Source organism: Trichosurus vulpecula, chromosome 8 (genome assembly GCF_011100635.1).
Source record: "Trichosurus vulpecula isolate mTriVul1 chromosome 8, mTriVul1.pri, whole genome shotgun sequence".
NCBI classification, from domain to species: domain Eukaryota; kingdom Metazoa; phylum Chordata; class Mammalia; order Diprotodontia; family Phalangeridae; genus Trichosurus; species Trichosurus vulpecula.
This window is the reverse complement of record NC_050580.1, coordinates 50999896-51121678: the sequence shown is the minus strand read 5'-3', so window position 1 is coordinate 51121678 and position 121783 is coordinate 50999896. Positions and strand designations below refer to the sequence as shown.

The window sequence follows — 121783 nt, the reverse complement described above, 5'->3', positions numbered from 1 at the left end:
TCATCTCAACCCCGCTTCCCATTTCAGGACCTGCTGCCCCTTCCTTAGAGCTTTCCTGACATCTTGGCTCCATAATCATTGAGCTTCCTTTCATCCTAAGCCCTTTGTCATTCCTTTTACTTTGCTGAAGCAAAGTGCTTTTTTGATGATGCCATTTTCTTCACCACCCTTCCGGTACTGGCTACCCTTTGTCTCGTACCCCTCAACTCACTAGCCCTGGTTTGGGGAGTTTGTTGGACTATTTCTTGCTTCCCTTTACCACTTCCAGACCTTCCCTTGAAAACCTTCACCAAGCAACGTCTTCTCCTTTCAAGTTCTTAATATCCAATTATTACCCAAACCAGTTTCTGGTGGCTGTTAACTATAGACCCTCAGGACATTTTCCTTCCTTTCTCAGTGAATTCAGTGCCTGACTGACAATCTGTCTCTGCTCCTCATCTTCAACTCTCAAATTGGGGGCTTTCAGCATGCATTTTGATTCTCCCTTTAATTCCCTAACTTTCCATTTCCTCAATCTCTCTCCCCACGACCTACTCCTCCCCTCCTCCACCTCAGCTATTCCCAGAGATAGTCATACCTTTGATGCTGCCATCCCCCACAAATGCTTTATGTTCATGAACATGGAAATTCCCATCTGATTATAATATTGTACCATTACGTCTTTCCTCATGCTTCATAGCACCCCTTCTCTCTACTGACACAGTCACATCCCCAGTGTGGTCATCATCACCCGTCCTTTCTCACTCCTCTCCATAGCTCGCTAACTGGTCTCACTGATTCAAGTGTCTCTCTCCTACCTAGCCTCCACTGGTCTGCCTTGGAGGGGAGACCACATCATTGCCTCGTTCAATGAGCTCCAGTTACTCTCCCTTACCTCCAGGATCAAATATAAAGCCCTTTGTTTGCCATGTAAAGCTCCTACCTTTGCAGATGTCATGTTTTCTCCGATCCAGCTATACTGGCCTACTTGCAGGTCCTCAAACTGTCTCCTGTCTCTCTGAGTTTGTACTTGTGGCGAGTGAAAGATGACATGGAGAAACAAAGTTTTGAGCTTTTGAGCACATCAACTTATTAAGCAATGCATTCCAATTGTATAACAAATCAGGACCAGTCACCTTCCTCAGCTTTGGCACTGGACCCTAAATACAGGGACAGACTTTTATGCATTAAAACCAATTTATCAAATAAGACTAATTAATTAAAAGAAAACAATTAATCAGAATACAAAATTTGGCAATCTGATTTCTAATTGGAGGAAAGATTTGGGACCTTCCAAGTTGGGAGGGGGAGAGTGAACAGGTATGATTCCCCGAAATCAGAAAAAGAAGTGTTCCACTCCCCCCAAGGGTCTGTGAACAATCAAAGGAACATAGAAACAATAACTGATTGATCAATACCAGTCCGGTTTTCAGATAAGACATAGGAGTTGCTTGAGATGTATAATTGTGAGAAAACTCCTTGCATCAATCTTTGGATCTCACCAGGTTTCTGGTCAGCATAACCTACGTCCTTAGTTAAGGGTGTCTTCCAGCTTCCCAGCCACACAGGGCTAGGTTCGAACAATGCAAGAAGGTTTCTCCCAGTTCTCTCAATTGAAAAAAATTTTCTCACAAGACAGAAATGGGACTAGACCCATAAATTAATAGAAAAAGAACTCCACTAGCTCCAGAATTGAGTCACAAGACAGTCAGTGTGATTCTCTCAATTCCCATCACCACTTGCTGTTTTAATCCCCTTAATTTTTCTAACAGTAGCTGCCCCCCATGCCCAAAATGCCCAGTCCTCTCAACTCTGTCTTTTAGTTTCCCCATCTTCCTTCAAGACAGCTAAAATTCCATTATCAGCAGGAGGGCTTTGCCAGTCTCTCCACTGCTAATGTCTTCCTCTCAGATCATTTTGATCTATTCTCTATGTATTTTATATTTATCTAGTTTACATGTTGTCTCCCCCATTAGAATGTTTACACTGTGAGAGGGAGGACTATTTATTTTGCCTTTCTTTGTATCTTCAGGGCTCAGCATAATGCCTGGTACATATTTAATAAATGCTTGTTGGCTAACCGTACAATAAGGTGATATTGTGGAGAGAGGTATCTAACTCACAGCAGAACTGTTGAGGGTGAGGGAGATGAGGTCCAGGAACCCTAAGACCGGAGTTCCCAGACAGGGTAGTTGAGGGAGAGTACCCCTAAAGGACCTGAGTAGTGGAGAGGACCAGGGCCATCTGGAATGAATTCGCAGACTCAAACATTCAAGTCAAGGTGGCAAAGATATACTATGCTTTTCAGCAGACAAGAGTTCTTAGGGAACCTGAAACCTTACAGGGATGCAGGTAAAGTTTATATAGGATATTTGATGGTAAAACCTGCCAAATATGTTAATTAGTTGCTTTGGAGTGGGATTAGGGAGTGGTTAAGTGGTCAGTTCTTAAAGGAACATGCACTTTTTGTATCTTCTGCCCAGGTATCTTACCCACAGTTCACTGGGAAATAGCCCAAGGGGGAGCTACATGGAGGTGTGTTTTTGCTAGGCCTGAAACCTCACTAAGTAAACTAACAGTCAAGGCTGACTGAGAAATACCCAGGGTGCTTCCATCAATGTCTTGTTAGACAAGATGAATGTAAGGCAGTATACATATGTCTGGGTCTAGCATGCATATGATAGGTCAGTGAATAGTAAATATCTCTATGACTCAGTACACAGCCAGTTCAGCACGTACACAACTGGGCAAATTAATATATTCTATATGTGCGGCTGTCCACTGTATCACGAGGAGAGATAAGCGTTTTGCTAGGGCATGCTGTCCTGTTTTACTAGAGAGAAACTGCTAGGGATAGTGTTTCGAGGCTAGGGAGAGATGCAATTTTAAAACTGGATGTGATTTTGGAACTGGGGTCCAGGCACAGGCACTCAAGCAGTGGCTAAGGAGAAATGTGATAGTAGAATTAGGGTCCAAGCACAAGCACCCAAGCACCCCATCAGAACCAGATTTAAATGTAAAGGGAAATATTTAACAAAATAAAAATACATCATAATGTTCATATGTGGTTTCCCAAGTCAATACACAGCCAGTAGGCATCTGTTTCTGTTTGAGTTTGACACTACTGTTGCAGAGAGAAGAGCACCAGATTAGGAGTCAGAAAAGCTGGGTGTGAATCCTACTTCTCCCATTTTTCCTACTCTGTGCCCACAGGTAAGTTACTTTCCATTTCCCCCGTCTTACTTAGTTTTCTCAACTATATAATGAGGTGATTGGATTAGACAACTTCTACTATCTTTTCCAGCTCTAAAACTGTGTTCCTCTGATATCTTTCTGCTCTAAATCCTATGATACTATGATTCCCCAAGCCAGGTAAGACAGTCAGTAGCCTTCTGTTGGTGGAGATTCTTGTTCAGTCATGTCCAACTTTTCATGGTCCCATCTGGAGTTTCCTTGGCCAAGATACTGGGATGGTTCGCCATTCCCTGCTCTAGCTCATTTCATAGATGAGGAACCTGAGGCAGACAGGGTTAAGTTGCCTGATTTGGCTGAAACATACACAGGATCAGGAAGTAGGCCCTATAGCTGTTGGAAGTAGATGGGTCAAATTAGTGGAAACAATATGGCAGCAGAGAACCCCTAAATTCTCTAAGTTAGTGTGTTTTTAAAAGGCAGATATATTTAAAGTGTATTCATGGCAATTCAGGTTCCCAGCATAGCCTGATATGGTGCATAATGGCAATCTCCAAGTAGTTGAAGGGTGTCAGGTGAGAGACTGGCTGATTGGATTTGGTCTGCTTGGCTCCTGGGAACACAACTAGGAGCAATGAGCCGGGAAGGGTTTGGAAGTACGCGGCCCGTCCAGCCCCACCCCCGCCCACTTCGGAGCTTCTCTCCCCGCAGCCGTTGCCCCGGTTGCCCCGGCGACGCGGCGGATGTGACGGCATCACGTCGGCGTGGGGACGCCCAGGCACTTCCGGCCGGCGGCGGGCGGCGGCGACGCTGGGGTCTGTAAGTGTGTGGAGCGGTGCGGAGGCAGCGGCCCCCTTAGCTTGCTCTCCCTCTAGCTTTCCCTGCCCCGTGGGCTCCCCCCCACGCCCAGGTCCCAGGTCCGGCTTGGCCCAGCCCGGCGCGGCGGCCGGACTTCTGGCGTGGGCGGGCCGCGCGGGAGCGACCGACCGTACTGACCCAAACCTGCCTCTCCCTCCCGCGGGCCTCGGGGGGCGGGGGGAGGGGCGCAGCACCGGAGACTTGGGCTCCGAGGAGGGGGGAGTCCTGCGAGACTTGGCGGGCGGCTGCTTCTCTCGGACTGTCCGTGTCCTCTTCTCCCAAGTGAGGGAAGGGCTCGGGCTGCGAAGTTTCTCTCTGTGGCCCCACCTTCAGCCGGAGCAGCCCGTGCCCCCGTGGGCTGAGCAGAGGTGCTTGTGGGGGGCCTGGAGGCTGGAACGGGAGCCTGAGACCCCCTAAGCGCCCCGGGGTATATAACTCTGAGCCGCGTGCTCCCTTCCCCTTTCCATAAAGGCCTCTGGCATCTAGGCACCCAGTCTGGTCACGGACCTAGGAGGGGAGAAGTTGCTCGTGAAATTCCTAACACCTGTGGAGGGGTGGGGGAGGGGCTGGGGCCCCGTGACCCCTTTCACCTTTCCTCCCTCCCCCGCCACAAACAGCTTTTCCACCCCCTTCCTTCCTGGACTTGTACTGATGAAGCATCTCCAAAGTTTTGCTCAGATCTAAGATTCTTGTTTGGCTCCTTAGTGGTTTTGGTGCGTTATTCCATATTACCCCCTCCGTAGTGAAATAGTTTACTCATAAATTATGAAAGACACGGTTCTAGCTTTCTTAGGAAACTTACTCTAGTATTAAAATTATGACCAAACTGGACACTGGTGGTGGTGATTGATACTAATCAGACCAGAATTTGGATTTGACAGGGGCCAGTTCATTTTTCATTTAGCTTTGCTTTATTCCACAGCGATATATTGCACCACTAACTGGCCAGCTGTCTCTTATAAGCACATTTATCAGGAAGGAAATCAGACAGAAAAGTGTAGATGGCTGTATAGCCTGTCGTCACTATTATGAAATTTAAAGTAGACTTAAACATGTGGGATGTTTTATGGATTTAAACATTGTTAGTTCCTTAAGAGAGATTTTCTCAGTTTGAAGTGAGAATGAGGTTTCCTTTTTGGGGGGAGAGTTCTAACTATGGCCCTTCAGTTTTTGGGAGGACTGTGGCACTTAAAGTAGGTAGGTCACTTAAACTTTCTGAAAGCTTTTTTCTGCAAAAATCAGGGGGTTGAACTACATGATTTATAAAGTCCTTTCCATTTCTAAAGCATCTGAGTCTATCAGAGGCAGATATCAGCCCATTGTAAGGAAGGATTTCCTAATTACCAGCTGTCCAAAAGTGAGATAGTTTTTGCAGTTTGTGAATCCATGAAACCTGAAGTAATGACATTCACTATTTCATCTTTCTGTTAGCTAGAGAAACACATTCCCAGTTGAGTGGAAAATATGTGACTTCCAAAGAAGACCACTATGTGCTACATGTTGTATGTACAGGAGGAAGTCTCTGGTCTCTGCGTAAGCCTTGGTAATCCAAGATGGTACAGCTAATTATGTTGCTGCTTGTTCAGTTCAGTAGACCTGAAGTGCCTAATATGCAAGACAATGAAACAATCTCTGCCCTCAACAAGCTTACATTCTACTTTCCAATTTGTACACAAACATGTGTAGTGGAAAATTGAGGGGGCAAGGGAATCCTGTGAGCAGAGGCATCATGGATGACTTCATGAGGAAGTGGCACATTGACTGAGTCTTGCAGAACGCCAGATTCTGAAGCAGTAAATGCACAGAAGACAGGAAGGGTCAAGTGAAGGGAGCAACACTGGTTTGGCTAGAATGTAGAGTTCTTGAAAGGGATTGTATAAAATAAAACTGAGAAGGCAGGTGGGAGCAAAACTGTGGAGGGCATAAATGACTGACCAGGAGTTTGTGCTTTTCCCTTTGGGCAGTGGTAGCCCCTGAAGATTTTTGAACATGAAAGTCATGTAGACATTTGTCCTAGTTGTGATGAAGAAGCAAATTTGTGACTTGTATACTCTTTCTGTGTGGACTACACAAGTACCATGGGTCTCCACCCTCAGATCCTGTCCTCCTATTACCAATTTGCAGGTTCTGTTATTGTTTATATCATTTCTGAAATGACTTAAGCTAAAAAGTAGGGTTAGGACTCTCTGAGTACTTTGTAGTCTTTGAAGTTGTGTTTTAGATTGGAAAGGCATGTGGCTACTTTAAAATAAACAACAAAGTATTGCATGTGCTTTGTTTTGCTTCGTTTGTGGATACGGTACTGAAAGATTGAGGGTATGATTTCTTCCCGTGTCTAGTTTATACTCAGATCCGTCCTGTCAGTATTGAGCTTGTGTCTCTGGAACTTATCTGTACCAGGACTAAGATCTTACTCTCTCCCTTGCAAGGTTTATGATAGATTAATGGCCTCCACTTGTTCGCAAGAGGTGACTACAGCTACCCTGTAGAGTGAAGTCCATATCCACTTGATAATAATATTTTACCAAGTAAGATGAGCCTAGTTTTTCTATTTCCCACCTCGAGGTTTGCTCATGGTGTTTTCCCTACCTTGGCATTTTAGCCTCCTCCCAAGCCTGCTCAGTCTTCAAACTGAAATTTGCTGGCTGTCTCCCTTCAGCCTCTTTTGACTCCTGGAGCTCACAGGGCTCTTTGCTCTTGACTCCTGTAGCATTTACAGTTAATGCCATTCATGTGATGCATGTTCTATAGGAAGTGCCCAGTGTAGTGTGATTTGTGTGTGTCCTGTCTCTCTAATAAGGGTGTTTAGATTGGGGGAGCACCAACAGTGGCTGAAACAATACCTGGCAATAGGAGCCAGGCAGCCAGAGTTGGAAGGAGTCACATCTGTGACTGTGCAGAGAGGGGCTTCCAAGCATTTGCTGAAACGAGGGAGGTACTTGCATGTTCTTTGTCCTCGCTGAGTTTACCTCAGGGTGCCCTTCCAGAAGGGATTGTTTTGAGTACATCGCCTCCTGTGGAGCCCTCGTGTCTTAACTGGCGTAGTGAAGGTGGGGGCAGGGGCAGCAATTGCCAGACTGACACCTGAGGAGTGGAGTCAGTGCTGGTGGCCCTTCATAAATGCTCAATTGCTGACTGACTGACTGACCACAGAGACTGGTGGAGGGAGTGCTAGCTAGTTATCAGGATCCAGGTTCAAACCCAAACCCTGAAACTTATTAAGCAACTGGAGTCATTTAGTCTCCATGGACCTCAGTTCTCATCTGTAAAATGAGGGAGTTGGACTAATTGTGGTTCATCATATCCCCCCAAGTTCTGGGGACAGGAAGCAAAAACAGCTCTTGCTCCCCAAGAGCTCACAGTCTATCCCTAGTGTTTACTATGGTGACTGGTACATGGGAGGTATTTAATAAATACTTGTTAACTTGACTGAAACAGTAGAAACAGATTTGTAGAAAATGGAGGGGCAGCTAGGTGGTGCAGTGAATAGAGCACTGGCCCTGGAGTCAGGAGGACCTGAGTTCAAATCCAGCCTCAAACACTTGACACTTACCAGCTGTGTGACCTTGGGCAAGTCACTTCACCCCAATTACTTTGCCTTCCCCCCTCCAAAAAAAGGGGGGATGCTTTAGCAGAGATCATAATGTGAACATTTGAAAGGATAATTAAAAAATTGTACTAAAATCTGCCTAGGCTGGTCAGGTTTTGAGGTGGCTTGCTTCTTTTTTTTTTAAAGAATTTGTTTATTTTTATTTCATTAAATACTTCCCAATTACATTTTAAAGTGTTTAACATTCTTTTTTAAAAATTTGAGTTCCAGATTCTCTCACTGTTGCCCCCAAGGCAAGTGATACCAATTATACATGTGCAGTCAATGTAAAACCTATTTCGATGTTAGCCATGTTGCAAAAGAACACAAAAAAGCAGGAAAAAGAAAGTGAAAAAATACTTCAGTCTACACTCAGAGTTCTTCAGTTCTGTCTTTGGCATTAAATAGAGGTAGCTTTTTCTTAAGAGAAATTAGAGAATTAGGGATGAGAAAAAGCCGATGAGTAACAGGGTAGAGTAAGATATTTGTCTTCATATTTGGAGGAAAATAGGGAGAGAGGAAAATCTTTTTCCTTTCCATGAAGTAAGAATATTTCAGTATTAGAGTTATTTACTATCACTCCACATAAAAACAATTTTCATTGTCCAAATGAAAAAACATTTAACTTAAATAGGTTATAAAAAAGATTTTCTATTAAAAAAAGAAATGAAAACCTTGCATTTTTCTTCCATTTTTGAATTTCCTGAGTGTTCTTCCTCTTCATATTTGACTCTACTAGAATTCATTAAGTACTTGCTGCTTCTCCTTTTATGTTGTGCCATGATTTTGCCTATGAAAATGTCAAAATAAACTTGTCAGGAGAGTGGGAAGTAGGCAGGAGTATGATAGATCACAAATAACAGGAACTCTTAGCTTTTATGCCTTAAAAACAAAACAGAAACTGAATAGGGAATGAGATGTTTAGCATGTATTCCTTCCACTTTCTACCAAAGTATCTCAGACCATCACTATCATTTTGGAAACTCCTTTTGTAGCGTTTTCAGGCCTGTCTAGGATCAACCATATGCTCAGGGGGCTGTACGCCCAGGAGCATTGGCCTGAGAGAGTTTAGACTCTAATGGAGGCTGGTCACTTTACCCCTCCTGTAAGCGCTCTGTTCTGTTTCCTCTCTTTCAGATGAGAGGCTTAATTAGATTATTTTTAAAGTTCCTTTCAGCACAGAGTTATGTGCTGCTGTTGCTTGCTCTTCAGTTTCTTTTCCTTCCTTCTTAGCTCTTGGCTCTTGCTTAGTCGGAAAAGCTGCTGAAGAGCACTGTTCTCTTCATCTTTGGAGTTTTCTCTTTCCTGTCAGAGGGAAAATCCCTTAGGCCCCTAAGCAAAGATTGAGCAGCCTCTAGCATTTTTGTTAACATTAGAATTTTCTTTCGGAAAGCTTTATTTATGTCTTTTATTTTCCTCTCGTAGTCATTTCCTGATATGCCTTCATTTGTAGTAAAAGTAGTTAAACAAAATCAGCTGACAAAGTGATCGCCTTTGGCAGCGTCTTCTGCTTCTAGTTTCCCACCTCTACTGAAAGGAAGAAGGTGCTTTCCTCATCTCTTCTCCAAGGCCAAGATTGGATGCCGAGATTACTGTAGATGACTGGAACAAGCCAAAAGATTACTGGCTTTTCACTCGCTTTGTGGTAGTTGTGTCACTGGAGGTTTTTAGTGTGGTTAGACTTATTTTCTTTCTTTTTTTTTTTTTTTACTTATTTTTTTTTTTTTTGGAGCGGGGAAGGAAGGGCAATAGGGATTGAGTGACTTGCCCAAGGTCACACAGCTAGTAAGTGTGTCAAGCCTCTGAGGTCGGATTTTAACTAAGGTCCTCCTGACTCCAGGGCCCGTGCTCTACTCACTACGCCACCTAGCTGCCCCAAGACTCATTTTCTCACCATTTTTTCTATATCTTCTTTATACAGACTCCTCCAAAATAATGATTTAAACAGTGAGATTGACTTCCGCCCGTTTCTGTTCCTATTGGGAAATGCCAAACCAGTCTTTAATTGAGTTCCTGACATTTTTCTTGTTATTATCCACTTAACAAACATTTGTTGAGTATCCTATGTATTGCTCTTGTGTTTAATGGCTTATGTAAATATGTATAGAGATTGCATTAGACAGTAGTTTGAATACTTCCCACAAAAGAGCAGAAACATTTCTGGACTTTGTGGAAAATTTATTATGTCCTGCCAAATGATGTGTTTGTTCTCTATGTTAAAACCTTTTGGGAGATTGTAACCTTTCTTAAGAGAAAGTTGAACTCAAGTTGATCATTCTCATGGAGTTGTAAAGGCCAAGCGTACTTTTCTTTATGAATCATCTTTCAGAGAGGCTTGGTGACATATATTAAAATATATAATTAGAATTGCTTGGCTATACATTGGTGTACATCTGAGGAGCTTGCTGTGAATTAATGAATTGTTTTCTATCCTGTTGTTGATTTGATTTAAGGGATGATTTGATTATAAGGAAGGTCCTGTTATTGTCTGGAAGGTACTTGAGCAATGATCTAGTACAGTAGTGTCAAACTAGATAGAAGTGGGGGCCTCCTAAGGAACTCTGCGGTTTCATGTGGACTTATGTTGTATTTTTATTTATTTTGATAAATATTTCCCAGTTAAAACATTGCAATCTGGTTTGAGCTTTACTTGCTAGTGTAGTAGGCTGTGTGAAGCCTGCAGGCTTTTTGACACCTCTGATGTAGTCCACCCCCTTCATTTCACCAGTGAGGAAACTGAGGCCTGAAAGGATAAAATGACTTGCCTATGGTTCTGTTTCAAGTTAGTAACAAAGCAGGTGAGAACCAAGGTGTCCTTCTGATTTTTAAGGTCAAAGTTCTTTTGATGATTTGTATGTGCTCCCTGAAAAAAAAGACAAAACCAGATGTTTTAAAGATGACTTCTTATGTTCATTTAGCTCCCTTAAAAGTATGGAGGGACTCATTTATTAAAAGTTAGTATCTGCCCAGCATCCAGGCTTCTAGAATATGCTTGACCCTTTGCTTTGTCCCTTCTTTGTTATAGTGATCCCATATCAGAAACATGGCTTCAGATTGGCTGGGCAGCATTGTATCCATCAACTGTGGGGACAGCCTGGGAGTCTATCAGGGAAGAGTATCAGCAGTGGACCAGGTCAGCCAGACCATCTCTTTGACCCGGCCTTTCCACAATGGAGTGAAGTGTTTAGTGCCAGAAGTCACCTTTAGGTGAGTATCTTTAGAAGTCCACTCTTCGGCCTCCCTTTCTTGGTCATACCTACGTATATCTACACAGCGCTGTGCTACGTTTTGGGGATACCAAGACAGAAAGATACAGTTTAAATATTAGAAAATCTCAGAGGGAAGGCCCTAGGGTAAGAGGGTTGGGCTGGTGGGAAAAGCCACCTGCAGAAGGTGAGATTTGAGCTGAGTTTTGAAAGAAGCCAGGAAAGCCAGGAGGCAGAGGTGAGAAGAGAAGCACTCCAGATATGGAGGACAGCCTGTGAAAAGGCCTGGAGTATGGAGAAAAGTGTCCAGTGTGAGGAACAGCCAAGAAGCCAGTGTGGCTGAATCATAGAAAGGGGAGTAAATTATAAGAAGTTTGGAAAGTTAGAAAGGGGCCAGATTGTGAAGGCCAGACAGAATTTTATATTTGACCGGAGGTAATAAGAAGCTTCTGGTGTTTGTTGAGGAGGAGGGATGACATAATTGGCCCAGCACTTTAGGAAAATCACTTTGGTAGGTAAGTGGAGATCAGATTGGAATGGGGAAAGACTTCAATTGAAGACACCAACCAGAAGGCCATTGTAGTAGACCAGGAATGAGGTGGTGAGGACTTCACTATGATGGTGGCTGTGTGAGTAGAGAAGGGGCCATATATGTTGGATGTTATAAAGGTTGACAGGCCAAGATTCAACTATAAATTGGATGTGTGGGATGAATATGAGTGAGGAGTTGAAGATGATACTGAGGTTATAAGCCTGGGTTACTGAGAGGATTGTGTTGCTCTATGCAGAGCGAGTAAAGTTGGGAAGAATGGGGGCGGGGCGGGGGGGGGGGGGTTTGAGGGGAAAGACAGAGTTCTGTTTTGGCTATGTTGAGTCCAACATGCCTATGGACCATCTAATTCTAGATGACCAAAAGGCAGTTGGTGATTCAAGATTGGAGGTCATAAGAGAGTGGTCAGAGAATCTAGGAATCCTTTGCAGCTCCCAGGAGCTGATGAGGTTACCAAGTGAGATGTGTGGGTATTTTCAAAATTATCCAATCTGCAAGAAAAAACCACCAAGATAGAGTTCTGAGCCAATGGCACTTCATTAAAGGGACCATGGTCCCCTCCAAGGAAATAGACCTCAGATCTTCCTCACAATCTGAGGTACCCACTTCTTCCAGGATCTTAGTTTTATAGTGCTTGATACCTGGACAATGTAAGTAAAGCAGGCTAAAAATAGAGAGTCTCATTGATGGATAAATTTGCCCTTGATCCTCCTGGAAGGTCTACACAAAATTCAGAATCCCATTGGTTGTCAAATGGGCTAGTGAGTATTTTAACAGACTTACCTTGACCTTTCAGGAGGTCCTACCAAAGCTGGTGAGCAGCACACCCACAGGTTGGTAGAAAGACAGGCCGGCAACCAGGGTAACTCACTGGTCAAGTGCTCCTGGTCATCTCCCCATGTTGGGCAATAAGAGGAATGACAAGGGATGGAGGGGGAACAAAAATAGTGGAGAGGTGGGGCGGGGCTTTCCATGTAATTGAGTCATCTCTACCACACTGGGCGTGGTCACCATAACAAGGAAAAACAAGGGTGGAGGTCCTCTAGTTAGCTTCCTATGATTAAGCAAGTGAAATTACAATTTGCAGTTCACAGCTCTGGGGCCTAATATACAGAACTTATAAACACTTCTCCTATAGAATCCTATCAAATTGATTAATACTGAATAAATAAATAATTAGAATAAAATAGGGGTCCAATTAATCATCTATCATAGATAGATGCTAAGAGGAATGATGGAGAGTGGAGATGAGGGGAGAAAGAAGAATCAAAAATGACTGTAAGGCCTTGAGCCTGGATAACTTGGAGAACACAGAAGTGAGGGGGGAAGTGTTCTGTACATGCTGGATGTGCCATCAGGCCATCCAGGTAGAAATGCCCAGCAGGCAGGTGCCAGTGCTGGACTCTGGAATTCAAGGGAGAGTCCAGGATTGGAGATCCAGGTTTGTAAGTCATGTAAACAGAGAAAATAGGGGGCAGCTAGGTGGCGCGGTGAGTAGAGCACCGGCCCTGGAGTCAGGAGGACCTGAGTTCAAGTCCGGCCTCAGACACTTCCCACATTTACTAACTGTGTCACCCTGGGCAAGTAAACTTAACCCAGATTGCCTCTCCTCCTCCCTCCAAAAAGAAATTAGAGATAATGATAGAAATGATGGGACTAGATTAGATTGCCAAAGGAGAGAGCAGAACCAGAGAAGTAGCCTGAGGGCAGGACATTGGGAGTTGCCTGTATTTTGGAGACCAGGAGGAGGAATAGCAGGCACCCACCGGGGAGACAGGGAAGACAGTGAAGCATTTAGATGTTGTCAGGGAAGAGAAGGCAGAAGGTTTTAGTGGCTGTCGTGGAGAGTGTGATGGGAGGCCATGAGATAAACTGCCCCAACTTAGTTTCAGTTAGTGCCCATTTATAGTGGACTTGGTTGTGACTTAGAGCATGATTCTCCTCTGGAGTAAAATAGATGGTAATTGTTATTTAGGGCTGTGTGTTGCTGGGGTAGGAACAATGAAAAATCAAAGGGTTGAGCAATTCTAGGGTTGTGGAGAGTGTAGTGTTGTGAGGCTTTCAGAAGTTCAGGATGATAGCTGTAGGGAACTGAACCAGGGATGAGGTCAGGAGACTGGGAGAACAGGAAGGGATTGAGCAACTGGAATGTAGAAGATAGGCTCAAGAGAGAAATCTTAGAGTCTCCAGTCTTGGCAGTTGAGTGGTTTCATATGATGGGTGGCAGGAGTGTGAAGAAGATCCCTTGCTTCCATGGGCAAAGGAAGCACCGTCTTCAGTAATATTGAAGTCACCAAAGATGATGACAGGAGAGTGGGAGGCATGCTGTCAAGCAGTGCTGGAGTCACTGAGGAGAGTGAGTGGGGCCCAGAGGTCTGAAGAGGCTGTAGACAAGGATCAGCAGAGCCGAGCCACCGTGCTTATGATGGGAAGCTCTGCAGGCAGCAACAGGAAAGAAGCAGAATCACCTAGTAGCACCTGAAGACTGGCAAAGTGCTATACCTGTAAAAGTCCATCACCTAACCACAACCTTGTGAGGGAGAGGCTATTGTCCCCATTTTACTGATGAAGGAACTGTGGCTGAAAGGGGGTAAGGCAGTTTGCCCAGACTAGTAATGTCTGATGCTGGATTTGAACTCAGTTCTTCCTGACTCCAAGTCTAGCACTCTATCCACTGTCCTGCCTAAGTAGTGACATCTTAGGGCCTTGGAGAACCAACCCAGACACACACACACACACACACACACACACACACACACACACACACGAAAGTACTATATAAATGTGAGGTATCATTTTATTAGTCTAATATTTTTCCCTTGCTTATTCCCATCTCTGCACCTGTACTTTTCTGAAAAAGTACCAAGGGGTGCACAGGTTGGAGGGCTTAGGGAGGGTGATACATAGAGAGAGACATGGAACAGTAGGTGATTTTGGTCAGGTAAAGAAATAGTTAATCAGGGAAGTAGAACTCTTGTGGGTAAAGGCCAGCCTTCTGTGTAGTAGAGGAAGGAACAGCAGGGAGAGTAAGTGATGGGATTTAAGGAGCCTGAGAGATTTTGAGATTAGAGACTAGGCAGGAGCATCTGCATGGATACCAAAGTCCTTTAGTAAAAAGCAGAACCTGGGGAGGAACTCCCTGAGGGAAGAGGGAGAGCAGGCTGGGGACTGGGATGCGATTGCCACCAGCATCTTGATTGAGTGCACAGTTTTGTTACTGTGGACTTCAAAGGAGGAGAGGCTTCTAAGTATTGGTGGAGCCTCTTATATAAAGTTTGTTGTAATTTTTCATTTTTGAACCTTCTAAATTGGTCAGGAATTCCCATTCAGTTGATTGGCATCTGTCTTCCAGTAGATCTCTACACTAGATGTTTCCATCCCATGTACCTCTTTGCCCTTTTCTGGAGCATGGCTGGCACATGAACTGTGCCATTAGCTGTGGCCCTTAGCTCCCCTGGGCTTCTTCTCTTTCCTCTGATGAGTGATATCAAGGTGGTTTGTTGTTGTTTTTTTTTTTTACGTGGATTTATTGGAACTAATCTTCAGGCAAAAGGATAGAATCATTTATTTCATAAACATTTCAAATCCATGTATTTATCTAAACAAGAAAAGGAATTGAAATAATACAGGAGAAAACATTTCAGAGCTCTGACATTCAGTCATCTTACTGAGATCCTTTTTACAAATAAGGCAGTGTCTCTATACACTGATTTTTTAAAAATAATTTGTATACATTTTTATGGTAGACACCCCCACCCCCCAAAACTCACAATATACAGTTTTTATATCAATTTTCTCCCTTGACCCTGTCCCTTTTTGAAAGTGTTTGCTTTTGATTACCTCCTCCCCCATCTGCCCTCCCTTCTATCGTCTCCCCTTTTTTATCTCCTTCCTCCTTCTTTCCTGTGAGGTAAGATACTCAATTGAGTGTGTATGTTATTCCCTCCTCAGGTCAAATCCGATGGGAGCAAGATTCACTCGTGCCCCCTCACCTGCCCTCTATTCCCTCCCAACAGAAGTGCTTTTTCTTGCCACTTTTATGCGAGATAATTTACCCCATTCTATCTCTCCCTTTCTCCCTCTCTCAATATATTCCTCTCTCATCCCTTAATTTGATTTTATTTTTTTTAGATATCATCCCTTCATATTCAACTCACCCTGTGCCCTCTGTCTATATATATATGTATATTCCCTTCAGCTACCCTAATACTGAGGTCTCATGAATCACACACATCATCTTTCCATGTAGGAATGTAAACAAAACAGTTCAACTTTAGTAAGTCCCTTGTGATTTCTCTTTCTTGTTTACCTTTTCATGCTTCTCTTGATTCTTGTCTTTGAAAGTTAAATTTTCTATTCAGCTCTGGTCTTTTCACTGAGAAAGCTTGAAAGTTCTCTATTTTGTTGAAAATCCATATTTTGCCTTGGAGCATGATACTCCGTTTTGCTGGGTAGGTGATTCTTGGTTTTAGTCCTAACTCCATTGACCTCTGGAATATCATATTCCAAGCCCTTTGATCCCTTAATGTAGAAGCTGCTAGATCTTGTGTTATCCTGATTGTGTTTCCACAATACTCAAATTGTTTCTTTCTGACTGCTTGCAGTATTTCCTCCTTGATCTGGGGGCTCTACAATTTGGCAACAATATTCCTAGGAGTTTTGTTTTTGGGATCTTTTTCAGGAGGCGATTGGTGGATTCTTTCAATTTCTGTTTTACCCTCTGGCTCTAGAATATCAGAGCAGTTCTCCTTGATAATATCTTGAAAGATGATATCGAGGCTCTCTTTTTGATCATGGCTTTCAGGTAGTCCAATAATTTTTCAGTTGTCTCTCCTGGATCTATTTTCCAAGTCAGTGGTTTTCCCGCTGGGATATTTCACATTGTGTTCCATTTTTTTCATTCCTTTGGTTCTGTTTTAGAATATCTTGATTTCTCATAAAGTCACTAGCTTCCACTTGCTCCACTCTAATTTTTAAGGTCGTATTTTCTTCAGTGGTCTTTTGGTCCTCCTTTTCCATTTGGCTAATTCTGCCTTTCAAGACATTCTTCTCCTCATTGGCTTTTTGGAGCTGTTTTGACATTTGGGTTAATCTATTCTTTAAGGTGTTATTTTCTTCAATATTTTTTTGGATCTCCTTTAGCAAGTCATTGACTTGTTTTTCATGGTTTTCTCACATCATTCTCATTTCTCTTTCCATTTTTTCCTCTACTTCTCTAACTTGCTGTTCCAAATCCTTTTTGAGCTCTTCCATGTCCTGAGTGAGACCAGTTCATGTTTGTCTTGGAGACTTTTGATGTAGGCTCCTTGACTTTGTTGACTTCTTTAGTTTTTCGTCGGGGTGTGACTGCTTGTAAAGCAGAGAGTACTTTGTCCCAAGCTTGAGGGGCTGCACTCTTGTTTTCAGAGCTATTTCTACACAGCAAGCTCTGCTACACCAGCGTTCCTCCTCCCCCAAGAACTGCCAACCCGGACTGTGACTCAGATCTGAGCAGGCTCTGCATTCCTGCTCTGATCCACCACTTAATTCCTCCCACTAGGTGGGCCTGGGGCCGGAAGCAGCTGCAAGCTGTAGTTCTGTAGCTGCACCTCCTCCGCTGCCCCCGGAGTGGTGGCTGAACTGCAAACTTCTTTCACTCTGTCCCTACAGTTTTTCACACTAACCTCTTCTGTTGTCTTTGGTGTTTGTGGGTTGGGAAGTCTGGTAAGTGCCACAGCTCACTGATTCAGGGTGCTAGGGCATGTTCTGCCTGGCTCCCAGTCTGGTTGGTTCAGGCGCAACCCATCCTGGGTTCTGCTCCACTCTGCTCCCAGCTCCCTGCAGTAGGCGTTACCCAGCGACCATCCAGGCTGTCCTGGGCTGGAGCCCTGCATCCCTCTGCTATTTCGTGGGTTCTGCAGTTCTAGAGCTTGTTCAGAGCCGTTTTTTATCAGTGTTTGGAGGGTCCTGGGGGAGAGCTTTAGGCGAGTCCCTGCTTTCCAGCTCTGCCCCCCGGTATAACTTTTTAAAAAAATACATTGTACTCTTTGCCCTTAGTAATTTTTATTAAGGTATAATCTATTAGTAAATTAATAAACTTTATTTTTATGTAGTCATCCTTAAAACAAAATGGTTGTACTAAGTTTTGGAAAGTTAGACTTGTTTCCATCTCCAGTAGCATAACCAGCCCCACCCTCCATCAGCCAGGCTCTCCTGGGGTTTCAGTGTGTGTCTTTTCTTGAGAGTTGCCTGTATTTTGGAGTGTATCCCTGGATGTTAAAAACTAGCCTTTGTGTGATAGGAAAAGTCCCTGTGTGTGGTTAGAGGTATCTAGAGCACACAGTGGGTCTACTGATGATACCATCACAGAGCTGTATCACAACCAGCTACGTTTCTCCTGCTCCCAGGGCTTGTGTGGACAGGAGTATTAGAAAATGGAACTGGAGGAAGAGTGAGTAATGTCTGTAGGCCCTAAGTTTGGAAATGATTTCTTTCTTTGGTCATGTCTGCTTTCCTGTTTGTCCAATGCTATACCTCTCCATTGATTTTCCAATGTTCTGAATGATCTGACTTCCAGTTTGCCTTCTTCCCACCTGTCCTGAGCTGCTCATTGCTCATTCTGCCCCTGTGCTGTCAGCTTGTCTCCTCTGACTCAGAACACGATCCTTTTGCTCTTTTAATAATGGAGATTTCCATGTGGAGAAGATGAATAGCCAAAGGGCCTCTGAGCTAGCTCATGAGGTCCTCGGTGATCAATTCAGGGCACACCTTGTCCTCCTGCACTGGGCCTAGCACAAGGCTGTGCACATAGCAGGTGCTCAGTAAGTATTTGTTAAATGAAATTGAGAATTTTTAATGTGGCCCATAACATTTTACTTGGGTTTATTTTTTTTTTACTCTGCTTTTAAATAGCCATAAATCAACAAATGAGCTTTCTCCTTCCAAAATGGTACAGTATTTCTGCTGAATATTATATTGCAGAGTGAGTCTTGTTTCTGAGGACCCTGACAACTTTCACTAGTTCTTTTGCTCCTGAGCCTCAGTGAGATAAATGGGTACTTCTGAACGATAATAGCATTGCTTTTCGTTGCTATTTACCAGGATTTTGGTTTTGAGATTGTGACTCATTTTGTCTATTTCAGGGCCGGTGACATTACAGAGTTGAAGATTCTGGAGATACCAGGTTCTGGGGACAGCCAGCATTGTGGAGACCCACAACAGACAGAATTAGGCCTACCTAGTGTTGGCTGTCAGGTGGGAATTAATCAGAATGGCACAGGCAAGCTGCTCAAGAAGTCCACATCCTCCAGTGCCCCCCAGAACATCCCCAAGAGAGCAGAGATGAAGACCCAGGATGTTGCCATTTCACCACAACAACCATGCTCAAAGAGCTATGTGGACAGGCACATGGAATCTTTGAATCAGTCCAGAAGCTTCCGTCGTCGACACAACTCTTGTAAGTATTCTCCTGTTGGCATTTTCTTTTTAACCTGATGACCCTAAGCTGTGAAGTCTTAGCCACCCCTTCTCCCAGAAGAAGACTTATCACAAGAGTGAAGAAGGATGCCAGCAGAAAGAACTTCACTGAACTCTGAAGGATTCTTTTGCTTCGGCTTTCCTTCCTATTTCTTCATCTTCTAACATGTTTTTAAGGGAAGAGGAGTCAGGTGTTATAGACATATCCCCACCCCTGCTTCACCCCACCTTCCTCCCTGCTGTCCTCCCTGGAGTTTACCCAATGTTAAGTCACTACCTTAGTGACCCTCTGGTTTGACTCCCTTGTTTTATAGATGAGGATGAGGATGAAGACCATTGGGCCCAAAGTAGTATGGCACAGGGCCAGCTGGAGCCCAGGGCTTCAGATGTGTTCCATTACACACCTCCTCTGCCCTTTTCATATACCCGAAATCACACTCGCCGTCTGTCCAAGAGGTCTGACCTGTTTGGAAGTTTAAGCTTTTTGTGTCTTGGACATTGAGGACTAGTTGGAAATAAATGGTCACAGAGACTTGCCATGACTTTTTGGCTGTTGATTAATGGAGCTGCAGGGTTGTGTTAGTGCCAACAGCTGTGCTGGTATAGTCCCCAGCTAGTACAGGAATGGTGGAGATTGAGTGTAGAATGTGATTTGAACAGAGGAAGAGGAGTCTTTCTGATTCCAAGCTGAGTGCTCTATCCACTGCGCCACCTAGCCGCTCTGTTATCCAGTTTGGCTAATACATTTACAAATTGCCTTTCTTCTACTGGGTGTGAAAACATTTTAAAGACATCTTTTATTTCTCATGAGCATTCTTGAATTTTCCTAATAGAACAGGTCATTTTATTTTGGTCTTTGAATATAGATGTTTTGTACTCATGGACCATGATAGAGAATTTTCTACTGATTTTAAGTAATATTTTACAACATTATAAATGAGCCATATTAAGGTATTTTCTGCTAAAATGAGGAATTTCATCAGTTGGGCTCCTACTAGTCACTATTGTAATAAATAAATGGTCCCAGAGAGTTGTTATGGTTTTTAATCTTGTAATTGATAGACCTTTAGTGATTTGTTAAGATTGAGTATAGTACAAAGAGCTTGAATGCTCCTGGAGAGACTTGAACTTAGATCCAGCATCTCTGAAGCTGGCTTTATGACCATGGGCATTCCCCTTAACCTCTTTGAGCAGCTTCTGGAGCTTAGGATGAACATTCCTGGTCCTTTCCTCCCAGGTTGTTACAAAAAATGCTTTGTAAGCCTTAAAAGGCCACTTGGTGCTGGCTATTCCTAGAACCCCCAGCAGTCAGCTGCATTGGGTCTGTTGTGCCTACGACCTCATGGAGCCCTCTGGCCCTAGACCTGGAGTGAGGGCTCAGCAGGCTCAGTTTGACTCAGAGGTGAGGTAGCTCCCTTGGCTGTTAATGTTGGCCTGTTCAAGGCAGCTCACCTTTGGTACTTACAGGGAGCCAAGAGAGGGATTGAAATCAGTGCTGCTGTTTTAGTCTTTTCATGGTTCTTGCTAATGATGGTTGTGAAAAATGTGAATCATGATTTCCTTTGTGATCTCAGAAAAGCTGTCTAGGACTTTCATTAGAAATGGTAAGTTTAGTTATGGTCGTCATATGTTGTTATTGTTTAGTTACTCAGTCATGTCTGACTCTTTGTGACCCCTCTTGGGGTTTTCTTGGCAAAAATACTGTAGTGTTTTGCCATTTCCTTCTCCAGTAGATTAAGGTAAACAGAGGTTAAGTGACTTGCCTAGGGTAACACAGCTAGTAAGTGTCTGAGGCCAGATTTGAACTCAGGTCTTCCTGATTCCAGGCCCAGTGTTCTATCCCTAAGTTACCTAGTTGCTTCTGCATGTTGTCATGTAGCAATACTCCCTCCTAAATCTGATTTGTATGAACCTGAGTGTGACCTGTATTTTGAATTGGCCTGTATTGGAAGCAATACCTTAGTTTCTCTTGGCTCCAGTCTCTATATGGGCTATGATACAGAACTTTAATAAAATTGGTGTATTTGCCTTCAGGCATTGTAACTCTTCTTTATTGTAGCCTCCAGCTGTAGGTTTGGGGAGATAACTAATTTCCTTCCCATTGACTATTGAATCTAGGTAATTGAAGAAGTTAGAAGAGATGCTTAAGTTCTAACTCTAAGAACTTTGAACTTGAAGGTTGAAAGTTCTGACTTTGTCACTTAATATCTGTATAATCAAGGGCAAATCACTTCATTTATCTGAGACTCGTAACGTATATACATACATCTACACATAAAATAACTCATATATATATATATCAAACATATATCATAACTTATTTATGTCTTCCTTGGCTTGTTGTGAGGGCCAAATTATCTCTTTAATTACAGACATTTATTTAGAGCCTGCTTTCTCCCACATAGCCTGCTATATAGAATTTGGTGGGAATTCAGTGGTAAAGAAGACAAGGCCTCTGCCCTTGGTAAAGATAAGATGTGTGTCAGTATAAAATAGTATCATAGAGTAGGGGCTAGAAGGGTCTTTGGTTGTCTGTACTTCAAAAAGTCCATGATTTCATTGGCATGGGCCTAGCTTGTGATTTTCTGAAGCCTGTGCCAACCACATTCAACTTCTGGCATGGCTTAGCTATGTAGAAAGGCTTCCAGGACAGGTCTAGCCATAGATTGCCTGTCACCTGAGGACCAGCCTTTCTAAGTTCAGAGAAGCACATGGCCCTTCAGCAAATTAGCCACAAGGAATTTTTTTAAATTTTTATTTTTTTGGCCAAAGCAACTCATAAAACAGTGTACAAAAGCACAGAGAGTGGTGATAATCTGGGTTGGTGGAGGGAGTGTGACCCCACCCCCAGCCCCTGGATTAAGGCACCAATACAAGAAGAAATTCAAACTTATACAACTCTTTTTAAGTTTTACAAAGGCTGTCCTAGCAGTAACACTGTTCAGTAGCTAGTGTAAGCATACTTGCTTGATACTCCTAATCTATCCTCATTTTACAGACAATGTAGCGAGGGTTCAGAGGGGTTCAATTGTTAACCCATATTCCTGTATCTGTTATAGCTGAGAGTTTAATGCTGGATCCCGACTCCTGAGTCCAGTTCTCTGTCTTCTCTCATACTTGACTTTTCAAACCTAAGTGCCCAAGAGTAGTTCCAAGGAGTCTGAGATGCTGTCAAAGAACCGATTAATTTCTGATGTTTCAAGCTCTAACCACAAGTATAGACAGCTAGGTGGCTCAGTGGATAGAGTACTGGGCTTGAAGTCGGAAAGACCTGAGTTCAAATCTAGTCTCAGTCACTCACTAGCTGTGTGACTCTGGGCAAGTCACTTAACCTCTGTTTGCCTCAGTCCACTGGAGCAGGAAATGGTAAACCAGTATCTTTGCTAAGAAGGTTGGACCGTTTTGAATGTGAGCTCCGGGGCTTGGCCAGGGTATTGCTCCTCCTGCTAGATTACTGTTAGGTGGAGTGGGCCCCTACCTGTTTTCCATATTGGCTAAAGGTAAGACAGGAAAGGAACATATAGTGCTCTAAGATCAGATGAGGGAGAGATCATGGAAGTCAGTTGAACTGGTGCGCTAGATCAGTGGTGTCAAACTCAAATAGAAACAGAGGCCACTCTCCTGACTATGACAATACATGAAGGCCACATATTTAACTTAGAAAACCATACAGGTTTATAGATATCTGTTTTAAAATTAACTGATGTATTTTGCTAAATATTTCCCAATTGCATTTTAATCTGGTTCAGGCCACACCCAGTGGTGTTGTGGGCTACATGTTTGACACACACCTTTGCTCTAGATCAGGGCTGTCCAAAATGCGGCCCGAGGGCTGTATGCAGCCCCTCAGAGCAATTTGCAGCCTCCCTACAAGCATAGAAATTTACATAAATGCTTTAGTAATCGAAGCTGAGCTACCACAGAGCTCTCATGAAAATGACAAATCAAAATATATTGTCTATTGTTTCAATAAAAACCTGAGGTTGGACAGCCCTGCTCTAGATGATGGCAGATGTGACTGGGACAGAGTTTGTGATAGCAAATTGTTCATCTTTTCAGGGAGCTCTATTTCCTTTCCATCAACTGTGAATGTAGGTGTTGGTGGAAAATATTTGGGGCCTGATGGATTGGTTGGTAAAGGGATATAAATTTTATAACTTCTAAGTTAGCACCTGGCCCAACCTGCTATAGTGCTTCTCTATTTAATGACCCTAAGAGTAGCAAACCCAGGTATGACACCACTGTGTTGGGAGTGACAAGTACGTTAATTACTCTAGCGCCTTAAAGGTGCTCCAGAAGGTTATTGTCCTCTTATTTCCATAGTAATACATGTTGTTTTCATGATGGACAGTTTTCCATGTATGTGTAGCTATACCTGTGTTATGTGTATATGCATATATATATGTGTGTGTGCTATATACACATGTTTATGTGTTGGTACCTATATTTATATGTAAATGTATATATGTTGATGGATAGATGTAAAACTTTCCTTGGCCTTGCCCATCAGCAGGTTAGCCTAGTGTCTTGGAGGAACTATGAAACAGGGAAGAATTGAGGTGATAATGTTTCTACAGAGAAGCATAGAAACTTAGAACCAGAATAGTCCTTGGAGATAATTTTTTCCAACCTCTTCATTTTATAGATAGGAATCTCAGCCCCAGGGAAATGAGGTGAGTTGTCCATTAGTAACTGAACCAGGCCTTGAACCAAGGTAGTCTGACTTCATTGTCAAGTGCTGTTTCCCCTAAACTGTGCTGCCTTCTCAGGGAAGGCTTCACATAAACAAGTTCTGGGCCTCTTTGCTAGAGTGTTAAAGCGATGGAACTAAGGTACTAAGAACCCAGGGATTGACCCAATCTCACCTATTGTTTCTTATCTAACTGAAAAACCCAGTGGATTTAGTTGAATAAAGATTTAAGGGGGTGACATATAGTTTTATCTAGAGTTTGAAAAAGGGAAGCCTGGCCTTCGACTGACTTACAGGCAGGATTCTAGGGTTAGATGATCAGAGGCTTGGCGTTGCCCATATTTGCTTTTATCTTCGATTCCCTTTCCTCCTAGTTTATAAGTATGGATAGAGTTAAGGAAAAAGTTTTATACCCCATGAATTGAAGGGATACTAGTCATAGGCCTATTTAAGTGTGTTGTGACTTTCTGTGTAACAATGGGAACTCAGGTGATCTCATTGCTCTGGATGCTGGGACAAATGGGCGGCTTCTTTAACCTTCCTGGTGATTTTTGTAAAGGTTCCCTCATTTTATAATCTTATCTCCCTTGGATTTGCTTGAGGTTAAACAAAGCAGGAATCTCAGCAGCCGGGATCTAGAAAGCTGGTTGATTATAGGAGATAGGAATGAGCGAACCTAGTGACTAATATCCCAGATGTTATCAGGCTTTTTCTCATGAAAACCATCAAGACTGGGTTTAAAACAGTGGCTGCTCGAACTTCAGATGCCCTTTAGCGTGCTAAGCCTAGGACAAAGTTCCCTTTTACAATCCTAGTGTGAGAGAAATCAATAAACAACAGCTAACAATAAGAGTTACACAACAATGGGTTACACAGATGGATTGGCAGAGGGGCCATTGGTGCCAGCGGTTGGCAAGGAGAGCTGGGTAGGGGATGGGCACAGGAAGGCTAGCCCTCCACAACTTTACATGTGCCTAACTCCTGTAATTGAAAGGTGCTCTGGAAAGCATTGTGTACCTTTTCCAGGGGAGTTGCTTTTCTTACCCTGTGGCACCCAGCCAAACTGGTGCAGAGCCAGGCATCATTCTGCTTAATTAGCTAAATATAGGGACATCAGCTGAGTCAGGACTGTCCAATGTTGTGTTAAGTTGTGAGGCAGTGAAGAATGAGATGAACACATTTGCCACCATCTTTTTTATTCCACTGATCCTTCTCTTAGTGATCTCTGACACCTCACCTCTTTTTACCCCTCCAAATACACCTCTTGTTTTTGGCAAAATTTCTCAGACATCCGTCTTCCTTAAGAATATAGAACCAGGGATAGGAAATTGAGGCCACATGTGGCCCTCTAGGTCCTCAGGTACAGCCCTTTGACTGAATCCAAACTTCACAGAACAAATCCTCTTAGTAAAAAGATTCATTCTGTAAAACTTGGACTCTGTCAAAAGGCTGAACCTGGGGACCTAGAAGACACATTTGGCCTCGGGGCTGCAAGTTCGCCACCCCTGGTATAGAGACTGTCTTCTGAGGGAGATTGGGATAGCTGAGGACCTATAAAGACATGGCTCCATTCTTGGGTGATCACACTGTAGGCCAGTTTTATTTGCTGAGCTCTAAACCAAAACCACTTCTGGCCTGGGTATCTTTGTGGCCCATTAAAGGGCTCTCTTTCAAACCCAGGTTTTTTGTGTTATTTTTTTTTTTAATCATTGCTGGGACAAAGGCTTGGCTCCAGGAGGAAAGCTTTCCAGCTATGGGTACTTTGCTCTTCTAGTGCTATTTTCTGTCCTGCCAGCAAATGTTTTCATAGCTGCTCTGTCCTTTAAAGCTATATGTAAGGCAGGATCCCTTATTGCCTAGGATTTGTTTTTCTGAACCAATTAGCCAGCTTCGCCCAAGGTATTGGAAGCCCGTGCCCAGTTTGGAGAAATAGCTAATAATTGCTTATGTTAAAGGAGTAATATTTGTTGAATTTGTTGATTATAGATGAGACTTTTGTTACCAGTGGGACCAGGATTTCAGGTTATCACTGGGAATTTTCTCATAGTTTTGGGGAGCACCACTTTTCTACAGATAATTTAGGTGGTTATTCATTTTTATCTCATTATGTATTTGATCTGCTTCCAGTTCTTCATGATCTTCATCCTTTTCTCTCTGTCTCATCTCCTTAGAGAGTGATTGCTTATTCTCATGATGTCATAGTTTCAGTTTTCATTTATATGGTGGCAGCATCCCAGATTACCTTCCCACTTATGTCCCTCTATTTCAGTTCAGTTCAATTTAACAGGCACTGTGCTAAGCACCTAATAATGTCTTTTCATTAATCTCCATTATTTTCTCAAGATGTCCTTGCTTCTAGTTCATGCTTAATGTGGCCAAACTCACCACTTCTCAGGCCTTTGCTCTATATCGTCTCTTGGGTTAGTGCTGATAGCTCTTAGCTCCCATGTCATTTCTTAAACACAAGTTTTGACTTGTCCCACTGAGGGATTGAAGTTTCTTTTACAATTTCTTTAGGCTCTATCTTTTCATTTTTTTCCCACATCTGTTTTTAGTCATTCAGTCTACAAAAGTTTATCTAATATCTATAATATTCAGGGTGCTGTGAGGAGCTCTAAAGGTGTGCTTGTACATGTACAGGTTCCTGTTCAGCTCACAGTCCAGTAGGGATGATAAAACAGATACATGAATGACCCCAGTATGAGCAGTGTATTAGTGCCAGATGAGCGGTATAAATGATGGGAGCCTTCTCAGCTTTCCTCTTCCCATTATCTGGAAACTTTCGTTTCCAGCGCCGTCTAGGATCACTAGTGCTTTTCACAGGGTTGTTGCAAGAATCAAATGAGATCATATTTGTAAAGCACTTATCACAGTGACTGGCACATAGTAGGCAACTAATGAATACTGGTTTCCTTCCTCTGATCAGAGGCAGTATCTGGGAGCATATAATTTCAGGAGAAACCATTTGATTTCATAAACCTTTAAGCATTGACTATGTACCGTGCTAGGAACTAGAGGGTATATGGAATTTAGATGAGACAAGGTTCCTGGAGAACCCAACTCATTTAAGGAACTGTGGGAAATTTTATTAGATAAATTTATAGGCAGTTTGTTGCCTTTTGCTATGATGGAGTTGAATCTGGAATGAAGGCCGGTGGGCGTGGGGATGGTAGGACAAATGCAGGCATATAAGAGTATGTATTGTCGTGGGTGAAATAGCACTTTGAATTCAGCGCATGATATACCTGGCTGGGATTAAGAGTCTTTCAAGTCATCATAGTTTGCAGATTCTAAAGCAAGCCAAAAAGCCTTGGCTCTGGACCAAGAAGCATCTTAATAAAAACGGAATATTTGGCCCGTGGTGCAGAGAGTGCATTTCTTTAGGTTTCTGGTAGTCGTGACATGCTCAATTCTTAGGATGCCTATGGACAGTATTTTAAAGATTGTGATGTTTTTAAAAAGAAAAACAAGAATCAGTCTAAATTAAAAATCAGTTTAAACTAAAAATAGTTTAATTATTAAATAAAAATTAAATAGCATAAATGGAAATGCTTACCAATAGTTGAGGAGGCTGAGGCCTAGAAAGGGGAATGACTTAGGCAGGGTCACATAGCTAGTTTGGGGAGAGCTGGGATTAGAACAAGGCTTTCCTGATCTCAGTCTGGTTTCTTCTTTCCACTCTTCTGTGCTGCTGGTTTGGTTCATTGTACATTGTTCAACTAGTCTTAGCCTTTTATGGTTGCAGATGACAGTGATATAACTTGTGAAATGTTTAATTTGTTTTCTGAGTTTATTGAACCATTGTTACCATTATGTAACTGTCCCTAAACTTTTTCACAATACCTGGGCTTTTAAAAACAAAGCAAACTTTTTTTGCTGATTCCTTTTGTGGCGAGGGCATTCTTTGGGGATCAGCCAGACCAGTATGGAGCTCTCATTGAATGACTGGACTGAAGTGTGGCCCAGTCTTCAAGTTTTCCTCTCTTGTCTCTTCTTCCCTTCTCCACTAGGGGCCCAGCCCAGGATGCCAGGAATGCACCCCTCTCTGCTGCTCGATGGTTATTGGCTCAGCTGTAGAAGCCTAGATTGAGTGCGTGTGGCTGAGTGGTTAGGGCCACAGTGACAGTTTCCATCCACTTCAGATGGGCTGGCTGGTGCTCTGGCCTTCAGAGCTAAAGGATTCTGTGTTTGTTGCTTTAGGCTGCTAGCCCGTGGAATTACATGTGGTCTTTGTAGTGTCCCATTCATTCCATAGTTGTTCATTAAGCACTTGCCAGGGTGAAGCCTGTGCTTCAGTTGACAGAGATAATTAGGACACACTCCTGGTTCTTAGGGAGTTAGATCTGCTGCTTTCCCTTTAGCTCTGGATCCACCCTGGCATGGATCTCTTCTCTACAGACCTGGTTCCCTGGCTCTTCAGCCTTCTCTTCCACGACCTCCTCCTCTGCTTGTCCTCTTGGCATTAGACCATGCATTCCTTATTGGGGCTTGCTGCAAATGGTCTTGGCTCTTAGTAAAGTAAAACAGTCATTGCTTTGTTTCTTCTGTTAGTATGGTCAGGCTCATAAACCTGGTCTCTGTCTTTCTCTCCTGTACCATTTTTCTTCAGGAAGCAGACATGTAAATATATGTTGTTAATTTATTCACACTTCATGATTTACAAATCCCTTTCATTTACATTAATTTGCTCTTTCTTACAGCCCTAAGGTAAGTAGGCAGTCATGATTATCTCCTTTTAAAATACCGATGCATTTTTGCCTTCAACTGCTTGAGGGAAAAGGGTGAAATGACTCATTGTGACTTTCTGGTCTTCTCATTCTCTCACAAATGCCCTACTCCCTCTATTGTTGCTGGTATGACAAGTAGGCAAGTTCAGAGCCTTGTGCATCTCAGAGGAGCACTAATAATTTCCTGGCCCTGCGTACTTGCCCCTATTCCGTGCTGCAGAAGTTGTAGGATGTTGTCTCAGCTCTCACCATGCTGGGAGAAGCATGGCCAAGTCAGGAATTTTAAGCAGGTTATGCAGTGAACAGTCTTGGGAAGCAATGGTATGTAGTGTTTTCAGATACCTCAGATTCTTCTAAAACCTGTTTATCCAGCAGCCTGGATCACATTGAGGATTTTCAGAATGAATGACTTTATCCTTTCTCATCACTATGAGGAAGTCAAACAGGGACTGATTTCAGGCAGTTAGATTTGTCAGGTAGAAAGTTTCATGTAGTAGTGAGAAGCTTTAGGAAAATCCTTACCCCCACTGTATGTCCAAACCCTGTTATCTTTGTAACAGAGTGGGCACTTTGGGAGGTGAGGTTTTGGTTCCCAGAGCTTATCCAAAATAAACTTTTAACACCATTGTGATTGTTCAGTTGTTTCAGGTGTCTGATTCTTCATGACCCCATTTGAGATTTTCTTGGCAGAAATACTAGAGTGATTTGCCATTTCCTTCTCCAGCTCATTTTACAGATGAGGAAACTGAGGCAAACAGGGTCAGGTAACATATAGCTAGTAAGTGTCTGAGATCAGAGTTGAACTCAGGAAGACTCATCTTCATGACTCCAGGCTGGTGCCACCTAGCTGCCTTATTTTAACACCATCGGTGTGTTATTTCCAGATCAGTGATGATTTAGTAAACTATCCCACCTTCTATGAGAAATGTGTTGGATAATTTAGAGTAATGTACAACTTGCTTATCACATAAGCATAAGTCAAGACTGACAAAAAAGATCCAAGTTTGTATAGCCCTTAAGCCAGAGATAGACCTCAAACTAGATGTCCCATAGTCTTCATCAGCACATCCCCAAATGAATTTTTTTCTTCCTTACCAGGCTCTTTTCTTCTCCCTGACTTTCCTCTTACTGCTGAGATCACCACCACCCTCCAAGTCACCCAGGATTACAACCGAGGTGTTATCTGCAACTCCTTACTCTCTCGTCTCTTCCCCCCCACTCCCCACTCCTCCATGTTACCATAACCAATCAATCCCTTGTCAGATTTGGTCAGTTCTGCATAGCTTCACAATGTCTCTGTGTACACCCCTTCTGTGCTCTGACAGTGACAACCCCTGGAGCAGGCCCACTTCTCTTCATCCTTGGACTGTTGTAGCTGCTGCTGTCTGCCTACCTCACTGCCTTCTTTGTTCCAGTCATTCCTCTAGCCGGCTGTCAAATCGATCTTCCTAAAGGGAAGGTCTGACCCTATGACTCCCCATATTCAGTCAGCTTCAGTGGCTCTACTGCTTGGCTTTTAAAGCTCTTCATAACCTGACCTTTCACTCCACCCGCTTCCAGGCTTCTTATATCCATTCCCCTTGCCACCCTCCGAAGTCCAGTGACACTGACCTTTATGACCCTCAGGCATCTGCACTGGCTTGTCTCTCAAGCCTAGAATTCTCTTCCCCCCCCCCCCCCCCCCCCCCCCCCCCCCCCCCGCTTTGCGACTTCCCTGGCTCACCTCGAGGTCAAGCTACAATCCCACCTTCCATAAAAAGCCTTTCCTGTTTCTCCTGATGCATTTAATGCACTTCTCTTTGTCGATTATCTTCCATTTATTCTGTTTGTATCTTGTTTTCATGTTGTTGTCTCCACAGACTGTGAGCTCCTGGAGAGCAGGGACTGTTTTAGCACAGTGCTGGGCACATAGTGGTGCTTAACCAGTGCTTGTTGACCTGATTTGCTATAGGATGAACAAGATGCGGATTTTACTATATTAGCTTGTGACACCATTGAACTTTCAAGACAGTGAACCTGTGTCCAGACTGGTGCTTTACTTGCCTGTAGTAGAGGTTAATGTCAATTTAGTTTTCCCTCTTAAGGATCTTTTTTTCCCCAGTTTTGTTGCTGTAGGGAACTGGTGAGGAAATTCCCTCTGCCAGTACAGCTTGTCTTAGACAGTTCCCTGAAGCACTGAAAGGTTAAATGGCAGAAGCAGGAGCGAACCCTGTGTCTTTCCGACTCCCTGGTCGTCCCTCTATCCATTAAACCCCTCCTGTCTCTGCTAGACCAAAAAATTATTATGTCTCATGTAGATGGAGCTATAAGTTTTAAAGAGAATCTTAGAGTGGAAAGGGATTCACCCACGGTCGTCTAGCCTGACCTCCCACCTACTACAGGCCTCACTGTGATGGTACCCTGGCAGCTCATCACCCCTGCTAGGGGACCTCTTTATTTATAAGGTTTACATTTCCATTGTTGGTGAAAGTGCCTCCTTGTGGTAAGCTAAAATCGGACTCTCCATTATTTCTAGTCACTGTTCTTATTTTGGGGAGGGAGGGGAAGAGTTTGTTATTACATAGAATAAATCTAATCTCTCATGGCAGCTCTTCAAGTAATTGTCCCTTTAGGTCTTCTCTTCTGGTCAAATGTTCGCAGTTTCTCCAACTATTCCAAATAAAACATTGGTTAGTCCCTCTTCAGCAGCCTCAGCCACTCTCCTCTGATTTTGATAAAACCCTTCTTTGGGGCAGCTAGGTGGTGCAGTGAGTAGAGCACTGGCCCTGGAGTCAGGAGGACCTGAGTTCAAATATGTCCTCAGACACTTGACCCACTTATTAGCTGTGTGACCTTGGGCAAGTCACTTAACCACAATTGCCCTGCCTTCCCCCCTCCAAAAAAAAACCCCGCAATAGTCATATTTATACTACCTTTGCTACAGAAAATGCTTTCTCAATTATATCCAGGAATTTCAGAAGCACTCGTCTTTTCTCTTCCTCCTCCCCTGCCTTTGCAGTAGTGGGATAGGGGAAGTGGGTCTTCTGAGCTGCAGGAAGTAGACACTTAGGTTCTTATATTTAGAGCTGGAATGGACCTCAGAGATCACTGAGTCCAACCGCCTCATTTTACAGAGAAGAAACTGCGGCCCAGAGAGGAGACTTGTCCAGAGTCATTGGGGCAGTAGGCTTGGAAGGCAGGACCTCTGACTCCAAATGAGGCATGTTTACCGCACTGCTCCGTCAGTCACGTGCCAAGTGTATGAATTCAGGAGTAGATGACCTGTGCTCCGTTTGTACCTGAATGGTGTTGGAATGTTGGATGTTAGTAAGTTGGGAACATTGTGCCTGATTGTATTTTACAGTTTTTGACGCATCCTAAACATTTATATAGGTAATGATCAGAATAATTTTTAAACCATTGTATTTGTGACCACCATCTATGTATATGGTGAGGCATATTATGCATTAACCTTATAGGAACCTTAGTAGTTATCTGTTCCAGTCTTCTCATTTTACAAATGAGGAAACTGAGGCTCACCTTTGGTGACTTGCCCAGGGTCATATAGGTAGTAAATAGCAGAGGTGAGATCTGAACTCAGATCCTCTAGTTCCAACTCCAGTGACCTTTGTAGTATTCTACATAGTGTCTGAGTGAATTTACAAAGTATAGATTTCATAGGTATAGTGTAAACGTTTGGAATCCTTTCATTGAAAGTACAAAGAGCAAAACACCTAAATTCTCAAGGAGCTGAAAAGGATAATTAGTCATCCAGCAGGAAGCTGCCATCTTGACAGCCAGGAGAATTCTTGAAATTCATCTTTAATTTAGGAAACTGCCTCTAAATCTGTGGAAGTTTAAGCATCTGGTATTTAATACTAGGCACATCAGAAATCTGGGTCATTCAGACTCATCAGGATTGTACAATTTGTTGTCTCTTAGTTTGTTTTCCTCTTAGTTCAGATCTCCTCCACATGTGAAGAACTTGGAAAGGAAGAGTATGTTGAACTCAGTGACCCATAAGAACCCTTCCAGCTCTTGGATCACGTGTTGAACGAGCGCTCCTCTCTGGTCCCTTTTTAATATATACCCTGAGCTTCAGTGTTGCCATAGCTAGATGGTAAAACATAATCAGGAAAAGGAAACCCAGAGCAGAATGTCTACCCCAGATGAGTCATAGGACAGTCAGGGTGAGTTCAAGACTCAGAGTTTCAAGTACCTTGGACAGGGGGTCCCCCTGCTGTTCTTATTTAGACCAGGACTAAGGGACTCAGCTTACCCCCGACTCTTCTTTGTGGTGGAAAGGCAGTCATCCTGTAAAATTGATCTTTGTTTCTATTGAAAAGAGACCATCTAAATGCAAGCACCTGTTAACCCTTCAGACACCTCAGAGTAGTCCTTGAGCCCTTCCACTGTCCTCCACCCCGTGACCTAGGTCAGGCCGTCCTCCCCTCTCCCCCAGATGACCATGAGAGCCTGATCTTCCTGCATAGTCTCTCCTTCTCTAGGCCACCTTCCACAAAGCTGCCAAATTGATATTTTGAAAGCACAGGTATAACCATGTCAGCTTCCTGCTCAAGAAGTTTCAGTGGCTGCCTCTTACCTTCAGGATAAAACACAAACTTTTCTGTATGACATTTAAACCCCTGCACAATTTGGTTCTAGCCTGTCTTTCCAGGCTTATTTACTCAATACACCCCATTATTCTGCACTCCAGCCAAACTGGCCCACTTGCTGATCCCCATTCCATCTCCCTTCTCCATGCCTTTGCCCAGGCTGATCCCTATGCCTGGAATGCATTCCCTCACGTCAGCCTCATAAAATGCCTGGATTCCTTCAACACTAAGCTCAAGTGCCTCCTACAGGAAGCCAAGCCAAGTTCTCCCCATTGCCCCCCAACTTTCCCTTATTAGGGTCCCTGGGAATGATTCATATCTACTTCACATATATTTGTACGTAATTTCCTCCATCTCCATACTTGGGGCTTATTTTGTCTTTGAATCCCCAGTGCCTGGCACAGGGTCTGGCATTTAATTAGTGCTTAATAAAAAAGCTTGTTGAATGAATGAACATATAAAGATAATGTGTAGTCTGATACTGGGGTTCAGAAAGTCAGCTTGTCAAGGGCCAGATGGGGAAGATGTGGCTGGGGAGTCCTGCTTCTCTGAGCAGGGGAGGAATGTGAGTGATTCTTCTGTGTGATACGGCAGCATGAAGCTCCTGTACTCTGCAGCTTCAATAGAAGAGGCTGAAGGAGGTCAGAGCCCAGCAGGGGGCATATGTGGGCGGATGTGCATAAGCTAGAAGCTGTCTTGGGGAAGCATTCTGAGGGTCTGGAGATCATGCCCTATGTCCATCAATTGGAGATGCAGAGGATGTTGTTGGCTCTTTCGAGGAAGAGTGGGCTGGGATAATAGCTTTTAAGCTTTTGAAGGACAGTCAGCATGTTGAGCTGCTTGACTCCAGAGGGCCGACCTAGGAGCAGTAACAATGAGAGATTACTCAATTCACATTTTGTTACTCAGTTACTGTCGCCCTGGTCTCCTCTTCTAAGAGCTTTGCACATCTGCTTTGTACAAATTCTCTTTGGATATTAAAAAAAAAGTTCTAGATCTGCTAAGTAGAGACCCTGTTGGAAAAGGACAACATGTGGCTACATATAGTTCTTGTTTTATGTAATGGACCATTCTGCAGACCTTTTATGTAAAGGGATTTTTACATAATGCAAATTTCCCCAAAGACATGGGGGAGGGAAGCAGGAAGGGAGTCCTGTGGAGGGGGTTCCCGGGTTATGGACAGAGAAGCAAGAGCAGGAAGAGGAATGCTCGGGGACTGGGGCCAGTTACAGGGGGGCTTGCCCAGAACTGAGAGGAAGAACTCAGGGGAGGCAGACACATAGATGGTGGACACAGACATAGACAAATGACTGGGGGGGTGGGGGCAGCTGCAGATGTGCAGTACCCAAGCCTGGACACAGATAGGGGGGAGCAGGGCAAAGGTCTCTCATCAAAAGAGGTCTAAAGCCAAGTTGGGGGGAGGCATCAGCCATGGCAGTCTCTCCTGTGTCCCTTCTGCTTTTACTTGGAAGGCTTTGGGTTTTGGGTTTTTTTGCAAGTGGGATTGGGGGGTGAGAGGCTATGACTCTCTGAGCCAAGGAGCAGGAGTGAAGTACTGTACAGTGAAATTAACTTAGGTGTTTTTTTTTGGAATGTGAATTTCTTTCAGAATTCCTTAAGTCAGATTTGCAAAATGTGAATTTTATATAACGTGAGAACTGTCTATGGCAGCTATTCCTGGTTAGTTGTTTCTTGGATTTCATTTGTGCAGAGCATGCCAAAGTTTAAGGGGATAGGTCAGAAGACTGGCCAGTTAGCCACATGAATTTGATGGGTTTTGTTTTTCCTCTAGGGTCATCTAGCAGTCGACATCCAAATCAAGCAACTCCAAAGAAAAGCGGCATAAAGAATGGCCAGATGAAGAATAAAGATGATGAATGTTTTGGGGATGATATTGAAGAGATCCCAGACACAGATTTTGACTTTGAAGGGAACCTGGCCCTTTTTGACAAAGCAGCTGTATTTGAAGAGATCGACACTTATGAGAGAAGGAGTGGTACCCGTTCCCGGGGCACCCCTAATGAAAGACCTGCTCGATACCGTCATGATGAAAACATATTGGAATCCGAACCTATTGTCTACCGGCGGATTATGGTGCCCCAGAATACCAGCAAAGAATTCTGTACTGGTGAGTCAGTCACTTCCTCTACTCTTCAGATCTGGTTCCCTGATTTCCTGGATTTTGTTGAGTAACGTTCCTTCCTTGGTGTATATGAAATAGTAAAATGTTTATTTGAAAGCCTTTATGTGAAAATTATAGGATGGACCAGATCCTTCAAAATAACTTATTCCTGCAAGGTGATTTATTTAGGAAGGGATTTTATGGTACATTCATTTGTTCTTCCTAAGTAATCAGGGTACTGTGACATCCTCATAGGAAAATAAAAATGACTGATGTTCATGGTTTACAAACACTTTACACACATGCAGGATCTTAGCATTTAGATCGAGAAAAAGGGCCTTAGAGGCCACTTGATCTCTTTATAGATGAGGAAATTAATGCTCCATAATTTCAATCTGATCATCATAACAGCCCTGGGCAATGTTCTGTGCTAATGTTACTGTTCTCATGCTGCCCCTCACAACAGCCCTGGGGGGGAGTGGGGTGGGGTGTATTACAACAAAACTGAGGCTCAGAACAGCTAGCTAATTGACTCACAATCCCATAAGTAAGAAGACTCTTCTCTAGGTCTTCTAACTGAATCCGTTGCTCTTTCCACTAGCTGATTTCAAGGAGCTAATTCCTCCAGTTGGCTACTTACGTGCCTGGAATTGTTTGCCTGGTAGAATTTGGCCTGTTCTTTATTGTAGCCTTTATCAGCTCCCTTCATTAAAGTCTGACTCCACTGCCATACCATAGAATGAGGCTTCTCTGGGTCCTGAAGGGCATGCCAGGGGAGGGACAGCTTGGGTTGCTCTGACTGTGGCCAGTCCTGGAAAGATGTCTGTTAAGGGCATGGGAGTGACCTGGCTCTATGGCTCTAGGCTCACCTTGCTCAGTCAAGAGGGGCTTCTCCTCAGACTGCTGGCAGACGGATGAAATTTTAAGCCATAGCAACCCTGGACAGCTGTCTCACAAATCTAGTGAAGGGTTCATCTCTTTAGTTGAAGGAGAACCTATATTGGTGAGATCAAGTATTGGAGTGACTTAAGTTTGGAATCAACACTGGAGTATTCAGGAAGGAAGGAAATGAGCATTTGTTAAGCACCTAGGCACTGTTCTGAGCACTTTACAGTATTTTCTCATCTGATCCTTGCAATGGCCTTGGGAGATAGGTGCTATTACTATCTGCATTTTACAGCTGAGGAATCTGAGGCAAATGGGTTAAGTAATTTGCCCAGGGTTACACAGCTAATAAGTGTCTGTGAGGCAGGATTTGAACTCAGGTCTTGCTGACCCCAGGCCCTGTGCTCCATCCACCATACTACCTAAGAGAGAGTTCACGGAGAAGTTTGTCCAGACCTTGTTTTCTCATTATTTCTCCTTCTGATGTAAGAACACCATTGTACATTCACAGAGCATGCGTATACTTTGATTTACAGTATATTCTGTGTCTGTTTCTTATCTACCCATGCAAGACTATAAGCTCCTGAAGGCCAGGATTTTGTTTTCATTTATTTAATGTCTTCTGGGCCAGGCTCTATGCTAGGCCCTAGAGATATAGAGAAAATTTAAACAGTCAGAGGATCTAGGTTCAAATTCTGGCTCCAGTGCTTACTAGCTGTGTGGTCTTAGGCAAGCCATTTAACTTTGGGGAGCTTCAGTTCATTCATCTATAAAACGGAAACAATAGTATTTGTACTACCTAGCTCAGAAAGTAAATAAATAAGATCAAAGTATACAGTTACCCTGCATGCAGTGCAGTATGGGGGAAGAGTACTGATAATGGGGGGAGGGAGGAATCTGGAGAGGTTTCATTTTGGAGCTGTCACTTGAGCTGAGCTTCAAAAGAATTCAGGCATTTTATGAGGCTGAGGTGAGGAAGGGAGTGGATTCCAGGCAGAGGGATCAGCCTAGGCAAAAGACTGGAGATGGGAGATGGAAGGGGGAACAGCAAGTGGGCCAGTTTGGCTGGAGTGCAGAATAATGGGGTGTATTGAGTAAATAAGTCTGGAAAGACAGGCTAGAACCAAATTGTGCAGGGGTTTAAATGTCAAACAGAAGAGTTTGTGTTTTATCCTGAAGGTAAGAGGCAGCCACTGAAGCTTCTTGAGCAGGAAGCTGACCTGGTTATACCTGTGCTTTCACAATATCAATTTGGCAGCTTTGTGGAAGGTGGCCTAGAGAGGGAGAGACTATGCAGGAAGATCAGGCTCTCATGGTCATCTGGGGGAGCGGGGAGGAAGGCCTGACCTAGGGTGGTAGGTAGCCTTGTGAGGAGGGAGAAGAAGGCAAGTCTGAAAAAGGTAATGGATCACTAAGACTTACTGAATGTGGACTGAGTAAAAGTGACAGAGGTGTGGCTTTGAGGTTGCGAATTGAGTGACTGAAAGGATGGGGGGCCCTCGACTGGAATCTGGAAACTGGGTGGGAAAGTTGGGTTGGGGTAAGGATTTGGGTTCTTTTGAATTTGAGATGCCTGTGGGATTATCAAGCTGAAAAGTGCAGCATCTAGCAGAGTCGTCACTCAGAGATGCTCGTCGCAGTGAATGAATGATTGCCTGACCTCTGCTTATTTCATCAAAAGAGGGAGCTAGGATATCAGACTCATCACTCTGTTTTGTTAGCTATTCAGTTGGTTCAGGCAAAAACATTTTGCTAACATGACTGAGGTTCTTGCCAGGGATTACAGTTTGGGATTTTTACCACATTGTTTATTTTTGTTGATGTGCATTTTACTAGTGCTAATGAGTACAATACAGGTTAACTCAATAGAAGTCTTCATGATAGATTACGTGCCAAGAGCTGATTAATTTTTGTCATCTACAAAGTTGTTCTTGGGCTAGAAGAAGGAAGAACGTAACGATTTCTTTATGGGGCTCAACATGTGGTTTGCTGTGTGTCCCCTTGCAGTCTTTGGTCCTGAGTAAAATCATGTGCTGCAGCTCCAAGTTCAGTGGGAGAAGCAGGGAAGGGAACAAGCATTTACATAGCACCGACTGTGTTCCAGGCACTGTGCGGGGTGCTTTACCAAAGATTTTTTTCATTTGATTCTCACAACAGCCTTTTGAGGTAGGCATTATAACTGTCCTCATTTTACAGTTGAGGAAACTAAGCAAACAGGTTATGTCACTTGCCCAGAATGACACAGCTAGTCAGTGTCTAAGGCTGGATTTGAACTTCGGACTTTCTGACTCCAGGCCCAGCTCTCTGTGCGCTGGACTACCAACTGTAACTGAAGCCACCAAGGTTGGTTTTCCTAAGAGCTCTAGAAGGATACCTCAGTTTTGACATCTTAGAAGTCCTCTGCCCTCTCTGACCAAGCTGTGTCACCTGGCTGTGTAGGTGCTATAGAAATGCTTCCTTGTCGGGGGGAGGCGGGGTACTTTCTTGCCCTTTTCCACTTATTAAACATGTGGCCCACTAAAATACCCACATCCTTCTCCTCACAAACTGCCATTTGCTGTTTTTCCCCAATGCTATACTTTCGAGGCTGATTTTTAAGATACAAGTGTGTTTATTTTTCTTCTCCCCTCTGTTTCAAGATAATGTGCTCTGGACAGTAACTAAAAGTTCATGATTGTGGGATGGTACAGGGTGTAATTTTTCAGAAAAATGACAGGAATGTTTTGAGCATGGGAAGAGGACAGCCTTGCCATGGAATGAAGTGCCTCGAGGTGAGAGCTGTTGTGAGGACATAGGAGAGGGGTTCTGCCGTCAAATAGCATGCATTTCCCTCCTGAAGTAGACATGTGGAGAGGTGGATAAGTTCTAGTCTTCTTCCTCCATATTTTCTTATTCTTTTCATTTGCCTAATTAAAAAAAAATCTGTTGACAAGGTTTTTAGTTCTCTCCTCTTCCTTGAAGCTCATTAGCCAGAGCTGCTATCAACAAACATATTAAAATGCAGATATGTTGGACATCGTCCAGGAAATAGATCCAGGCCTTTCTGAAGAGTGAGGGGCTTGGTGTTGGCATTGAGTAGACTGTGAGAGTGCATTATGAGAACAGCATCCGTAGGCCTGAGTTAGCTTCATATCAATACTTAGCTTGGCCCAAGATACACAAGATGATGCAAGTCACAGATTCACTTACTTGGCCACTCCAGTTTTCTGGTTGATCATCAGTAGAGCAGAGTAGAAAGGAAACACTGTTTGACAGGCAGAGCCTCTGGTAGCAGTGTTTGCTGTCAGTAAGCAATCACTTGGCTTGCCGCTTCTAGAAATGATGTCTTCTCTTAGCACCTAGCAAGTAAAGGGTATAGACTTGCCTGTAATCAAGCCCCCCTTAACTAGCCCCACCTGAAACCTATTGAATGGGTGGGAAAGATCTTTAATCACTGATTGGCATCACAATGATGATAACATATAGTGATGGCCAACCTTTATTTAGGACTTACATTACAACAACTTTCTGAACTAGGTAGTATAAATATTATTGTTTCCGTTTTATAGATGAATTAACTGAAGCTCCCCAAAGTTAAATAGCTTGCCTAAGACCACATAGCTAGTAAGCATTGGAGCCAGAAACCTAGATCCTCTGACTGTAAGTCCAGCACTTTTCTCACTACTTCCCCCTGCTTCAACAATAAAATAGGAGGCAGTGAAGGACAAATGTCATATCATATGAGTGGTACAGAGAAGGCTGTAAGGGAAAGGAATTGCTTCTAGTTAGGGTAGTCAGCTTGTGGAAGAGGTCTGATTTGACTTGGGCCTTGAAGGATTTCGGTAGTCAGAGTTATAATTTCTAGGAGTAGGGAAGAATTAGGAGAAAGTAGGGCAGGCTACATGAACAAAAACAAAGAGATGAGAATATACAAAATTGTCCTCAGTAGACACTGAATAAAATAGTTTGACTAGAGCTAAAGGTCCTTGTCAAAGAGTAACAAGATAGCTAAAAAATGATATTAAAACTATTATAGGAAAACCTTAGATCAGGCCAAGGAATTCATACTTTATTCATTAGGCAATGAGGAACCATTGGAAATTTTCTAATCTTTTTTCATCTAAGTGATATGATCACAGTAGTTTAAGAACCAGTGTGTTAATCTGGCAGAGATGAAGGATGAATTGGAAGTAGAGAGAAAATAGAAGCAGGAAAACCAGTGGCTGTTATTTATACTAGTCTAGGTTGAGATGTTAAGGGCATAGTTTTTGTAGTGATTGTCAGAGTGGAAAGAAAAGAATGGATTTGAAAGATGGATTTTAGTGACAAAAGGTTACTTATAACCAAGAGGAAGAAAAGGGCAAAGATTGCTCCCAAATTTTGATGAAGCCTGTGTGACTATAAGAAGTCTGGTGGTATCTGACAGAAATATAAAGGTTAAAAGGGAAAACTAGTTTGGGATGAGAGATGATGTGGGGTTCGAAGTGACGGTGGGAACTCCAAGGGGGAATGTTCATCAGGTACCCCCTAAAGCTACAGCAGTGGAGGGATATCTCCCAGAATAGATTGTAGGGATAGAAGAACAAAGGACTGAAACAGGAGAATCAAGAAGATAGGCAGGAGAGGGGTCAGGGAATGGGCCAAGAGGTAGTAGGAAATCAGGGCTATTGGAGAAGACAAGAGAAGAGAGCTTTTAAAAATGTGGTCGGTATTGTCACATATCACAGAGAAGTCATAGCATAGTGGAAAGGAAACTGGGCTGGCAGAAGATCTGGGTTCAAATTCTGGTTCTGCCACTTCTGCTAGGTGACTTTAGATGAGTCACTGTTAGCCTCTTTGGACCTCGATTTCTTCCTCTGTAAAATAAGGGGAAGTGAACTAAGTGTCTCAGGTTTCTTCCTAGCATTCTGTGGTTCTTGAAGGAGGACTAAGAAAAGGCTGTTAGACGTGGTGATTAAGAAGTTATTGATGTTCCTCAAGAGTACAGTTTCATGAAGATGGAAGAGGCAGACACCAGGCTCCAGGATGTCATAGGATCCTAACTCTAGAGCTGAAAGGGATCTCAGGTGGCATCTGATCCAGTTCCCTCATATAAAGAAACTGAGGCCCAGGTAGGCACCTAAGGCTACATGGGAGTGAGCAGCAGAGATGAGATTTGAACCCAGGTCCTCTGACTCTGGAGCCCAGGGTTCTTTCCACTGGTTAAGGAATCAGGAAAATAGAGGCAATTGACATAGACCAGTTGTTGGGAGGGTTTGGTAGTGGAAGAAAGGAAAGGGAAAAGGCATAGAGTCATTAGAGGGGACAACGGGCTCAAGTCAAGATTTTTTCAAAAGAGGAGAGACTGACTTACTACCAAAATGGCTAACTGATGGCTAAGCTTCACTGACTCCAGCAAAATCTAGACACTTGCACCAGATCAAACAAGAAACCAATTGAGAAACTACAGTGACATCTTCTTACCCAGAACTGTAGGGGAAGGAGGGAACACCTTGATTAACCATTCTCCAGTTGATGAGCCTCTACTTTGTTCTTTGCTACAATAAGAAGTGATGCTGTACAACTTTTGGTGAATATGAAACTTTTCTTTCCATCATTGACCTCCTTGGGGTAGGTTTATCCTTAGCAGTGGAATATTTGGGTCAAAGGGCATGGGTACTTTAAGTACTTTGTATAATCCAAATTGCTTTCCCAAGTGGTTAGCACAATTCACAAATCTTCTAGAAGTGCATTAATGTGCTTTTCTTTCTATAATACCTCCAGTATTTTTTGTCATCTTTGCCAATTTGCTGAATCTGAGGTGAAACCTCAGCATTGTTTGTGATTTGTATTTCTCTTATTAGCAATTTGGAGCATTCTTTCAAACTATTATTAATAATTTAAAGTTCTAAGCATTGTTTGTTCATATCCTTTGAATTATTCACTGTGCATTGATCTGTTGTATACTGGTGCATTTTTGATGTGAGGGAACATGAAGATGCTGGGAACAGAAGGGGGATATGGTCTTGCTGTAGAGTAGGGGACCTGCTCTTTCCTTCCTAGTGGCTGACCTTTCTACCTCTCCCTGTGATTCCTTCCCTCTCACCTACCTCCATGTCTTTATAACTTAATTGAGAATATCAGTTCCTCTAGTTGAGCTCCCCCAGTATATAGCTGAGAAAACCAAGCACTAGGAAAGTTAGGCAGCTTACCTCAAGACCAGTGGGTAACTTCATGGTAGAATGGGGTTTGACCTCAGGTTCTAGGTCTCCCATTTTAGTATTTTGCATTGCACCACACTGAACCTCTGTAGCAACAATTTCGTTATTAAGGTGTTGTAGGGGTGTAAGACCCAACGAAACCAGCAACAAGAGCTGCCAGCATAGGTTCTTTTGATCTGCTTTACTAAGGGAAGTAATTTTAAGGGGTTAACAATCTCACTTTAATCACACATACAAATATCATTCACTCAGTTCAGGAGGAAAAGCCAGCTACCTGAACTTCAGAGCAAATACAAACGAATTACAAACATACATTATAAGCAGACCAAATACAAACCAAATTGCCAGGGGGCAATTACAATGGCTTGCCCAGAGTTACTCACCACTCTTCCAGTGAGTGAGAGCCCCCAAACAAAATATCTGGGTTTCTTCAAAGCTGGGGGGCTCTTAACAACGGCTGCCGAGAGTCTCCACATCAGTACTCCTCCATGAGTGAGCCCCAGACAAAATTGTAACTTCTGAGTTTTTATACTCTGTTCAGGGCTGGAAGGATTCACACCTAATCAGCAAAAGGGTGTGAGCCTGGGGTTTTACACACCTAGTTAGCAAAAGGGTGTGTGCCTGGAGCTTTGCACCTAGTAAGATTTAGTCAAAGGCACTTAATTAATTTAGCATTTTAAAATAGTAAAAAAAAAGTACCACCTTAATTACCAGTACAACCTCTGAAAGGATTAGAGTATCCACAAATCAGTATAATACAAGATAGTGTGAGGAGAGACATTATTAACATTTAGGGGCAACAGGGTGGTCTTCAGAGAATTTTAAGAGAGAGATGAGAAGAGAGTGAATCCTGGGGATCGAGGTGGCTTGTACAAATTTACAGAAGCTCATGATGGAGGGCTTAGCTTCCTTTGCTGTTATGCTAGCTATTATTATCTTTTGTCTTCCTCTAAGAATGTGAATTCCTTGAAGGCAGGAACTGTCTTTTTTTTGAATGAGGAAGATAACGCGTATGTAAATAGCTATACAACATACAGAGTAGATGGAAGAGAACCTGTCAGGGGAAGACAAAAGCAGGGAGGCTGAAAGGGCACCAGAAAGGTCCTCCTGTGGAAGATGGTATTTGATCTGTGACTTTAAGGAAGCTAGGGACACCAAGACCTAGAGATAAAGAGGGATATCATTCTAGGCATGGGGAGCCGTCATTGCCAAGGTACCAAGAAGGAAGGTGAAGCATCTTGTGTAAAATGTGGCATGTAGGGCCAGTACGTGGAAGAAAGTACTGTGTAAAAATATTGGAAATATAGGAAGGGTCCAGGTTGTGAAGAGCCTTAAATGCCAGGCAGAGGAGTTGATATTTGATATTAGAGGTTCAGATGGAGGCCCCTGTAGTTTGTGGACTAGAGTCATACCTATACTATAAAAAAAATCATTTTGGCAACTGTAGAGAGGTTGGGTTGGAGTTGGGAGCAGCTTGAGGCAGGGACAACAATCAGAAGACTTTGCGGTACTCCAGGTGACAAGAGAGTGACCTAGAGGGGTAGCTTTGTGAGTGAAAAGGAGATAGATCTGAGAGATGGGAAAAGAAAAAACAAAAACATCTGGCAACTGATGGGCTAGATGGAGTGAGAATGAAGAGTTGAGGATCAATCAAATCATTCACAGGTATTTATTAAGCTCCTACTGTGTACCAGTCACTGTTCTAGGGATATAAGTACTAAGAATGAAATAAAAGACTGTTGAGGAGGTTATATCCAAACTGGGGAGATTAAAAATTTTGCTTGTGCGTGTGTGTATGTGGGGGGCAGGTAATAAAAATTTAAGAATAAGTATTCTTTAAAAATAGATACAAATAAATATCAGCTAGTTAAATAAGAAGTAGTTTGGGAGGGTGGGCATAGCAGCTGAAGGGATCAGGAAAGGATTCCTGTAGAAGGTGGTGGTTGAGCTACAGTGGAAAGAAGAGAGGAGTCCCGTGAGGCAGAGGTGAGGAGGGGGTGCATAGTGGACAGCCAGTGCAAGCAAAGGCATGGCGATGGAGTATGGAGAAACTGAGGACAGGAGAGCTGGATTGCGGTGTGGGAGGGAACATCTAGAGAGCCTGGAAAGACTAGTTGGGAAGGGCTTTAAAAGCTAAACTGAAGAGTGGATATTATCCTAGAGGCCATATAGAGCCATTGAAATGTGAATTGGGAAGTGAGAGAGTCAGATGTGTGCCTTAGGAAAATCACTTTGGTGGCAGTGTGGAGGATTGGTAAGGGTAGGGGCTTGAAGTGGAGAAACCCATTAGTAAGTCAGAGCATAAGGAAAACTTATCAAAGGGGTGTGGGGAATTTTTGATAAATAACTATTCTATTGAAATAGTTCCAAAGTAATGTGTTCGTGAAAAGGTTTGGGTTGGAGAAAACTTTCTGAATAAAATGTGTCCCAAATAAAATTTTCTTTATGAAATATTGTTTTATTTTATTTATTATGTGCACATGCATGGTAAGTTCTAGAATTTATTTCCTTTTGTATTGAACAAAGAGAGTGGAAAGATTTACTGAAAGCCATGGACTATGGGGGCAAAAAAGGGTTGGGAAGCCTGCTAGGAGGCAGTTTAGGCTCAATATAAGGAAGTATATCCTAATAATTGGGACTGGCCCAAAATCAAATGGCATCTGAAATATTCAACCAAATTCAAGATGATCAGTTATCTTGTTAGACATATTGTAAAGGAGATTACTTCCTGCTGATTCAGAGGTAGGTGGGAAAACCCATTGAAGATGCAGTATTTGTCACAGATACCACCAGTAGAATAAACCCCTGAGAGGTGTATGATGGAGTGGAAGGAGCCCTGGATGTATATGAAGTCAAGAGCTGGGTTAGTCATTGGGTTAGTTCTGTTCCTGTGTAGACTGGAGAAGACACACTTCTTTCTTATCTTCAGTTTTCTTAGCCAAAATGGGCAGGGGTGGGGGTGGAACCTAGGTAATCTCTAAGGTCCTGGTTCTAAATCCCTTGTTCCTCCCCCCCCCCCAGGGGGGGGGAAGGCAGGGCAATTGGGGTTAAGTGACTTGCCCAAGGTCACACAGCTAGTAAGTGTGTCAAGTGTCTGAAACTGGATTTGAACTCTGGTCCTGCTATCTCCGGTGCTCTACTCACTGGGCCACGTAGCCCCCCGCCCCCCTGCCCACCTTGTTCCTTTTAATGAAGAATTGACTGAGGAATGTTTTTGCTTGTTGGTAATTTAGACTTGGCCCTGGACACCTTTCTGAAGACATTGAAAATTTGTTTCAAGGGAGTAACCGTGTGGAATAGTAAAATAGCCATGAGGGGTGCCCTGGAAGATTAGAGCAAATTTAGTCCACCCAATGGGAGGAAAGCTAGGGAAGCTGTGGGTTTGGGAGCTGTTACAAAGTGAAAAGAAGGTTAAAGCTGTTGATCTTGTGGTACTTGAAAGTTATTGAATTTCCCTCCCAGGCTTTTCATGTGAATTGCCTCATGAGTATGTAATTACTCTTCACCCCTGGCAGGCTTCTGTTTAATTTCCTCCTTTTGTTCTCCACTGTATAATATAGGATACTTGTTTTTTAATAGTGTAGGTGGCCAAGTTGATAAAATCAGTGTGTCCCTCCCTATATTTTGACTTTTGACAGCTCTTTCCTCTTTGTGCCAAGATGGGGGAAGGTCAGTAATTTTTCCTTCCCCATCTTCTTCCTGCTCTAGTCTCCTGGAAGGACAATCCAGGGCAAATTCTCTCAAGTGGCTCTTTAGTTGTAGTTAAGGCCAGCAGGTATTTTATTTCAAGAACAGGTATTCAGGGAATTAGTAGTGCCTTTAAAACCTTTTTTTTTTTTTTTTTGGCACAGGGTCATTTTGGAAGAAATAAAACCTTGAAGAATTTTACTCTTTTGATGGCAAGGTTTTTCTCAATAAGGACCTATTTAGATGCTTCTCACTTAGTTTTTCTTAATGACAGGAATCTATCTGCTGTTACAGTGGGATTTTTCAAGATTGTGATAATTTTTTAAACCTTAGGACAATCACTTATTCTAATACCCTTTAAGATGCCATTCTAGGAATCGGGCCACTTTTTCTTTCGAATTAAGCCTCCTTCCTAGAAGGTGTGACTAAAGTATTGTTCCTGGGAGGAATAGACTAAGCTGCTGCTCTCTATCAGTTGCATTATTTAGGAGGAGATGGGAAAACTTTTATTTGAGACATGGAAGTGAGGGGGATTAGGTAAATGGAATGTATGCGACAGGAGTTGAGGTTTGGCCAGAACATCTGTGTCAATACCCATCCTACTCTCTCATGAAGTCTTATGCAAATTTGAATGCTTCCAGTACTTCAAAATTTGCCTTTATGGACTACTTCATTGGGGGATCATCTTGTACTTCTTACCAGCAGAAGAGTAGTTTTCTGGGCATAGGGTCTTGGCGGGGAAGGGGGTGGTGGTATCAGACACTAGAAAAATAAATATCTGCTAAAACAAGTCATAAAGAAAAACAACTTCAGAAGACTTGAGAAAGAACTCTGATCAATGCAGTGACCAAGTATAGAGGGCCAGGAATGGTGCACACTGCCCACCACCTTACAGAGAAGTGATAAATTCACGATGCACAATTAGACATATGTTTTTGGGCACAGCCAATGTAGTGATTTGTTTTGCTTTTTTAAAACAATGGGTGCCTGGGGATGGTCGTAAGTAGAGTAGGATAGAAAAAAGGGGGGGGTCATTGAGGAATCTTTTTAAATACAGAGAAGAGAACAGAATGAAGGTGAGAAGAAGCACAATAAGGCAGCTTTGAAAGCTACAGATTGATGTTATTGTATTCCTAAAAGAAAAGCAAGCTCTACATAAATACAGATCTACAGTTTCATGTATGGTGCTGTTTTACACCATATATGGAAATGTCTACTTTAATATGGCATTTTAGGTTTAGAATTTTTTAAAAAGTAGATTTTAGCTTAAGCCTCTTGCTTGACAGCTAAAATTCCTGACCACATGTCACTAAATTTTGTTGTATATTAGGTAAAAGGAGAGCTATTAAAGCAGGTATCCTGGCTTACATTCTAATCCCAGTAATTGCATCCTTTCTAGAGTCTTTCCTTAATTTTTAACTGAAAAAGTTTCTGTGTTGTTGATAAACTATTGATGTATTTCCCATTGAGTAATTTAGTCCTAGAATGGAAGGATGTAAAGATATCTAGAGTCTCACATGCTATGAGTGTTCCTTAATAAAGTTGAGGAGTTCTGATTTCCAAAACAGAAGGGATCTCTGCCAATGATAACCACTCCAGGAACCTGAGATCCTCTTCGATTTTATGGTTATAGGTAACTTGTTGTTCATCCTTCTTTCTCACAGAGGACCAATGACATCAGTAGAGTGATGTCTTGACTTGCTTGTGAGTTGAATTTAAGTGAGGCAGAGCTGGGCAAAGTCATCAGCCTCACTCTGTCCTCTAGAGTCATCGGAGTCCAGTGGCAAGACATAAGTCAAGACGACTGGCAATAGCACTGTGTAGGTAACTAGCCAGAATAGGAAAGGAATTTGATTTGTCACCTCAAACTCCTTTGAGTTCATCATCTGTCTTCTTTAATAGCCCTAAATGCTTCCCCTTCCAACTACTGTCTTCTCTCATTGTTTTCCATTAGTAGTAGCTATGCCTAGGATACACCTCTTGAGCATGATAGTGCTGCTCTGCACTAGTCTTATAGGTTTAAAACCTTGAGTACTTTTCAGTCATCTTATGTATATAATTGATTTATTATCATCCTATTTTGTTTTTTCTTTCATAATATGTCTTGGGTTCTTTTTTCCCCTCTCTATGCCTCCTACCCCAGTCCAGACCCTGATGATTATTACCTCTGAGTTATTTCAATATTGTATTGGCTAGTTTCTCTTCCTTGATTCTCTTCTTTCCAATCTTTGCTTTTTTACCACTTTGAGACTAATTTCCCCCAAATGCTACTTTCATGCTACTCTTCTGCCAAAGAACCTGAAATAATTACCAGTTACCTTCCTTACCAAATCCAAACTTTTCCGTCTAGCTTTCAAGCCCTCCATAATCTGTTCCATCCTATCCGTAGCACCTCATATCCTACTATTTCCCTACCCAGATCCCTCAGATCAGACAATCTCCTTATCATCTGCACACATGATGGTTCTCACCTTTGTGTGCTTGTTCATGCCATTCCCTAAAACCCTAGCTTATCCTTTAAGACTCAGCCCAAGTCCTGGCCTCTCTTAACTACTTCAGCCCACAGGCAGTGTCTCTCTTCTTTGAACTCCTTCCTGTTATGCCATTATTTCTCACCTGTGGCTCCAAGAAGTTCTAGCATGTGTAGTGGCCACACCCCAATAAAACTGTCTTGGCAGATGGGCTAAACCAGGTTGAAGGTAACCGGCAGGCCTCATACCTGTTAGTGAGTTATGAGGATGTGTACTCCAAGCACATGAAGACTTCACCTGGGCAGATGAGAAGTTTCCTCCAGTGGTCATGAAGGTGGCTGAAATAGGTGCTGTGGAGTGCTTAGAGCTTGGTCAGACATCAAAAATGCCAAGGTCATTCAATGAATCCCAGGCCATTGCCAGTCATCCTGACTTTTGTCTTGCCACTGGATTGTAATGACCATGGAAGAGAGAGTGAGGCAGATGACTTTGTGTAACTCTGCCTCGCTTAAATCCAATTAACATGCAAGTCAAGACATTACCCATAAAGTCTTTGGTCCGCTTTGAAAATGAAGGTCGAACAACAACATTATACCCACAATCATAACCACACAGTTTAGTGTATATATTAGAATGTAAGCTACATCCTTAAAGTGGAGAGAGAAAAAACTATCAGAGAAGGAGCATAGGTGAATGGAAAGATGTTTCATTCTTTATACTTGTATCCCTGCCTCCTAGCACACTTCTTAGTTATCTTTCTGATTAGATTTGCAAGCCCTTTGAGTGCATAGACCAGGTCTTACAGTTCCTTTGTTTCTCTTAAAGCACATAGCACATGTGGATCATGGGCAGCTAGGATGGAGGGCTGGGCTTGGAGTCAGGAAGACTCATCTTCTAGAGTTCAAATCTAGCCTCAGACATTTACTAGCTGTCTGACCCTAGGCAAGTCACTTTCTGTTTGCCTCAGTTTTCTCATCTGTAAAATGAGCTGGAAGAGGAAATGGCAAACCACTCCTGTATCTCTGCCAAAAAAACCCCAAATGGGGCCACAGACAGTCACATGTAACTGAAAATGACTGAACAACAAATGTGAATATTTACCAACTGGTCGTATGTGCCAAGAGTGTCTGAGCATTAAGGACCTAGTACAAGCCCAAAGGGATGATGCTGCACAAAAACAGGAATGAATTTGACCAGAATAAGATGTGCTTTTTCCTGCTCAACTAGTCTGTTTAAGTAGAGCTTTAATAGGAAGGAGTTGAGATCTCTGAGTTTGGCTGAGGTTTAGTTAGTATAAATATGTTAGTATTTGTAAGTTAGTACTTTGTATAATTAGTATAATTATGGAATGGAGAGTGCCATAGCTACACTTTCTTTTCGTACTTCATCTATTTTAATTCCATTGTTGAATGAGTGTATGAATGAATAAAACAGTATTAATTGCTTACTATATGCAAAATGCTGGGGATACAAATAGAAAAGTAAGACTATCCCTGCTCCTAATGGAGGAGACTGACACATCTGGAAGGTTTTCAGTTGCACATCAGAAGAAGGCTGGTGACCCTTACAGTGTAGCAGTAAAGCAGATGTTAATTCCACTGATAAGATCATGTCAGTTCCTAAAGTTGAACTATTTGACGATGCAGGAGGAATTTGGTCGCAAGAACTTTTCTTTCTGGCTCTTCAGGAGCTGTGGCTGTTGTCAAGCTACATCTTCATAGGATTGCTTCCCAACATGATGGCTGAGGGAGCTGGGTTAGAAGGAATGCTCTTCCCAAAGCTCTTGGGCTCAGGGTCCTGGGCTGTCCCCATTAGGATCTGAGGGGAGATGGTGGTTATACTTGCCTGGCACATGCTGCCTCCTGTCTGTCCCTCAGGGAGCTACAGTTTCAGCTAGATTGGTGGTTGGCACACTGTCATCCCACTGCAGAATAGAACACTCTAGGGCCTTGATATGATGTGTCTTCAGAACCCTCAGCATTCCAACCGTGTCCTTTTGTTGTTTTTTGGAATTAAATACCCTGGGATACAACCTAGGACTGACCCACCTTCCTTTGTACTGTGTTGTGGATAGTGGTCTAAGCTGACTCATACATATCCAGATGGTTGTGGAATCTAAACAGGCATGTCCTGGCAGGTAGCTTGCCTAATGATACTAGGTGGGATGGAGACATCAAGGTAGTAGTTTATGTTCCACAGGAGCATGAGAAGAAGCTGGAGAGTGTGAACATAAAATGGAAAGATGTGAGAAGGTGCAGGGTGGAAGGAAAGGCATGAGAAAAATTGCATGCAGAATTGTACATGGTAGGGAATGATGTTTGGGTGCATGTGGTGGCAGGAGTGGAAGGTGGTGTGCCGTGAATCAGTAAGGCACTCAGTTCATGCCGTGGAAATGATCTGCACGGGTTTATAAAAGTTGTTTATAAAATTCTCTTTGGGATGAAGTGCATTTAGGAAATGTTGTGATATCCTGGAGTTAGATCTCCAAAAATGCTGTTCAAGTCATGAAATAGTTATAATTGTATTGCCTTTGTTTCTCAGGCAGCTGTAAAATATGTGTCAGTATTAACAAAAGCCATGGGACCTCCTTTAGTTTCCAAACAATGAAATGAAGATCCACCAGAATTCCAACCCAAGCATGGTTAGTTGTGGTTAGTCTTAAGTTCTTTTTTGTTTCGGTGGCATTATTATTGGTAAGTTGTACCTACTAGACCCTTGATTCCTGATACTGTTGGAGTAGATGTCAGTCCCTTGGCCTGATTGGAATAAGCCAGTCTGACTGGTTGGGCTTTGCGTGTGGGATTGGAAGAGAAGCATTTTGGGTGCTTGTACATTCCTGTCAGAGAGCAATTAGGGTAAAGTTGGTATGGGCCTGTAGTTTGCATGCCACAGTGTTATGGGGGTGTGTTTGCCTCATCTTTCTCTAGGCTATGAAAACATGCCCTGTGTATTAGCACCCTGCTCTCCTGCCCCCTACCTCTGAGTTGGTTGGCTACTAGTAAACACAGGTGAATGAGTTGGTGACAGGCATGCACCTTGTAGCTGTAGGATCTAGCAAGGGCAGTGGGTCTTCCCTGGGTCAGAGGAAGGAGCACAGCCAAGTACACATAACAGCAGATCTCAGAATCAACCTTGAATTCTTCTTGAGTGGCTTTGGGAGTGAAAAGAGCTCTTGAGCTTTGGCCACCTGAAGGGGCAGGGATTCTTGGGGGGACAGTGCAAATTCCAGAGCTATGGAACTCTGGACTGCCCCAGTCAGGGAACTTGGACCCCCACCCACTTCACATTCCACCATCAGCTGTAGGATTTAAAACAGATAAATGAGGGAAGAAATGCATGGAGCAGAGTGAAAGCTGAACCTTGCGTGACTTCCCAAGAAAAGAGACTGGCAGTTGTGTGACTTGTCTGACAGGTTTAGAGGTTGCCTTGTGACTTGGAGCGTTCATTTGGCTTTTTCACACAGCTTCCAACAGTTTCTAATTAGTCCTGATAATGTGTTACATGTGTACAAGTGTAGGGCCTGCTATAAAAAGGTGATTTTAATCAGCTGTTAACATGCAAGGTTAGATTACACCTGCTGCCCCACTAATGGCAGCTTCAGCAGAAAGGCTAGAAGGGTAGAATATTTGGCTGTCTTGGAAATTGATGGTGAAAATTATCTTCTAGGTCTTCTCAGAGTTGTCTTTTTCTATCCCAAGGCCAGTTGAAATTGAAGATTCTCCCTATCACTGCATGTTGTGGCTGTCCAGTGAATGTTGAGGGGCTAGGAATTGGATGCTAAGATTCACTCTGACCAGGAACGCCCCTAGAAAGAGCCCCCTTTCTGAGTCAGTTCCCAGATATTTATGGACCACCTGCTGTGTTTCCCACCCTTTGTTAGAGTGCCAGTAGACAGTAGAGGAGAAAGGCAATGCAATTCACCCTTCCAACACTGCCCCCTGCCCCCCAGGTGCAGGTCTTTGCATAATTGGAGGAGCTACCCTGTAGACTGAAGGCATTCTGTGGTTCATCTAATATTTAGTAAATAACAGTGCTCTATTCAAACTGTGTGTTCTCTCACTTGCACTATCATATGACTGGGTCACATACTTTTCTAGTCATATGTCTTTGATGATGTCTTACTAAGTTTTTAGCTTACTTTATTTTGAACTTAAACCCAAAAAATCCGATCATTTTCATATACAAAGTAGAACAGAAAAGAAGATCTTTGTGAAACTTTGAATCTTCTGCATACAGCTTGCTTTAAAAAAAAAGTGTAATAAGTTCAATATGTTTATTCCCATAGCTGTCCTGCTTGTCTAATTCCTTCTGAACTTCTCTTCAGTGAATTTTTGAAAAAGATAATTCATGTCACTTAACCCTGATTGCCTCCAAAAAAAAAAAGGAGATTTCATAACCTTCTTTATTTTCTTCCCCCCTTTTTTGGGCAGCATTATGACCAGGTTGCCATTTCTCCCCAAATATCTTTACCCATTGAATAAAATAAAAAACAGTCTTTTTAATAAACAAACAGGCAGGCAAAACACATCCACACATGTGCAATGCACAGAAATGTCTGTCTCATTCTGCCCCTTGAATCCATTACTTTTCTGTCAGGAGGCAGCTTCATCATCAGCCGTCTGAAGTTGGGGGGGTCAGTAGGTGCACTTAGCGTCTTTCAAGATTTAGGGCAGCTAGATGGTGTAGTCGATAGAACGATGAACTTGGAGTCAAGGAAGACATGAGTTTGAATTCTGCCTCAGGATTTTACTAGCCACGTGGCCCTGGGCACTTAACTGCTTTCTGCCTCAGTTTCCTCATTTGTAGAATGAGGGTGATAATAGCACCTACTTTCCAGGGTTCTGAATATCAGAGGCAACTATGTAAAGGGCTTTGCTAATCTTAAAGTGTTATATAAATTCTTGGCTGTTGTTATTTCAAAGTTGTTTTTCTTTACAATGTTGTTCTTACTATATAAACTGTTCTCCTGGTTCTACTCACATAGTCTTCCTTGAAGTCCTGCCCTTTTTCCATTTCTCACATAATCTATTACATTATTATACCCTAATTTGTTCAGCTGTTCTCTAAGGGATGGCTGTCCCTTTGTTTCCATTTCTTCAGCACTACAAAAAAGGTATGGCTGTGCAAGTTTTTGTACATAGAGGATGTATTTCTCTTTTCTTTGATCTCTTTGGAGTATGATCTAGTAGTGATGATATGAGGGTATGACACAGTTTAGTAACTTTTGGGATATAGTTTCAGATTGCTTTCCAGAATGGCTGGACTAATTATAATTCCACCAACAATGTATCAGTTTGCCTGTCTTCCCACAACTCCTACAACAGCTGTCATTTTCCTTTTTTATTATCTTTGCCAGTCTGATAGGTTTGAGGTAGAATCTCAAAATTGTTTTAATTTGTGTTTCTTTAGTTATTATTTGGAGCATTTTTATACATCTATTCATTGCTTAGATTTCTTGCTTTGAGGACAGCCTGTTTTTATTTCCCCTGACCACTTATCTACAAGGGAATGGCTGTCATTTTTATAAATGTTTGTAACATATATTAAGATATGATATGTATTAATATAACAATATATTGCTCCTTGCAATATGATGTGCTTGGTTCTCTTAGATGCCTCAGAGAAGATGGTGGTCATTCTTCTATTGTTTTTTGTACCACCTATATTGTAACTCTTCCACAAGCATGGTGTTCCATGATCGCAGTTATGCTGTATCACAGGAAGAATATTGGTATTAAAAATAGGGACTTTGGTGGTATTCAGTTACTTATAATTACTCAAAGTTTTGTATATTTTTACCGATGTGATACAGCCCAGACACCACCTCCTGTTCAGTTGTGGACCCAGCAAAATATATTGATGGACTCCCTGTGGGTTGTCTGTTCAAATCATTTGCATAATTTGCACAATATGTGTTCTTCCTTCTGTTGGTTTTTCTTTTATATCAGTATGGATCTCAATGGAAAGTCCTAGTGTTTCCACACTCAATACAGTCAGTAAAATGCCTACTACAAATAAGAGTGCCTGTACCACCCCTCTATGAATAGAGAATCCTTCTTCTGTTTGAACTTGAACAGGACATCTTCATTATATTGTTGAAGATTTTTGGTGATCATTGCTGGATGGTTTGTCATGGAAAAAAAGTGTATGATAATGTGCACTGGGAGATGGCTTATTCTAGCAGAGCCTTGCATTTGTTTTATAGCAGCAGTTGCTTCTTTGTAATCTATAAACATAGATGTGGTGGATTGTGAAAGCCTTCATTTCCTTCTTGTGTTTTCATGAAGAATATCCCATATATTCATAGACTGTCCATAAGAGGATATTATCAAGATGAGAGCAGACAGCTGACTTGTCTGATTGTTGCCGATGTCTTCTCAGTCTGCTTTTGGGGGTGATAGTATCATCTATGATTTTTTTTTCTGTTCTTTTTGAATCTGTTTCTACTTGAGATAGCTTGAAAATTGAACCCTGAGTAGTCATACAATTATTATCTTACATTAATACACTTTTGGTTAGTCCACTGTTCTGTTTGATAATTTGGAAATGTGCAAGAAAATAAACTATTTGACCCCTTGACCCATGCGTCTGCTGGTCATGTATCTTCTTTAAGGAGATCAAAGACAGAAACAAAGTTCTAGCGTGCAAATAGTAGCAAAGAATTGGAAACAAAATGAATGTTGCTTGCTTGGGAAATGACTGAACTCCACTGTGGCTTAGAAATATGAGGAATTCAGAGAAGCATGGAGAAGATTTCTAGGAACCAATGCTGTGAGACAAATAGAATGAGAAGAACAGTAAGACTGAATACATAGTGATTGAAACAATTTAAACAAAAAATCCCTAAAAAGGAGGTTGAACTTAGAATAATTTAACAGCCAACAATGATCCTAGAGAAGAGGGAATGAAATGCCTCTATCTTCTCTTAAGAGAAGTCAGGGACTGTAAGGACAGAATATTGCATATATTGTTGGCCATGTTCACTGTATTGGTTGTTATCTTTGTTATGAAGGAACATTCGTTTTGGAGGTTGGGGGCTAAAGTATATCTAAACATGATGGTGATATAAAAAAATAAAATTTAATTTTGTCAGTTGTGTTTGAGCTTGGATTTCTCCTGTATCTGTTTAGGTCCAGCTACTTTTGCCAGCTTCATAAAAGCTAATGCCACTGATAAATAAGTGATGTCCAAATATGGAGGTTCCATTGACACTGTTGATGAGAATAGATCCCCATAGAAATGTGAGCCGATCTGTTCCATTTCATGTTTTGTTGTTGTCTTTCTAGTTTCATTTACAAATCAATGTCATACCAATGAGATTGATGATGCATCCATAAAGAAAAAGTCTCTTGTTTTTATCAGTCTATATTGTAGCAGCTTTTTGGCTGTTGCTTTGCTGACCACCAGCCAGCTGTGATGTTTTAAAAGTAAAATTGGCCTCTAGTGGGGCGATTCAGATGACCAAGCAATTAAAGTTACTTATAGAATCTGACATAAGTCTGCTAGTTACTTTCCTTTCTTGGTTGCTCAAGGCCCAGGAATAGTAATTGGATACTACCGTGTGAAATACCTAGAATTCAGACCACATAATTTCAATGTAAGCATTCTTGGCCTTTGCTATCTAGGAAAGTCTGGGTCTTCAATTTTTTTTTTGGATTCCTGTTTTCTGATGTTTCAAAATAAAATGGAAGTGAGGGGATGTTAAATTTCCTGCCCATCTCTCTGACTATTCTCCACTTCTATTCCGTATTCCAGCCACCTGGAAAGTGATGACTCACTTTCTCTTCAATGTGTCCCCACACTTTCAGCTCCATGGCTTTATTCAGGCTATTCATAATCTCAGATTCGTTCCCCTCCCAACTCCAGTCTCCCTGTTGACTTCTCACGCTTCCAACTCTGCACCTGAATTCAGGAAGACAAGTTCAAATCCTGCCTTATACACATCCTGACTATGGGCAGATCATTTAACCTCTCTGGGCCTCAGTTTCCTCATCTGTAAAATGGAGATAATAATAGCACCTACCTCCCAGTGTTGTTGTCAGGATCAAACAAAATGATATTTAAGTGCTTACTGTGTATCAAATTCTGGGAATAAAAAGAAAGGCAAAGACCCTTGCCCTCAAGAAACTCATTCCAATGGGGAAGACAACATGCAAATATCTGTGTACATGCAAGATAATAGTATAAATGAAAGATAATCTGCGATGGAAGGCACTAGCAGTGGAGGTGAGACAGACTGGGAAAGACCTTGAGAACGTGAGATTTGAGAGATGTTTTTTTTCAGTGACTTTTGTAAATTAATTTTTTTTCTAGTGTACATTTTTTTCTTCTCACCACATTACCACACACACACACACACACACACTCTGAAAGAAAGAAAATCTTTGTAGCAAACATGCATAATTAAGCAAAACAAATTCTTCTGTTGGTCATGGCCAGAAGTACATCTACTCATCCTTTAAAGGCCAATTCAAGTGGCATCTCCTTCAGGAAGTCTTTCCTAATTCCCATAGCTGGAAATCTTTTCCATCCTCATCTAATTTCATCATTTTATAGCCTCATAGATTTATTATGGTCTAACCCAGAGGTTCCTAAAGTGAGCAGTATGGCCCCCTGGGGGGTACTCGAACGATCCAGGGGGGCAGTGGAAGCATAAGGAAAAGAAGAAGAGAAGAAATTTTTGAAAAAATTTGTATGTTTCATCTGTTGTGTAACAGGTTAAAGTCATAGTGATTACATTATTTTCCAAATAAACACATAAAATGCAACTTATAACCGATCAGTGGTCAAGTCCACCAAAAGGTCTTGACAAGCAAGTGTTGGCAGGCGAGGGTGTTGCACGTTGTCAGGAAGTCCAGCATGCATCGGCAGGAATATGTGCATGTGACGACTTGTTTACAGTTTGATACTATACAGTTACATGACACAATATTGCATCATCAGAATTTCTATGCAGGAAAAAACCCACATATTTAGAATGTATTAAATTTAAGATGCATCATTTTTTAAAAAGATTTTATATTTTTTGAAATGATGCAGATTTCTAAAAAAAATCATTAAAGGGTTAAAGAAAGTAGATTTCCAAGGGAGTGCTGAGTAATTTTTTTTTTCTTGAAAAGGGGTCAGTAGGCCAAATAAGTTTGGGAAACTCTGGTCTAACCTATATATTTATGTATATGGGGTAGACCACCCCCCACACTTTTCTCCTGGAAGGTGGTAGGTATCATTTATTATTTCTTTTTTTCTTTCCAGAATGTAACTGTACTTCTCATTATAGGTACATAATGTTTGTTGAATAAATGACTGAAATAAATGTTTTGCTTTGGGAATAACGGGAATACCATCCTGCTATTCTCTACACATTTATTTCCATTTCTAATAGAGAAAATATATTCAGTATTTTTTAATAGCTAAGTTAAATTCCGAGTCTAAGCAAGGTTGATCTTATTAGGAAAAGACAAAACTATGGACCAGGACATGGAAGAGTGAGAAAAAGATGAACAAATGACCTAGCATTGCCATTTAAATGGCAAAGGTTGGAAAATGTTTGAGCATCTATTATACTTCTATCCCTAAGGACCTTTTGACAGTTTTAAGATATGGCTTCTGGGGAATGAGGCCTAGAAAAGGGTGAGGAAGGACCATTGTTTGGTGCTTTCAGAAAAATAACCCTGGTGAGGTGGACTTCTCTAATTTCGCAGTGGAAAAGTCTCTCTCATTCTCAGATGTGTGCCCAGGAAATTGTTAGGATAGATGTCTCAGCAGTGAATTTGAGTATGAAGTGGACCCCCACATTCATTGAAATCTTGAATTTCTCATGGAATGGTTTGTGCTTTGTGGGAAAAGTACAAGGCTTGGAATCAGAAAACCCAAGTTTGACTTCTTCCCCTTACTCTGTGACTGGGGACAAAGCTCATCACCTCCCTGTGTCTCCACTTGTCATCTGTAAAATGAGGGGGATTGTATTTATGCTGCTACAAGGGCATCATACTGTTTCGGTCCTAAATAGACTGAACTTCTTTTCTAAATCAGACTTGTCTAAAACCTGTGTTCACACTTGTTATTGAGGTTCAACAGAAGTGAACAAGATGAAAAAAAGCACAAAGGGTGAAAATCCTTTGATGAGTTGGAGTAAAGGTGAAAAAGAGAACCTTTCACGTGTATATATTTATATGGCAATACATATAATTTTTCAGACAATACCTCTGGGCATGGGCGTCTATATGTATATCTCAGCTTTCTAAGAGATCGTGTTTGGGGCCTGGTCTGTATTTGGACCACTAGGTTGTTATTCTCAATTACATTTACTTTAAAAGGAGCCAAAGCTGAAAGTCACTTCTACTTTAGCTTTTTGAGCTTTCAGAAAATATCAAAACATAACTTGTTCCAGGGCTCAGATGATGAGAAGACTGTACCTGAATATTCAAGGCCCATTGCCCTTATTCATTTCTTTCTTCCTCCTCTCCACTTCCTTTCTGAGTCACAGACTCTGGGCTGGTTGTCCCGAGTGTCTCCTATGAGCTGCACAAGAAGCTGTTATCGGTAGCTGAGAAGCATGGTCTGACACTGGAACGTCGGTTGGAGATGACTGGAGTTTGTGCCAGCCAAATGGCCCTGACCCTGCTGGGAGGACCTAACAGGTGAATCAGTTTATGTTGAACCTGGGGGCCTGGGGGCAGGGTGGGGCTTGAGGTTTGGAGATCAGCATCTTTAATGTTTCACCACCACATAGTGCCTTGCACAGAAGAGACACTCATGCTTAAGGGTATCCTGCCGAGTGACAAATAGCTACCCACTTTGCAGGCAGGGAGTTAGTTTGGTTCTTCCTTATGTCCCATGATCAGAGTTGCTTTTCCTCTATAGTATTCCCAAGGCCTTCCCTCCTCTCTACTCTCACCTTGCCTCTCCATTGGCCAGTTACCATTCCTTTGATCTGTCCTTTCTTGACTGAGATCTATGGTCCCAAGGCTGCCCTCTAGGATATCCTGAAGTTCTGTCTGTGAACTTGTCCCAAGTTAATCACCCAAGATTCCCCCCAAAAGTGTCCTCTGGGCTTGGATACCGCTACCCTCCCTGTTCTAAGCACAGGTAAGTCAGGTGGGAATAAAGTGGGTTTAGCTGTAAACTGCTTTCCCTCCCTTCTCCTGTCACAAACAACACACTGTTCCTAAGGATTCATGAATGACATTGCTGACTTTCAGGGAGAAGGAGGATTCTAACTTCTTCAGATAAAGTCCATAGGGTCAGAGACTTAACATAAAAACAGTTATATTCCCCTCACAGAGTCTAAGAGGCATTTGCTGAGCCACTTTGAAAGCCTAGGCCTCACCCAAATGCATTCTCTCACAGGGAAGCAGAATCCAAGCTCTCAGTTTACAGCTAAACCCATTTTATTCCAATCTCTCTTGAAGCCTTCCTTGAGGACCTGGGAGGTCTTCTTTACTCTGGGCCCACAACGTTTCCAGATCCTCCCACTGTTATCAATGGCCCAGTAAGACTTCATTTAATCAAAAGAAGCATCAGCATCCTGAAAAAGGAAAGAACAGAGGCTGGATGGCAGAAGGCCTCTTTTGAATATGATTGTATGGGTCATGAGAGTTAGAAGGGCACCTCAAGGGACCTGAGAGATTAAGGCCAACCCCCTCACTTTGAGGAGTAGAGAACTGAGGCTCAAAGAAAAATAGGACTCTCAACCCTCTCTGAGGACTTTCTCCCCTTTGAATGTGCATGTCTATCCCTAATAATTCCATTGCCTAAATGTACTGTAACCAGATATCAGGCCATCATGGGGAGCAGAGCCCCTGAGCCTTTGGTGATGTTCTGGAGTGAGCTCCTGCAAAAGGGAGCAGGGTCGTCAAAGAAACCCTCTAGCTAATCATGAAATTCCCTTCTTGAGTCCCACCCTGAGAGCATCCCTGGAGAGGATTTGAGGTGAAGTTGCTTCTCAGAACCCACATAGAACTCTTTATCTAGAGCAGCGCTTCTTAAACTGTGGGTCTCAACCCCACATGTAGTCATGAAAAATTTGGTAACAATAAAAGATTTCCGAATGTGCAACCAAAAATTAAAAAATCAAACTTGTAATGAATCCAAGGTGTTTCTGGCAGCACAAAGCATGGGCACTGTGTGTGCATTGCACATGCCCTCAAGCCACACAACACCAACAAACTGCTGAGCAAAGGGGTCACAGGTTAGCAATGGAACCAGTTTAAGACCCCCGATCTAGAGCATCCTTCTGAGGACAGTGTCTGATCATTATTCCTGAGAGGCCGCCACCATCTGTCTCTCTCCCCATCTGTGGACCCTGCTCCTTGCTTGTCTCCCTCCCTTAGCTTCTTTCCCTCATTATCTGTCTTCCCAGTCTTCCCTCCATTCTTGCCTGTCTTTCTCTGTAACCGATGTCTGCTGTGGTCTCTGTCTTTGTTATCTTCACCCCTGAACCTCCCGAGAACCACTGCACTTAAATCTGCTGAGGAGGAAGAAAATATAACTATTTCCCTGGTCTTTAGTATAGTTTGGGTTAGGAGACAGAACATGGTAGTAGGAAAAGCACTGGATGTGGAGCTAGAAGACCTGGCTTGAGGTACAGCTCTGACACTCCGTGGTCTCAAGCAAGCTCTTCTCATTGGCTCTCATTTCTCTTCATCTTTGAAATGAAGGGATTGGACTGGGTGGTCTCTTAAGGTTCCTTCCAGCTCTGAGGCTGGGATCCCATCACTAAATGAACATTTTGTGATCCAGACAACCCTTAACCTAGGCCCTTTGTGTAGATGCTTCTCAATCTTTATATAAGCTGTAAAAATGTCCAGGTTGTCTCTTCCTCTCCCCTTCAAGGTTATTCATTTTACAAATGCTAAATGGAATGATGTAGAGTCAGAAAAGAGAGTGATAGTGATCACCATGGGCAGAGAAGACTTCCCGGAGAAGACAGGGTTTGAGCTGGGCCTTGCTGGAATGGCAGGTTTTAGTTAAGAGCGGTCCACATGGAGCAACAACAAGGTCAGGATTGAATGTGGCATTGGCAGAGACAATGGAGAGATGACCTAGCTGGTGTCATGCCGTATGCTGAGCAGTGGAAAGGCCAGAGAAATAAAGGGGGCCAGGTAATGGAAAGCAAGGCAGAGGCTTTGGACTTGCCACCCTAAGTAATTAGGGAGCCATTGATGGTTCTTAAGTTAGCCAAGGTGATGAAATGGCAGGAATATTAGGGCTATTAGTCCGGATGGCACAGCTTCAAGTCAGGGGCAAATGGGAATGCCAGTCTTTTAGTCTAGGTGTGTTTGGCTAGCATAAATATACCCAGCTGCAGATACATGGAGGAGCAGCCTGCTAAGGAGATGTGGATGGAAGACAATTGACTAGTACTGGGTGGCTTGGTCTGAAGAACTAGTAGCTTATGTCCTGCCCCCATCCCTCCTTTGCAGATTGAATCCCAAGAATGTCCACCAGAGGCCTACAGTAGCCCTACTTTGCGGTCCCCATGTGAAGGGGGCTCAGGGGATAAGCTGTGGGCGACACCTTGCCAACCACGATGTTCACGTCATCCTCTTCCTGCCCAACTTTGTCAAGATGTTAGAGTCTATCACCAATGAACTATCCCTCTTCAGCAAGACACAGGGCCAGCAGGTGTCCAGTCTCAAAGGTAAGTGAGGGCACTGGTCCTCAGGGCAGGGCAGTACTGAGGTGGCTAAGGCTTCCATTCCCCTCCCCCTCCCTCTCACATTACTCTGCTGCAGACTGAGAGGCTGGAGACCTGGGCCCTAGTCCTGGCCCTGCCTCTTACTTGCTGTGTGACCCTGGGCAAGGGCCTTTCCCAGCCAGGATAACTTTCTGTGAGCCTTTGCTAGGAAGGGAATTTCAGGGCTAATTGGTCTCCTTATAGCTGACTTTTGCAGTCTGTTTCTGCCCTCTGCTGGCAGTGAGTAGAAACAATGGCATTATTCATAGGCTGGCCAGTTCTTAAGAGGATATTACTGATGGAAGGCACCTCCAACCCCTTCACTTTACACCAGAGGGAACTAAGGGTAGAAGCCACTCCCTTAAGTTGAACAGTGAATCAGGTACCGACTTCACTCACCAGGGTTGTTCATCAGCAGCCACAAGTACTTTATGAGCCTCCCGGGTAGGACCCTGGGGATCCAAAGAAGTACAAAATTCAGCCCATGTGGAAAGGTAGGCACACATTCTAAAAAGACCAAGCTTCCCCCGTACAGAATAGAATCTGCTAGGCCTGGGGTGAGGGATGTGTCAGAGGAAGCTGACCTTCATCCCTGAGGGCTGGAGGCTCTCTCAGTGATCCCTAAGGCCTGGAACAGTAGAACAGAGAACACATGGCCCCTCCCTCCCCCAGGAGGAGGTGGCAACAGGCAATGGAGAGAACAGAGAACTTGGAATCAGGAGACTTGGCTTAGAATATTGCTTTGATACTTACTCTGGGTGACTTGGAGCACTGGATAAATGCTTGTCTCTGTGCCTCAGTTTCCTCATCTGTAAGCTGACGGGGCTGATCTAGATCAGAGGTTCTTAACCTGGGGCCTGTGAACTTTTAAAGAATATTTTGGTAACTATTTTGGTAGAATTTGTTTCTTTTGTAATCCTATGTATTTTGTTTTATGCATTAAAGAACACTATTCTAAGAAAGGATCCGTAGGCTTCACCAGACACTGCCAACAGGTTCCACTACACAAAAATGATTAAAAAGCCCCAGTGTAAAGGATTCCTAAGGTTTCTTCCAGTTCTAGATCCTAGGACATGAGTTTAAATTCCAGCACCAGTGTTTGCTTACTCTGTGATTTTAGAGAAGCCACTGAGCCTTTCTGTTTTCTCAGTTGCAAAAAACGGAATAATGGTCCTTATACTACCTGTTTCACCAGGTGATTGTGAGGAAGATGTTTGGTAAGCACCTTATCAATCTGGCTGTTAGACAGTGGGCACTGGCGTAGAAGCAAGAGTCTTGGCAGCTGACAGAGCCAGGAGGACTCGAGTTCAACTCTGGCCTCAGACACAACTGTATGGTGATCCTGGGCAAGGCGCCTCTGTCTGTCTCAGGGTCCTCATCTGTAAAATGGGGTGAATAATAGCACCTACTTCCCAAGATTGTCATGACAAAGTGAGATATTTGTAAAGAACTTTGGAAACCTTGAAGCCCTGTGAAAATGATATGACAGTGATGATGGTGGTGGTAGCCATGTGACCTTAGACAGGCCACCCCTCAGCTTTGTGTACATTCCCCTGCCCAGAAATCTTTCTTTTCAGGCAGTGCTGGGAGGGAGATTCAATCTTAACTGCAGTGGGTGGTAGGGGCAGAATTCAGCCTCCCTTTGTGTCCAGAATGGTGGCTTGGAGGCTAAAGGGAGAATGAGCCCAGCTTAAAGCCTGGATCATGGTTCCCAGAATGGATTGGAATGTCAACTCCCTTTTGTGGAGCCTCTTAAGCAGAGCTTTTACCACAGAAGACATTCTGAGTCTGCCTTAGGGAGGGAGAAATGTGTTTTGGTTGTGAGTTCGCCTTAAGGTCTAACCCATTTAGTTGCACTTGAAATGCTTGTCCCTATCCTATTACAGTCTTTAGGATTTATTGCTAGAGAGCATCTCTTAGAACCCTTTATCTTACAGATGAGGAAGCTGCTGCACCAAGTGATTAACTGCCTTGCTCAGGGTCCCCTGGTTGCTCCAAGCATAGTCCTATTTCTGCATGCTGCTTTCACAGGATAGCTGGGCTCCCCGAAACTTTGCCTTTCCAAAGCAGAGCTGTTGTCTGTTGTCTGTTCAGGGTATGAGTGCAGCTGTCCACAAGAGAAATATGGATGTTAAGCACTTGGGACAGCCTCTTGCTTGGGAGAGTATGTGATCAGGCATAGGAATGATTGGTGTTTACAGAAACTGAGGCAAGTGCCCTACTGCAGGGCAGTCTTTAAGGCCAGAGTTAGATTTGATTGTTTTCACTTGCAGATCTCCCCACCAGCCCTGTGGACCTGGTGATCAATTGCCTGGATTGTCACGAGAATGCCTTCCTCCGAGACCAGCCCTGGTACAAAGCAGCTGTGGACTGGGCCAATCAGAACCGGGCGCCTGTCCTTAGCATAGACCCGCCAATGTGTGAGGCCGAGCTGGGCATCGACGCCAAGTGGTCCCTGGCCCTGGGCCTGCCCTTGCCCCTCGGTGAACGTGCGGGACGTGTTTACCTGTGTGACATCGGCATCCCTCAGCAGGTGTTCCAGGAGGTGGGCATCAACTACCGCTCACCTTTTGGCTGCAAATTCGTCATCCCGCTGCATTCAACGTAGAGGTGATGAGCCTGGCAGGGGCATCCCGGGATGGCCCAGAGGCTCTGGAGCCAGATGCTGACACTTAAGAGAACGCCTTAAGGATGCGAAGCTCCATGGACATTGTTGTGTTGTGTTTTGTTTGTTTTGTTTTCTTTAAGGTTTGTTTCTTCTGCAAGAAACAACATATTTAAAACTGAAGAGTAACTGCCCTTTGAAGGGGAGAGACATCTCTGTATAAGGCTGTCCCTTAGGGCTGAGGTGGGACCAGGGTGTGGGAAGCATGGAGTGCCAGGCCTGCCACCCAGGGACCCACCCAATATGGCCAAGTGGCCTGTTTCTCAGTGGAGGGTTTTTGTTTACAGACACAGGCAGCTTTTGGACTGGGTTTGAGGTTTACAGCCACCAGACCCAACGGGGGCAAGGTATCCCCAGCAACTCTTTGCTTTCCTCTTTCTCCTCTGGCTTTTCCTCTGCCCCCTATCCCCAGTCCTTTTTTTTTTTTTTTTTAATAAGCAGCCCCTGCCTCTAATCATGTCAGATATGCTGGGGTGCATTTGTCCTTATTGGGGGCTGGTTTCATTTTCCTGTTGCTTTTATGTTTATGATGGTAGCCAGAGTTGAGTTTTCTTTCCTGTCTTCCCTCAGTCCTGAGCCATGTGGCCCATGCAGAAAGCTGGTGTCCAGGAGGAAGCCTGGCCAGATCTTGTCCATCTGCTCTGCTGGAGCAACAATTGAACACCAGTTTGTGGTTTTTTGTTGTTCTTTTGGTGTTAATTTTTTCATTTTGTCCTTGATCTGACCCCGGGTACCCAGTAGACATTTTTTTTTTCTCAAGGGGTCAGTGCAACCTTTAACTTCTCCCCCTCCCAAGCCAACTCTTGGGGAAGGGAGTATCATGTGTCCTGTCAGGCTGATGTTTCCTGTGTTTGGTTTAACCCCTTTGATTCTCATGTTTTCAGCACGGGTAGCTTTGGGACATATTACTGTAGAGCCACAGTGCCCATCCACCTCGCCAGCAGTACCCCTCCCTGCCTCCCCAGTGCCCATGGGTTTTGTAGACTGTGCCATCATTGGGACCAAAGGCTAAAGTGAACTGGTCCTTCCACTGCCATGTCCCTGGGGTTCCTTCCTCACCCACCATGGTGGATGGATGAGGCCATGTCTCATCCCCCCGAGAGGATCTTAGTGCCCATGCAGAGAAGGGGCATAGTTTTTGTTTGGTATTGGGAGTTCCCTTGTGGGAAACTTGGTGCTGAGCCTCTATCGAGGTTCCTGTTTTGATTCCAGTACAGGGAGGTGTGTTCAGAGGGGCCTGAGGAGTTGAGGCTGTTGGTGAAAGCCACCATTCCTAATTCCAGTCATTGGGCTTTTCTTACTTAAATTAGCCAGGCTGTCTGCTCTTCAGCATCTGCATCCCTCAGGTCTCTCTTGGGGTGAATACAGCAGCTATTTTATCCAAGAGGAGGGAGGGAGCCCTAGCAGCTAGGGGAAGATTCAGGGGCCACACTTGAGCTACTCCAACTTTTACCTTTGCCAAGTGGCCTCTCCCCCCAGTATCTGGGGCCACCCTGGTATGGCCTGGCTGCCTGGCAGGCTGCTGTTGTGATATTTTGTGTGACGTGATGCCCTTGGTCTCTCTGGCCCTTTGAGGCAGGCTTCTCATCTCAGAGGTGCCAAAAAAGAAAGAAGTATTGGTCTAACTAGAGGAAGTATGCTGGGGGCAGCCTTTTGCCCTGCAGGGTTTACCAAGGATTCTGTGGACTATTTCAGCAAGATGTCTCCCAGTTTTTGCACTTCCTCCTGAGGGTGCTGATCAGGGAGGCACAAGGTCCATCTTAAACTTTTCTAATGCCAGCCTGTGAGCTCTTCCAGCCCTCTCCTGTCCTGTCCCAGCAGCTAGGGGAAAAGTCCCAAAGAGCTTGATATTTGGTGCCTTTGGAGGGGAGTGAGATTTCACAGAGCCAGACAGATTCAGTTGTCATTTTGGTCCAAGCTCCATTTTTCGGAATTCAGGGTAGGTAGGCAGTGCCCCTCTGGTTTTTTTAAGTCCCTAGATCATACTGTGGGCAGAGTAGGGACCTTAGTATAGATTGTGAAAATTTTTCTCTTTCCTGTAACTCAAAGGGTAATGATCCTCTGACAGGGAGAGGCCCTCTCCCTGGCAAAGGGCACTAATGGAGCCAGGGCTGTGAGCTGTCAGCCTGGTCTCTCCCTTCCCTTCCTGGTAAGGGTATCCTGCTCAGGGTTCCAGAGTTCCTCCCCCTGCCCTAGTCCTAATTCTGTGGAATAGCAAACCCAGCTTCCACATGGCCTATCCCCCATCTAGTGTGGAGAAGAGGGCCTGTGCAGAAGCTTCAAGGCTGGTGCAGGCCCCTTGGGAGACAACAACCCCTCCCATGAAGGGCTTTAGCTATTCTGTATGTGACAAAGGAAAGTTTGGGTTTCTTTAACGGATGTGGAACATTTTTCTAGGATGGTGTGGAAATTTGAGGATGGGTAGCCCTTTGAAGGGTCTGAATAGACAGTAAGATAAGCTACCCTGGGAAGGAAGAGTTTGGGTTTGAGAAGGGTCTCCTGACTGCCTGCTCTTCCTGCTGAGGGAGAGTAGGGAGTCTGGCCCTCAACTGGTGCTTAGTTAGAAAGCTGAGGTGGAGATCCATAGGGCCAGCGGGGCTTCCTGAGGGGAGGGGGGACAGCTTTGTTTTCTTAAAAGCATTTTTTACTCCATCCTTGGTAGTTGAGGAATATAATCTTTTCCTTATTCCTCCTCAGTGCTGCTTAGGTTGTCACCTGCCCTAATTTGTGTTAAAAGGAAGTAGCCTTTGATTTTTGATCTCCTTTTGCCCCAGATAATTTGACTCTCAAAAACAAAAGCTAGCCCCTCAGAGGTCTTTATTCTCCCTCTGGCAGTTCAATCAAGGCTGTTGATTCTGCCACCTGGCCTTGGCTATGTCTTTAGCCCCTCACCACAGAGGATGAGAGGAGACCTCATAAGACCGTTGAGATTATCGCTAGTGCAGCTGCTGAGATGGGGGTAGGGGATGACAAAAACCAGCACTAAAATAAAGCTGAACTGACTGAGCTTGGGGGCTGGTGTGTGTGGTGTACTGCTGTAAGCCAGGCCTGGAGAGAATTTCATGGAATCCCTGACTGCTCTGGTCAACCAAAGAGCCTCATCTGACCTTGACTAGTTATTTCCCAGGTATATTTAATGAGGTTTGAGATAAATGCTTAAGCAAACTTTGGGGAGCATCCAGTAAAAATATCACGTTTCTTCCAGGCCTGATCCATTCTCAGGAGCCTGCAACCAAGCACAGCATTTAACATGAGAAGCCTTTCCCTGCTGGAGCGTGGTCTGCAGAGCTCTCAGGGGCCTCCCAAGGCCGTGCCTTTCACACGGGGCAGCTCTTATCTCAAGCTGAAGTTGGCACCCATTATTCTTAGTTCTGCCCCTGGGGCCAAAACAAAGCAAGTCCACACAGGACAGTGGAGAACACCCCAAACAGGGAGCTTCCAACTACAAAGACTAAGCCAGAAAGGATCTTAGGAGGGAGAGACTCCAGTTCTCTTTCCATTATACTGTTTGCTAAGAAGCTATTAAGATCTTTAAGTTGTTGTGATTCTTGGATTAGAAAGTGACAGAACTCCAGTGACTACACTGGTACTAATGGCTACCCTTGAAGAATTTCATCTAGTGTAGACCCAGAAGAACAGATAGGAGACAGCACTTTGTAGCACAGAAGTCCTGGGTGTCGGTGTCACCTTGGCCTCTGTGACCTGGGGCAGGCGCTGTGGCCTGTAAAATGAAGGGGGCGAGTAGAGCCAGCTCTGGGAATTGGACAGGGCACTGAGCCCTGGAAGATGGACACATGTACAAGGAAGTTATCAAACAGTAAGAAACACTTTATTTAACTTTACAACATATAAATATCTTGGGTCAAATCTGTGCTTTCTGGTAAGCTCTGCTCTTCCTCCCCTCTGGGGCTCTGCAAGCATGAGGAAGCCCTGATGACAAAGGATGGAGGGGAGGTACAGACATCCCCATGGGCCCCAGGCCCCCTCCCTTGGTTGCCCTCCCCCCATCCCTAGGCCGAGTGGCCGGACACCTGTCATCTGCTCAGGTTTCGGCTACATCGGAAGGTCCTCTCCTCGGGTGTCAGGCCGGCAAAAAACGGGTGGAGCAGGGCTTCAGCCAATGTGATCCTCTGGGCAGGATCAAACTCTAACATCCTCCTCATCAGGTCAAAGAGCTGGACATGCTCCAGGGAGTCGTGGAGCATGTAACTCTGAGGGTGGGAGGCAAACAAGGACCAGCCTGGCATCAGCAACCCTGGCTAACCCTGCCAGCCCCTTCAATGGCTGAGCCTTCAAAGCACTTTGAAACGGACACATTTATCCTTTTGCTTCCTACCTACCCCCCTGAATTTCAGCTGAGGATTAAGAGTCTGAGCAACTCCTCTAACAGATGAGGACATGGAAACAGAAGGCTGTGACTTGTCCTAAGTCACACACAGCAAGCTAGAAAACCAGGGTCAGAACCCGAGTTCTTGAGAAGCCCTTGCTCTAAACCAGAGGTTCCTGTCCCTGCCCCAGCTCCTTGTACTTGGCCCAGACTAGGCCACTCACCCTCAGAGGTTTGCAGTTCTCTTTGACGTATCTGCCGTCTGATGTGTTTTCATCCCAAACCAGGCCTCCCTTATAGAAGTATTTCTGTTTCCTGGAGTGTAACAAACGACATTAGACACAGACTGTCACTTGTGAGCTAAATGTGACTCAGGGTTGTGAGGCTACCTCTCCTGGAAAAATGAAGGCAGGGAGAAGGCCAAGATTGCTCACTGGGAACTTTGCTGTCCTTGTATCAGCACCTCCTAGTGCCTGGAGCCAGGAGGTATTGAAGGGAAAATGGTGGTGTGTGGAGGGGCACCTCAGAGCTAGAGAGGTGAAAAAGTTCAGACACCCCACAAACCATATATATGGTTTAAGGGAGCTGGGGCAGGAGGAGAGTGAAAGGTTCAGAGGCTTCATCTGGGGCCCTAGTTTGGAAGCACACAGAGGAGGGTTAGGATGTCTACCTCCACCCTCCAGGAAGAGCCCAGACGGACTACAAAATGCACCCATGTCCACCTAGGGATCCTGTGGCCCTCATAACCTGGGTTTGACTCTGCCCAACAGGCTAGAGCGCTGGGCTCGGTCGAAGAAGATGAAAGTCAATAGTCTTGCATGTGGGTACAACCTACTTCACAATACAAGATGGGAAGGAAGGGTGGCCAGAAGACCATTCTGAAAATTCCCTGGGTCAGCAATATGCTGTGGCAGCCCTAAAAGCTAACCCTAAGTTGGGCTGCGTCAGGTAAGGGGTGACTTCCAGGAAGAAGGAGGGGTTGGTCTGCCCTGGTCACACTACTTCATGTTCAGTTCTGAGCATCCCACTTGAAAGAGGCCAAAGTGTCCAGAGGTGACCAGCGCAGGAAAGGGCCTTTGGTCCACATCATGTGAGGATCAGATGTAGAAACTGGGGAATACCATCAGCCGGAGGAAGTCCCAAGAATTGTCACATGGAGGAGAGCGCAGGCTTGTTCTGTGGGCCCCGAGGGCAGGAGTAGGGGTAGTGGTACAGAGATTGAGATGCAGGCAGAACTTCTGCCCTAAAAGGGCAGGGGGTTCCCCTTCTTGGGGGAGGCTGGATGACCCCTAGCGGGTGTTTCACAAATTCTTATTCCATCTTAAGTCAATCCGAGGGCCCCCAGGGCCAAACAACTATTCTCACTCTTCTAGCCTCCTGGTCACCTGGTGATGGGGAGTACAAGGTAACAGCATCTCTGTGTTATAGATGGGTGAAATGATCACACAACATGTGCCTGAGCTGGGATTCAAAGGTAAACCTCGACTCCTCAAGTCCACTGCTCTCTCAATGTAGATTAATAATTCCTTAGACATCTACAGAAGACTTCTTACCTGGTTCGATGGATCATATGAGAGGGGATGGGTCCCAGAATCTTTTCCATCATCACAAGGTGTTCCCGGTTTTCATGAGTCTGGGGGGAGGGGAGGGGAGTGTCAGAACAGAAAAGTGTGAGGTTAAGTTCCAGGTTTTGCTCCCTCCTTCCTCAAAGGCAGTCTAGGAAGTGGATTATTGATACCCTCTTTTCGTTTTAGGAAGGGTATTCCACCAGACTGATGGAGTGAAGGTTTTTTGTACTACCAAATCCCCAACCCCTCTGGCTTCTAAGAATAGCAGTCCACAGGACCCAGAGAAGACATTCTAAGGCTCCTGATGATCGATTAATGAATGACCCAGGAGAAGGGAGTGCAGAAAAGCCTGCTCAATGTAGGCTACTGCCAATGCTGCTAGTTGCCAGCAAGATGGAATCAAACCTGAGTCAAATCCTTTCTCCAAACTTCCCTGTTTCTGTCCGAGGCATCATCTATCCCCAGTCATCCAACATCAAAACATCCAAAACTTTCTCCCTGCTCTTCTCTGTGACCAGTCTGCCCGAGAAGTCCTGACTTTCTTCATGGTGTCTCAGTTTTGAAATACCAATAACCTCCAATCCTGCTACCTTCTCATTTCCTGCTTTAATAGGGCTACTTAACTGGCAGATCATGGAAATGTCATCGACATCACAGCCTAGATCTTAGCTAAACATCTGACATTCTCCTGACAGACTGAACCCTTGGACCCAAGGAACACTGATGAACCAGTCATCAACCTGAGAGACTGCCAAGGGCATACTCAAAGCCCTGTCCTGTTCAACATTTTTATCAGCAACTCAGATGAAAACAAGTCACTGAAGGGCCTTTCAAGTTCATCTAGTCCAAGCCCCTTGTTTTAATGAGGCCTAGAGAGGTTAGGTGACTTACCCAAAGTCACACAGGTAGCAAAGTCAGGATCTGAAACCAGATCCCAAGACTCTAAACCTAACACTCTCCCCACGGCACTACACTGCCTCCCTCTGCTCATGCATTCTGAAGCTCCAGAAAGGCATGGCTAATGAGGGATTCAGAAAAATCCTGAGACTGGGCTGATGGGCCAAAAAAAAAAAAAAACAGCCCAACCGAAAACCTCAGATGAAATTCAAAAAAGGTTAAATATAAAAATCCTGCACTTACATTAAAAATAAGTTAATTATGTAAGTATAGGCATTCATATAAAAAAAAATTTTTTTTTTGAAACAAGCCAACAGTGTGAGAGCTACTCAAAAAACTGATGGCATCTTACCCTGAACTGACAGCAGTAGAGTGCCAGGACAAAGGGGCTGTCACACAATCCTTAGGCCATCTCTGGGTACCAGTTCATAAAAGAGACCTCTCGGAGGAAAGTGAACACAACCATGAGGGTTCAAATTGCATTAAAGGGCAAAGGAACTGGGGATGTTTAGTGTGGAGAGAAGAGACTTAGGGGACAGATCTAGGAAGGACTGTCCTATGGATTAGAGAACAGATTTATTCTGTGATAACTAGCAAGCAGGACTAGAACCCACAGGTGGAACTTAGCCAAAAACAGACTTTGGATCAGCATCAGGGAAAGCTTTCCAATCAGGGTTGTCCCACAAGGAATAAGCTGCTTTGTGAGTCTCTAGAAGGCAAAGGGGGAGGCTGCGAATTTAAAACCCTGTTGAGGAGACTCCTGCTCTGGGTGCTCAACTGGACAAGCCTTTGTCCTCTAAGGACAAGACTTGAGTTCATTGATTGCAGTCAACACCTAACTCTCCTCTTCCTCCAAGCTCTCCCTGCACACACTGCACTGCTAGATTAATCTTCAGTAAGTACCACTTTAATCAGACCACTGATTTCCTTGAAAAGCTCCAAAGGATCCTCATCAGTCCCCAAAATCAAGTAACAAATTCCTCAGCCAGTGTGGCATTCCAGGCCTGCAATCCATGTCCCTCTCCCCTACAAACCCGTCCTCCAGCATTCTAGCCTGGTCAGGACCCTCAGTGGTAGGGGTTAGTTCTCTCTTCAACAGGTCCTATTGGTCACCTACCCTGGCCAGGTGCTGTCACGCTTCAATACCCCCAATAAAAGCAATAATGAAATATCTTCTCTGCCCCAGAATGGTTTCAAACACTTTTGTTGGCTCCACCAATTATTAATTAATTAATTAATTAATTAAACCAATATTAAAACTCACCGAGACTCTGGAGGACTTAGGTGGTGGGCCTATTAGTCCTGGTAGCAGCAACAGGACCCTCAGAGGTAAAAACAAGCTAAAATCCCTTGTAGGTGTGTACCAAGTTTGTGCCCTTCTCTGCACCTTTCATCATGGCATTTCTACCAAGACGCCCCCTCCTTCAAGGCCTAGTCTGAGTCCCACTTCCCAGGGTGGCGGTGGGGAGGCAGGGTGAAATGGGTATTGCATAGCACCTACAACAACCCTGGGAGAGAACATGCTATCGTTATCTTCCTTTTACAGATGAGAAAAACTGAGGCAAATAGTTAAGTGACTTGCCCAGGGTCCCCTATCTACAGAGGGTCTGAGACCAGATTTGAACTCAGATCTTCCTGATTCAGCCCTGCACTCTATGAATGCCCCACCAGTTGCCTCTATGGCGATTTCCTCCAGGAAGCCTTCCCTGGACCACTGCCTGCCAAACCCCTCATCCCTCTCCTGCCTACTCTAGTCCATCGCTTTACAGTCTGAATCACAGTCTAATCTCCCCAACCAGACTATGAAATTTCTTTAGGAGGGACAATATCTTCTCTTTCTCTAGTTTCCCCCACAGCACCTAGAGCAGGCCTGGTTATACAAGAGGTGCTCGATCAATGTCTGATGGTTGAGAATGGCAAGCAGATACAGAAGAGGGGCCTGGTGAAGAACAGGCCGAGGTCCCAGGGGTAGGGAAGGAGGACTGGAGGGAAGAATACCTGGAAGAGTGTGAAGCCCCGATAGTACTCAAACAGAATGCACCCGATGCTCCAGACATCGCATGGCTGCGCCCAGCCCAGCTCTGAAATGACAGAAGAAGAAACACCATGAGAACGTAGGCCCTGCTGCCACTTGAGCACGTGTCCCACATGGCAGCCTGAGGGATGCCAGGTCACTGGAGCCATAGACTGTCAGGGCTCAAAGGCACCTCGGAGGTCAGAGGGTTCCAACCCTCCCATGTGACAGATGAGGAAAGTGAGGCCCAGATGGGAGTAAAGACTTGCTCAAGGTCCTGGGGTCCTACATGGTGGAGGCCAGACTTGAACCTGGACCTTCTGGCTCCCGGCACAGGGATCTTCCCATCACACTTGTAGTTTGTACATCTGTCCTGTTCCCCTGTGAGACTCTAAGTCTCACAAGCAAAGACGTGGTTTCTATTCCTCCCTTGGCACCCAGTACAAGGCTTTACCCAGTCAGTGCTTGCTTAACAAATGGTGGCAAAAGCAGCAGCTGGTGATGTTTCTGCCCACACCCGCAGGACCCACCCACCCTCTCCCTTCCCTCCAAGCTCGAAATCCTGTTAGGAGCACCCGAAGCTCTTCACAATCCTAGAACACAATAGGAAACTCACAAAAGAAACGTCCCCTAGTACGACCATGCCGAGCCGCATGGGGGTCCAAAGCCCCCCAAGGCCCCTGCCTGGCCAAGGTGGCCACCTTTGTGTGAGAAGGCTGACAGCTGCTCCGTGCTGTGCTGGAACCTCAGACCTAACTCCTTATGTACACATTGTTCTTGAAGGCAAGTGCCTGTCCTCTGTTTCCTTTCTTTCCTGCTAATGCCTCTGTGCTTGAAGGTGGGCAGAGACGAGGAGGCCCCATTGTCCTGGGCATCTTCTTAACAAAAGACGCATCCACAGAGATTTTCTGAAATGGGACTGGCTCATCAGCAGCAAGCCAACCACTAGGAGCCGGTGTGATTCCTTGTTTGTTTTGGGGTTTGCATGACAGTCCACAAAACTGCTGCCGCTGGAGTGATGTAAATGGGCCTTCCAATGCTGGGGGTGAGGGCGGCTCTCCAGGTGTGCGTCTTGGGGGTCTCACTACACTCAGGTTTACTGGGACATCCACCCTGATGCATTAACCATGGCGACCCAATGCGTGCACACACGCCTCCTGCCAATCTCCACCCCACCCCCATCTCCCACAACGCCAGGTGGCCAGGGAAGTGGGAATCCTAGGGCCACTCACCCAGGATCACCTCAGGCGGGCGATAGTGGCGGGTGGCCACGATGGTGGTGTGGTGCTCGTGGTCAAAGGTGGCGCTGCCAAAGTCGGCGACGCGGATGCTGGTGTTCTTCACGGACTTCTCCTCACAGCTCTGGGAGGCACAGACCCCACTGTCAGGGGCCTCCTTCAGCCCCTGGAGCAAGTCGCCCGTCCTCACCACCCTTCCCTGCTCCCCGAGGGCATCTTGTTCCCCTACTGTACCTTGTTCTCATTGTACAGGGTATCAAAGTCAGAATTCACAAACAAGATGTTCTCAGGCTTGAGGTCAGTGTGGGTCAACTGGTTTTCATGCAGAACTGAGGAGGGAAAACAGAAGATGGGAAGAAGAAACGGAAGTGGCATGATGAGGAAAGGGAAGCGATGGGGTGAGAGGGCAGAGGAGGACCGCCAGGGAAGCCTACCCCACTTCTAACTCTAGCCCTGGTCTCCCCCTGATCTGCTGTAGGAGCCCACCCTAGCTTGTGCTCGACACAAGCAGGGCCATGTTTCCAGGATGTCAAAGAAATCTGAAGCCACAGGAGTCAAAATCAGAGCACCCATTCCCTCCTGATTCATTCCTCAGGGCTCTGAAGTCAGGGTTTCAGGGATCTGCTGCTATCTCTGAGCAGGGGAAAGGGGAAGAAGTGACCTATCAATCTCTTTCACAAAGGAAGGCCTCTCTCCATCACCTCGGCCAGGCCCTCATCATTTCAGACAGGGCTGACTTTCATAGCACACTTCTCCAATGCCACCTGGACTACTCATGCCATCAGCTAAACTAACAAATTGCTGAGGCTAGGCCATTTGTTGGGATCCCAAAGCCTTCACATAGCCCCTGCCCCTCCCCCCAAGGCAGGCACCAACTTACATCGTAAGGCATGACAGAGCTGGTACGCCATGTGCCGGACATGAGGCAGAGGATAGGGCTGGAAGTTGTTCTCCTTCAGGAACTCAAAAGTGTTCTTGCCCAGGAGCTCAAAGGCAATGCACATGTGGCCGTGAAAGTTGAACCAGTCAGACATCAGAACACACAGGCTGGGGGAAAGAGGGGAGAGAACATTAGTCTGGAACACTCCTTTCCACCCCTGTTCTGTCCTCCTTCCCTATGGGTCTAGTTTCGTCCAAGCCAGAGGACCAGAGAAGAAAGCTAGGGCCCTCAGTTTGTGAGCCAAGGGCACTAAAACCCACCATATCAGGGATTTCCCTAATATCCAAAGTTTCAAAATATTTTCAAATTTGGCATTTTGTTTCATCCTCACTATAATCCAATGAAAAGAGGGATGAGGAGTGTTCTCCTCTCCTTAGGTCCACAAAGTTAAATGCCGTGGCCAAGAATACACAGTTGCAATGGTAAAGTCTGGATTAGAACCCAAGCGTCCTGGCTGAGACAGAACTCATTCTAAGCAACCTCTACCGAATGCTTATGGAACATCCCTTGGGCCAGTCTCTGCCTGACAGGATACAGTGAGATCCTTCAGGAAGCCCCCAGACTTTATTTCTAAAAATGTATCTGTCTTTACCACCCCCACCCCCATCTCACAAGCCCAAGAGGAGGTTTCTCTGGCAGCAGTCAAAACAAAGGGAAGACTCCACCCTCTAGATTCCCGTTTCGGTTAAGGATCTATGGGGGCAGAAAGGACAGTCTGGCCCCACGCACGTGTCTGTGTAGAAGTCTGGCTCGGGCCACAGAAGGCACTGCCCCGTCCCCTAACTCTCCTTTAAGGGATGCTCACAATTTGTTCTCTTTGTCCTTCTCCTTGATCTTCTTGAGCACATTGATCTCCAGCCGGGCTGCCTCCCGGTACTTGCCCACATTTCGGATGATCTTCAGGGCGACCTGGGACTTGCCTCTGTGGGCACAGTGAGAGGTCAGGATCTAGATCATGCCCTACCCCTCCCTTCCCCCCACCCCACTCCCAGCTCCAGGATGATTTCTTGGTTCCGTCTGCTCCACTGCCTGGATAAGGTGTCAGAGACCTGGCTCCTGCTCAGAACTCAACAGACTCTTCCAAACTGACATCCCCTGGCCCTAGCCAGCTATCACCTGACCCCTCTCTCTAGGTTCCTGGGAGATCCCAATTTTATAGCAATGATTTCCACAGCACCCCACTCCAGCCTCAGTCACACCCTGTTCTTAACAGAGAGAGATGCACTAAAGCTTTTGATCTTACTTCACCTGCCCAGCCTAAAGTTAAATTATTAAGAAATTACAATGAGAAGAGGCAGCTGAACCAGCTTCTCCTTTAGAAGTCTCACCTATAGCTCTCAGGCACTGGCTAATCCAGCCTTGCAAATAATTATCCCGACTGTCCCACCCAGGAGCCTAGTCCTCCACCCACAGGCCCAAGTCCAAGGAGAATTAGAGAATATCTAATCTTGGCTACAGAGGCCCAGTTCTAGCTGAGGGCCACTGGTTTGGCATTTATCATCAGGCACTTTCTTTTCTATCTGTTCCAAACTAGAGAGAGCACAGTTTAGGAGAGGGAACACTAACTGAATTCAAGTCCTAGTTCCACCGCTTAGAAGGCAGAAAACCCCGGGTAGTCAAACTCTTCTCTGGGCCTCAGCAATAAGCTTCTTCCTCCCCGCCCCAGCCTACTTGGTTCAGATAAGATGCTGCTTAGCGCAGGTGCAAGTCCTCGTCCGGCTTTGGGTTTGGGCCAGAAAAGGCAAACTAATTCAACTTTGCAAAAAATGAAGGGAACAGAGATAAATGGGAATCAGATTGTTCTTGGACCCTCCTCCTCTGCAAGTGGGTCATTCAAGTCACACTTGGTGAAAAGAGAGATGAGGACTGAGCTAAGGTGTGTGTGAGTGTGTGCCTAAGAACATGAATTTACTCTGGACTGTGACCTTGGGCAACTTTTCACCCTACTAGGCCATCTGATCAAAAAAAAAAAAAAAGAAAGAAAGATCTGCTAAAAAGAGCACTGGATTTGGAGTCAGAGAACCTGGGTTCTAATCCCGGCTGACACACTACTTGTAAGTGATACAGTTAAATCACTTAATATCGCTTATTAAATAGGACATTTAATATCAGCTTCCTTGCTTGTCAAATAGGACACTTGGATGAGATGTGCCATCTTGTCAGGTCCCTGGGAGTCAGGACACCTGGATCAAAGTCCCTACTCTGCCGCTTATTAAATGTGAGACTTTAGCTAAGTCATTTCACTCCTCTGTGCCTATAAAAAGAGGGCATTCAGTCCAATGAGGTCTAAGACAGTCTCTTCCAGCTCTAAATCCTGGAATCCTTTATCTCACAAGGCTTGCCATGGGGACTGGAATGCGATAATGAACATTAAAACTTCTAAATGCTATATCCATGGCAAGGGGTTCTTGTCCAGTAAGGCTTTAAGCCCCTGCTGGGTGCCAAGAGCCATGGTGGGAGGGTTAGGGCCTTCAAGCAAACATGGTTAGCACCAAAGGAAGGTGGGAATGGTGCAGTGACAGAGAAATGAGCCAGGCCCTGAGCCCGGATGAGTTTTCCTAGAGATCCTCCTCTGTCCCATGGACAGAGCAGAGGCACAGGGGCTAGGTCTGTGAACTAAGGGATGAGGCCCTGGAGGTGATGAACAAGGGTCTGAAATAGTAATGACCATTTGGAAAGTTGTTCCCATGCTCATCCACTGCTCTTCTCCCAGTGAGAAAGGTAGGGCCTGGGCTTGAGGCCAGGATCCACCACATAACATTAGGGCTCATCATGTAGCCCCTCTGGAAAACAAGGTGGGTGGGTTGGATGAGATGGTTTCCAAGGCCCCTTTCAGCTCTAAATGGATGGTTCTAAGAGGCTCCTTTAGATGAGCCTCCCTCCCAATGCAGAAATGCCCTCCATAGGATTCCAACCAGGGGACCATTTGTCCGCTCACCTTTGGTGCAAGCTGCTCACTAGAACACGGTCTAGTGTATAGTGTGCAAGGCTCTAAGTCAAGGATCGAAACCCCCTCTGATATTACTAGGTCCATGCCAGGACAAGCACTAGGTGCCCTGGGCTCAGTTTCCTTCTCTGTGCAGCCCTAACAGCACTGACCTCACAGGCTTAGCAGGAAGACCAGGTGCTCAATCAAAGGAGAGCCATTATAACAAATGCTCAGGATCAAGGAGGCAGCAGAAGCTGGCTTCCTGGGTCCGGGGACTGCCTCCACCATCCATTTCTCTCACTCCCTGCCCTTTATCAGGCTCATTTCCACAAAGACTCAGTGAATGGTGGCAGGGGCTGCTGCTTCCTCATCACTACCAGCTTGTCTGCATTAAGGCTCCAAAACGGATTCCTCTATACGCTCCCCTCTACGGGAGCCTGGGCATCATTTTCCCAAAGGGAAGCTCCCCTGAAGCTCAAGTGTTAAGGAAAGGAAAAGGAGGAGACGATGGCCAGGTGTCAGATGCCGGATAGAGAGGGAGGGACTTCTTTATGAAGAGCTCCTGGGGCTGGTGGCGGAAGGCCCATTCCCAGTGGAGAGGAGACCACCTTGCCTCTCCCCTCCCTGATCACAGGGTTCACTAGCAGCATGCAGAGTGGATGCCTCCACCATCAATGAGAACACACTCCTTCTGAGACCTTCACTGGTTAATAAGACCACAGAGAAAACATGCATTGTGGCCCAATTCCCAGGGTCATTTTTGTACTCTCAGGATTTGCTCCTAGCCTCACCAAACTGGCACTTACTTATACCCAGGGCTGAATAGGAAGTCTGCCTCTTGTGGCCCTGGTTCCTGGGTACAGAGTCTGATTCTGCCAAGTGGCATCTCCCAGGGAAGCCAGGAGAGATTGCACATCATCTGGGGGGTTCACAGGGGGAACAATGGAGTGGGCAAAGGAAACCAAGAGTAAGTAAACACCTGGCAGCAACACCATACAGGTAAGCCTGAAGGAAACCAGCCACGGGCAGAGAAATGCTTTTCATAAAGAGTAAAAATGTAAGTGAGAGCACTGGTTTTGCTGTTCTTCAGGCTTGGGAAGGCTGCTACTACCACCAGAAATCTCCCTGCTAAGACGATGACAATTCTGGAAGCTGTCTGGCTTCTCCAGTGCATGAGTACTATGGGCTGGGAAGGAAGGAGCAAGGGAGGCCCCAAAGGCTGCTGAGGGTGAGGAAGCAGAAGGAGGCGAGCCAGCATCAGTTCACCGGCGGGACAACTAAATTCCTGGGTACACCTGGCATGGCAAGGACTGCAAGCAGTCCACCACCACTGCCTGACAAACAGGAAGCCTGCAGGCAGAACCTCTAAGTCTACAGGGCCCACCCTTGTGGGCCTGGAATCAAATCTGTGACCATACCCAAGAGCCACAGACTATCTCTCCACTGAAACCAAACTTAAATTCCAATCTTCCCCATGTTCCCTGGGCCCAGAGAGAGAGGCAAACACTCGCTTACCTGGCATGGTCCAGACACTCCACCACTTTGCCAAAGGTGCCTTCTCCGAGGCTTCCCACGATCTCATCTAGGAGAGAAAAGAAGCCCAGCATGAGGATCCTGAGTGGAAGGGGCTGGCGGCTCCTGTAAGATCACAGTATTCAATTCTCAAAAACAAAAAAGGTTTCTCACTGCTACACTCTTTAAAAACAGAAGTTGCTAGTGTCTGCTTCATTCAGGCAATTACTGGTCGGCCCGCTAGCGAGCCACAAGCACTAGAGGCCCCTCCAGGACAACCAGAGAGGTCTCGTCTAACGGGGGGTAAGAAAGTAGAGAGGTAAAGTTTTACGAAAGGTGGCTGTACATCGCTCTTGGAGCCAATCGCCGATCCGGCACACCAGGTGGCCTTCCTTGTCATCTTCCACACTCCTGCTGCTGCGCTTACTGCTCTGTTGGCTTCTCTGCGAGGACCGCCCCCCGAAACGAAACGCCATCCGACCAATTGCATGGTGGGCGGTTCCGATTGGCAGATGGAGGTGTCGGTCAAAGGCAGAGGCGGACGGAGACGATGATGAGACAGGCGGCCGGTGGTTGGTTGGTTGGTTGGATTTTCCAGATCCCAGCATTTCATAAGGCACACAGCATATATAACGATAGGGATATTGCAAGGGACACGTCAAGACACAAACTGACTTCAAAAACAGAAAAGTAAAAAACAGCTACAGGTATGTAAAGAAAACTGGCATTATCTATAAGATGGGATGTCGTAGCCGATAGGAAGGAAAGACCAGCCTCTGCTCCTGATATGACGGTGGCGTGGAAGTGCCACAGCCCCAGGGTTCCCACCACTAAGCTTCCTCCCACCATGTCCCACCATCTTTGCAACTGGGGGGGGGGCCAGGTGGCAGCTTAGCTTCCTCCAGCCTAAGGATATCACCCCATGGCGATGATGCACTTTGAGAGCGACGCAGGAAAGGTGCTTAGCCTTGCATGGTGCCCCGTGCATGGGCTAAGGTCCATCTAATCAGAAGCAGAGGGCCACTCGCCTGCCAGCGGGGTGGGGGAGGGGAAGTCTTCAGCTACTGCTGCGCTCCCATGGGTTTCCCATCCTGCCCCTCAGCTGCTTTTGCTCTGCCCTTTCTGCCTTGGGTGTCCCAATCAAGAGCTCTTCCAAGCCCAGACTACCAAGCACAGCAAACAACAACCCTTCCTCCCTGAGCTGCTCCCTGATCCAGAGCATGTCTCCAGAACTACAGTGAGATGACTTTCAGCATGGCTGCTCCTTCTGCCACACTCTACCTCCGCTATCAAGAGACCATAGTTCAAAAGCATCCCTAATCCTCCTCGTGTCCAGTGGGCCCTCTATGCTAACCAAAGGGCCTCCAGATGCTGAGTGGACCCACACTGGTCCTACTCCAGCTACTGCCCTTCCCAAGGACAAGAAGCCGCTGGACCCACAGTCCAAGAAATACTCATAGAGCATTCAATCTCCATGCTGGCTGTGGGTCAGAAGGTATGGGGGAGCCATCCCTGATCCCTACCCCCCCACAACGGAAGGAAGGGAGAGGGAGATATATGTGCCATGGGAAGATCAGAAATGAAGTCGGAGACCCTAAAAACTGCCTTAGAGTAGAATGCCAGACAGGCTGCAAGACCACCACGCTATGTGAAATCCTCGTTTAATATGTCACACTGTCACTCACACACACACACACACACACACACACACACACACACCACACACACACACAGAGGCGTATGCACACGCATATAGTTATTTAGTATTTCCTATACTTTATATAAGGATAAGCATAAGCAAAAGAAGGGACTTCATTCCCTCCACTAAAACAGTCATTTCTCAAGGCACTTACAGACTGAGTGGGAAGAAATGGATTGGCAAGGAGAGGGGCCAGAGGAAGGTAGGGAGGAAGAAGAAGAGGAAGGCAGCCAACCCTGAAGCCATTTCACTCATGATTCTTGACTTGCTGGGCTACACAACACTGTGTTTTGCCACCAGCAGAGGTGATAAAAGATATTTATTCTGGCAATTCCTGATAGTCTCTGCTGTCAAATCATTCATTTTTGCAAATTATTTCCAAACCGTGTGATCTGTCCCTTCCCCCCATTTACACTTTAAAACCCCAGCGAGATACAAATAACTGCTACTTCTTGCTCATTTAAAAGAAATAAGAGCGGAAAAAAATCTGGGAGTTAAGGCTGGAGGGAGTAATTCCCAATGGGGATGGCTGCAGAGAGCCCAATCCTTGTCCACACACAGAGAAAGTCCCTGCCTCTCAGGTACAGCATTCTCCGTCTTGAAGGACAGGGGCTTGGGAAAAGGGAATGAGTTTGTGGAGTGTAGGCAACAGTCAGGCACAAGGACAGATGAGGTATAAACCAAACAGCTCCCATCAACATCTGGGAGCAAAGGAAAAGAGAAACCAACTCCAGATACTCTGTCTGGTGATGCTGACCCAGATCACAAAGGCCTCCCCAGTCTGATTTCACTGGGCACCTCCAATGCCCAGATCAGAACTCAGATACAGGTGCCAAACAGGGTGCCGGAGCCAGAGGTCGAGACGGGTGCTGCTGCTGCCCATCGAGAAGGCTGAAGTATCAGGCTCACACCTGCTATGTCGGCGAAGGACCAAACAAACAAGACACACATGAGGGTTCAGAGGTACTCACCCAGGTCAAATACACCTGAAAGGAGGCTAAAGAAAGGTGAGGGCACCAAACAATGGCCAGCTCGCTCTGGCCACTACTCACCGAGGAGGCGCTGCTACAAGACCTGGTGCGGCGTTTTCGGCAGTGATGGGGGTGCTTGCGAGTTCGATGCTGGTCCCTCTCCCTCGACCTCCTGCGGTGGTGTGAGCGGGTTGAGTAATAGTCCTCTCCGAAGGATGGGCTTCGCTCCTCAAACCTGTAGTTGTCACTGTCCCGACGCTCCCGGTATCTCCTTTGGTAGGGCAGGCGGTCATGGCTGCATGAGGGGGAGAGGTCAGGGTGAGGAAAGTAGAACCAGGGGGCACTACTGAATTCCATGCTATGCCGGCGCCCAGGGAAATGAAATCCCTCAGACAGCCTGCAATCTGGCATGTAATGGGGTCAGGGCTAAATGGGTCTCTACAGATGAAGGCTAGCCCATGAGGAAGCATAAAGGATGCCCAGAAGGGAGGCAGCCACGTCAGCTTCCTCTGGGGCCTTCCAAAGGGAGGAACATATTCTTGTGTAGCCAGGAGGGTGCGTCCTGCCCACTGCAGAGGACAAGGTACCCAGTATTAGATGAGAAAGGTTTCCAGGCTCTCTTCTGTACTTGGAGCTACTACCCATGTATGTCATTCCCATGCAAAACCCAGGGAAGGCAGCAGGATGATCAATCCTTGGGAGAAAGAGGCAGACAGCAGACAAATGACAAACAGGGACCCGAAGGCATGGCTCCATCATCAGAGAACGGGTGACCTGGGGCTCCATCTAGACAGGAGGGCCCAAAGAGCAAGGATGAACCTCTGAGTTCTCCCCCGTCAGAGGTCTTATGACACCCACAGAGAGGGAGGAGAGCCAAAGGCCAGGAGAAACAGTGCCAAGTGAAGGAGGAAATGTTCCCCAAGAAGAGATGACTGGCCAAAGAATAAGAAAAATGTTTCTAAAAGAAACCATCAGCAACCACATGAAAGACAGCTTAGATCACAAATAAGAACAAGGCAAGTAACAACCTGGAGGCTCTGTTTCAACCCAAAATGGATGGGGTCAAACAGCAAACTAGCAAAGATGGAAAGACGGAAATGGCTGATGTGTGTGTGACCGTGGGAAGACAAGTACAGTTGAGGGTTGCTTTGACCATTCTGGAAAATGATTTGGAATTACATGAGAAAAGCCACCGTCTAAGATGGCAGAGCAGAAGGAGGCAGGGCTAGGAGCATCCCCCACAATTCCTCCAAAAAGATCAGACCAAAATCCTGACTGGGAAATCTGAGAGAAAAAATTACGGTGAGTCCTTTGTCCAGTATGGGGACCCAGAAAGAGAGGCTTGTGGAGCCAAGGACTGCTGTGCAGAGAAGGCTGGGCAGCAAGGGGAGAAGGGACCCCAGACCCAGCGCAGAGAGGCCTGAACTTGGGCGGGGTGCAGGAAGAGCACCCCGGCGGTCCTGGAGCTCACTGCTCAGCTCTGGGACGATGGGAGTGGGGGGCAGGCTGTGCCTAGCAATGCCATTCCAGTCAGGAGCAGCCACAGACCCTGGGGTGAGTATAGAGTGAGGAGAGGTTCAGAAGCAAATATAAGCGATGTGTCCAGGACCCCAGAAGCAGAGTCTGAAGTCGGTAGGGATTAAAGAGGACAGAAATCTCAGTAAAGGGAGCCTCCAATTCTGGGCCTCATAACAAGCAGAGCTGTCCAGCTCTCAGAAATGGGTGAGTCCAGCAGCAGGCCCATCCTCATGTGGGCTACTTAGAACCAAACCCAGGTCAAGAGCTCAGAAATTAGGCTTTCCCCTGGATCAGACCACTCTGGGCTCACAGAAACCTTGCAGGTCGCCAGCATGAGATGTCCCTGTGCTGTAATAATAAAAACACTCAATGCCCCCAAGAAAGCAGCAGCAAGACAGAGCCAGCATGGAACCTAGTTCTAATAAAGTCCAAAGTCAAGACAAAAGATGGAAGAACAAGCAAATAAAAAAAGAATCCCACAGAAAAAGCTATCATAATGATAGAGATACTCAAGAGAAAGACCCAGAAGAAAAGAATGACTCCAATACATCTACAAGCAAAACCTCAAAGAAAAAGAGGGCATGCACAAGGGTTCAACTAGAATTCCTGTGAGAGAAGAAGCAAGAGTTTTGTTTTGTTTTTTAAAAGAGTTAAAATGTTTTTATAGATGAATTGAAAGGAAAAAATTAGAAAAGAAATAAGGTACAAAACCTTGCCCAAGCAATAAACCTAAAAACTAGAATGAACTGAATAGAGGCTAATAACTCCACCAGACAACAAGAAATAGTAAAACAAAGTCAAAAGACTGAAAATATAGAGGAAAATGTAAGGTACTAAACAGCAAAAGCAAATGAACTGGAAAACAGATCAAGGAGAGATACTTTAAAGAATCACTGGTCTACCTGAAAGTCATGACCAAAAAAGAACCTAAACATAATATTTTAAAAATCATAAACTACTCCCGAGATCTCCTGGAACCAGAAGGCAATGTAGAAGAGAAAAAGATCCATCCAGAACTACCAAAAAGGAACCAACCCCCCCCCCCCCCCGCAAAAAAAAACCTCCCAGAAACATCACAGACAAAATTCAGAGTTTCCAGATCAAAGAAAAAATATTCTAAGTAGCCAGAAAGAGAGAATTCAAGTACCAAGGAGCCACAGTCAGGACCACACAAGATTCAGCAGCTGTCACTCTAAAGAAGCAGAGAGCCTAGAATACATTCCATAAGGCAAAGCATATGGTCAAGAATAACTAACCCAGCAAAACTGAATCTACTACTAGGGAAAAAGTGGACCCTTAATGAAAGAGGACGTCTAAACATTCCTAGTGAAATGATCAGAGCTGCCCTGAAATTCTGAAGTGCAAACACAGAAGTCAAGACAAATCTAAAATTATACGTAAGTTAACAATCCTAAAGGACAAACAAGGACAAACTGTTTACATTCTAATATGCAGAGATGGCACAGGCATCCTCTCAGAACCCTATCATTATCAGAAGTCATAAAGGAAATCTAATTAGACAGAGAGCCTGGGAGTGGTTTTGTTATGTTGTGATGATCTTCAAAGAATCATGGAAAGGGAGAGGAACAGGAATATATTAGGGAGGGGAAGGGAGAACAAAGATGGGGAAAATGATCTCATTTCATGGGGGACACAATTAAAGTCAAACAAGGAGGAAGGGTTGGAGAGGGGACACCCAAACTTCATCATCTACTAAACTGGCCAAAGGAATGATGAATAAACATGGAGACAGAGAACTGGGTACACAATTATACTTCCCTAAACAGAAAAACTGGAGGGCAAAGAGAGAGAGGAGGACTACAAGGAATGGTAGATTAAGTGAGGGATTAGTTTTAAGCAAAATAAACCCTAACCCAGGATGTAAAAGTATTTATAGGAGCTCTTTTTGTGGTGGCAAAGAACATGAAACTGAGCCATTGACACTCCACCAACAGAGCGTCTTGCTGCTCCTGTATTTCTGAAGTTCCTCTAACAGTGACTATTTCAGGCTTTTGTCATCTTGGCCTCTTTGCTGAGTGTAAGGTGTAAGTTGTTTTGATCAGCATTTCCTCTACCAGGAAAATGAATCAATCTTTCACATCTTTTAAAAATGTGTAATTCTTCTTTTAAGAACTCTTTTTTCACACCCTTTAGCAACCAGGAATGGCTCTTGGTCTTCTATATTTGTGTTAATTTCCCACATAAACAATATGTGGGGATATCAAATATTAGTGAGAGCTGATCCAAATTTTTTTTTCCTAATCAACAATTTACCTTCTTACCTAATTACACCAAATTGATTTGTACAAATTTGTTTCAAATTCAAGTGAACAAAAAAGGGAATATAAATTTTTGTTAATTGAAAAAAAAAATTAAATTGATTTTTTAAAAAAATAAAAGTAAAATTACCTGATGGAAAAAGAGAAAAATAATCACTGACTTGTTCATACATACTCTTTGATCTAGAGACCCTTTTGCTGGCAATGTACCCCAAGGATATTAAAGACATATAAAAAGAGGCAATAAGAAAGGCCCCATAATACAGGAAAATATTCATGGCAGCATTTGTGTGTGTGTGTCAGCAAAAAACTATAAACAAACCAAAAAGATGTCCATGGATTGGGGAACAGCTGAACAAATTGGGGTAAATGAACCTAACAGAATATTATGACACAGTAAAAAAGCATAAAAATGAAAAATTCAGAGAAGACTTGTCTGAACTGATGCAGAATAAAGAAAGCGTTATCAGGAAACAATATAGACAAGGCCTGCCAAGACCACTAAAACAAAAGCAAATGCCTGTAATTGTGATGACCATTCTTGGATCACTAAAGGAGTGTACCTCCTGGTTTCCTTGGACAGGTGAGGGCCTACAAGCACAGGACAGAACATGTCAGTTTATCAGCTGGCTGTGCTTGCTTCTCTGTCATAAAGGTGAGGTGGGGGATATCCGAAAACCACTGTGATGTAAAAGCAAAGGAAATCAATAACACTTTAAAAATGTAAGGACCAGGTGAGTATGGCTGTCGTGGCGAGCCTGGGGCAGCAAGAGACGGCTTTTTAAAATACACTGCTATTTTGTTTTTTATATCTTGCTCATTCTATGCTTCCTTCCTACCCCAGCCAGACCACCACTTCATGCCACAATCAATTAAAACAGAGGGGGAAAAAGGCAGTTCACCAGAACCTAACACCTCAACCACATCTGACAGCACTTGTAACACTCAAAAAGCCTTGACCCTTGCCGCTTCAGAGCAGAAGGAGTGTGTTTTGTGGCCTCTTCTCCAGGGCTGAGCTTCGTGGTAATGATGACCACAGCGTTTTATCTCTCTGCCTTGTTCTTTCCACTTACGTGGTCGTACTCGCTATGTACACTGCTTTACTGGCTCTGCTCATCTCTCTACATCAGTCTGAGTTCTCTGCTTGCTTCTCTGAACTCTCCACATTTACCCTTCCTAATGCAGAGTAACACTCCAGTCTATTAACGCATTACAATTTGTCTAACGGAGCCATGGCATTTTTTACTGTTCCTGGTTCTTCTAGCACAGAAAGAGCTGCTAGGACTATCTGGGTGAATAGTGGTCCCCTCTTTCTGACTCCTTAGGGTGTGGGCCAGCTAACCTGGCCCTCCAAGGTAAGCAAAGGGCAGGAGGACAAGATCTGGAAACTAAGGATGACATACCTAAATTCACCACAGAAATGAAGGGGCAGTGGAAGAGCTGAATAAGAGTGGACCTAGCAAGGAGGTAGTAGCAGGATGCTAAGAGTCCGGAAAAAATACTGCCTACCACTCTCCCTGCCCTTCTTCTTCCTGATTGGCTCTCACCTTCTGGATCGAGATCTTCTGGGGGGAAGTGGTTCCCTTCGAGATGGGTATCGAAGTCTCCCCTCATGCTCACGGCTGTAAGACCTCCTCCTCTTCCATCTGTGACTTAGGTACGAGTCCTGCTCGGGGGAGCGGTATCTTTTACAGTGATGCATCTAGGACACAAGAGAGACACTCGATTGAAATGCTAGCAGGTTCCATCAGGGAGAGAGGCAACTGACTCCAGGGACTGGGTTCCCAGACTAGCTAAAGCCTAGCCAATGTGGAGCCTGGGAAACTGGTCATGTCAAGGGGAATACTAAAAAGGGGGCCTATTGTTCTAGCTTTGAGAACAAGTTCCCCTCTCCCCAAGCATGGCTATTAATCAAGAAAAAAAACTGAGGTTGTACCCAACAAACAGGCCAAACCTCCTGCGTACTGCAGCTAATGAGTAACACTTTGCTGCTGAAGAACAACAGACTTCTTCCATGTAAAAGGTCTAGTCTGACTTGGGAAGGAGTTCAGTAGGGTAAACAGGTTCTGTGGCTCTGGCTCTATTCCATAAATAAGGGGCATATCCCTAGGAACCCAGTCTGGAGCGGGAGATAAAGATACATATCATCTAAGTCAGATCCCAAGAAGGTAGGGAGATTGGGGCACATTACAACTACTGATGATGGTGAGGAAACACAAAGTTATTCCCTGATGTCCCAAACGTAGATTCCACTTCTTCTAAGTCAGAAGGAGGTCGTGTAGGGAAAAAGGACATGGGGGCACAACGAACAGTGACAAATCTTGAATTAATGATGAAGAAAGGTGAAGGCAAAACACTATCTAGACCGGGCACCTCAGAGCATGAAAAGTTAATCATTCTGGCTAGATGCTGGATAGGAATCTGGCAGGCAGGTGGCCAGAAAACTAGTCCTACTGACCTTTGGGTAGCCCTGATCCTAATGACCTTTCCCTCTGTCCCTTCTGTGTAAGAGGTCTACAGGTTGCTCTGGAGAGCTGATCCTGCCCTGTCTGGCCCTAGCACCTGTCTCCTGCACCTCATGCTACCTTCATAGCTTGGGAGTGCTGAGTCCCAAAGTGTGCCAACCAGAAGGCTCCTTAGTCCCAAACTGCACTTCAAAGCTCTAGTCCCATCTACCTTCAAGCCCTGCCTAGCAGAGGAGGCAGCTCCCAATCTCTCTCTCCCAGGTGAAGGAGCAGCAAGATGGGACAGTCTTCACCAGCCAGGTTGGAAAGGAGCCCATTACCTCACAGCAGGAACCTAGCCCCTAAAGTTTTGACATTAATGGTGAAGTCTCTGGTTTGCAGAGGACTGAGATCTCTCTACTACTCCAATGAAATCACCACACATGATCCAAGAAAAAACGAGATGGACTCCAGAGGAGTTCCCCATTCCACCAACTCCAAAGCCCTGGATGTGGAGGCCCACTCATGGAGCATGCTTTTTTGTTAGTTTGGTGGGCATCCAATTTTAATTCATTGCATCCACCCCAGTCCTGCAACCCTCCCTTCCTCTCCTCACCACTTAGGTGGAGCAATCCTCCACTTGGCTGGTCAGTTCTGGACTAACTGCAGCGCTTACTAAATAGAGCAACGCCTAAAATTGAAGCTCCGGCCTGGGTGATTATGCAGACTCCCCATAATGATTGTGTCTCAGGAGGCCCACTGATGACTTCCCATCCCCTTCACAGCTCCCACCTTACGAGGCTCAAAAGCAATTTTCCATGGAGGCATTGCTAACAACTTCAGATTGAATTTGGGTTAATGCTTTATGTTTAAAAAGCCTTTTAAGATCAGCTGACTAATGTTACATTAGCTTCCTGTAATTATCCCCAAGGCTAAGCACCCAAGCTGGGGAATAAAAATATGTATCTAACAGCCACCAAAAATGTTTCCCTGTGGCTGGAGTAGGGACCAGGTCTGATTCACCCTGACCTTTCAATGCAGGTTCTCATCCTCAATCACAGGGTTTATGAAGTGATTTACGAACCTGCTTTAGGCCAAAGATTACTTTCTGAGCCCCTAAGATCATCTACGGGTACATGTCCAGGTAGATTTTAGAGCATTTCTTTAGTGCTTTTAAAAACCTGGTTTCACTGATATGGGCGATCCTTTGATTACCTATACTGATCATAACCCCTCTTAGCAAGATGCCAAAGAATATTTGCCACCCTATGGCTACCCTAGTGACAAGCCTCTTCACAGTTACCGAGGCTGGCCCTCTGACATAAAGTCTGTGCCTGGTTTTGTCCTTGAAGGCTCTCCGACTCAGGAAGATGCTGCCAGAGTTTGGGTTTCATGAGCACAGCTGGATCACTTCCAGGCCATAGCAAGATGTCAGAGGAGTCCTTGAATAACCATGGTGATGATGATGATGATGAAATTCACATTTATACAGCTCTTTAACATTGGCAAACTGCTTTACAAATGGTCTCATTTTATCCTCAACCCTGGGAGGTAAGTGCCATTATTATCCCTATCTTACTGATGAGGAAACTGAGGCTGAGGTGAAATGCCTGGCCCAGGGTCACACATATAGTGACTGAGACAAGAGTTTGAATTCTGGTCTTCCTGACTCCAAGTCCAGTTCTATCCACTGACCTACCTAGCTGCCTCCTAGAGGAAGCTTTTGCAGAAATGTCTTGTGGAGTCCAAGATGACATGCTGCTGTCCATCAAATCAAAGGCCAGCTTTATTCCTAAATGTAGCATGGATTCCAGTAACACTGCTGGGTTATGTTAAACTAATCGAGGGTACCATATTGCTTCAAATCTGGGCCACATTTCCCCCAAAATATAGTTTATATCAAACCCATGTAATTTATGATAGTATTCTTAGTTTCATACATATAGCTTAAACCTTCCTGGTCTCCCAGATGGCATTAAGAGCTAGGAGTCTGCAATGGCTGCCCCTGAAACTGGAAGGGCGGCAGAATCCTTTGAAAGCTCCCACTTGAAGGCCATCCCTGACCTCCTTAGAGAGGGAATCTTACTGCAAAGCCCAATGACTCTTTTTGCCTTCTCCCCACTGCCCAGGCTGGACAGTACCACTAGGAAGGAGGGGGGCTTAGGCAGGAGGAGATCCTACCTCCACAAAGATAGGGCAATGTGTCCCATGGCTGCCCACTAAAACCCAGGCTGCGGCTTTCAACTGCCAAAGTGGCTCCATGGAACTCAGTGACACAGAACAGAAAAGTGGTCAGGGAGAAACCATATGGCTACAGTATATGGAGCCTCTTAGGCTTCCTTTGACAACACACACTCAGAAGCCTGCTGAAATCTTAGCGTCCAAAAAGGGATTAATAATGAGAAATAATTATATGCATGCATGTGTACATATATATGTATATACACAGAGTGTGTGTAAGTTTGTGTGTATGTATGTATATGCCTTTCAAAGAGATTTCATTTTAGAGGTGAAAACCTCTATTTAGGGGTAGCCTCATTCAGTCCAATACAGAATTTTAAAACTCACTTCCAAATGACTCAGGTGGAAATCTGCCCATGGCCCAACCTGACACTAAAGATTTCCAGGTTCACCTCCCTCCAAAAATCTACTAGCCCTAAGGCCCATTTCCCAGATTCACTGACACCCCAGGAGGACCCAACAGATTAAAACACCAAGTTTCTAAGGTGAGCCATAGAATAGAACAGCTTTTAAAAGCCCTCAGTTCCAAACTTGTTCTAGTTTTCCTACTGAATGCTGAGGAATGGGAAAAGTCAAACCAAGTCCAGATGCCATGCTGCTAAGATGCCAGCTGTCTGTTCAGAGGTACTAAGGGCACAGCCTCCTTGTCAGTTTTTTCACATGTTGTTGGCATTAGGAAAACTGGGCCAACGAGAACATCCAGCCCAGCCACGGCTGGCACCTGCCCTCTCCCTGGATCCCGACCAATCCAGTACTCCATGGTTATTCTGGAGGGCTGCTGCCGCCACCAATGCTGCAACTTCATCCTCCACCACCTCTAAAATCGACACCACAGAGGTTGAAAATTTTTCTTTTCAAGGGCATTGGAAATGGGGCCAGAGGAAGGAAGGTGGAAGGAGGCCAGTTCTGCTTTGCCAAAGGGGTTGTCTCTATAAAATCCTACCCCAGTTCTGTCCTACCCAGGCTGAATGAGGGGGAGGTCAAACCACAAAGCCAAAGGTGAGAAAAGCCGCAAAGAAAAAGATATAGGGTGTTCCTGCCATCAAGAAAGAAAACACTAGGCCCCACTCCGGGGCTCCAGGCGACAGTATCTTTCATTTTCAGGACTGGAATTATCACAACAAAAACACCCTGCTCTTTTCCTCAGCTCAGGGCCCAGCTGGGGCCCAGCTGTGAATACTTATCGCACTTTGAGGACTCCCCAGCCTGGCTTTCCTGGAATAGCTGAGATACCTTCACTGGGGTTCTGCAGCTCATCTTCCCTCGGTCACCCCCTCCCTAAACCACAGTCTCAGTTTCCACGGGCTGCCATATGGTATCAAGCCAGAGCAAGGGGGTGCGCATAGCGGCAGAAGTGAGACCAACCCAAACGTCTGACTGAGCCCTGGGCACACCTGGCAATGGCACGCTCAGCAGTTTTAACAACTGGGGCGGGGGGGGGGGGGGGGGGCAGTCCAGCATGGAAATTTCAGAAGCGGAAAGCAGAGGTATACTTCAAGGGTGAAATGTACCTAGTGGGTGGGATTTCAGGAACAATGATATTGACAAGGGGAGGGGGGGGTGATGAGGGGTTTCAGAAGAGAGAATCTCATTGGGAAGTTGGGACAGTCGCTGTAGAGGAAGGAGGTGAGGCCAGGCCGAGATCGGGGACGGAGGTTTAGAAGCAGGCAGGGCATTTTAGGAGGGGAAGGAAGAATATTTACGGCAGGGAGAGGACAGAGATCTTACGGGGAAAATGGAAATTTTCAAAGAGAAATGGACGGGGGTTTTAAGGGCATGCCCCGTGGGGGAGGGGGGTTTCGCCGCCAGAGGCACCTTTGGCACGTACATCTCGGGGGACGGGGGGAATTTGGGGGGGGGGCTTAGGGGAGGGGTTGGACTTTCAGGGCAGGGGGATCTTAAGGACATGGAGGGATTTAAGGATGAGAAAGTTAACGGCAGACTTGGGGGGGAGGATCTTGGGTAGAGTTAAGAGCGTGGGGGGATTTAAGTGGGAAGCTTGAAGGGTTCAGGGAATGGGGGATTAAGGGCGGGGGGGAGTCTTGGGGGGTCGACTTGGAGAGCGGAGGAATCTAGGGGGAGAAGGGAATGGGGGGGTGACGGGCAGTGGGGGGGGGCCTTTAAGAAGTGGGGGCGCCTTTCGGGGGTGGGACTTTTAGGAAGGGAGGGAGAGCTTTAGGGGCCGGGGTCTCCCGCTGCCCCCAGGCCCGAGCCACGGTCCCTGGGAGGGTCGGGGCTGGGTGGGGCTGGAGGGGCCCAATAGGGGTTGGCGGGGTCAGGGGTGAGAGGTCAGGGAGGAGGGAGGGAGGGCGCCCGAAGGGGGAGGAGCCGCATCCGCTCCTACCCGCCGTCCCCGCCCGCACCCCAACCACCGGGCCGGAGAGAAGGGCAGGGGAGGGAAGGGGGCTGCCGAGGACAGCGGGAAGGGAGGGGGTGGCTCTCACCGTCTCTCGGGCGCTCCAGCTCCAGCTAGGCCCCGCTCCCAGCTCCTGGCGCCTCTTCCGCTTCCGGCTCCGGGCTGCGGCCTCCGCCCGCGGCGGCCCCGCCCCTCCCCGGGCTCCCCTCCCCCCGCCGCAGCTGCGGCCCCGCCCCGCCGGGCCCTGCGTGCCGCGGCCCCGCCCCCTCCGTCCCTTCCTGCGGGCCCCCGCGGCCCCGCCTCCCTCCCCTTCCTGCCCCGCCCTGCGTGCCGACGCCACGGCCCGGTACACACCCCCTATCGCCTTCTCCCCGCCCCCGCCCCTAGAGTGGCTCCGCAGCGCTTCCTCGCTGCCGCTCTATGCTGGCACTCGCTGTTCCTGGAGGACTGATCGGTCCTCTGGCCTACTGGCTCCCCAAACGTCGGCTCCTGGACCAGCCTCCGTGGCCTTTGGGCGCCACGTGGCGATATACCTGGACCCGGATTGCGACCTCCTCTTTGTAGTCGCTCTGTAGTGACATGCCCACAGCACAGGAACCCGCCAGGCCGGCTCTGTCGCGACAGCCCCAGGCTCTCCCTAGCCGACCCCCAGACCCGGTTGGGGTTGTGTGTGACTCATATTGCGATTGTAACCCCTCCTTGCCCTGCCGGGTGCACGAATCTCAGTACAGAAAGATCACCCGAAAAGGCATCCGAGGCCACCTCCTTCCTAGTTTAAATGGAATCAGTCTCTTCTTACAATACAACCTGGTTATCCATCTTCGGGTTGAATACCTGCAGGGGTGGGGAGCTCACCACCTATCAAGGCAGCTGGCTCCACCTACCGAGGCAATTCTTGGGGCTGAGGAGGTTTGGGAGCCCTCAGCACCTGTTGGTGCCTCTGCCAAGCCTGCTGGCCAGCGCTTTGTCTCCTAAGCGGGCTAGTTAAGGCTCCCTGGGGCAGCAAAGTAAGTGTTCCCTCCAGACTGACCAGAGGAGGAAGCAGCAGAGGGGCCCTCTGCAAGAGGATGTTGAAGACTTGGGGGAACAAGCGGCCTCCCTAATTAAAGGCTCCCGAAGACCCCTCCTAACCCCAAACAGGAAGCTAGTCTAGACCAACCCCTCCAGGAGGTGGAAACCGAGGCCCAGAGCTTTGCCCAAAGCTACATAGTTGGTGCCACTCAGTTCTTTTGACTCCAAGCCCGATGGTTCCTTCCACTGCGCAACATTACTTCTCACCAAGTAGGTGAGGCAAATGAAAGAGAACACCAGGATTCCAACAAGGATCTCCATCTGCAGCTAAAACGATCACTAGCTGACCTGAATGCCCTCATGTGCCGGCCTGTCCTGGTCACTTAGAGCCTCAACATAACCCATGCCATCCACTAATTACACCAGAACCACTTTATGATGCTGCCCTGTCCTACCAGTGGGAATTAGCCCCTCTCTCCCTGCCCTTTTAGCCCTTCTCATCCTGAAGGAGTCAGGCAGCCCCAACCACCTTGTCCACATTGGTGGCTGGGCATAAAAAAGGACAGAAAACACCGACCTTGCCAGGTGCCCCCATCTGGAGCTGAGCTGGGGGAGAAGGGAGGAGGAATGTTTCCCCTGGTCCAGAAGAGGAGGTGAAAGGAGAGAAGAAATGTTAGAAACGATTCTGGGCTTGAGGCTGACATAAAGTCTCAGCCCCAAGAAGTTAAGCCCCTCCTTTCCTCTGCCACCAAAAACCCATGGCCTCTTACCACTGCCAAAGCAACTAGCTATGTGCCAGCTGGAGCCAGTCACCCCTTCATGGAGCCTCAGCTGCTGTCTGGGAAATGGGGTTCTATGTCTGGTTGACTCCTCAAATAAGCTTCAGAATGCCAGGGCTTTTGCAAATACCACATGCAACACTAGCCAAGCCCTGGGTGATTATTCTGTCCTCTGAGTCACCAGCCTGTATCTCATCATCCTGCTTGTGCGAGTGGATGAGTGCTTGTGTGTATCTCCCATCTACACACCTTTGCAGAAGCCATGTGCCCTCATCTCAGTCTCTTAGAATCCCCCATATCCTTCAGTGCCCAGCCCTAACTACACCTTCTTTTCTCTGGTCCCCCCAGTCGTGCAGTAGTTTCTTCTCCAAAGTTACTTTCTACAGATGGGGAAGGTGCCTGCTTTGTACTCTTGAATGGGGGCAAGGGCTTCACTTTGCTAAAATGATGCAGCTAATTCTTGATGTGTCACAGTGACTGGGGGGTTGTGGCAATGAGGAACTGTCACTAAGCATCAGGAGAGGACAGGGTCTTGGGAAGGGATCACCCTCCTCGACTGGCTGTAAGAACTGCAGAAAGGCTTCCATCTCCCATTACCAGGTATTTTCCTATGGTCTGACACCCCGACACACTGTGCTTCTGATGGAGCTGAGTCCTTCCCAGGGAAGAATTTTATCAAGGTGATATAGTGAAAAAATAATTCACAAAATCCTGTCCTAGAGATCAGAAGACCTAAATCTGAATCTTTATTCCACCACTTAGTAGTTATATGTCCTTGGTCAAACCAATTTCCTCATCTATAAAATGGATATAATAATCCCTGAACTGTCTAATTTAAAGGGTCATTCTCCCTTTGTTTTTTTCTTATTAATAAGAACGTATTTTCTCTCCCATCCCTACCCATCGAACAATAAAGAAAAAGAAAATGCTCGTGACACATGTGCATAGTTAAACAAAACAAATTCCCACACTGGGGCCATGTCCAGAATGTATATCTCATTCTGCATTTCAAGTCCATCCCCTTCTCTAGCAAGAAGTGGACAGCAGGCTCCTTCCTCCGGGATTGTGTTGTCCTCAGACTTCTTAAGGCTCAAAGGGCTATTTTGTAGAGAGAGAAGGTGTGGAAATGTTAATGAGCTGTAAGGTCCTGTGCAAATGGCCTGTACAAGCATCCTACTCATCAGTGATAACAGTATTTTATTGTCATTCAAAAATTCGTATCTGAAAAAAAAATTTTTTTAATTAAAAATTCGTATCTGGGTCCTGTTTGCCAGAGACCCTGAGCTAGGGGTTATAAATAGACCTGGTCCCTCCCCTGGGAGGGCTAACAAGGCTGAAACAATGAGCCAGCATCCTTTTAGAGGTGACCTGCCAAGTCTTGATTCATTCACACTCTTTGAGTATATTTTGATGGCTAGGGAGCAAGCAGGAAAGGGTGGCTGATTATGCTCCCCTTGCCCAGAGCGCCTCTGCAATATGAAGTATGATGCCAAGAGGGGCAGCCAGGGGGCACTCTAGGAGAACATTCAACAAGTCAACAATTGTTTATTAAGTGACTAATATTTGTCAATCACTGTGTTTGAGGCTGGGAATAGAGAAATAAAAAACAGGCTGACTGGATAGTTGGTGGTATCCTTAGCAGAAACAGGGAAGTTTGGAGGAAGAATGGTTTGGGGAGTAATCTACAATGAGCGCCGTTTTGGACACATGGAGTTTGAAATGGTGACAGGTGGTCTAGCTATGGTCAACTTACAGTTCATAGAAGTACAGTTGAAAGGAACTTTAGACATCATTTAGTCCAACCCCCTTATTGTATAGATAAAAGAAACTGAGGCCTATAGAGTTAAAATGAGGTGCCCAAGGTCACACAGATAGTAAGTGTAAGAGGTAGGATTTGAACCCAAGTCTTTGACTCCAGAGTCAATGTGCTCTTCACTGTACCATTCTTCCTCCCTCCCTATAGTTGGCAATGTGGGACTGGGACCCAGGAGAGACATGAGGGCTGAGAGTTATCTGCATGGAGATAATAATTGAACCCATGGGAGCTGATGAGGTCATCAAGAGAAAGTGTGTAGAGGAGAGGGCTGAAGGCAGAGCCTTCAGGGACACTGGAGCTTGTCAGCGGCAGATGGATGATGGTACGACAGAGGCGATTAAGAAGGAGCCCTCAGACAGGTAGGAGGAAACAAATACAGCAGCCTCCCAAAAACCAAGAAAGGAGAGAGAATTCAGGAGGAGGGGGAGGGGGTTGACAATGTCAAAAGCTGCAGAGGTCAGGTTAAATGAGAACTAGAGTTAGGGCTTAAAAGATCATTGGTACAAGTGTAACAATGTAAATGTAAAGAACAAGCAAAAAAGAGATTCTTGGAATACCGTGACCAATAATGTTTCAAAAACCTAATGAGAAAATGCACCTTCCTCCCTGTCTCCTTAGGATAGGTGAAGGACTGTGGACATGGAGCATGTCTACTGTCAAACTAGGTTCCTGAATTGATTAATTTTGATGAACTCTTTTTTTCTTCTTTTTTACTCTTTGTTATAAAATGTGGCTCTATGGAGAGGGGAGGAAGAGGGGCATATTTGAAAATAAAAGTGATGCTTAAAAAAGATATCAACAAAATATGAAACTTTAAAGAGACCATTTTTAGTTGAGTGACAGGATCTGAAACCAGATTACAAGGGGCTTGACAAGCAACTGGGAAATAAAAACACAAGAATGTAACAATCCTTTCTTGGAGTTTGGCTATGAAAGGGAGGAGAGATAGAGGAAGAAAGTTTGAGAAGATTGGAGAGTCAAGTGACAAAATTTTAAAGGTGGGGTGGGGGACCTGGGCATCATTGTCAGTAGCAAGGAAGGAGCCAGTGGATGAGAGAGGGAATGATCAAGGTGGCAGGCTCTTAGTCAAGACTTGGAGGGAAGGAACCAAGAGCAAAAGAAGAGGAGCCCTCAAGAGGGAATGGGGAATGGGGTAAAGGGGTTTTGAGGCACTGATTAGAAGGAGAGACAAGTCATGGGTCCTTTGCAGAGAGGGAGAGAGAACAAGAGTTGTTATTGGGAATTTGAGAAAAGACAAGAAAATTTGGAATAGTTGCTGTAGTAAGCTTTAGAAGGAGGCAATCTTGAAAGAACAAAATAATTGCATCATAATAGGTGGGGTGCAATAAAGAATAGATAATATAAAATTTTAGTAGACCTGGTGGACAGAATAGTGTGACATTCTTTAGCAGCACACAAGAATGAGTGGAGAAGATAGATGGTGGCAATGGTAACCTGGGGGTGGAGTTTCTCAAGCTGGGATTGACTCTAACAGAAAGAATCTCACCAGGAGAAGAAAAAGTCATGGGAGTATAGATTTAGAGCTAGAAGGGGCCTTGGAAGTCTTCTGGTCTGGAGGAACTGAGGCTTAGATTAGTTAAATGACATACCTAAGGTCATACAGAATCAAGATTTGAACCCAAGACCTCCGGTTCCAAACCCAGGATTCTTGTATCTCTTTTGTATATGTCAGAGGCAGCAAGGCATAGCAGATGGCTCACTAACCTCAAAGTCAGGAAGACCTGAGTTCGTCACACAAACTCTGGACAACTCACTTAACTTCCCAATGTTCTAGACCAGTCAAACATGTGGGCTGCTGGCCTCATGTGGCCCTAACACTCCTGAGTGCGGCTACAGCCTGATTAAAATGTAATTGGGAAATATTTAACAAAATAAATAAAAAGACAATGAAATATGGATAATTTTAGATTTTAAAACTAAGTCAATATGTGGCCTGCAGGGATCCTGTATGGATCAGTGGCCCATGGTTCTATTTGAGTTTGACTCTGCTGGTCTAGGCAACTATTTAAAACTATAAGCTGCAGTTGACAAATGAATAAGGTAACAACAGGTAATAAGCATTTATTAAATGCTCACTGTGTGCCAGGCACTGTGTGCCAGGCACTGTGCTTAGCTCTGGGGATTTAAATAAAAAGAAAAGCATTCCTTAGCCTCAGGGAGATTGCATCCTAATGGGAGAAGACAATACACACAAGATAGCTGAAAAGCTGGGGGGAGGGGGTCACCCAAGGAGAAGGGGGTGATGAAGTCCATAGAGTCAGAAGCACAGGAAGAAAGGAATGGAGGAGTGAAAAATTGCTTTTTAAAAAGCTATGTGCCAAGGGCTAAGCATTAGGAACATAAATAGAAAAGCAAGATAGCCCTTTCCTTCAAAAAATTCACCTTCTGAGGAAGACAACACGTGTAGGAAATTTCATATGTAAGGGTTTAATGGTTCTTAGGGTATGGCAACCAAGCAAATGGTAATGTATTTACTATTATTTCCACTGATAAAAACCATACTCACTTCAGATCTTGAATCATATGACAATACCAACAACTTTGGTCATGGAAAATTTCTTTTTTGGGTCTTCAGTAACTGTGGCTACTGAGGAGACAGGGGCTGCAGTAGCTGCAGAAGTAGTTGTCAGAAGAGATAGAGAGATTCATAGGAGGTAAAATGGATAATTTTGATCATATGAAATTAACCTGTTTCTGCATAAACAAAACCAATGCAACTGAAATTAGAAGAAAAGCAGGAAGCTGGAAGAAAAATATCTTCGCAATAATTTTCTCTAATAAAGGTCTAGTTTTTAAAATATATAGGGAATTGAATCTAATTTACAAGAATAATAGCCATTTCCCAATTGACAAATGGTTAAAGGATGTAAACAGGTAGGTTTTGAGGAAGAACTTAAAGCTATCAATAGTTATATAAAATGCTCTAAATTGCTAAAAATTAGAGAAATGTAAATCAAAACAACTCTGTGGTAGTATCTCATACCCATCAGATTGTCTTAGATGACAGAAAAGGAAAATGGTAAGTGATGGAGAGGCATTAGTATACTCATGCACAGTTGTATCTGTGAACTAGTCCGATCATTCTGGAAAGCAATTTGGAACCATGCCCAAAAGACTACTAACTGTGCATCAAAGAAACAGGGAAAGGACGCATATGTACAAAAATATTCATAGCTGCTCTTTTTGTGGTGGCAAAGGGTTAGAAACTGAGGGGATGCCCGTCAACTGGAAAATGGCTGAACAAGTTATGGTATGTGAATGTGATGGAATGCTATTGTGCTGCAAGAATCAGTGAAGGGGGTGGTTTCATAAAAACTTGGGAAGACTTGTATGTGTGGATTAAAATTGTCCAACCTACAATAAAAGAGACTGAGTCAGAACTCTGAGCCAATTGCACTTTTCTTAAAGGTTCCATGGTCCCCTCTAATGAAGTGGACCTCAAATCTTCCTCACAATCTGAGATGCCTCCTTCCAGGACCTTGTATTTATAGAGTTTGATACCCAAATATGCAAAAGTGGCATGATAAAATACAGAATCTCATTGGTTTATAGACCTTGCTCTCGAGGGCCAAAAATGACATATTAGCAGGGGGGTCACAGATTGGGTCAAGTGTAATCCGTTCAAAAAAAAATAAGATAACCTGTTCATGTTGGACAAGACAGAATGGTCCAGAGATACAAAAATAAATTGGAGGACTTTTCATGTAATTGAGTCATCTCCACCACACTGGGCTTGGTCACCATGATGAGGAAAAAAAAGGGTGGAGGGCCCCTAGTTAGCTTCCTATGATTAAGCAAATGATCTTGCAATCTTCAGCTTACAGCTCTGGGGCTAAATATATAGAAATTATAATCACTATCCCTATAGAATCATATCAAATTGATTAATAATGATTAGAATAGAGGTCCATATTAATTATTTCTCACATGTATGAACTGATGCAGAATGAAGTAAGCAGAACCAGGAGAATAATTTATACAGTAACAGCAACATTGTAAGGATAATCAACTGTGAAAGACTTAGGAACTCTGACTAACACAATGACCAACCACTAGAACTCATGATAAAATGTGCCATCCATCTCCAGTTAGAGTGCTGATCAGCTCAGAGTACAGATGAAGCATATTGTCTTCTCTTTATTTTTTTTTCTTTCTTTTTGAACATGGCTAATGAGAAAATTTATTTTGCACAACTATACATATTTGTAATGAGTTTTGTTTTACTTGCCTTTCCATTGGGTGGGGGCAGGAGAGAATTTGGAACTAAAAAGAGAAAGAGAGGAAGGAAAGAGAAGAAGGAGGAGGAGGAGGAGGAAGAAGAAGGAGAAGAAGGAGAAGGAAGAAGAAGAAGAAGAAGAAGAAGAAGAAGAAGAAGAAGAAGAAGAAGAAGAAGAAGAAGAAGAAGAAGAAGAAGAAGAAGAAGAAGAAGAAGAAGAAGAAGAAGAAGAAGAGGAGGAAGAAGAAGAAGAAGTTACATCTCATTAATTGTTCATTCCTGGAATGAGAGCTGTGAGCAGGCTGGGCTGCTGCTATTTTTGGGTTGTCTCCATCAGGGTCTAAAGGGAGATGGTAGTCAAGGTGGTGGTCTTACTTCCCTGCCATATACTGCATCTTGTCTCTCCCTCAGGGTGACTTTAACTAAACTGGCTTGCTAGTTGGTGGGGGAGAAGATGATAATCCACATTAGTATAGGCAGTTTCCGGACCTGGAAGTTCTCTACCAGTTAGTCACTCAATTAGCATTTAAAAAGGCTTACTATGTGTCAGGAACTGTGTTAAGTCCTAGAGATTAAAAGAATGGCAAAAGCCAGTCTTTGCCTTCAAGGAGCTCACAGGCCCAGGGGAGAAACAACTAGGAACAAAAATGATAGATATGGTATAAAAGGAAGATCACCTCAGAGGGATGGCACTAGTATCTGGGGAAGGGGAGGCAGGAAAGGACTCCTATCGAATCACAGAGATAAGTGCAGTAGTACAAAACAGGAGGGTACTCGTAGAAGGGTTGGCCTTGGCAAAGAGAAAGGCCACCTTTTTATGGGATGGGCAAAGGAGAGAGATAGTGGGGAAGATGTTTGAGTGATGTGAGATGAGGAGTCAGGGAGAAGAAGGAGCTCTTGGTGAATGGCATCCATTTTTGTTTTCTCAAATCCTGTGTTGTGCAGTTGGATTGATGAACTAAAATGTCCAGTTTTATATATTTCATGATTCTATGTCACCTTAAGGCTTACAAAATACTTGCCTCATAGAGATAGGTGCAGTAATACCCGTGTTCTTATTCCCATTTTCTGTTGGAAAAAAAAAGCTGGACTCTGAGTATGATGTGCTTGGGGTCACACATCTACTGAGTGTTAAATATGAGATATGAACCCCCACTCTCCCTAGTGGGGGAGATGTGACTAGAGAGCTGGTTATGTAAAAAATATACCAGTGTCAGTGGAACTGAAGCACAATGAGAGCCAACATGGTAGCTCCCAAAGCTAATGTATTTCAGCAACACTAATGTAAGTATGGTACCCTGCATGAAAAAGGGTAGAATCCCTGTACTCCATCCCACTGTACCCTGGTCAGAATTCATATGGAGACCATGTTTAGTTTGGGTCACCACATTGTAGGAAAGACATTGGTCAACCAGAGAGATCATCCTAAGAATCACAACCAGAATGGGGAGGGCATTGGAAATCATGCCATGTGAGGATCAGATGAAAGAACTAGGAATGTTTAACTCAGAGAAGAGCAGCTTTGGGAAGGGCATCATAATTGTTTTCAATTATTTAATAGGCTGTCATGTGGAAAATGGACTAGACTCATTCTGCTTTGCCCCAGAGGGCAGAGGGCAAAGTGCATGATTAGAAGCTTCAGAGAAGTAGATTTAAGTTCAATGAAAGAGGGGTTTCAAAATAGATAGAACTGCCTCAGAAGGTAGTGGGTTTGCTACTGATGAAAACCTTAAGTCAGTAAATCAGTCAATGAACTTTACTAAGTGGTATGTACCAGAAGCTGTTTGAAGAATTGTCAGGGATATAGAAATGATCTCTGCTTGGATGAGGTTGATGGCCCCTGGGATTCTTTCCAACTGTAAGATCCTGTGACTTTCTCCTTTTGGATAATTCTCTGAAGTTTTGTGACACTGTGCTCTCTTGGTTGCTCTCCTACCTCTCTGATTGTTACTTCTCAGTCTCCTTTGTCAGTCATTATCCATGTCACATCCCCTCCCCCCCAACTATGGTACACTTCAAGACCCTGTACCCTGAGCTCTCTCTCTTCTCTCTCTTTGTGACCTCATTAGCTTCCACACACTCAATTATCTTCTCTCTGAAGATGAGTCCCTACATATACAGTCCCTGTCTCTCTATTGACCTTTATAGTTCCCCCATCACCAACTGCCTAACAGACATTTCAAACACAATGTTCCATAGGCAACTCAAATTTAACATGTCCAAAACAAAATTCATTATCTTTCCTACCCCTCTTCTAAACTTCCTTATTTCTATAAAGGATACCACCGTCCTTCTGTGAGCAGCTAGTGTCATTGGTCCTCTTTGAGAATGAAGAATGAACAGCAATAACAACAGGTGGCATAAAGGATAGTGTGCTGGACTTGGAGTTAGGAAGACCTGAGTTCAAGTCCTGTCTTAGATACTGACTAGATGTGTGACCCTGGGCAAGTCACTTTACTCTGCTTGGCTTCAACTTGACAGGGTCCTGGTAAGGTTCAAATGAGAAAATACCTGCAAAATTTTTTTTCAAACCTTAAAGTGCTGTATAAATATTAGCTATTATTGTTATTTGTCCAGATTCACAAACTCCATCTTCTTTATCTATTGCCTTTCCCTCAACTCAACTCTTGTACCCAATTAGTTGCTAAATCTCTAATTTTTAGGAAGTTGTGGAGTTTTTTCCCAGCACCAAACCTAAATTTAGTCTTTTGTGAGTTATACCCCATCTCCCCTAGCTTTGCCCTTTGAGCTCAAGGGGAACAAATCCAATCCTTCTAAGTGACAGGCTTCGAAGACAGGTATCACCTCTCCTTGAACCTTTGCTTTTCCAGGTTAAAGGTGTTAGTGGGGAAGGGTTGTGGTACATGAACATAGTAGAATACAACTCTGCTGTAAGAAATAACAGCAAGAAGGATACAGAAAAACGTGGAAGGCCTTACGTGAACTGATGCAAAGTGAAGCAGAGCTCAGAAAAAAATAGATACAAAGACTGCAACAATGTAAAAACAGGTACAAGGACTGCAACAATGTAAAAACAGGTACAAGGACTGCAACAATGTAAAAACAGATACAAGGACTGCAACAATGTAAAAACAGGTACAAGGACTGCAACAATGTAAAAACAGGTACAAGGACTACAACAAAGAACAGACAAGGACTGCAACAATGTAAAAACAGAAGGACTGAAACAATATAAAAATAGATATAAGGACCACAACAGTGTATGCAAAGCAATGGAAATTGAATGCTGCAGAATTATAAAGAGCAAGCCTGGCTCCAAAAGAATAGATATGACAAACCGCCTCCTTATACTCAAGTTCAGAGGGGTCAGGAATCATGGGTGTAGAACAGGGCTGTCCAACCTTAGGTTTTTATTGAAACAATAGACAATATATTTTGATTTGCCATTTTAGTGAGAGCTCTGTGCTTCGTTTACTAAAGCATTTATGTAAATTTCTATGCTTGTAGGCGGCTACATAAATTGCACTGCCTGCCTTTTGGACAGCTCTGGTGTAGAGCCTTATATTTGCCAAGTTTTTTCAATTCAATGTTGATTGGCTTTTCTAAAATTCCTTCCTCCCTCCCTCCCTCCCTTCCTCCCTTCCTTCTTCCCTTCTTCCCTTCCTTCCTTCCTTCCTTCCTTCCTTCCTTCCTTCCTTCCTTCCTTCCTTCCTTCCTTCCTTCCTTCCTTCTTTCCTTCCTTTCTTCCTTCTTTTCTTCCCTCCCTTCCTTCCCTCTCTCCTTTTTTCCTTCCTTTCTTTCTAGAGAGATGGTCCTCTGAGAAGGAGAAGGGGGAAAGGACGAAGGAGGAAATCTAGTTGATATAAAAACAAAAGATATCAAAAAATATATTTTTTCAAAACATGGAGGAGGGCTATGCAAGGGATGTCCTCTGTCTGCCTCCCTACTTTTCTGTTATACTTACTCCCTAGGATCAGGGAAGAGTTCAACAGAAGGTTGAGCAGAGGTAATTACTACTGTTCAACCCCATTCTGGCAGCAGTTTGGAAGGAGGCATGATGCATATCCTTAGGGGTGGCAGCTGTTCTCTCCCCCAGCCTCTGGAGTTCCCTTCCCCAGGGTCCTGTCCTTCGCTGTGGCCCTCCCTCTCTCTCAGCCAGAATGCATGCCTTAAGTTTAAGGGGATTTGTTACTACACCATTGATCTGCAGAGGGCATGCCACAGATACCCTTGTCTCCTCCTTAAGCCGGAAGCCTCCTGGTGGAATTATTTCTTAGAATATAAGATTGTAGGCCATAGAAATTATAAAGTCCAACCCCCCAGTATTCTGTATGGATTCAATAAACATTTACCAAAAACTAACTCTGAGCCAGGCCCTGCTAGGTACCGAGAATGGGAAGATAAAACCAGTCCCTACCCTCAAGAAGCTCACATATTTTTTTTTTTGAGGAAGGGGAGGGGAATGACATCTACAAGGAGAAGTCAAGAAAAAGTCATTTCCAGGGGTAAGCAGGAGAGCTGGGGAAGGTACTACCAGTGACTTGGGCCTCAGAGTAAGCTTCTGGAGGAGGCTGCCCTTAAGCTGAGCCCTCTAGGAAGATGGGGAGTCTAAGAGGTGAGGGAGAAGTAAGTGCCTTCCAGGTATGGGGTAACATGGGGTTACAAAAGCACCCAAGTGGGTGGGGAGAGGATGGTTGGTCTGAGCAAATTAGGTCAGTTTGCCTGGAACAACAAATATATGAAACGCAGTTCTGTGCACTAAGCCTGCCAAGGCAGGCTGGAGCCAGATTGTGAAAGGCTTCAAATATCAACCCGACCAGTTTGCATTTTCTCCCAGAAGCACTAGGGCTTCTCGAGCAGGGGTTTTAGGAATATCAAGTTGGCAGCTCAGCAGAGGGGGGCATGGACTACAGCTAGGGAGAGGCTTGAGGCAGAGATTCGAATTGGAAGGTGATTGCAATAGGCTAGGTGAGGTGGAAAGCCCTAAATGAGGATGTCAGCCATGGGAATGTAATGAGCAGTCTCACTGTACTGGTACAAAGAGGGAAATTGAAGCTGAGCTGAGGGAGGGAGGGAACTTCCTCAAGCTCACTCGGAAGAAGCAGAGGTGAGGCTGGAAGCCGGGACTCCTGACTCTCAGAACGCTGTTCTTTCCAGTATCTTCCAGAAGGCAGCCTCAGGCTTCTGACCTAACTCTGGCCATCCTTATGGTCATAATTCCAGATGACTAAAGTAAACCCTTGCAATGGGGCTCCAGAGACCTGATTTCTAATTCTGGCTCTGCCACAATGTCCCCAAATGACCTTAGGCAAGTCAATGGATCTCTTTGGGCTTCAGGTTTCTCCTCTGCAAAATGGGGGGTGAGGATGACCTCTTTAGTCCCTATAATCTGTGATTCTGGGAATCTATCATGTTGTTATCATCATCATAGTCCTGGTTCCATCCTAAAGCATCCTGCCCTCTCATAGCTCCCATTAATTGCTCCTAGTTCTGCCTTTCTGGGACTAAGTAGAAAAAGTCCAGTCCCTCTTCCATACTGACAGCCCTTAAGAAACAAAGACAGTTATTGTATTCTCCTGAATCTTCTTTTGTACAGGCTAAATTTCCCCACTTCCTTCAAGGAGTGACCCATCTAAAGTGAAATCAAGTTCAGAATAAATCATAAGATCACACATCATAAAATTTAGAGCCAGAAGAGACTTAGCCCCTCCATTTTACAAATGAAGAAACTGAGGCCTGGAGTGGGGGGCCAGTTTGTCCACAGGCTCACAAGTGCTAAGAACAGGGATTTGAACTCAGGATGTGACTCCGAATCCAGTCATATTCTTCCATACAACTTTTAAATCCTCAGACAAAGAGTAACTTTTCTAGCCTTCTCTGAAATCTGGCTTCTGACCAGGGCCATGCTAGCCTCATTCTCAGTGTGACCTTGGCAGGTACTAGTGGCAATAAAACTAGCTCTATCAAGTCAAAGACTGGGGCTGTGGGAGGGCAAGACCTACTTATTGTCTTTCTCTTTCTCTTCCTCCTCCACCCCATCCCCCCCCCTCTGCTGTAGTTTCACCATCCCAATGGGAGAGGACAGTTTACATGGAGCTTGTTGCCTGGGGTTACTATGGCTCCCTGAATGCCCAAGCATTGTGAGAGCTGGGAAGGCTCAGGAGTTTCTACTCTAAGAGACCTGAACCCTCTAGCCCCGAGGAGCTAAATCCAGGAGAAGGTAAGCCTGGGTCCATGCCATTCTCTCACCCAGCCATCCTCAGCCCTGGCGCAGCCCTGAACAATCACTGGGAGCTTATGGTAAGACCCAAAAGCTGAAGAAGTCGATTGGTGACTCCAGTTCCAAATGAACTTCTCTCTGAGTCAGGTCAGCCTTACAGCAAGTAGTGTACTGTATGTTATGATATAAGGGCCCCCACTCCCATAATGCCTCCCTAAAAGAGACAGTGTGATCCTCAGCTCCATGGAGAAAGTCAGAGAATCCAGGCCACAAGAGGTCGTGATCCCACTGTCCTTTGCCATGGTCAGAGTGTACCTGATTCATTGGGTTCAGCTCTAGGCACCACATTTTAGGAAGGGCATTGACAAGCTGCAGCATGCCCAGAAAAGGGCAGTCAGGGTGGCAAGAGGACTGGAGACCAAGCCCTTACAGCATCAGTTTGAAGGAACTAGAAACATTGACCCTGGAGAAGAAAAGATTTAGGGGGAATCTGATAGAACAGCCTTCCTATATTTGAAGGGCTGTCACATGGAAAAAGCTTGGCCTCTGAAGGCAGAACAGGGAATGGAGGCAGACTGAGGTTGGATATGAGGGAAAGGTTCCTAACAATGAGAGTTGGCCAGGGGTGGAATAGGCCCCTGTGGGTGGTAGTGAGTTCCTCATCGCCAGAGGTCTTCAAGCAAAGGCTAGATGAGTATTTGTTGGATATATGGTAGAAAGGCCTCTGAGGTCCCTTCCAGTTCTGAGATTCTATGATTCAAATATCTGTCCTATTGGTTTAATATGTTACTAGATTCCAGTATTAGAGCTTTATTCCTTCAGACCTTCAAAATTCCCCTTTTAAAATCACATACTTTGAAAGGGATGATAACTTAAGTTCTGATCAGCTCAGAAGGGATTGCTTCTCAAAAGCTCAGAAGGGCAAAATCTTCCATGAAGTAAAATACATGATGGGTGGGGGAGGTGCCTCCCAAATCTCTCCCTGGCCCGTGATCCCCTTGCCACCGAAAGGAACTTTTCATCCTCAAGGGAAGGCTCAGGTTTAGGATGTACAAGGCCCTTAGGTGGGAGGGCCTAGGGACTGAATGAGTCACAGTAAGAGGTCACTGACTAATAACTCACTTTTAATAGGGCTTCAAACTTTACAGAGTCCTTGTTGTTTGTCATTCAGTCATTTCTGTCATGTCCAAACTCTCTGTGACCTCATTTGGGATTTTCTTGGCAAAGGTACTAGAGTGGTTTGTCATTTCCTTCTTCAGCTCATTTTACAGATGAGGAAACTGAGGAAAGCAGAGTTAGGTGACTAGCCTAGGGTCACAAAGCTAATAAGTATCTGAGGCTGGATTTGAACTCAGGTCTTCCCGACTCAAAGACTGGAGCTCTATTCACTGCTCGACCTGTGTGCCCTACAAAGTCCTTGCCTTGTAGCAAACTGGTTAGGTAGATAGAGTGTAACGAGGAATAGTATCCCCATTTTTCAGATAAAGAAACTGAGGCTCAGAGAGGTTGTGATTTTCCTAAGTTAGCACAGCTAGTAAGTGTTAATTCTGGGATATAAACCCAGATTTCCTGAGACCAAGACCAATACTCTTTTGAGATATCACAATAATTGATCTCAGCTGATATCAAAGTCTCTTCTGAGAGCAGGGCTGGGTGCTGGGGCGGGGGCTGGGAGGTAGGGAGGAGAGAAGCACAGGCCTAGTGGGCCTGAATGGAGGGAAGAAAGTGTTAGAGATGCAAGGGCAAGAAAGGGAAATGAGGGTGGGGCAGAAACCCAGTTGCCAAGCCTTCCTCTTTTCCCCATTACGGCATTGCCCTCTGATTCCCAAGCAAGGAGCTAGATTCTCCCATCAGTGTGCAGCTGGAGTCTGGTTTTTCTCCCTGGGCTCTTGGGAGGGTGAACCTTTGAAGTAGATCCCCGGCTGCTGGAGAGCTCCACACCCTCTCTGCTTTCAGTCTGACCCGACTCCCCACCCACACATACACTCAAACCAGGGCTTTTGTGATTCACCAGCAAATCCTGCTGTAATGCTCCTTCACTTGGAGAGATGTGGCAGAGAGCTGTTTGAAGCATGACCTTTCCAGGGGATCTTGGCATCTCGGGCTCCAGGGAAGAAGCCTTGAGGGTACTTTGAGGTACCAGGCAGCTGAGGTGGGAAGGAATGTCTTGTGATGAAAAACACCTTAGACTGAAAGGCAGGAGATCTCTGCCAGTCACTGCCTATGTTGCTTTAGACACAGGTAACCTTCCAAGCCTCAATTTCCTGATCTGTTAAATCACAGGACCAAAGTAGCCAGCTTCTGAGGTCCCTCTGGTTCTAGATCTGTGGTTCCAAGGCCCCTCCTTCTCTGAGCTTTAGTTCCCTGTCAAATGAGGTAATTGGACTGCAAGATCTCCAAGCTCCTCCCAAGGTCTAATAGGCTATGATGGGGTAGAGGTGGCGGGCTGGGTGAATCTCCCTGAGTCGTTGAGAATCGCACAATTAAGCAGTTAACTGTTCCCCTTACGTGTAAGTCTAGCTGGCTAGCTAGTTTCATTTTCTGCTGCCTCTATTAGAGATGGATGAAGAAGGGAAAGGGAGGGAACACACATTTAAGTGCCTACCATGCCCCAGGTACCACACTAAGCATGTTACAAATAATATCTCAGTTGATCCTCACAACAACCCTGTGAGGTAAGTGCTGTTATAATCCCCATTTTATAGTTAGGGAAACTAAGGCAGGTGTTAAATGACTTTGCCCAGGGTCACAGGTAGTACGTGTCTAAGGTGGGATTTGAACTCAGGTCTTCCTGATTCTAAGCCCAGTCCTCTATCCACTGCCTCCAAGGAAGGACTTTCTCTAAATATGAATTCTAGACATTTCTTTTTTTTTTTTTCTCCAGAGATTAGGATGTTAGGTGTAGAGCATGAAGGGACCTTAAAGGTTATTTAGTTCATCCTCTTCCCCATCACTTTTCCCACAGGACCATAAAGACATAGAGCCAGATGTGTAAAGAACAGAGACTCCTTTAACCCACCCCCACCTCATGGGCTGCAAGAGTGGGTGGGGGGAGGCTCAACTCCCAAGGCACACACTTTATATACAAAACTGTGACTAAGGTGGTCCAACCGGGGTCTTGTCCCAGGGCACCAATATTTGGAGGGTGCTGATTGCACCAACATTCCTTCAATAATGAGGAAAGAACTAAACTTAATGCCCCATTAGTGAGAATAATTCATTAGGGTCAGAAGCTAACAGATGGCTGCCCCTGGGTAAGACACTCTGGCCAGGCTCCATTCTGCCTCCTCCCCACCCCCCATCAGTGGCTTTGAGGAACTTTCCACCCAAGGGGCCTTTTATCCTGGGGTTTCTACTTCCCTCTAATCAAATTTGTCTTCCAAAGTTGACCTGAGGACATGCTTTTTGATGCTTGCCCCTGGTCCCAGAATAGCTTGTTAGAGGTCTCCCTGTATGGGGGTAGTATCACATCCCTAAGTTAACTTGGCTCAGCTGGAAGCATTGCAGAGTCTGGGGACCAGTGTGGAGTAATAGAAAGAACGTTAGATCTAGATTCAACCCCTAGCTGGGTGACCCTGGACAAGTCACTTAACCTCTCTGTGCAAAATGGGCATAAAAATAACTTGTACCACCTCCCTCACAGGTTTGTTATGAGGAAAGGTTTTTGCAAAATCTTAAAATACTAGAAAAATGGGAGCCAGTATTACTTCAAAAAGTCCCTGTTTAATGCCCCAGGTTGGTTGTTTTTTTTCTATAAGCAAGTATTTGAGGCTATTCTGTCCTCACCTGAATGCTGACCTATTTCTTTTCTTCCTTTGAAAAAAAGTTTCATTGATGCCTTTGGCTTTTATATCATAGTTGTTTGTGAGTAGACCTCCTTCCTCTCACCACTATCCTCTCCCAAGGTCAAGAGGAAAACAGTTAAGCAAAACTGACAGTAGTAGTGACCACACCTAATACTATTAATAGCATTTCATAGCCTGAGTCCCCAGCCTGTTCACAGAAAGGAGGAAGATACATTCCCTCATTTCTTCTCTGGGACCAAGGCTAGTCATTACTGTAACTTGGCTTTCTTTTATTGTCCTGTTTGTTTACAATGTTATGATCAATGTGTTTTCCTTGTTCTTCATCAGTTGATACAAATCTTCCCATGCTTCTTTGCATTCCTCACACTCCTTGTTTCCTATGACATAATGTTACCTTACCTTCATAGACCACAATTTGTTCAGTGATAACAATGATAGCTAAAAAAAAAAAGCTAAAAAAACCAATGATAGCTGGCGTTTCTATAGTGCTTTAAGGTTTTCAAAATGCTTTAGAAATAGTATCTTCTTTTATGTCGAACCATTTCCCAATCTATGGACACCCACTTTCCTTTCCAGTCTGCAGCTACCACAAAAAGTAGCCCAGCAACTTTGACTCTGGGGAAATTACTGCTCCTTGATTCCAGATAAATCCTATTTTCCTCATGGTCACCTGAACCCAGACTTGGTGGAGCGTTTGGACTCTGCCCACAAAACTCCCCAAACTGGCCCTTCCTGTGTTCTGGGGACACAGTTCCTGCTCAGCATCCTTGATGTATCCCTGCCCTCCAAGTTTCTTGTTTCTGGTCATCTTCTCTGAGCCCACCAAGCTGCAGAACTCCCTCCCAACTCCCATTTATCATCTGGGGTTTGTAAACGCCCTCCCTGGATCCCCCAAGCTCTCAAGAAGCATCTGCTCCCTGGCTCAGATCTTCTGGCCCCTTGTCTCCTTTCAGACACACATTATTTGTCCCTGGCACATCTGAGAAGCAGCCTAGTGTAGTGAAGAGTGAGACAGCCTTGGTGCCAGGAAGGTCTGGAGGCAAGTGAAGCTCCCAATAGCTTGTTTGTACAGAGTTATTTGCATGTCGTCTCCCCACATTGGACTGTGAGCTCCTTGGGAGCCCCAGCTCTCTTTGGCCTTTCCCTGGGCTTAGCACAGTGCCTGGCACATAGTAGGGCCTTAATATTGACTGACTGGAAACTCTCCAAGCCTGTTGTGGCAGAGCAGGTGCTGATCTGCCTTGGCAGAGAGAGTTTCCTCATGGGAAGGTCCTTACGCCAATGAACTCAGAGGCCTGGATGGAAGACAAAGTTGGCTGGTCTCCACCTCAGGAGGCTTGGCAGTACAATGCACCATGGGCCCTCGCGGGCTGGTCTGGGAAGGGGGAAGGGCCTCAGTCATCGGCTTACTCAGAGTGGAGTTTTTTTGGTTTGTTTGTTTGTTTGTTTGTTTTTTCTCATGGCAGGTTGGAAGGTGCCTGAATTGGGTCTAGACCAGATATCCGTGGGCACCTGGCTGCCCCAGAGGCCTCACGCCCTCCTCTCCTGGCTCCCCCTACAGCATGTCCTTCCAAGGCTGGGCCACCTATCCCAGCTCGCCCTCCCATGACAGCAGGAATGGCAGCTTTCTCCAAGGCCTGGCCAAGGGTCCTTCATTCCTGGGGAGACTTCGGGGCCACTCTAGGGCAAGGTCAATGGAGGTGCCCCGGGGCCACTCCAAGGTCTGCCCATCTTCCAAAGACTCTCTTAGGGTAGAAATGAAGGCTGGGTTTTGAAAAAGACTTTCTAGAGCCACTCTTAGCAAAGGCTGCCTACAAGGTGCAGCGGGAGCTGGCTTCCTAGCCCAGAAATTGTTTTCCCCACCCACCTGCCATTCTTCCCATTGGGCTCAGCTTTGACTTCTCTGATTCCATTGCACTGAGACCTGCCTGAGGTGAATAAGATGGTTACTGTCCCCAAAAGAGCCCTAAACCCTCAGGAAGGGGCAGGAAACTTCAAGACTTTCCAGTTCTGCCAGCTCCGGGCTGGCCATGTCCCCACCATTGACATTTATAACTAAAATCCCAGGACTGACTTTTAACTAAAATAATAGATCCAACATTCCCTCTCCCTTTTCCTCTCCCTCCTCTCTACCCTTGTTAGCATTTAATCTTCCTTTCCAGGGGACAGAAGTCCTGACTGACCGGTTCAGGACCCCAGATAATCCCTGTTCTGGTCCTAGCCTCAGCCCTACCAGGCTCCTCTCCCCAAGGGAATCCTGTGACTGAACCTTGAGAGATTCAGGAGACCTGGGCTCTAGTCCTGCCTCTGATTTGCTATATGACAATGAGTAACATACTTGAACTCTCAGGCCCCTAGTTTCCTTGTCTGCGAAATGGGCATAGTCATTTCTTCCTGAATCCCTCAGAAGTATGTATGTATTTAAGGAACTGTGATGCTGATGCTGATGATATTAATGATGCTTGGCTTTCTTCCCCTCACTCAGAGTCCCCTGAGGGCCACTTCTGGATTTCTGGAGTCTGGGAGCCCCTCCTACCTATGGCACTCCCATAGTTCCAGGTGCCTAGACAGATCGCAATCGCCAAGCCTCCTGAGAGGCATCCGTGCCACTGAGGCCAGGTGAGTGATAGCAAAGGAGCTATAGCTGGGAAGGGGAGGCAAGGAGACCCAGACCTCAAGGTCCTACCCTCTCTTCCAGGGCATTGCTCCCTATTTATCTCCTTTCTCCTCTGTAGCCCATCATTCTGTGACCCCTTCAGCAAAGGCTCAAACCCACTCATCAGACGTCGGGCTTCTCTACCCCAACTTCTGGACCGGACGGGCAGCCGGGTCAACAGCAGGGCCCTGGCCCTCCAGAGCTGGAGCAGGTCAGAACAGGACCTTCGGTCATCTTTGTTAGAGAGTGGTCAGCAGCAGGCAGAGCTGGTGGGCCACCTGCGGACGGCCCATGGGACCCTGAAGGAGCAGGCGCAGGAGCTCCAAAAGCGGGAGAAGGCTCTGGAGCTCAGCCAGATGAAGTGTGAGCTGCTTGCCCTGAGGCAGAAGGTACAATTCCGTAATGTATGCTCCTGTGAGGCCCTCAAGAAAAGGGATGGATGGGCTAGGGAACCTCTGCTTTCTGGCCCTGGCACTCCCATGACCTAGGCCCCTGAGCTGAGCCCAACCCCCAGGCTCTCTGTGAGGTATCCGTGCTACTGAGAGGGCCAGGTGAGTGTGACCAAAGGAGGCGAGATCCAAGGAAGGGGAGGAGGAACGGAGGGCGTTTCTGCTGTCATCACCTGCGCCTTCGAGGGAAAGCCTTTGGACAACAATCCCTCCTGTTGGCTTCCTAGTTTCCCAAAGCACTTTCTAACCCATCCCCTCAGACAATCCTTATGATAGTCATGGTAGGTCAGCAAGGAAGAAAATCATCATCTCCTTTTATAGATGAGGAAACTGAGACCCAGAGGGGTGAGGTCATAGTATCATAGGATGCCAGATGTTGATTTGAAAGCGATCCTTAGTTCCATCTAGTCCATGGAATTCTTAACTTTTTTGTGTCATGGCCCTATTTTGGCAGTGTGACAAAGTCTACAGACCCCTTTCTCAGAATCGTTTTTTAAAAATAAGTAAAGGAAGGGCAGCTAGGTGGCACAGTAGATAGAGCACCAGCCCTGGTGTCAGGAGGACCTGAGTTCAAATCAGACACTGCCTCAGACACTTGACACTTATTAGCTATGTGACCCTAGACAAGTCACTTAACCCTGATTGCCTCACCCAAAATAATAATAATACTAATTGAAGGAAATGTTCAATTTCAGTTAGAGGTTAATGAAAATAAAGATATCAGGTTTTTTTCCCCTTCAGACTCACTGACATCCATGAAGTCCATGCACCACAGTTTAAGAACCCCAGACCTAATCTAGCCCCCTATCTACAGATTAAGACACCGAGCCTCAGAGAAGCTGAATGTCTTGCCCAGAGTAATACAGTTAATAAGCATCAGAGGCAAGTCTAGCTGCCCAAGATCATACAGAGCCAGCACACCATGCAGCAGGAGCATGAGAACTAGAACTCAGGTCTCGAGCCTAATCCAGGGCTTTCCCCACTCTTTCTCTTTGAATGAGAGCCTCAGGACCTACCTTCATGATTGCTCTGCTGAGTTCTCCTGTAAACCTTTGACATGGAATTCAAACCCAGATCTCCTCTCTTTACTATGACACACAATAAGTCTTCTGACTATATTCTCTTCCCCCTTAAATTCATCCTTTGAGCCACTGTTAGTCTAATTATCCTTGTGCATAGTCTTGGCCAAGCTACTCCTCTGCTTACTACCCCTTAGGGTTCCCTGTTCCTTATTGAGAAAAATTCAAGCTCCTGTGTCAATTCTCTACCCTGCAATCATGAAAGGCACAGACTCTCTCTGGTCAGCATGCTGTCTGTGCTCTTCTTGGTTATAAAGTCTCCCTCCTTCTAGCTCGGGCTGGTTTTCATTTTGCTTTTTTCTTGTCTGGCTTCTTGAAAATCCTGGCTTTTCTTCCTTGCCCCACCCTGCTCCACCTTTCTGACAGCCAGAGGTCTCTTCCTAAGTGGTACTAATGGGTCAAAGTCTCTCCTGGCTAGTCTTTCAGGCTCTGCCTTAAGTTCAGGCCAAGCTGACTCACAGATATCTACTACTCACTAAGCAGCTGCTTGCCTGCCATGGTCTGTCCTCAGACCCAGGAGTCTTCCTAGACCAGAGCCCAGCCTGGATTCTCCTTCTTTTTCCCAGCTCCTCCCCCGAATCCGCATTGAGCTTTCCCTGGAATATAGTACATCTCTGGGTTATTATGTACAACTTGGGGTGATGTGTGATAAGAGATGCATTACTATTGACCAACTGAAGTATCCACATGAGAGATCCTAGGCACCATGGCCCACTAGGAAAAATGGAAGTAACTGGGGATTCTTTATGGGAATCAAGTAACTGGGGAGGCAGGGGTCAGGGTCAGGAGAGGCTCTCACTTCTGACGTTGTCTGTGCGACCCTGCACAAGTCACTGGAACTCCCTGAGCCTCGTTTTCTCTGTTTGTAGGAGGAGAACAATAATATTCGTCCTACTTATCTCATAGGATTGTTGGGAGAACCATGTGAAGAGTGTCTTCCAACCACACTGCCGTATGTGGGATAGCACTTGGCAGATCTCCTAGTGCCAGCTCCTCTTATTCAAGGATTTGAAATGTTGTCATGTAGAAGATAGATGAGGTATATTCTATGTAACTCTGAGAAGCAGGATTAGGACCAGCAGGTAGAAGTTACAGTTATGTCAGGTCAATATGACTGAGGATTTCCTAGAAATTCAAGGTAATGATAGCTGCCTTGTGAGGTAGTGGGCAAGATGGTGAAGGGGTCTGGAAGCCTTGTCATTACAGAGACTGTTGAAAGAACTATACCTCTGTAGGATAGTAGAATTTCTGAGCTGGATGAAATTTCCAAGCCTTCCTCATCCATTTCATACCTGGCCCCAAATGTTCTTAACAATGTCCCTAATAAGAAGTCCTTCAGACCTCAGTTGGAGATCTTCAGTGAATGGGGAGCTCACTACCTACAGTACCTGCCACTTTGGGACATCATTAAGTGTTAGGAAATTTTTGCTTCCCAAAACCTTCATCTTGGTATCCTCTACTGATTGTTCCCTGCTCTGCTCTCTGGGGTCAAACAGACTGAATCTAAGCCTTCTTTCACATCACAGTCCATTAAATACTTGTAGACCACCATCATGGCCCCTCTAAAGCTTGACCAGGCTAACCACCCTATTTCCTTCAACCAAGCCACAGGTGACTTTGACCAACTTGCTCTCAATATTCCTGGGCATTCTTCAGTGACATCCTTGAATGCCCTTCCCAAAATTTTGGTGCCATGATTGAAAAAGAAAAGACTTAGCAGGGCAAGGTGGTTGTAGGAGCTGAGAGTGGGTAAGTATTCCAGTTTGACTAAATTACTAAATTCATTTCAGAGGAATTGCAGTTGAGTTAATGAGGGAGGGAAGGGAAGCAAGTATTCTAAAAGGCTGGAAACGTAGGAAGGCAAACCCTTTAATGCCACACAGGAGCTTGAATTTTTCTCAATAAGGAACAAGGAACCAGGGGTAGTGAGCAGAGGAGTCACTTGGCCAAGACTATGCACAAGGAAGATTAGACTAACAGTGCCTTGAAGGATGAATTTAAGGGGGAAGAGAGTATAGTCAGAAGACTTATTGTGTGTCATAGTAAAGAGAGGAGATCTGGGTTTGAATTCCATGTCAAAGGTTTACTACCTACATGATCACAGGCAAGGCATTTAACTTTTCAGAAGTTCAGTTTCTTCATCTGTAAATAAACAGGGGATAATAAATAATATGCTACTGCCTCAGTGGGTTGTTTCGAGGAAATTAGTCCGTAAGCTTAATGAATGTGAGTCTAGGAATTGGGATGGACAGTGATGGTGACATGTCCTAGATGATAGCAGCAGGAATAGAGAGGAGGGATCCAATAAAAGAGATTTTTGAAGAAGAAGTATGAATGTGGTTTAGCCATGAGAAGGGCAGGAGGGGGAGGAGTCACAGAAGAAGCAGGGCATAGCCCCTCTACATACTGCCAACTGCTAGTTCGGGGTTAGCTCACAAACCCCCATTTTCGCCTCTCTGAATCACATCCCACCCAGAGCATCCAGGAGTAATCAGGAAACATCATGATACTGTGAAAGAATATTTACTTAGAATAAAATGCCAGATAAAGGATTCGGGATTAAAGTAAGCCGGAGACACTCTTGGCACTCCTACCTCATGACTGCAAGCTCCCCTGCCCCCAACCCAAACATCTCCTGGGAGTTCCAGTCTTATTCCTACTGAATCCTCCCCACACTCCTTCACATAAACACTGCCCCATCCACAACCCAAAGGAGCAGGCCTCAGGCAGTCAATGGGGGAGGGGGAAGAACAAAGGGGTGGGACAGAGTACAGGTCAGCATTGGCAGCAGTCTCTTCCTGGTGCACATCCTATCAGAATCTAGCAGGTGCTAACATCTTTGCTTCTTGCTGCCTAAGGAGCACTGTCTAGAAAGTGTAGGCATTTCTGCTCTGCCAATTGCCCTCTGGCTTCCTATTTCTTTCCTTTGTGCTGCTGCTAGGGCACCCCCATGGTGGCCCCTAGCTCTGTCTGGTCCCACCTACACTGCACTTTTGTCTAAATGCTGCCACCACATTTTTCTCCCTATCTTTGCCAACTTCCTCTCCATTCCTTCCCACCTCACTTTATTCAGCGTTCTCTTTCTAATCACCTATACTCAGATGTCAATGTGCTCTGTGCTCATGCAAGCCTCAGGGCCTTGATGTCCAGAGCCCTCTCCAATTACCTTATATCTCTGGCCCTCAAAGCACTGTGGAAACATGGCTGTCCTTCCCTCTTGAGTTAAGGATGATCCCTTTCCACAAGATTTAGAACCTGGTGCCCAGGAACTGTGAAATCAAAAATAGAATCAGAGTTTTAGTGAGAAAGATAAAAAGCTTGTTTGGGTCCATACTGAATTGTTGATGCCACTGAGACGTCTAGGTGGAGAGGCCATAGGATCATAGGGTCATAAATTCAAGCTGAAAAGAACCTTAGAGGCCAATTACTCCTGCACTTGCATTTTCTGGATGAGGCCCCTCAGATCTAGAGATATTAAGTGACTCTACTAGGATTCTAGAAATTTGAGTTAAGGGCAGGACTAGAGACGTAGATTTGAGAAATATCCCCAATGGTAGCTGAAGGCACGGGAGTGAGTGGGATTGTCAAGGAAGAGTGTGGAGAGATCAGAGAACAGAGTTGAGGAAAGAGCCTTGGAGAATATCATATTTAAGAGCATAGGAAGAAGATGAGCCAGCAATGGAGGCAGAGAAAGGCTATCTAGGGAGGTGAGAGAAGTCCAAGGAGAGGGTGATATCTGTAAAGCAGAAAGATGAGATAGTATGGAAAAAGGAGGGTTTGGCCAATGGTGCCTAGTTCTGCAGAGAGATTAAGGAGGAAGAGGAGTGGGAAGAGGTCATTGTATCTGAAGATTGGTAGATCTCTGGTGACTTTAGAGAGAATAGTTCCAGTAGATTAGTAGTGATGGAAACCAGATGGCATAGGATGGAAAACAGAGGTTATTGAGATGAGAGGCAGCTTTGAATAAAAATCATTGATATCTTTTGTTTTCATATCACTTTAATTTCCAATTGTATCCCTACTCCCACCCAGAAAGCCATCCCTTGTAACAAAAAAAAATAAGAAAGAGAAAGACTCACCCAAAAAAGCAGTTCAATAAAACACATCAACCAATTCTGACAGTATATGCAAGGCTTCACACCCGTAGTACCCCATCTGTGCAAAGAATCATCCCCTAAAGATCCAGATGCATTATAAGCCTGGCCGTGTTGGCACTGGGCCTTATGTTGGCATGGAGATCCTGCCTTTGGCTGCCTCTGGCAGGGGAGAATAGACTTTGCCTTCACCTGCCTGTGATTGTGTGGAAAAACAAAACAAAACTCTTGAAACCACAAAACACTAGAAAACCCAGGGCCCCTTTCATGTTAATTCTGTTCAACAAACACTTATTAGGCATTAACTCTATCCAAGGTCATGTCCTAGGTTCTGGGAATTCAAAGAAAAAAAATTTAAATACTACAGTCCCTGCCCTCGAAGAGCTTATATTCTAGAGGGGCTAAGTACACAAACAGAGTATAAGGAAAATGGAGGAGGCAGGGAAAGCATTAATAACTTGGGCAAGAGGGTCAAGGAAAGCTCCAGAGGAGGAGGTGCTACCTGAGCTGTACTGGGCAGGAAGACAAGCATGCTTAGAGGTGAGCAAGGAGAATGTCATGTGGTGACTCTGGGTCCCAACCTTCTGTTCTAGCTTCATGATGTGTCACTGCCCTTCCTGCACTCTGTGGTTCAGCTGAAATGGCCCCTTGCTAATCTTCACATAGCCCTTCATCTCCTCCCTCTGCATTGGCCTGAGCTAGTATCTGTCAAGAACTTAGCACATAGTAGGTGCTTTAAACGTTTATTCCCTCCACTTCCTCTCTCCCTCCTCTCCTCATCCCTGGTATGTTCTCCCTTCTCACCTTTGCTTTTTTCTGTTATTCCCTTCCAGGCTCAGCTCCAGACCCATCTTCTACCCAAAGCCTTTCCTGATGCCCCTCAGCTGCTAGTGACCCCCCCTCCCTAAACAACCTTTATTGATTCTGTCTATAACTCTGTATGTGTCATTGTCCACCCCCCTCCCTGCCCCCCGCAGGTCTCCTTGGGAGCAGAGGCTGTCTCATTTTTGCCTTTCTATCTATCCTCAGTACCCAGCACAGGGCCTGACACAGAGGAGATACTTAATATGTGCCTTTTAAATTGGTTGATTGGTACAGATGGATACAGGGCTAGATCTGAAGAAGTCCAGGGTTCAAATATCACCTTTGCTACTTACTACCCCCAAGACCCTGGACAAATCACATAGCCTTTCTCGTCCTTAGTCTCCTCATAGGAAAAAGGAGGCTGATGGATTTAATGATGACTAAGATACCTTTCAGTCTTGAATGTGACCCTATCATTCTATGAATACACTTCAGGAAAAGGGAATAGTTTGTGCAAATGCATAGAGATGAAAAATGGAATACCAAATTCAGGGAGAAACTAGTAATCTTGTTTAGTTGGAATGCAGAATTTATGAAGGAGAATAATGTGGAATAAGGCTGTAAAGACAGATGGGAGCCACACTGTGGAGAGCTCTAAATATTGAGCTAAGGAATTTGTATTTTTTACTAAAGCAACAGGGAGCCATTAAAGGTTCCTGAGTAGCAGAGCAACATGGACAGAGCTGTTATAGGAAGGTTGTTCTGGCAGTTTGTGGAGGATGGGTTATAAAGGAGGAAGTTTGGAAGGGAGGCCAATTAGGAGGTTGTTTAAGTAGTCCAGGTAAGAGGTAATGAAGGCTTGAACTAAGGCAGTAAATCTGTGAATGAGGAGAAGGGGGTGGGTACCAGATATGCCACAATGGGAGAATTGACAAGACTTGGAAACTGATTGGATATGGGGATGAAAAAATGGGAAGAGATAAGAAAGAAAGAGAAGCTGGGGAACTGGGAAAATGGTAGTGCCCTTAACAGAGATGGACAAGTTTAGAGGACTGATGGTTTAGAGTGGGAAGATACTGTTCTGAACATGCTGAGTTTGAGATACCTGTGTGCTATCTTCTAAAGGAATTGATGGGAGACAGATAGACAGACACACAGAGAGAGATAGAAAGAGAAACAGAGAGAGAGAGAGAGAGAGAGAGAGAGAGAGAGAGAGAGAGAGAGACAGACAGACAGAGAGAGACAGAGAGAGAGAGAGACAGAGACAGAGAGACAGAGACAGAGAGACAGAGAGAGAGACAGAGACAGAGACAGAGACAGAGACAGAGATTAAGGGTGAATAAATTTATAGATGTGGGAGTCATCAGCATAGAGATGATATTTGAACCCATTACTAAGAGAGAAACTACA

At 45.0% G+C, this 121783-nt stretch overlaps 2 protein-coding genes across 2 annotated transcripts; one reads left to right on the top strand and one right to left on the bottom strand.

The window, feature by feature from the left end:
* The first annotated feature begins 3909 nt into the window (after nucleotides 1–3909).
* EDC3 (enhancer of mRNA decapping 3) lies at nucleotides 3910–67535 on the top strand. Its single transcript, XM_036734481.1, has 7 exons — nucleotides 3910–3990; nucleotides 10644–10825; nucleotides 18496–18809; nucleotides 34634–34969; nucleotides 58672–58825; nucleotides 61610–61827; nucleotides 64137–67535. The coding sequence occupies exons 2-7, from the start codon at nucleotides 10662–10664 to the stop codon at nucleotides 64469–64471; spliced, it is 1521 nt and encodes a 506-aa protein (XP_036590376.1). The 5' UTR covers nucleotides 3910–3990; nucleotides 10644–10661; the 3' UTR covers nucleotides 64472–67535.
* Nucleotides 67536–68335: 800 nt separating this feature from the next.
* CLK3 (CDC like kinase 3) lies at nucleotides 68336–93653 on the bottom strand. The gene is made up of 13 exons (XM_036734482.1): nucleotides 93550–93653; nucleotides 87968–88122; nucleotides 82705–82918; nucleotides 80300–80396; nucleotides 79957–80023; nucleotides 76318–76434; nucleotides 75453–75619; nucleotides 74807–74901; nucleotides 74567–74696; nucleotides 73319–73401; nucleotides 70409–70488; nucleotides 69080–69170; nucleotides 68336–68739 (listed from the first exon to the last, which is right to left on the bottom strand). The coding sequence occupies exons 2-13, from the start codon at nucleotides 88120–88122 to the stop codon at nucleotides 68563–68565; spliced, it is 1473 nt and encodes a 490-aa protein (XP_036590377.1). The 5' UTR covers nucleotides 93550–93653; the 3' UTR covers nucleotides 68336–68562.
* Between the last annotated feature and the right edge of the window lie 28130 nt (nucleotides 93654–121783).

Excerpts from the sequence above, each read along its gene's own strand:
- CLK3 (XM_036734482.1), bottom strand. The coding sequence starts at position 88,122 with ATGCATCACTGTAAAAGATACCGCTCCCCCGAGCAGGACTCGTACCTA. Across the intron at positions 76,435-79,956 it reads GAGTGTCTGGACCATGCCAG|AGGCAAGTCCCAGGTCGCCC; the intron begins GTAAGCGAGTGT and ends CTGTGCCCACAG. Across the intron at positions 74,697-74,806 it reads CCCTGTACAATGAGAACAAG|AGCTGTGAGGAGAAGTCCGT; the intron begins GTACAGTAGGGG and ends TGTGCCTCCCAG.
- EDC3 (XM_036734481.1), top strand. The coding sequence starts at position 10,662 with ATGGCTTCAGATTGGCTGGGCAGCATTGTATCCATCAACTGTGGGGAC. Across the intron at positions 10,826-18,495 it reads GTGCCAGAAGTCACCTTTAG|GGCCGGTGACATTACAGAGT; the intron begins GTGAGTATCTTT and ends TGTCTATTTCAG. Across the intron at positions 61,828-64,136 it reads GCAGGTGTCCAGTCTCAAAG|ATCTCCCCACCAGCCCTGTG; the intron begins GTAAGTGAGGGC and ends TTTCACTTGCAG.